The following is a 104,098-nucleotide window of genomic DNA, read 5'->3' as shown; positions in this document are numbered from 1 at the left end:
TCCGGTTCCTTTCAGTTTCAATGATCCCAATTCAATGGATTTTTTTTTTCATCCGGTTGCCCGGAACCACCAAAAAACAAACAGAAAACGAGCAGAATGAAAAATAAATATTGAGAATGGAGAAGACGAGGGAGAGTGTTGTGGGTAACCGGAGAAGATGTGGACGAAACACCAGAGAAAACAGAATCAGAAAAAAGGAGCAGGAAAAAAGACGAGGGGCTCTGATTCTCGTTGGAAGAGTTCCGACGTCTCGGCAGCCTCGCAGAAAAGTTTATTTATGAAAAGAAACTCAACTTTCTTTTTTGGCATGGTGTATGAATGTGTGATGTATACACACACATGGACTTATGCCCTGTGCTGTGTGTACTGGTCTATACATAAATACATTTCCGCGTCATGGTTAGGTTATTCTATGACGTTCCTTCTCCCGCTTCTTGGACCATCAGCAGCACAGACTCCTTCACATCTTTTTGGGTTCCCTCTACTTTTTTTCTTTCCTTTTCTTATTATTTGGGTGTGCGGTATATTATTTTCGCCATGGCCAGACTAGTGGCCGCCGCCGTCTATATATGCGCTACCCCGTTTCTCTTCCGTCTACCCCATTCATCTCCGTCCCTTTTCTTCCATTTCGTTATTTTTGTTCTAATTCAAAAGGGAAGCGAAACCGACGATCTTCTTTTGTGTTACGACGATCACACGAAAGAGCAGAAGAAGAAAAAAAGATGAAGAAGAGGAGGCCCAGCTCCAGTGTATGGATGGAGACTTCTTAGTATATATGGTATAGGTGCTGGCGTCTTTTTCATGAGCACCATACATTTTTGCAAATCTTTTCCATCCAGCGGAGCACATTCATCATCATCGGGTAGGGGGGCTGAAGTGCCACAGGTTTTTGTCGCATCCTCCTTACAGTTCGGCAGAAAAACACGACAGAATTTCTCTCAGAAATTATGATTTTTTTTCTCTCTCCACTTGTAAATGGTCCAACTACTCGGTCGGATACTCCGAGTCTTTCATGACATTCACACGACATCAGAGCGTAAACCGTTGGGATATCCATGAATTCAATAACATCGCCAGTTTCCTCCAAATTCCTTGGCAACAGATTTTTTCCCAACTTTCTCCGCTCTTTTCTTATATAGATTTTGAATTTTGTAACTTTGGCGAACTTGCTCATTCATCAATGCCAAAAATTGAGTAATAATTTGAATCCGAATTCATTTTTAGGCAAAACATTTTTTTAACAAATTTGTTTGTTGGTTTATGCATGGTTTTATTGCCATCCAATAGCAAGTGTTCTGATGATACTTGTGTACTTAGTCGAGGGAAAGAGAAGCAAGATTTACGACCGTGTTTGCGCTGATGGTGTTGGTAACGGCACTGGTTCTGTTCTTTTCCCTTTTTCCATCACAGTGGGACTTCTTTTTTTAGTTTGTTGTCTTGGCTGTTTGAACTGTCACGAAGAAATGCAAAAATGGTGAAAATGTGCAGAGAAAAGAGAAAAAGGGAGGCAACAAAAATAATCAACTGGGAAGAAGGAAGAAGAAGAAAAAAAGAAGTGCGCTACTTTCTCAGTGGTCTGTTGCTTAGAATAGACAGCGCAGTGACTTCTGTTTTACGACTGTCTACGCTTAGGTCTCTCCCCTCTCACTTGATCACCAGACGACACTTCGTTTTAACTTTTTTGTTTTCTATTTTTCTCTTGTCGTTTGGGCGATGATAGCGAATCATAAAACCCGCTATGGTAAAATCCTCTATTTTCGTTTCACTATTCAAAAAATGTTTTTTTCCCTTCTTCTTCTTCTTCAATTCATGGTTAACTTTCTTCACGCCCTTCTTCGCTTTTTTAAATTTCGATACATCTGGAAAACAATGTAACGAGAAATTTATTTGTTGCGGGATTTTATCCCAAATGCCTTGGAATCATTCGCCGTTTTTAAAAAAGAAATATTTAGTTGAAATAATTCCGCATTGATGATTATTTGGAGCAATGGGCAAGAAATTTTGAAGCATCTGCTTCTTTACTTCTGATGTGTTTTTAATTGCTACTGTTGTCGGTGGCAAATCAACAGAGCCAGTTGAATAGTCTCCAAAAAAGCGGAACTCTGAAAAACAAAGTTCCACCTTTGGCTCAGTTTGGTCTCCGACGACGGCACCGCGGGGGTGAAATACGGAAAAATGGTCCCCCAAATTCTGGACGCTATTTAGGGGGGCTACACACAGTGAAATGCGTTTACTGTAGCGAGAATCGCACATCGGATCAGAAGAGCAGCTGATGAAAGGGAAAAGAGACCCAGTTTGACCTGATTCTGGGCCATGGGCACCGGCCGTCTGAACACGTGCCCTTCAATGAAAGCAGAAGGGTTCATTCAGTTATTCCACTGTCTATACGCGAATTCAATGCGGATGCATGTATATAATAACTAGAGCAGCAAGGTCAGCTCCATCCATCGTCCACTCTCTCCGCCCATGGATGGGGACAACTCTCTTGTCTTTTTCAATCCCCCCTCACTCGGATACAATTCCACTCTCTCCTTCTGTACCAATTGCTCGCGCTTTCGTTTTTCTTTAGTTTTGAATTTTTATAAGGACACTTTTCATTTTCAATGGGATGCATCTGCTTGCTGACAGAGAGCTCGTGTGCTCTGAACAACAAGAGTTTGACACAAACATTTGCCAAAACGTCGGTTTCATTCGGCCCTGGGGGTTGTGTTATAGTTCGGTTTCCTTTTAGATTCCAATTCATTCATTTTAATCGCGCAGTTTTTCTATTCTGGTTCAGCTTCTTCTGTTGGTACGGTGGCGCCCGGCGCCCCATCGGAAACCACTTTTCCGCACTTTTCCCCCTCTAATCAAATAAAAAATTACAATAAACTGAATTTCTATGTTTCCTCCATGCTCTTCCATTCCCCCTAAAATTTTAAAAAATATTTTCCAAAAAAATTCACATCGTTATCTCAAAACATTTAGGTTGTGGAACCTTGCGAATAAATATACTGTACAGCGAAAGAATCGATTTGGTACGGCAGAAGATTTTTGGAACTCCGACCCTCTGTTTCCTTCTGTGTAGAAATATTCAATATATCCAAGACAACCTTTTTCTATGAAGAATCTGCCCAGTCGGAGGATCAGAAAAGGTAAAAAAGGAAAATGTGCTGCTTTCCGATTTTGTAATATTTGAATAGTTCACCCGTTTCAGACTCGACACAAGAAGAAGTGTGCGTTATTAAGATACCAGGGTTGCTTAATTTCCAATATCTTGGGTCAAGCTAATGGTAATGTTTGTTTTATGATGTGCAATTGCAAATGATGTGAAAATTAGTAATACGAGACAAATTTTGTCACTCCTGTTGCAAGCTTATCAGGATAAATTTATTGTAAGGTCTGTAACGTGGCGATTGACATGATGACTGGAGAGTTCTGCGAATGACTATTAATGTTTCGTTACGTACGACTTGGTGAAACGGTGACTGCGATTACTTTCTATTACTTCTCTGAAGGTCGTATTGGTGTAAAATACTAATGCAAATCATTTGTGTATGTTTATTGTAAATTTATCTAATTGGTTTGATTTAATAGTCTCTAAAACACCAACATAATTATTATGTTTCGGTGATCCCAAACGACTGCAGTTTCGTATACTAGGTAAGTATGCTAATAAGATAGTAAACGTAAAAACTGAGTTGTAAAATATAAGAATACAATCGAGCCCACTAATTTTATCCTACACCTTTATGGAAAGAAATAATGTGTTTTCTGTTTTTATTTGGATGCCTATAAATTTTTTATTACCATTGAAATCAACAAGTCCCCAGACACTTAAGAAAAAATGTACAAAAAAAAAAGCAATTTTATTCCTAGTTTTCAGGTGAGGAAACTTTGAAACACATCAATGTAACAAGGCACAGTGATGTTTCTTCAAATTTCAGTATTTTTTACCTATTTCTTAACGGTTTTTTGTTTGGCTTTCAATTCTGCTGCTATCTTTCTTTTCCATTTTGTGTGCAGTTTCCGGAAATCCCGCCGCCACGTCTCTATCTCGTCAGATCTTTCCTGTAAATGAATTAAATCAATTTTTTTTAAATAAAGTTTTAATAATTAGAATAAAGACGCCAAACTAAATTTACCTTATTCTTTTTTTCTAAGCTGCAGATCATGCGTTTATACATTTTAACTTTCTCCTTCCTTTTTTCTATAACTTCTTTTTTCTTCGATACAACGGCTGCCCTTCTCTGCAAGTATTTTTTGAATAGATTACACTTGGAACAAGTGTCAACAGTTTGGTAAATCGAGTCTGTTATGTATGCGCAATGCTTTGAACGCCATTTCCCACTTGTGTCTTTCACACCGGACACCCGGTCTGAAACTTTGACGTTTTTCAGTGATGGATGACGAATACCTTCGCAGTATCTCTTCACATTAAAACTACAAATCAGTGCGGATAGCTCTTGATATGTAGTGAAATTCAGGGCAACATTATTTATAGGTGGAATAGTGTTTCCATTGATAAGGAACGAGACCTCACTCTCGCTTATTATTCTGACAGTCTTGATGATAAAGGAACCGCCTCTCGACAAGCTACAGTTTGAGCAGCACAAAATGTTGTCTTTCTTATTGAGAGACCACACCCAAGAAGATTGGGACGGAAGTTTCACGTAGGACGAAAAACATCTGAAAGCAGCATCGTCGACAACGTATTTTGAAGTAGCAACATCTACAAATTTAAAAAAATATAATGTTGAATATCCATATGGTTTGTTAATCATTATTGAATTTATACCGGAAGTGGATGTGTCAATGTCTTGATTTTCAATTGGTTCCGCAAGTTGAACATTCGGAGCGCTGGAAAGTAATATAGGGTTCGGATGTTTAGGTTGGTCTTCCTCTTGCACACAAAAGGCGTAATCATGATCAATTTGATCTTCAGCTGTATTTAATAATATAATTTAGGGATAAATAAATCATTGGACATGACACAATATAGATAATTTACCGGCTGTACTGGATATTTGTTGGCTAGTATTTGCATCGGTTTGACAATCATCCATCTGAACCACTAGAACATCATGTGGTGACAGAGAAAGAGGGTCCGGGTCCTGAGGTTCATCAACAGCCTGTAGTTCTTCTTGTAAAGGTAATGCATAATCATGGTCATCACCTGTCATAGTAAGTAATGTTGTTTATGTCAATGACAAAGGGTAACAGCATTTAATAATTAGTACCTCTCCTTGGAGATATAGCTTTCTGATTTGGCAAAGGTTGTGGATTATTCTTTTGTAGTGGAGTTTCCTTGTTTGGAGATAATGACTGAAGAACTGTTCGTACTGTTGACTGGGCTTGATTGGTAACAGGTAGAGATTTTCGGATTTGGTCTTGCCTACTAACTAGTGGAGATTTTACAGCTTTTAAAACCTTCGGTTGCTTTTGCACTTCGGTAGGCCTACACTTAGATTTTGTAACTTGTGAATCAGTTTCCTCAATTTCCTCTAACAAATGCTTGGGCAATGCTCCTCGCCTTAGTTTCCAGCGTAAATAAGGGTAAAACTCATTAGTACTCATGGTTTGTCCTTTGATAATGTCTGCTTCATCAAAATGACGACTGCAGAGATGAGACGACGTTGTTTTCAAACATGGAACTAGTGCACTCCATTCGTTAAACGAAGATTTGGGTACTTTAAAGAAGGTAACCCCACTCTCCTTGTCATTTTGGATTTCATTTCTCCAACGGCAGAGATTAATAACACACCTGTTCCTCCTCCCCTTCGGTAAAGTAGACACAATATCACTGTCTGTTTGTTTGAAATGTTTAGGTGTGTCTGCTACTGCTGAGATATTTTGTTCTGCGTCAATTGAGGGTTTGTCATTAGTTTCAATTGGTGAATCACTAGATGAAGAAACACTATTCAATGTTTGGGGTGAAATAATAACACTTCCCACACTCTCCTCAGCCATCAATGTAATAGGTGGATCCTTGTGTCTGACCAAATTTGCATCATCTAGTTGTTCACCAACTGTAATAAAACGAAAGATGATGCATAAAAACAATGAAAATGAATATTTCTGAACTATGAAAAGGGACAATGAGACAATACCTAAACATAGTTTTGGCTTTTTTAATCCCAAATTGATAGACGGTGCCCAATCAACATGTTTTAGGTTGAATTCACCACTCGGCTTTCCTAAAAAAAAGAATGACATAAATGTTATTATTGTCACTAGTGGTGATAATATAAAGATGAATACCTGATACAAAATGAAGTGAACACACAAACAGGTTTTCCACCTTAGTGTTGCCATAATTTATTATCGCCATTCTCTTCAACCACAGGTCTCGTCGTTGGCCCGCCTTTGGTAAACCGAATAATTTAACATTTCCACTTTTTTTGTTGCCACAGTTAGACACTCTACACCTTCTGCCAGACATTCCATTAAGGTCTGTAATGTAAAATCTTCAGACTACTTTATACTTTAAACTACTTAAAAGTTTAAACAACACTTTCATTTACTAAACAAACAAAAAAAACTAATGGTCAAATGCTGCGTTGTCGCGATGGAATCAAATTCGAAAAAAAAATAGATTTCATAAATTTAAAAAATAATTTGAACTGTCATAAGAAATAGCCAATCATAATTATCCTGTTCATAATAATTCTTTAATGTACACTAATAAAAGATATTCTGAAATTTTGCGATTTTTCGAATAATCGAATTGTTCAGAAATATATCGTTGCCTTACTCGGTAGATGGCTCTTACTTTGAATAACAATAGCTTCTTTCGACCGCAAAATCTCCGTCAGCTGTCACATTTATTTTCGAATAAAATCGCTAACGCTAATCAGTAATCGCTGTATTGTTCCGTAATGGTTAGTTTGTGAGCATAGTTTTATATCGTAGGTCGTTATAGTGCGAACGCCCCCTTTTGAATCCACGATCCATATTTATTACAGCATTTTGATACCGTTGCTGGTCAACGACACTGCTGCATCCCAATCACGCCACGTTTCGCAATTTAAATGTATTACTGTGCTTTGATTTTCGTTCTTTTACAAGTTTTCTCATTTACGGTCCAACAATCTCAAGAATCCCAAGTAAAAAATGAAATTACGTGTGGAACTTCATTTCTTCAAATCCAAACATCACAAAGCCTTACTTTGGAGCAATTGAGCAAAGCCAAAAAGATCCGAATAACAGAAGCCTTGAACATAACAGAATGTGTTAAAAGCTGTTGTAGGCCTACTTTATTGAATGAATGCCACATAGCAATTGTGCAGAACACAACTTGCTACAATGTAAGCTATTAACTGTTTGGTGTGAAGCATTCTTTTTTAAATTCTGCAACTTGTACTTTTTGCTAGGTTCGCTGTGAGAGTTTAGAAGAGTGCCGTCTTTCAGAATCCAGTAGTAACAACACAGTTCAAACAGTTCTTGTGAGAGAGTTTACAAGGTGAGTTTCTGTCAGATTTTTTTTACATACTATTTAATGTTATCGATTTTCCTCTTTTTGTTTAGACAGTGTTCAGAGCTCTCAAAGAGTTGTGAGGTAGGAGTAGATAATTGTTTTGAGAATGAAGAGTGCCAATCTATAAGCGATCGACGTAGGAATGGTTGTTGTGAATGTAAAGATGGTTTTATGAGAAGTTTGAATGGGACCTGCCTTGTCAGAAACAAAACTACTGAAAATGAAACAACTGATGTAGTTGAAACAACCTTTCTACCTTGGACCAGTATTGTTACGACTCCAGCCACTACATCAACTACGCGATACATTAGACATTTAGCCATCCATATTAGTCCCACATCCATCCAACTACCAGAGCTAAAATCAAACATAACCGCAATTGTGGTTCCCGATCCAGAGTTAGGTGAAGAATACTCATACACATGGGTAGTTGTTAACTACCCCCAAGATCAACAGCCTGGAACCATTGAGGGAAATAACGAAAAAACCCTGAAGCTCAGCCAATTATCTCCTGGGAATTATACTTTTCACATTACCGTCAAATCTCCAAATTCTCTAGGAGAAGCTATTGAAAATCTTACGGTCCTTGCTCGTAAGTTATCGTTATTAAGTATTTTATCTTGTTTCGTTTACCGATTGTTGACTTATGTTTATGTAGCGTTACGTGTCAACGAACCCCCTGTTGCTGTTATCGTACCTTCATCTCAAACTGTTCATTTACCTAACAACGTAGCCATTCTCGACGGTAGAACAAGCACCGATGATACAAAAATTGTATCTTACAAATGGAACCTTGAAAAAGGACCCATTAGTTACCAGTTTGAACCTAAAAGTCAGATCACATTGGAACTAAATGGTAATGTAATTTCCAATAAATTATTTCAACAAAAGTTTAGATTTTTAATTTTCGTTTAGATTTGGTGCCGGGAAATTACACGTTCGGCTTGACGGTGACTGATAGCGACGGCGATTCTAATTCTACTCTAGCCAACGTAGAGGTCATTAAAGAAACTGATTATCCACCGGAAGCGAACGCTGGGGAACCAGTTGTCATCTACTTGCCTCAAAATCAGATTACCTTGAATGGCAACAAAAGTACTGATGATCATGGTATCACTTCATGGGAGTGGATCTTAATGAATGACGGCTCGAAGCTTGGCACTAGTGAAGCTGTCAAAGCAGTTGATATGCAGGTATTTTTATTTTTATTACTGCCGTTCCTTTCTTCAATAAAAGTGTTTTCGTTTGTTTAGAACACACGAACACCTTATCCTCAAATCTCCAATCTTGCCGAGGGAATGTATAGGTTTCAGTTGAAAGTCTACGATGTGGCCGGACAGTCTTCCACCGCTCAAGTTGATGTCTTCGTACGACGTCCTGCAACTTCCGAACCCCGAGGTATTCTATAATGTTATCTAAAACAAAAAATATGTTTCCTCATCATATTCTTTTTCACTGAGTAGTCGACGCGGGAAAGAATACCGCCATTACTCTTCCATTAAATTGGGCCCTCTTGGATGGATCAAAGTCAAGGGCCGTCGATGATATTGGAATCCACAAGTGGCTATGGACTCAACTCGAGTAATTAAAGAATACGAGACGTAATTCAAGAACTTTAATCATACTCGATTTTCAGGGGTCCGAATACAGCCACGCTTGTTGGGAACGACCAACCTCAGGTGAATGTCACTGGGTTGACGAAAGGTCTATACGTGTTCCAGTTAACAGCTTGGGATGACAGTGGAGTTAGCGGAATCGATAACGTGTCCGTCTCAGTTCTTCAAAGTAAACAGTTTGCTGTCTTGTATTTTTATTAATCGAATTTTAATTTTTCAATTTCTTCTGTTTGTTTAGAGGAAAATGAGAAGCCCAAAGCAAACGCTGGTGGAGATCAGTCTGTCTCACTTCCGTTGAAATGGATAATCTTAAACGGCTCTGCTTCCACAGACGACCTGGGCATTCAATCATGGCTGTGGACAAGAGAACCTGAAAGTTTGGCAGCTGGTGCCATTATTGCCAACAGTGATCGTACGAATTCTCTAATGGTAAAGAACTTAATTCGAATAAGATGTTAGGAATTGAAAATTTACAATTCGTAATTTAAAAATATTCTTAGTTGACGAATCTTGTTCCCGGTAAATACGTATTTCGTCTAACCGTTACGGATGCCCAAGGCCTTTCAGATCATGATGTCGCAACTCTCATCATTCATTCAAGTAAAGAGATAACCTGTCAAATAACTAAGCCGTGAATTGATTTCATTGTTTCCTTTCGGCATGCTACACAGACCCACGTGAACTCGATGTGGTCACAATCACCCTGAGAAGCGACCCTCGGAGCTTTACCGATAGCGAGTTGACCACCATTCGAGAACAGATAGCGCTATTACTACACCAACAAGGGAGTGTCAATATTAACATAAACATTGATGACGTCATGGTTGAACCAAAATCGGGTATTGTCTTTCTTATTTTCTTTTTGTGTTTTATTTTTGTTATTGATTTTGTTTACAGGCTATACACGCACGGTTTTGCAATTTTTCACTACCGTCAAATCGGAAAATGGTTGGCGAACTCTGCCAGGAACAGAAGTGGCTGCTTTATTGAAAAAGAAGCTCCGCAACGACATAAATCTCCTGGCATACCCGGTGCTTGAAGTCGATACTTTTATTTGTCAAAACAACTGCTCAGGTATCACCGTAAATATTAAAACTAAAAACATGTGGTTTTCTTATGTTTTTTTTTTTTTTGTAATTTAGGCCATGGAGTATGCGATCAAGTTACTCGTCGTTGCAACTGTCAGACCTTTTGGATGGAGAATCCTATTTCAGTGTCTAATGGAGCTGATTACAACTGCGGTAATGTTTCGTGAATTACTTTGCAATGGATTACAAATTTATTTTACGTAGCTTTTTCTATTACTAGACTGGAGCTTAGTATATGTGGTCATCATTGTTGTAATCTTGGTGATCCTCATGGTGCTAACTTTTGGGTCCCTAGTTTATCTTTGCCGTAAAGGAGTCTTGCCTTGCAAACAATGTTGCCCCAAAAAGCGACGTCGGTTGCACCGATATTCACCCTTGGCAGATCCTGAAATAATGCGGATGACCCATAAAGGTAAATTTAGCTTTTTGGCTGGCGATATTTTTCTGCAAGCAAACAACGTAATGATTTATTATTATTACTATTATTTGCTTGGTAGTGTCGAATAGTTTGCTACCGTCAGACTTGGATTCCGACACGGATTCGGATGTTATCTTCGAATCAAAAGGAAACGGCCATGCCAACGGTCGATTAATAAATGGAAGATCGGAAGAGATCCACGCTTGAAAATGTAAGACCAAGAAGAAACTTCTGCTAGTCCGGTTGCATGCACATCAATTTGTGATATCCTTTTTTCCCTCTTGAAACACATGAGAAAAGTTTTATGATGAGAATTTCTATTCAGAGAAGAATTTGTAAACTGTGCAATAGTTTCTCTGTATGCCTATTTACAAGTAAAATGTTTAGCTATTGTTAGCTGAATTGCTTAAAATTTGTGTAAAAACCAAACTTCACAGCTATAACTTTATTGGTTTGGGTTTTTTGTGTGATTGAATAAGTCGCATTACTGAAATACAGTAAATTTCAGAATCAATTAAATAAATTAATTTAAATTTTCTAATGAGAGCCACCTGTTGGATAACTTCAAAGGTATGCTTAAATGACGTGTAAGATTCTTGTTTTTTCGTCTGCTACTACCGTGACACGGTGAACGACAGAAGAAGTTGTGGAATGATATAAATACCGTAACTACGTTCCGTTGAATAATAACAAAGCTAATCTGCCAAATTTCAAGTCAAGATTAGTTTCATTGTGATACAAGATGTCAAGATCTGAAAGCGACGATGATGAGTTTGAGAGTGCGGATGAAGGTGACGAGTCTACAGATGAAAGTTGCAGTGTAGATTCAGAAGAAAAGGTGTTAGAAGAGCAACCTGAATGTATGAATGAGAAGGAAGAAATAAAGCAAGATATAGTTGATGACAAATGTGACACTCCTCCTGCAATAATTGAAGCCGCAAAGCATTCCGAGAATTTAGCAATTCAGGTTAACTGCCCTGATAGTTTAAAAGAATTACCGAAGAGTAAAGAGGTGCAAACAGCTTCAGTTTCCTCTGCAGTAGATGTAATAGTAAACAGTGACATTCCAAATGCAGGAAGCTTATCTGAAAAGAAATTCACTGAGGATGCAAAAATTAATCAACAAAAGGAAATAATCCCATCTTCTGAGTTATTACCAAGTGAAATAATTGCTACAACAGATCCTGAGATAGAATCTGTTAATGAAACTGCCGTTTCTTCTGAACTACTTAGGGAGAATGTCATAGAAGTGCCACCTGAGATAGCCAACAAGCTTTCAACCACTAGGACTATCCCTAGTCGAGGGAAAACTAGATCAAAACCCAGCCTAGGAGCAAAAAAGCTAGGTCTAGGTGCAGTAAAACTTAACCAAACACCTGAATCTCTAATCCCTGCTTTAGCAAAACTTGATTCCAAAGAGACTTCTGAAGGTGGTGACTACAAGAAGACACCTGAACTGTTGGTTAGATTTCATCAGTAAAAAATTATTCATAATTTCCTGTTTTTTTTAATGAATTCAATATTATAGGCTAGTTCTTCTAGTCAGAGTCAGAGTGATGATGGTGGATGGGGTTGGTTTGCTCCTCCGAAGTCACTTATGTCATCGGTTTCCTCGATTACAAATACAATTCTTTCAACAGTGGAGAACGGTCTTAACATTCCCGAACCCGAAGATTTAGCCAAAGAAGAAATGCTATATGGTGAGAAACATTCAAAAAAATCTTGAATCTTAATTTTTTCCCCGTCTGTTTTTCAATATTGCAGCCGACGAGAAGCATGTTGAAGTCAAAGAACACCCACAACCCAAACAACCAGAGCCAAAACAGCCCGGAGAAGACAAGCCTGCTGGTTTCACGCAACTTTTTGGAGTCAGCAACATTACTAAATTCGTTGAGAGCACTGGTAGTAGTATTTTCTCTACCGGATTGGATACTCTTGAACTTTTGGGCAAGAAAACTATTAACGTTCTACAGCAATCAGATCCGGGGTTGAAACGAACGAAAGCTGTGCTTGCCAATCCGCTGCATGGTTCACAAGATCGCCCGTGTCTTTCACAGGTTCATCACCTTTCGATATCCAAAATAAATTTAAACATGTCGCCCTAATTAGCTAATTCTATTATGGGACCTAGATATTAAGAGAAGCAAAAGAAAAGGATGAAATAACAAAACCTGAATCAGCGCAAGCGACAGCTTCTACGCAGTCAGTGATACCGACACTCACAAGTTTGTTTGAACTTCATAATGGTAAGCTATTTCAAATGCCGATAAATGCAATGCTGTACTTGTATGAACTAAATCAAAATTTGTGTGTATGTCACCATAATAGGAATAGTACACCTGGAAGCCTTAGAAATGCTCTCTCAGCAATGCCAAACCCGTTTCGCTCCCCAAATCCGTCGCCTGGCTTCACAACAAAAAGCAGCCGTGGATGAGATAGCTTTGCTTTGCTCTAAAACAGATGACCCCGAAGATAATGATTGCTCGGACTCAGATATGATTGATCTACAAGCTCTTGAACAGAATCTATCTAGTTACTTTGATAGAATAAGTCTCGAGGTTTCGTTGAAGAAGATAATGAATGTACACACTATTGTTGTATTATATTAAGATAATGTTGAATGCGCTATAATAGTTCTATCTGAAATAATTCTAGGCATTTCGGGAAGGAATTTCGGACTCTGAAGATGTCGATCCTTCAGAACTATATCGACGTGCTTTGAACTCTTTGGCCTTGGTTACTTCATTGGCTGTTGAAATTTTTCATAAAGGCGCAGAACTTACGCTGATGGCAAATAAATCGCCTAATCCTGTGGCGGGTGCACGACTGGAAGCTGAAACTTTCCATAGGTACCTTCTATTGAGCAAAACAAATTAATTTTCATCGATCAAATCATCAATAGTAACAATATGAAACTGAAAATTTTTCTTCCTTGATAGCGTAACAACTCTATTGGCAGCAGAGATATCGAAATTAGGTAGTCATCACGCCAATCAAATTATTCGGGCGAAAACCAGTGACCAAAGGAATTATTCGACTGATATTTACTACGAAGTACTATATTAATATATTGTTTTAATGGTTTCGTTCATTTAAAATTTCTATTGTAGGCCTCAAATTGCCGCTCCTACTTAGAGAATGCCTTGAAGTTGATGATCCCTGTTTTACAGTCACGCGTTTTTTAAATATTGTTCACTCTAACGCTACGACTACCAAGGTTTCTACTAGTTGCAAAAAATCTGAACCAAATTCTAAATTCCGTTTTTTTTTGTGCTGCTAAACATGGTCGATAAATGCCTTAAATGGCAAAAACATTTAATTTGGGTGAGTTAAAATACAATGGTCTAAAAAGAAGATTGTTGTTTACAAATTATTTCTATTTGTTGTTCAGTATTATGCTGGAATCAATTCGCTAAATGCTGTGTCATTTATTCTTAATATTTTATTTTCAAAAATTGCTCACAGGTATTTATTACTATAATCAATTCCAATCAACGAATTTTCGAGAAAAATCTAGGATTAGATAAGGGTTCGAGAAATACTCACTACGTCTCCACCGTCGTATTTGCTGAGTCGAGTTTTCGTCAGTCGTGTTCAGTCGAGTGTTTGTCATTCCCTTGGGTCAGTCTTTCACCGGCGTTGATTTTTTGAATTTTAGTACAAAAATTGCATCAAGGTAATTATAGTTTCTTACAAAACTGAATAAAGTAGCTAAAATATTTATGAAATGTGACTCAAAATTATTAATATGTGTCGTAGTCGAAAATGCCAGGCGTTAAAATACCAGAAAAGCAACTGACTGAGCTGCGTGCTTTTGTCACGTTGTTGAAGTCGCAACCTTCCATGTTGCTATTGCCTGAGTTACAGTTCTTGAAAGATTACATTGAAAGTCTTGGAGGGAAAATCCCCAGTGCTGATATTCCAAAGACAGAAATTCCCAAGTCATGCCCTGCTCATGAAAGCCACAAATCTTCAAAGCCAGCTGAAGACGAAGAGCCAGAGCTTGTTGAAAGTGACGTGGAGCTTGATCAGACTGGTGTCATTGGTAATTCATTTATAAGTTGAATTTTATTAGATTAAATTTGTCAATTGTGTTTCATATAGAGCCTGATAATGACTCACCTCAAGAGATGGGAAATCCTGATAAAGAAATGTCTGAATCTGATGAAGAAAAACTATCAGAGATCAGACAACAAGCTACAGCAGCATTTGCTGATGGTGACTATGAAAAGGCAGCTGGTTTCTTCACCGAAGCCATTCAGTTAAACTCCCAGTCTGCACTGATGTTTGCCAAAAGGGCCAATTGCTACATTCACTTGAATAAGCCAAATGCCTGTATTCGTGATTGCAACCGTGCTATTGAGCTTAATCCAGATTCTGCTCCTGCTCACAAATTCAGGGGACGAGCCCACAGGTTTTTCTTTTGCAAACTCCAATGTGAATCTTAACCAACCGATCATTTTGAATTTACATACAGGCTTTTGGGTAACTGGGAGGAAGCTGTCAAAGATCTCCGCTTGGCATGCAAAATTGACTATGATGATCAAGCCAATGATTGGTTGAAGGAGGTGACTCCAAATGTAAGTGCTTTTCCATATTTTATTTGGTAGACCTTGTGTATTCCTGGTTTCTTCTGCACATATCACCCGCAATGGCGACGGGGAGTTACTTTTTAACGTCCAGTTTAATGGGATTTGTTCACTCTTTGGCCTATTTCATTTACATTTTCTTCTAACCTAACTTCCGCCACTCCCCATTGTTCTTTGACGAAATCGTTGAACAGACTCGAGCGTCAGTCAAAGATTTAATCCAGATTATCGATCAACAAACAACCAGTTAGATCCATCAGGAAGAGCACTCGATTTTTGTTTGTTTCTTTGGTTTTGTGTTTTTTTTTTTGTTTGGGTCCTCCTTCACAAATATTCAATTAGGATTCTATCACTAGGAAAAGGGTTACTTTAAAAGATAAGGCTTGAACTTGAAAGGCAAGGTTTTGAAGAAGAAATTAGGATAGAGCTAATGGCCCGATTTTTTGGAGACAATGCTTTGTAACCGCTTCTTATATTTGCCAACGAGCTCGGGGAGCTCGTAAGCAATGGCAGTGTCGAGCTTGTCGAGCGGACAGCCGCGGAAGAAAGTGCAGGTGGAGGCGAGCGGCTTGAAGTCGTAGAGTGGGTGAAGACGGAAAAAGTCCTTGTAAACTTCAGAATCAGGCAGATCGTAACGCGAGATGTTGCTCAAAGTGCTCAGGCCTTCAAAGATGTGGTAGTTGTGGGGGTTCTCGATGATATCGTCGGCAACGGCTTTTTTGTTACCGAAAAATCCTTTGTGATTCAGGAAAGTTGTCAAATAGCAATCGACCATCTTAGCGTGGTTCCTCACTCGAACCTAAGATGATTTTATCTCGTTAGCTCTTCAACTTGTTCGATCGGAAAATTTTTAATACTAACAGCGTGACGGCGGGCCTCGGCGATAGTGTTTTCAACCACGCTGTCGATCGTATCGCGAAGATCTTGCAGCATGTGCGTTTCGTGTGATTTCAGGAGTCGGACGGGGGCATCGGGTTTGTACGGTTTTGACCAATATGAACCGGCGTAAAGAGTGGGAGGTAGAGAGCTGGCCATCAGGGGCGATAAGTTCCAAACCAAGTTGTTTTGAATGAGCAATAGCTCTTCCTGGGTCACAGAATCAGCCTTGTTCAACAGCACTCGGACCTGAGAAGAGATTTAAAGAGTTATGTTGGGTGTTTTTTTGTCAATCATGTTGTCAAACATGTTTCATCATTCATCAATCTTTCTGTGAGGTTGATGAGTTTTGTTTACTTGATTTTGGCGTCCCTTGAGCTGGTCGAAAAGAGCTTCGTGTTCAAGTCCCGTGTCGAGTTTAGTCGGGTCGTAAACGACGAAAATGATATCGGCTCGGTCGATAAACCATTGGACGACATCGTTGAATGGGTAAGGGCGGTCGACTTGCTTGCGGACCTCCAAGATACCGGGTACTTCAACAATGTTGACCTTTTCGAGGAGTTGGTTGGGCAATCGCTTGCCACGAAGTCGATCGATGAAAGCTTGGCCAAACTTTTGGAGGCCGGAGAAGGTCCAGTCGGCAGCCAATTGGGTACCGTCCAACATTTCCTCAGATTCTCCGTGCATCAGAATCTGGAAGAAGGTGGCTGATGGTTCAGCACCTTATTGACAAAAGAATAGTATGGAGGAGACCGGATAGGCATTTTTTTGTTGTTGTTTTCTTTTGTACCTGTTTTCAGTGCGTTCTGTGTGTATTCGGTGCCGAGAAGGTAGTTGACAATCGATGATTTTCCGCCACTCCACGGTCCCAAAAAGAGTACCAATGGCTTGGAGAAAATCTCGGAATCTTCATATTGAAATGTCTGAATGTAAGTTGTTCCAAATTAGGAAAAAAGGAATTCATTTTTGCTATTTACCTCCAAAGTTGCGATTTGAGACATCGTTGTACTTGAAGATGCCCTCCAAAGAACGAACAGAGTTTTCTACCAGTTTCTTGACATCCTTGAGGACGTTAAGTACGATACCGTCGCGCATCATTTTATTCTCGGGCTCTTCGCCAAGGCGCAAGATTTGAGCAATGTGGTCCCGCGATCGTCGCTCTTCCGGTGCTTCTTCGATAGTCTGTGAAAATTGAAAGTTAGGTTTTTCTAATGTGTCAGGCGTTAAGTCTTTGAAATACTAGCCAACTTACTCCTTCGGCTGGGTCATCGACAATCACCGGAGCGGCTTCCACTACGGGAGCTTCAGGTTCGGCTACCTGTGGTTCTTCAACGACGGGTACTTCTTCTACTGGTGCGGCCACTGGCTCCTCAACTACAGGCTCCTCCAATACAGGCTCTTCCACTATAGGGACTGACTCGGGCTCTGGTACTGGTTCTTCGATTACTACTGGCTCTTCAATTACTACTGGTTCCTCGATTACTACAGGTTCCTCAACAACTTCTGGTTCTGGGACAGGCTCAGGTTCGGGAATAGGTTCTTCCGGAAGTGGTTCTTCGGCTACCTGGGCTTCGGCTACTGGTAGTTCTTCTGCGACAGTTTCTTCAACCACTGGTTCTTCGTAAATGGGTTCTTCAGCTGGGAGAGTTTCCTCTAGATGAGATTCCTCTATAAAAGTGAATTAATTATTATTTGCTTGCGTTTTAAGAGAATTTGCGAGATGGAAGCGATGCGTGTTGAGTAGAGCGTCAATTCTAATGAGCACTAGGAGTCATGCGCGTCTGTTATAGTTTCGTTACTCGAAAAAGCCACCGCAGGTACTGTATTTGGGTGTTGAGCGGCAATCCCTCGAGTTGTTTTATTTTATGCGTTTTTCTTTGATGTTTTACCTTCCTCTGCTATATCTTGGTCTTGCTCATCATCCACCTGGTCGTCATCTGAAGCGTCAACGTCGTTGATGTCGTCAGTTTCATCTTGTCCCTCATCCTCTTGGCCCTCATCGTCTTGTTCCTCTGCTCGATTTCAACCCTTTCACTTATTTTGTCACTACTGTCCGCTTTTTCGCGTGTCATTTTATTTTAAAAAAGGAGAAGGATCGGGAAAGGTTTTGTAATGGACGGGGGGTTTTGAAACTCACCTTCGATGATTTCAGGAACTGGTTCCTCTACTGGGATCTCTGGAAGTTGAACTTCGAAGAATTCTTCAACATGTTCGATTATTGCTTCGATCAGCTGTTCTTCAACGGGTGATTCTTCTGTGGGAGAAATTTAGAAAGTGTCGTAGAAATAGTGATCAGAATTTAGTAGTGTAAAAGTTAAAGAGATTTACCAGGGAGGCTTGATGGCTCTGGCTCTGGCTGTTCGTCAGTTCCTATGCCTTTGATGGCCGCCTCGATGTGTACTCGGCATTGAGTGAACGTTGGCTCCTCTTCAGAGACGCGCCGAAAAGTCGAACAAATCCGGTGCAGAAAGGGGAACCGAAATGGAAAGAATGTGTGAAACTTTTGATTTTTTGTGCGTTTTGGAGACTAGATTTCGAACTCTGGCCACGTAGAGAGCCAAATAACTTTCACAAGCTATTTCCATCCGTAGCGACAACGAACTAACGTCTGTTTCCACCAAAGGCTACAGGGTAGATTTGTCTTGATGATAATTCTTAATCAATTAAAGATCGTTCATCCTGGTTCATTCTAGTTGCGCAAAGCAGCCGACTGTCAGTGTCGAAAGGAGCCGACAGGTAGATTGATAACAAGACAGTTTCTTTCGTCAGAACATGCCTAACCTCTACTATATCAAGTCTATTCAGTTATTCCATGATGCGAAAGTTGTGTATCGGAAAGGATATGCAACGAGGGGTTTTCTGCTCGAAATGTTTTTCGTTTTATTTTCAAGCCTCCCATCTTCTTCCTACTACTGCTGTGTGGTGTGTGTAGGACTAGTACTCTATTTTGAGCTATCAGCTGTTCCGATGGCCACACAAGAACCTTGACTGTCTATTTCCAGCAACGCCACTGTCGATGAGAGAGAGAATCATCTGGGCTCTTTCCCTGCCTGACGTAGTGGCTCTTTTTTATTCTGTTATTTATTCGTTTTGTTGTAGTTCTTTCTCATTCCTGGCCGTATAGCACATAGCTTGTCGCACATCTATGAATTCAGTGTGTCAGTAGCAGTGGCTGCTGCTGCTAACCGGGACAAAAATGAAATGAAAGAGGCGTTCCCTGTCTAATTCCACCGATTCTTCCAGAAAGAGAAAAGATCGGCAGAGGTGGCGCCGGCTTGGTCAGGTGCCAGTGACAGGTCGTTCCCTGGCGATGCGATCCTGACCTAATAAGTCGCACTGTTGCGTGAACTGAAACATTCGTCATTCAATTTGGATAATTTAAGATTTTCGTTTTTTTATTTTTTTTTTTATTTTAAGAGTAGGAAAACATTTCATCGATTTTTTATTTCGACTAACCAAACACGATTAGGTTGCTAACTAGAGTGAAATTAGATTGTAAGTATTTATTTACCAGCTAAGCCGACATTGAGCAGGGAACTGGCGATCAACAGCAGGAAAATCACCGGACACTTGAATAGCGAACAGACCGCCATGTTTGTTTTTTTCGATAGCACTTTTTCGTTTACTTTATCTACTCGTTCCTTTCGTCTATTTTTGCCGCTTAAATTACGCCAACAGAAATGAATCACAGCCGAGGAGCATCACACACGTACACTGAAGGACGGACGAGCCACGTCCCAAGAGAAGGGATCGAGAGGAAAGACCGGTGATGTCTTATCGTCCCACTGAGTGCGACAAGACAGACGGAATCGGCTCTCAGTCACGGATACCTTTTGAGCGCCTTACTTCCGTTTTTTTTTTTTTTTTTCCTTTTTTCGCCTTTCGAATGAAACTTTTCCCCGCTAGAAGGAGACTCTAAGCTGTGGATCCTTTTTGAGCCGCCTGGAAGAGCGAATCAGAGTCGAGGGAGCACAACTAGTGTGTGCGGATTTTGTCGAACGGCGCATGCGTCAAGAAGATTGCATGAGAAATCGAGTAGCACACATCCAGCGTCGTGTGCCAGGTCCAACCAAAATAAATTGTCAAAGCCCTGGCGGATCCTCCCCAGCCAACAATTCCATATCTCGTGCGCCAATTGAGTTGCAGCTCGAGACGGCGGAAAAGGCTGGTCTGTTTAAGCCTATCGCTGTCCTATAAGAAGGATTTCGTCGGTTCGTCTAGCAAACTGGTGTTTGTCCAATGAGTTATGATTATTTTAGCTACCGGATGGATGCGAGCAGTCCTGCGATGAGGCAATTTGGGCAGAAGTGACGTCATCTTGGAGAGGTTTGGGAAAGGGATGCGCTGGCTACGACGAAAATGGACGGAGGCGGTTCCGTCTCGTTTAAAATTAACATGCGCCCTCTCTTTTTACCCGGGCTTCTCTTTGTTCAGCTGTTCCACATCGACTTGCCAACGGAACTTGAGACTATCCATCACCGGGTGCCAACGTATCCGACGACGACGACTTGACCATTTCGTCCTTTTTTGTAACAGAAATGTAGAAACCCTTGTTAATTTTCTGTCTTTTTTATTTCCCCTCAACAGGCTAAGAAACTGGAAGAGCACCGCCGCAAGTATGAGCGCCTCCGCGAAGAGAAATTGCTGCGCGAGAAACAAGCCAGAATTCGGCGAGCGCAAGAGGAACACCAAAAGGCTCGGGAGGCTAGTGAAGCAAGATCCTCCGGTGGAGCTAATCCGTTCGCCGGAATGGGAGGAGGCATGGGTGGTATGGGCGGAATGGGAGGCATGGGCGGTATGGGAGGCATGGGTGGTATGCCCGACATAAGCTCCCTACTGAACGATCCCGAAGTCCTTGCTGCATTCCAGGTAAAGCAATTAAACATCGCCGTGCATTTTAGTGAGCCCAGTAAAAACGACTTCTTCGTTTCCGTTCCTTTATTTTTCAGGACCCGGAAGTGGCGCAGGCTTTCCAAGATGTGTCAGCAAATCCACAGAACTATGCCAAATACGAAAACAACCCCAAAATTAAATCCGTCATCAACAAGATGGCTGCTCAGTTTGGCGGAGGTATGGGAATGGGCGGTATGGGAGGAGGAGGCATGGGTGGTGGCTTCCCTGGTGGATTCCCAGGCGGATTTCCCGGCAGCGGAGGAGATGACGACGACGACGACGCTGTTCCCGATTTGGAAGAACCAGATGATTTGGATTAAATAATAGTTGTAAACTTGGAAATCCAGATATTTGGTCACGATAATGATTTTCTTTCCACCAGCGGGTTGTGTCCACTTGTTTGACTCGTCTCTCTTAACGTCAAGTTTTTTCTTCTGTCCAGTACTCAAGAAGATAGTCTCCTTTTTCCACCTTGCTCTACATTTTCTAAATCAATTTCTTTCCTTCCGTTTTGATTTAGACCGCATACTTAGTCAATAAACCAGATGCAGTTTACATAAAAAAATAGTCCGAAAGTCAAGCATTACTTTGTCTTAAAAGCGAAACGAAAATGATTTATTTCCTGTCAACGAAGTAAATGTTGTGAAAAACTGCTTGGAAAAACAAAGGTGCTGTTTGTGGTATGAGTGGAGGGAATGTTGATTTTCTTTTTCTATTGCACAATGATTTACTTTTCAAACAGCACGCCAGATGAATAAAGTGGACAGGGCGAGGCCGGCGATCAGGTGTAGGGGAGCTGCGAATGAAGGTTGACCGTTGCACAAATCACCTTTACAGAAACACATGAACACTTCTTGATTGCCTCGAACTGTCATGGCACATCGTTCGCGTAAATCTTGAGGCGGTCGTTGCAGACACATTCGCTCAGTTGCCATTCCGTACTCTATGATTAATACAAATAATAACAGTTATTCATTAATTAACAGGTTGTCGGCGCAAAACATTGAGAAAAATGTTTACCTTCAGCCTTGAACGTTCCTTTGCCTTCTATCACTTTGGCGCACCACCCCGATGAGCATGGAACAGCTTCGACACCACCCCAAGAGCCGGAACTCTCAAAATTGCTCCCAAAAGCATTGGAATTGCTTCGAGTCGTTTGATCTCTGTCAGCTGACGAAAGGAATGGATTCCTTCCAGTGCTCGATAGACTTGACGTCCTATCGTCCGGATTGCGGCAATCGCCTAGTTCGCCTCTGGAACGGCACTTGAAGCAGCGCTTTACAGCACCTGTGTTACGACCACAAGCAAAATAAAAGTCAGCCAACTTTCATGGCTCAAAACAGCATACATCTCGCGACCCACTTTCACCATGACTGAGCTACGTTTTTTTTCTTTTCCAGTCTAATCTTTTGTTAATTTTTAATAAGTGGCCAACATTTACTCACCGTGGACATCGGGCACGAGAAGAATCACTCCGATAGCGAGCAGTGAGAGGATATTCATGTTGAAATGGTTGATAAAATGATCATGCCAAACTTGAGGTAAACTTTTAGATGAGAGCTTTTTTGTTGACGCCCTTACCTGGGCTTGGCAGCAGAAGGAACTGAAGAACGGTGAAAGAGTTCTCCACTCACCTGGTGGCCGCATTCGACTGTAAATGCCCTACGGGCGAGATTCGTTCCCTCTCTTTTCCACCTGAGCTGTTTTCCAAGGTTATCAAGTAATATACGCACCGTTTATATCAAATTCTTTGAATGGCAAAATTGCGTCATTTATCGCATGAATTCCACTGCCGGTCTCATGTAGCACTCTCATTCCAAATTTTCATATACAAACGGGCTACTTAGTAAAGTGGTTGTAAGGCGCAGAAGAATGGCCTTCAATTGTCCGGAAATCACTTTCTTGAAATGTAAAACAGGCAATTCCACATATAAAAGTTTGAGAGTTGAAATTACTTTTCGATTATGTAGGCTACTTTACGACAATTACGAAACATGTATTGATATCCCAAATCGGCTTACTTGCAGCATTCTTGATTGTTATAACTGCTAATAAGTTTGCTAAAATAATTTTTTATGGCCCAAAGCCGCAAAATATTCCGAACGAAAGTCCACATTCCACAGTTTCCCATGTCTCGGCGTGCTGTTCATGAGTCCTGAATCCCGGAGCAGGACGCTGTCAAAAATCGTTGAAATAGTCACAATTGGATTACCAATTAATATGTGGTGCGATTGATTTGATTTATTATCAAATAAAAAAGAATGAGAAATTGAGAATTTTTCATAATGGGAATTGAATCATGAAGAGAAACGTTTGGCAACGTCGCCATGTGTTGTTCCATCCTCGGCTCCTCGCTCAATTTTAGTTCAAAACGTAAACAGTTACGTTGCTCAGCTGTGTGGGTTGAAACATATATGGCTCTTTAGTTAATGGAATTGCTGAACATCACGTAGTTGAATAGAGCTTATTGTATGCTACCACTGTGTTATCTGGCCTTTGAATATAAACAGATAGTTATCCTTCAACATGGTAATTACTGATAAATAACGCAAATGGAATTGTATTATAGAATTCAGCAATTACTGTTTAAAAATTCAGCAGGTTCCTCCACCAGGATTCAACTATCAGCAATCTACTCAGAAAAATCTTGTTCTTCATCAGCAGCAAACAGAAACATCCACTCGTCATGTTTCTCAACAAGGGTGGCATCAAACCAATAATGGACTATCCTCAATTTACAGTAGTTGGTCCAATCAATCTGCTGTCTCGTATGCTGCTGCTTCCACCTGTCCACCTGCTTGCGTGCCTGACCATGTGATGACCAATGCACGTCACATTTTGGGAATGGAGACCACTATTGACTACTTGAAAGAATTGTTGTCTAAAGAATTTGATATGAATGTCAAAGAGAGAACAGCAGTGAAGATTTTGAAAAAAGATGTAGAAAATGCAAGACATATCAACAAGTGTCTTATTGAACAACTGCAAAAGGCACAGGCTGAAAAAACAGAAGTCAACTCTGCATTGCAATATGTTTTAGCTGTACAAAATGAATTGTCTGTTAATCAAAAGGAGATTGTGGATGCCAAAAGTGAGCTGGTTACGGCCCAAAATAGCATCAGTGATCTTAAGGCAGCCAATGCATTTTTGGAATCCAAAGTAGGCTACATTATCTATTGATTTCTTGAGAAAAAAGTAAATGTTATTAACCATAATAATTTGTTATAGCTGGCAGAATTGCAACTTCAAGATGAAGAAAAAGGACCGGATACGTCATCAGAAACTATGAAAACAGCGTCAATCCCACGTGAATGTTCTGAAAAATCTTTGCTGGAAGAGAAACAAACAGATTATGAAACTTTGAAGTATGATCCCATTCTCGTGCAGCAATATCTTTAGTTACATAATACTAATATCACTTTATTTTTTGGTTCAGGTCACAGTATGATCTTCTTAAAGTTGAGTTAGACAGCACCGTTCAAATGAAAAATATTGTAACGTGCATGTTTAAAGAATTGAGCAAAAAACATCTCTACATGATAGAATATTCCGGAGAGCAGATGTATATCGAGTAAGAATAGTTGTAGTCCAAAAAATTTAAATCTTTTTAGCTATAAAAATTAAATCTCTTTTATAGCTATGAAGAGAAACACGCGAAATTCAAGGGGCAATTAAATTCGTTAAAGAAAGATTCGACATACGAAAAGCAATGCTCCTTGATCGAACAAACCCTTGGTTGCTTAGAGCAACAACTAAAACTACTTGAAGACTTTCGGGAAGACTTTCGCGTACGATTGAGCTTTATTATTTTAAAAATGTTTTCTCATTTGTCTTCATCAACTTGAATTGCAGATACGCATTGAGTTACTGATGTGCCGCATCGACCAAGAATTTGCTCTAGTATCGGATCTGAGTATACGGGCCAGAAAGCCTTCATTTGAAATTCCCGTTGACGACTTCGATGGACTGCTTCAGATGATAGCAAAAATTGGAGGTCTTGAACTTGATGAGAAACTGAATCTTAAAAAAATTGACCCTCATTCTGAATGATTACTGAAAATGTCCCTCATTAACCTTACTTTAAAATCTCGAACTGTTTTCTTCCATTTCTTTTTTTATTTTATTTTTTTTTGTAAACTGCTGATTCTTGTGGTTCACGCATTTGCACACTTACACACTGTATTAATGTATAAGCGATAATAACCAGCTAAAATTCTAAAACGTCATCTTTTTTTCGAATTGTAACATCGTTTTCGTATAATTTTATTATTATAAGTTATAACCCGGATCGAAAGCCGTATACATGCAAGGAGTTTTGTTTGTCTAGAGAACAATAAATCTGCTGGACACTACTACGTCTAGTTTGGGTCTCCTTAATATCTATTGAATTTTATTGTCTATTTATCTTATCTATTGTTATTTTTTAAATTTTTTATTCTTTCATAAAATTAAAAATTACACTTATTTCAGTTATTTTAATTTAAACAAAAAATTTATAATTGAATAGAAATTGGGGTTCCAACTTCCAATCTTACTTAATTAACTGAACAGTAAATAATTTAGAAAAATGAATTACAGGTTTAGTTCAATCTTGCAACGTCACTTCTGGAATAGCGACTGCTTGAAAAGTAAAACAAATAGTACGGAACTTAAAACAGCTGATTTTGAAGTTACAATTCTATATATTCACAGTTTCACACTGACACTGATACTGATCGACAAGGCGAGCGGCTAACAAGTAACTAGTAGAAAAGCACACCGCTAAGTCGGGGTATGGAAAATATTATCTGAAGACATCCTGATCCTTTTGATAATCGACATGTCCACTCCCGTCATTGGAGATTCAGCTCAAGTGAAACTAACTGAAATTGGCAATTATCTAGACATCCAAAATGGAGTTAATATGGTATGTAGTCACTGAATAAAAATCCAATTGGAATAAAATATTTTGTTAACTATGTATAGAAAACAAGACTTAATCTGTTTTATTAACTTTCTCAACAGGTGTGGCCAACAGGAATTCCCAATCAACAAGCAAATGAGCAGACATCTTATCTTGTCGTACCTCCAATTCAGGAAACTTCTAGGCAGGTCCAGTTTCATCAATTTGTCAACTGGAGACCAGGGCAACCATTGAATTATAATAGTTCATCTCATCAGTATTTTGCTGCTGCATATACCAGATCTCCCAATTATGTCATGACTGATCCAAGACGTATACAGGGAATGGAAACCACCATTGAATACTTAAGAGAATTGTTGACAAAAGAATTTTCAAATAATGTCAAAGAAAAAACAATGAAAGAGGAAATGAAGAAAGAACTTGAAGAATTGATTGAGAAAAACAAATTTCTTCAAGAACAACTTCAAACAGCAGTTATGTCAATTAAAGAGTTAGAGTCTGAAAGAAAAGAAATTAACTGTGTGTTAGAAGATGTGTTAGAAATTGTGGATGCACAGAAAACTTTGTCTGCGAACCATAAAGAACTCTTAGATGCCCAAAGTGAACTAGTAGTTGCTCAGAATAATATCAGTGAACTAAACACCCTTTTAGAATTCAAAGTATATTTACAATCCACTATATATTTAATAGTTTTTGTTAAAAATTCATTTTGGTTACATTTCAGGTGACTGAGTTATCCCAAGCAAATGATGAACTTGTTTCAAAATTGTCTTTAGAATCAGAAAAAGTTTCAAAGTGTGTTGAAAGCTCTATGAGTGCTGAAGAAAAGGATGTTGCGGCCTTAAAGTATTAGGACCCCTTTTAAAGTTTATTTATGTATACTCAAGTGTTTTTTCTTGTTTATATTTTTATATTTCAGGGTGGAGTATGAATTGCTGAAAGATGAGTTAATTGCAACCACCGAAAAGAAAAACATTATTTCCAATCAATTCAAAGAGTTGGGGAAAAAATATCTCTACATGATTGAATATTCCGGCGAACAAATGTATGACGAGTAAGTTATCCCAAAAAATTATGTGAATTTTAGCTGCAAGGATAATCATGTGTTACTATCGCCCACGTAGATATGATGCCAAGCACGTTGAATTTATTCAAAAATTGGAAAATCTAAACAATTCCGCGAATGAAACGCAATCCTCTAAAATAAAAAAAACTCTAGCTTGTTTGCAGGGACAAGTAGAATTGCTGGAGGAATTCCGGGAGAACTTTCGGGTAGAGATATCAAGCTTATCTTTTGGTTACTTACTCACTTTTTTTACGTTTAACATCAATTCGATTTCAGGTAACTATTGAATTGTTGATGTGCAGAATCGGTCAAGAATTTGCCTTGGTGTCGGATCTGAGCATTCGAGCGCCAAAACCTTCATTTGAAATTCCTTTAGAAGATTTCGATCTGTGGTTCCAGGTGATTTCGGGTATTGGATCTGTAAAACTTGATGGCGAACTGAATGCGTAAAGTTTTCGCTTACCAAATTTTACAATTTCCAAAGTGCCAACAATGTCTAATTATAGACGAGAATTTTCATTTCGCCTAACAGTTGTCTCTTAGTCATAATTGGTTTGATTTGCGTCATTTTTATAATTTCATAATGGCTCAAACTTTCTCAATGCTATTTACGGCTGTTACTCATTTGGTTAGTGTGCCTCAAAACTCAGGAAGCAAGATCAACGCAATTCTAATTTTTTTTCCCATTGAAATTTGTTAGTTAATTATTTTTTCTCTGAAACTCAGATAATTTTGTTAATTGGATTATTTTTCAACTTTCAAAATTTGCAACACTACCTCATCAGGAAATAATACAGACAATTATTTGAACTTTTTTATATTTTATTTGTTTGAAGATTTCGAGATATTCGAATTTGGTGGGGCAATATTCTCAACCTTTGAAATTGAAATTTGGCTCCAAAAATTTTGTCGAAGGAAATAGAAATCGATTTGAAAGGTAAGTTATATCGATTTAAGGGCGCAAGCCTTCTCGCAAGTTCCAAGTATAGTGAATTAGACGACAATGGCGCTTAAAGGGAAATGGCCTTATTTGCTCTTGCTGATCTTACTATCTTATTACATGTGTGTTTGTGTACCTGTTGTTTATTTTTTTTCTGTTTAATTCCACGATCGTGTAATTTTAAAAAAGTCGTTGAAATTCTCATTTCGCTAAAGTTTATTGTTCTATAAAAAAGAAGATAGAGAAAGTCTTCAATGATCGGTTAGAAAATTTCTCCACCCAAAAAAAACCCGCCAAATTCAAATTGAAAATAATAAATTAGGAAATGGGATTTTATTTGCGCAACTATCGGGACCAGTATCGATGGCCTCCAGCAGACCATGGCGCTTTATTTTGTGTACATCAGATGAATGTTGAAGATGGCCCTAAAAGAAAAAGAAACAGACGCGACACATCAGGAGAGGAGAGAGAAAGGGACAGCCGCTGACTGAAAGAAAAAAGGGGGGATATAGTCTCATTCACGGATGAACAACGGCCCGGCAAAAACACACAAAGAAGAATGAAACAGTCAACAAATTCTTCTTCTTCTCCTCATAACAGTTGACGTATAATAGAGAGAAAAGCTAGAGACCCCCAAATAGCCCATCATCACAGTCCTTTTTGTGTGTGTGTCAGATGGGAAAATATAAAAGAGACCAGAAAACATCAGTCTTTTTCTCTCTTCTCTTTAGTCTTGTTGTTGTTGTGGTCGTCGTCGTAGTAATATATCGAGCTTGGACAGGAGACAACACCCATATTGATTCCCCTTTTTTGGCCCTGTATAGACACACACACACTCCGCCTATTATTTAAGGGTGGCTAATTAATGATGGTGATATTAATGAAGGTGGTAATGAAGGGTGGTATTAATGAGAAAACCTTAGTGCTTAAGATAACCGGGTTCTCCAATATTGAATAGCATTTTCGATCCTTTTGTTTTATATCAATCGCATCCCACCAGTTAGATTCCTCCCGAAGGGCAGTAAATAATTCCCGCAAATTCCCCCCAAAATCAAGTTCATTTAATCAAAATCAATTCCGACAAAGAGCCATAGAAAAACACACCTGCTGAACACCTGGCAAGTGACGGCATGCGGTCATTGCCCCCCCCCCCCCCGGCAAAAGCCTCCGACCTTACCCCAACTGTGTCTTTCTAAGCCGATTTGAGCTTTAACAAGCGCTAGTTCGTTGGCCAAAATTGATTTTCACCCTAGGTTAATCTTGTGCACATTTTTACGTCAGCGGTCTTCTCAATTTAAGTTCAGTTTTCTCAGTTTAGTCTATTTTTAGCATTGGACTCGGCTTTAAGGTGACGTAACTTTTCAGTTTGTATCGCTAAAGCATCTTTCTAGGGAGTAACTAAAACTCGTAATCGGCCCGAAGGTATTTTACAAAATATATTCGAAAATCAATTAAAATCGAAAAATCTCAGTTCTCAATGGTATTTGTGCTTCTACTGGAAACTTTAATCACATTTTGATGTTCAAGAGAATGAGCACGTCGTACTTGAGATATTGCACTGTGTTTTTGAAATAATTGCGGGAGTAATTAACACCATTGGTTAAAATTAGCGCTAAGAAGGATGGGGTTATTCACTTAAAGGGTTGGCGAAGACGTTGTGCTTTTAAATGATTTCTTTGATTTGACTTCTCTGTGCAACACTGTGGATATTGGAGTGGGGAAGAGACGGATTAATAGAAATTAATCTATAAATCTTTTTGATTCTCCAATCCAGTCTCCAGTGACATCTTGCCTTTAACTCAACAATGTGAAATATTATATTCGAAATTGGAATAGTCTATATGAACTACGAAAAGTCTTATCAACTATCTTAGTTAATGAATTGAAATGCTTCAAGATCGTGATTTTTTCTTATTGAATATTCAGCTAGGGTATGATATGGGTGGTGTTCTTTAAAAGGAATTTGAATCTAGTTAACTTAAACATATCTTTCCTGCGCTTTCCTGTTTTATCCCCCTTCCCCAATACTGCTTTTCTTTTTCTCGACTTTTGAGTGACTACTGCTGTAATGTGTCATGTCTGGTGGATTTGATACATTTTTATGACACAATAAAAAATAAAGCAAAGAAAAATGGCAGCCAATAGGGAAATATATTTTTTGTTAGTTACTAATACAGATGTTACAGTTTATACAAAGTTTATTTGAAAAATGAGCTATTTTGTACAAAACAAAATACATAAGCTAGGATAATAGTATTATTAACTACTCCGTTACGAATCATACGTGGCATCGTTTATTGAACGGCAAATTTACCAGCGATATTCAGTTGGCAATGGCTCTAAAAATGTTGGATGTCATATCCAGCCAAAATTTTTTCCACGAAGAATTCGACGACAAATGTTTCCAAAAATTAAAGATAAGGCTGATATGAAAAACGCACGAAACTTGATAAAACCTATACTACGTCAACTATTTTGCTGCGGTCAGGGCAGAGTGTAATAAATGTTGCGCAAATGAAATGCAGCACGACTGCTGAGAGAAAGAATATAGAGAAACGTCCGTTCTTCTTGGAATAACTGCAGGCGGTGCTCCGGTCCCTTGTGATGGTGCTATACCCATCAGCATTCGAATATTTGAGGGAGGTGCCAATCACCTGTCAAAATCAGTTCACAATAAACGCATGGGATTGGCATCATCGACTTTTTTGATTGGCAATTATAAAATTCAAGAAATTTCGTTTTGTTTCAGTACGTCGCCACTTCAAACCAGCGCCACCTAGACGATTTGAAGCGAACCCGATTTAAATAAGATGCTCACGTCGTGCGTGAATTTTTGCACGAACGAAATCAAACAAAAAAGGACTTCCTCCTTCTCGTCAAAATCCAACAAAATTCCACGAGCTCACGCGACCATGCATAATCTCACTAAACACAAAAAACTTCTATCGGTTTAGGCCTACTTGATATTATAAGGTTCCTAATTAGTCTAAGCCTTCTTAACGTAACGACATTTTTCGTCCCTTTGAAAAAATCTAAATCAAATCTTTGACGGAACAAAACTTCTCCGATTTTCACCAAAAAAATAATAATAAGAAAATCGACAACGGCGCCTTCTTGGCGTGCGCATCTCTACAACCGTCCATATATCACGTCAACTCTAATCCAATAGCCCTTTTTATCTTTGAAAAGTTCAAAAATGGGAGAAAAGCTTCGTTGAAAAAAAAGCTAGCTTTTAAAAAAATAATAAAGAGCCCTCAAGTAGGCCTATCAATTGAGGTTAGTGCGGGGGCGGTATTGGGAAAACTGAATGAATGATACTATTTTCAGCTTACATCACTGCCGTCAATCTATTTTGAATTTATTGGCGGGAGAAACGGTTCCCCTCGGGGCTCAAAACTCAAATGCCGCTTTCACGGAAGGTTATAACAAATGCCGAACCGATGAGCACCATATGCAAATTTGAAGGGAAGTGGTACTGAAAATGCCGTGACACGTGGACCACTGGACCCCTCTTAAAAAAAGAAATTTTTCTTTAACAGTGAAAACTAAATTTTGTTTTCTGGCAAAAGAAGGAGGTGGTTCCCTATTCTTCTTTCCCGACCCCAATCCTTCTTTTATTTTTCTCAATTTTTTCCATTACCTACTCTTCTTCTCTTTATTACAGCTCAGAACATTTTTCTGTTAAATGAACTTTCAACTAGAAGCTAGAAACTTTCTTTTTCATGAACTGTCCACTAATTATTTGATTTATTGAGCAAATGCAATTAGTTAATTGTGATACAGTTTCACTACTTCGTATCCATATGAAAAGCGGTAGAAGATGAGAGATTTATTTCTTTTATAATACGATTAAAATACGATTAAATTCCGTGACTAATACTGTCATCAACCTTTGAAATGAAATAAAAAGAAAATGATAAATATTCATAAGAATGAATCATTCATTAAATTTATTAATCCGCACAATTGTTGAAGTAATCAGACATCAGAATATTACAGTAATCGTTATAGAATATATATATCTGATAAGGGTTAAACTTGTTGATAAACCATTAACGAAAACCATTCATAAAACTCACGATGGGAGAATAACTTGGCTTTCTTCCTTCACTTAGTCAATTAAATTAACCAGCAGATTCAAGGATGGCTCATGTTCATAGTTCTAAAATCTGTTTACTCTTATGAAGGAAAAAAAAAATCGCTTGGAAGCTTTTTGCGGTAATGTTTTAGATTTTTATTTTGTTGATTGTCGTGTCACATTCCGGGCCGTCACTGCTAGGGGGAATGGAAGGGTAGTAGCGGTCTTGGGAAGGAGAACGTACCGTTACACATTTATTATAATCATTTCCAGCCCCAAAAGCTTTAAACAGTTCCTCGTTTGCAGGGACCAGCCGGCCCAATCATGTATACTAGACGGACCAACAACAAATGACGTCGAATTTAGTTATTTGATTTTCATTAACTAAATTTGTTGATTGTGTGTTTTTTCGGTGTTTTTGTTTCATGTCAAATGAGCTCTTGGGTGACGCATCTGATTGTTTCGCCGCCCAGTCACGGGCGGAAAGAAAAGCCGTCCTCTCCTGTCTCATTAGGACGGCCGTCATCTGCTAAAACTTGGGCAACTTTCACGGAACCGAGATCGAGCAAGTTTCAACCGAGATCGTCGTCGGACTCAGGTATCAACAACAACCCCAACATTTCTCCCAAATTTGTTTTTCCCCTTCATCTCCCAAGGACGGCCAGCCGACCTGTTTTTATTTATTAACCTCAGCTGGACTTTTTGGCCAGCGCTCTGCTGTCGAGACAGACGAGTGACGAGTACAGACGGGCCCTCGCCCGCGCCCTCCGAATCAAGTCGAAAAACACGACCCAACGGGTCGTCCCGTTTTTCGGCCTGGAGTCAGTGACCTCAAAGCCACGCTCTCGCAAAATCCCAGCATCATCGTCGTCTCGTCCGGCGAAAATGCCGTGCCCGTCTTAAGGGTAACATATTTTTGTCCGTTTTTGTCTCATTTGATTTCATTAAATTAAAAAATTTCTGTGTCCAGCACCTGTCGCGGAAATTGAGCGCTTGAGGATTAATTTTTGCGCGTTCCACGGAACGGGCGGACTCTTGAATTTGGATAAAATATGGATAAAATCCGGTCCCCCAAAAAGTGCTGGAAAAAATCGGAGTCGTCGTCGTCGTCGATGGACAAGCGCTCGAAACGGACCCGAAGTCGAAGTGACCAAAGTTTTTGTTCCATTTGCGGTGTCGGCGCTGGCGACGGCCAGTGTTCCGGCAGTAACAGTTTGTCGGACGGGATGACCAGCAGCGACGACCAGCGCTGCCAAACGCGACGCAACAGTTCGGGGTCCAGCAACGGCGAGTCTTGGGATTGGTCGGAGCGATCCCTGTGCCGACCCAAAGTGTCGGCCAACGCCGCCGCTGGCGGAGGCGTCACCGGGACGGACAACCCCGTGTGACTCTGTTTGATTTACCGTGCAACGGGGTAACGGGGTTAATATACAGGAGAATTAAAGGTTTCCATGTAATGCACTGTATTTATGCAAGTCATGCATGATTCAAATATCAAACAGGTTGTAGGAAAACAAGTGACACAAATCATTACCCAAGCGATGACTGAGTATGTTGCTGATGGTAGATCAATGACAGCAGAAGCAAAACTTGTATATCGTGTTGTAATGATGACTGGTTCAGGCCTGAAATCTGCACAAAGGAGAAGGTTAGCTACATCTTGCAAACAAACTGCCATGCATCCACGGGGGGGCTGACATGATAGAATAACTACTATAGTCAGAAACTAACATTTTACAAATTTGGAACAGGTTTAAGTCTTCTATCTAAGCTCCCACAGTCATTCTATCTCTATTCTAAGTTATACCCGCCAATATTTACCCGCCAAACAGCATGCATGGAGACTGGAGAGTGTGGAGAGCCACGACACCAGAGTTTACACGACCACCACGTTTTTGAAACTTTAATAGTTGTGCTATTTCTCGTGCAGACATGTACGTTTCCGAAAAAATTATCGTTCCGAAATAAACTTACAAACACACTTACTTACTAAGCTCGTCTCTTATCTCGAAACTGTGCTACAACGAGAGCAGACGACACTAATATTCTAATTAGATAGACTTAAAATATCGATAGTAACTATTAAAAATCGACTCCTCCACCCCCTGAATCCAAACCACTCAAAAAGTCAAGAGGAGGGAATGTTGCCAATGTTTAATTCATCTTCCCATTAGTGAACGTTGATTTTCATCAAGAGAAGTAAATTGCAGGTGAGATTAATTAGCTTGACCATGAGGCATGAAAACCAACTTTATAGTGCACAAGTTAACAGCTAGAATAAAGTAGATTATAAGGATTGATCAAGCGATGACAAGTCAGCTAAACTGTAATCGTCTTGCAACTGCGTTTAGAGTATCACATTCTGAAATCAACATACGTACTCGTCAGACTGTATTCGTCAAAATTCATTTGTATTAATACAATTTCAATATGTCCAATAAAATCAATTGGGCGCATATGTTTTTTACTAATTATTATTGAAAAAATATTATTCACTAGGCCATTTCTACCCTTAATTTTATTCTTTACAGTTCAACTGACATTTCCATTTGAAATAACTAATTATAGACAAGGATAATTAAGCTTTATCAAAATGAGCTTGGCTCTGCAGCCGTAGGTGAAGGGATTTCATTGAAATCTATAGCTTTTATTGTTATTTAACATGTTCTATCTGTCTACCTTTATGTCTGATCTTACTCACCGGTATTCAGCTTAGTGTTCTCTTAAAATTGAGGTTTCATTCCTCAAGTTGAATGAAGTTTCTTGGACGTGTAATTCTCTATATTACAGGTAAATTATCCCTTTGCCTTGGAGACATAAAACAGACTCAAAGAAATAAATTATTCGTGGATGTTAACGGTGCATTTAAGCGACGAAATCCGTTAGACTAACCAGATTATAAATTCAGTCCGATTCGCGATTCTGATGGTAAGATTGTTGAGTTGCGATCCATGATTGATTATAGTTCGATAAGATGGATCCGCATTCATAATATCGCATAATATAAAATGGGGTATTCCATTTTATTATTCAGTTCTTTATCTCAATCGCAAATAGTTACAACACGTCAAGCGTTTAATACCAATTTGCGACCCAATCAGTCAGAACTGCTAATTATTATATGTATACATCAAGCCGGTCAACTGGATATGGGGCGGTAAGAGTTGATAAGATGAAGATCGCTAATTGAAATTGGTTGATGCTTCGAGTTACTATACAACGATGATAGATTTTGTTATACAGACATGACCAAGAATATCATACGTGTATTAGTTTTTTTCATTATTTATTACTTTACCGCAGTCTGAGAAGAGTGTCAAATTGGCATGTTACACGAATCAATGACAACGGCATTTTATTGTCGATTGAAAATTGTTGAGAAGTTAGAAGCTTGATTTTTAGTTGAACAATATGAAGAATAAATGATATTCCTGTTACGACATCTAGTCGGTAAAAGAGTTCGTACATGAATAGCGTTCAAATGCACACGATTGTCGCAATAATTCATTAAAATTTACTATCGAACTGATAGTGACGGTAATAAAAGAGCTCACTTACTAGTTCTGCTATTTATTAATTACGTAATTGAAACAAAACTACAGCAGCTTATGTTGTATTTGATTTTGATTTGGTACATGAACGTTTAAGATAGACAGACTTCCTGCGTTGCATAAATCTTTGTCCTTTTTGCGATCCAATTCGATATTAAAATTGTTACAGGTTAGAAACTTAATTTTACAATAAGAACGATGCAAATTGTCAACAGGTACAGCCTCTTATAATATTTTTGGAAGCTTTTGATTACTTCATTATGAAACGGATCAGCTGAATGTCAGACGTGTTTCACCAATCAAATGGTCGTAAAGTTAATGTTTAAGGTTTTATTGATTTTTATGATTAAATGTGGCATGGTAAATCCTGATCACATTCCCCAGTAAGAATTTTGGTCTTTGTACATGCGCGCATTGATGGTCTTGATTAGAGAGACATATCACCAAATGCTTCAGTATCAAGACCTTTTCAATGGGGGGAATTGAAAGCAATGAACCATGCTAACAGCGTTTATTTCCAAAAGAAAAAAGAAATTTAAATACCAAATTTAATAAATTAAACTGGTGATGAACAAAAAGTACGTTAATGGCGTCAAAATATTAATTCGTAAAAGAAATTTAAATTAAGGATTCTGGGTCGAGTTTGCAATATCAGCATTATCAAAGTTCATTTTAAAAACCCTTATGATTGTTGAAATTTTATTTAATGATTGAAGAAATGCTTCCACTCGTCAGGTGAATTTAAGTGAGGATTTAGCCAGTCAGGACTTATGGATGCGAAAGGGCTGTGGCTGTATTTAAACGGGAAAAAAGCCAACGGAAAGAGCTTATCTATATACCCAGTGTAATCATAATCATCATAATAAACCGTACGATTTCAATATATGCGATATATTTTTTTTCTTTTTTTGGGAAGTCTGTAACTGTTAACTGTGTGAGGCCAGCACGCTCTATCCGTTGATGCGGCAAACGGCGGGACCCGCGCGCGTAATTCAAACCTTTTTTTTTCTTCTTCTTCTTTCGAATTGCATAGAGGGGACCGTTTCTATCCTCTTGGTGTGTGCATACATTTCCTTGGAAATATCACCCTTTTGTGGTGTTCTTTTTCTATTATTAGAACCGACCGAGGGGAAAAGGTAGACAAAATAAAAAAATAAAGAATGAAAAGGGAAAAAAACTTGCGTAACTGATTTAGATATTTTTCTTTTGTTATATTAAAAAACATATTTGGAATATAATAGCTAGCACTTTTTTTTCTTGATTTCTGTTATTTCTTTTTTGCGTGGGGAAACTGTGACTGTGGCTACGTTTTAATGTAGCGAGTGTACATATAGACAGAGGCATTAACAGATGGACAACATCCGATTGCGATATGAAACGAGTGGTGCAGAACGGCGTCGGTCAGAGGAGAATAGAAGGGAAATATTTACTCCTGTGTATAGTGGGCAATGATAATAAGCGTCGCGGCCGTCGCCGTCTATTATCATTTCTTCTACCAAACGGTGGAAAAAAGAAAATGAAGTGGGCGGGACGTACGTAAATATGAATCACACAATGTATATTTTCCCGGAGCGCGTCAAATTCTCTTTTCCTTTTTCGTTCACTTGACGTGGCAAAGATGATCGAAATTTTTTATCAAGGGTCGGTTCTATTCGTATAAAGCAACGGGAAAAAGCCAACAACAAAATGGTCAAAACCCGGATCTATGTCGTATCTCAAGCTCTGGTTTTACATACAGGCCTTTACGATGGGAGGTTTAGTATAAGGGTTCTATATATAGGTAAGGATACTCGGCTGCTATGGAACAAAATGGTTTATTGGAATAGGGTCTTCGTTTCAAGCTCGGTTTCAAGTTGGTTTCGATGGCATCGAAACTCTCAGTGGCTTGTTTCGTCTGGGGGGAAGATTCAATGGTGATTCTATCGATGACTTTCCACCCGTTTTAGCTAAAACAAACTGCCTGATGTGCTAACGCCATCAGAACTCTGGTCCACCACCATTTTACGCACGGCTTTGAAAATACATTTCGATCTGGAACTTAAATCAAATTTCATTTTAGTAAAAACCATTTTCTTTAATTCTCTATTTTGGCCGACTAAACGATAAATTAACCGTGAAAGAAAAACAACGTACACAATCTATTTTTATGATAAGAAAATGTCCAGCGATTTTATAGAAATATAATAGTTAATCGAGTGGGCGGGGCGCTATTACGAGTCTTGTAATATATAACGACGACGGTGCCGCCATAGTTTGATCGAACTGGCGTCACAGCTATTTATGCCGGACAGTTGGAATGGCCCTTCTCACCACAAGTGCACATTGAAAAGAGGAAAAGAAAAAAAAAATGTATCGAAGTGAACCCACTGAGAGAAAGAGAGAGAGAGAGAGGGTATACTGTGGGAATTACATCCGACCACTACAACACGGCGGTAACACACACAATGCGTGTCCGATGCAGAGCCCGGCCAGTTAAATAATACGCGTCCGAAGGCCTCCGTGTTACTACTCAACACAGCCAGCCAGACGACGTCGACGCTCATTCCGGATGAATTATCAATGATATAGCCGTGATCTATTGCTCAGATACACAACTGCGCTTGTCCATTCATTTTCCAAAAGGTGTATTGTGTATAGTATGGCTATGGCACGTTTTTAGTGCCATATGTAGCACCTCAACCCAGCAGCCAGCACCTCAACCCCTTAATCTCAACCTCAACTCAGCATCTAGCAATTTTTCGCGCTATTTTTTCAAGCTATTTTGTCAAGCTATGCAGACATCTAACGGAGGGAGATTTAAGCGACCCCATCGAGTGCATAGAGCGGCGTTTCTCTCTTTCTCATGGACGTCAGTGCCAACGGGAATATCGAATAATAATTACGCTAATGAATCTTTTAATCTAGAACGTCATGTTCAGTTGTTCACTAAAAAAGCAAAAATTGACTGGCGTGAGCGTAGCCTATATTGAAATTAAAATTAATATTCAACGTACAAAACCGATATTTAGCGGGATTTAGCGGGATTAATCGTCATTCCCGTTATTAATATACCGGCCCTAGCGTTAATAATTACTTTGAATCATGATTCTTACATTAGAAATGTCGCTGGACCGGTTCGGGCGCCCTTTCCGTTTTAGGACGCGCGTTTGTTTTCGACGGAGCCGGCCGTTCGAACAGCTTTTCTATTTAGATTTGCGTCTAATATTCAAAATCTGATTGATGAACACCAAGAAGCACTTTGCGTTGGCTGACTTTTATTTAACGCAACGGCGATAACTGAAATTGTTAGCATACGGCAATTCTTTCAATGGAAGTAAGAATGCCATCTAGAGTTGGAAAAAGATAATCTTTATATCCTTGTGAAATATAATTTTTTAATTATGAACGATGGACTATAGTTTCTCTAATCTGAATCTGACTCTCTGGCCCTTCAAATGACAACATTTGTAGGATTTATATGATCATTTCGATTAACAGAACATAGCCATGGTAATTCCTTATCCTTAATGAATTAAAAATAATCAATAACATTTAACAATAGCCTATCTTCAAGATGGAGTGGTTTTTAATACTACACAATTAGTGGTATAACTGTTAAACCGTCGAAAAAATAAGTATTGAGACATCAATTATCGATGCATTACGTCATAAAAACTAAAGTTCACGGATGGGTATTACATTTATCCGTTCCGTTAATCTCTTTAATCAAGGAACTAGACTGTAAATTTCAGTTTCTCGTGAATCTTTATGCTACGGCAAACGGGTTTCGTCCGTGCCAGCAAATATGTCGTGAAGGTCGGACATCGAAAGACTCGATCCTCACCGTTCATCGTGAATTCATGGCAAGATACGTTGTTCACGGAAAATATCCAAATACTGACGTATTAAGCGTATTAGCAAAATGGCGGCCATCGTTTCTCCGCCGGAAGAATCCCATCAAATTGACCGTGCATGATGCGCCCGGCAGGCAAGAGTTGATTGACAACAAGGCAGTAACATCTTCTTGTATGGCGCTATAACACATCACATAGCTTTGCTTTTTTTTTTTTTTTTTGCTGCCCGTCATTTTGATTTGTTTCTTTCGTCGTCGTCCTATATTTCTTGTTTTTTTTTATTCAGCCAAGAATAAGCAAAACAGCGGATGCAAGGAATTTCTTTTGTTGTCTTCTTACATAATATCCGCATTCAGTTTTTTTCTTTCACCAAATTTTGTTTAAGATTTATTTTTTATCGGCTCTATCGTTATTTGCGCGTTAAGTTAAAGTAGCTCTCACTCAACTTGTACATACGCTGTATCATTTGGGTCCTTCTTCTACACTTATGCGGATATCGGTCGTCGTTTGACTCGAAACTTTTCGGTTGTGCGTTCCCAGTCTCATTTTTCCCGCTCCAGTGAGCGCCGCTCTCCTTTTTCTAATATTTTTTCAGAGTCGACACTTTAAACTCCTATAGAGTTTATTGTCCATCATATATCGCGTCGGTCCATTCCAAATGTGTGCCGAACGCTATAGAACTGGGCCGTCGAAGCACAACTCGGAGACGGCCAATACTTTTTCCGTGTATATAGATCGTCTCTCCGACTCGAGTTAATCAATATTGGCGCTGTGTCTTTTATAAACTCTTTCCGATATCAAAACCGTTTTCTTTGATGCTGGATGCTGACGGCATATCGATTTGGCATGTTATTTTGTTTTGCTGGGACTGCATGCAGATGGGGGATATAGGTTACACGTTTAACAAACCGAAACAAGCTGAATTAGACTATGTACCCGACATACCCGAAAGCACCGATTATTGCGGTCGATGAATGAATTTGACATAGCGCCGGAATCGCGGTATTCTGGTGGAAATATTTTTCAACCCTTTTTCTTCTTTTTTTTTTTGCTTCTTATTGCGCCATAGCATCATCAGCAGCCCAAGTTGTATATATAAGTTGTTTTGGTTGTTTTTCTTTCTTTTTTCTGATATTAAATATTATATTATATCTCTTTTGGATCAATCGACATTTTTATACTCTTTTCGCGGACCCAAAGAGAGAAGAGAGCGAAAAGGCTGTCGAGATGGAGATGACCTTAATTGGACCGCACCGTTGTCCCTATACATAAAATCTCTTTTTCTATATTATAAAACAGGAGAATAGATCCGACAGTGTTGTGTTGCCGTTGTTTTTCTTTTTTTTTCTTCAATGAAAATATCAAGATTGAATTATTCATCGGAGGAGCGCGGAGGAGATATTTTTGTTAACATGCGCGCTGGCAAAGGGTCGATTGATTTATCCAAGACAATATCATCAAAGGGTCGTTTATAATCCCCCACGTAGTATATTCCTATCCAACCATATAGGCGGCACATTTTCAACCGAAAAAAAAGAAGAAGAAGAAGAAGAAGAAAAATTCGAGGGAAAAAAGGGGCCGGCCGCAAACAACCTTCGACTAATGAAAATGGGAGCTTATATAATTCATAAATTTATACAGTGTATATATGCAAATACGTATTTAGAATATTATATATCCCTTTATCTATATAGAGGAGAGTAGATGTCTTAAAAAACATATTGATCGTTCTCTCCGACATGATGGCCATGTCTATACGTGTGTCTTTTGTGATCTAGGCGCCCTTTTGTATGTACAAGACTCTCTCTCTCTCCTTCTCTTGTGCGTCGTTTCTCTAATCTACTTGTATAAAAGAAGGTCTAGATTTATAGAGTTGATTTCGTTTGTGATGCTATGTCGATGGCATATGAGCCATATGGAGGAATAGAATGAGAAAATTATCCTTGTATATCGGCGTCGTATATCAGAAACATTTATTACGAGATGAATAGATATCCTCCTCGGCGGTTATTTTTCGTTATTTTTTATAATACAAAGGAAATTTCCCTAAATTATTTTATTTATTTATTTCTTCTTTCTGTTTGTGAGTGGGGGGTATAGTCGGTAAAATTACACGCTTTTTGAATTTTTATTTTTTGAAAAGACCGCGCTTTTCTCTTTTAAATGTTGGATTAGCATATGTAGACGGGCTGGTACACGGAACTTAACACGGGTCGGAGGAGCTGTTAAGTAGTGGCAGTGGCGTAATAATAATGAAAGGGTTTGTGTCGCCGCAGAAGCAGCCAAACGGGCCGCGGTTCGGTGCCGGCATCGTCCGTGATTTCACTGACATATTACTGTAGATTTCAAACACTTTTGAATGTTTCACCGGATGGATTGCACTTTTCCGATATATTTATTAATGAACTATACGTTTAGCTAATAATATTGACGTTGACACGTAACTAGTTAACTGTTTCACGCATCTGCCTTCATTTAATTGAAGATATAAACCTATATCTATCACCACTTGAACTTGTGGTAAAGATTTAGTATAAATCTACTGAGATTTGGTTATATTGTTAAGTTAAACACACAGTGTTGGGAAAAAAGGACTAATCTTAATATGAGTTGGGCGATTCGCTATTCTCCACTCTGTTATTAAATTTAATTTCTCAACACTAGTGTTTGATGAATGTAAATTTTACTGGCTTACAATCCAGAATATAAGCAATATCTTTTCGTTACTCTGTATCACGTGTTGCCATTATAAAAACCCGGCCAAATAAGCTTGATATATACATATTTTTCAAAAAATCAGCTTAAAGTATCGCATTGTAATAACAATAATAATGTTCGTTAAGAAAAATTAAAACAAACGGGAGCGTTATCCGATATTTGTCGAAATTCATTTGAATGATGTAACTGTTTAGACCAAAGTTGTAGTTAATCACGTTGACTAATCAGTTCCTATTCCTTTTTTTCTCGGCCGCTTTCGATTATAAAACGTTCTTAAGTATAAAAGTTTTATTGAGGGAATTTTGCATAACTGTAACTGTGCAACTCACAGCAAGATTTGAAGATAGCGAAGAAGTTGATCACCATAAGGGCTTGTGAAGATCTTGATGAAGATGCAGTCAAAAAGTCAAAAAGTCTCGCTAACAAATATTTTGACGTGTTTCTACCATAACATTTGCGATTTCATTCGATTGAATTAATGAACTGCATTGTTCGATGCCTTGCGTAACAAATCGTGTCAGCTTTTCGGTTCTATGTAGTTATCACAACGAAAGCAATGAAAGTTTTTTCTACGCAGATTTATTAGTCTACTGTTTACATGACGCGATTCTTATAATGCTTGACTTTCTCACAACGATCAAGAAAGAGTGAAAAGATTGATTGCTAATCAAAAGCGTCACTTACTTCACACGTTCAACGTATTTTCAAGAACGTGCTGAGATTAGGTAAATGGTGAAACACTGAAACTCTCAGTTGTTCCAAATTAATTGTTCTAACATAATTCTTAATACCATTATCTCCGAAATGCACTGTGAATTAAATTGAGAGATTAATCTGAACATATTTAAAATTAGATCGGCGTTTCAAAGTGACGCAAGCGACATCTGACCAGTTATAGCTATTACTCCTTAGTTCTGAAATATTGCGTTAATTTCTGCATGAATAGATTCACTATCACTACCAAGTAAAGTTCATGGATTGAAAATGAAATTTTTCATTATAGTATAGCGGCATTTATCAACAGTTGACTAGTCGTTCGTCAAAGACAAGTGAAACATTGTCATGATATTAATCCGCACCAACAACAGCGGACACATGCAGCTGCAATGTTTTTTTTTCGAAGCGCTGACTCGTCAGTCTGCCTTTTTGCACACTCATGTCTCCCCGTGTATGTAATATTATACCATATAGGGCATTGTCAAACGAGAGGACACTGTACGAAGAACAATTAGACACATATGATATGCAAATCGGTGACATAATAATGAGAAAGAAAAGGATATGTATTAACGAGTGCGCAATGGTTTTGTTATTATTTCATTCGCATTTCGGGCGTGTGTTGTACAGTTCAGTCCATAGGGGTCGAAGGATCAACAAGAGCAGAGAGGGATTATGAATTATTCGTCGATTGAGTTCATATTTGTCTATAGCGAGTGAAGTATGCTGATGTGCTTCTGTGGAGAGAGAAGAGCATATATATGCGCACCCGTAGTATTTTTTTTTTCAAGTGCGCTATTTAGCCAACTGGCTATATATATGCGCAATAAAGTAAAAAAAAAGGCCTTGCTGCGTACGATATACACACACAGTTTGGCTGGCGCTTCTATATCGTTATAGTTACCCGTATTATATATATTGAAAAGGGCCGTCTACTATAGCAACCGCGAGAGAGACTCTTTTACACACATATGTGCATATATTTGTCTGATCTATATATATATAGCTGCCTCGGGAATTTTTATTTATTTTTTCCCAGATGATAAAGAGGATCGAAACAATCATAATAAAGCGTAATAAAGAGGATCGAAAGAAATCGTCTCCAACCTTCTGCGATGGTAAACGAAAGCGTCTGTGCATCCTGTGATTTCAATCAGCCTGAGCCCTGAGGCCCAGTGTCAACGTAACATATGTCATGAATGATGTGGTAAGATCGTTGTTTTGCGGAAACTGAGTGTTAATTTTATTGAGAATACTGCTATTTTATTAAATGGTCATTTATTGTTATAGGCGTGGTGGGCGTTTTCATTTCATGCCAGCTTACTCGGGGTGAGTTTCCACGAATCCAGCAGCAGTTGAAACAAGAAAAATTTCCACCCGTCATCCCTGGTATGCCCATGCACGAGCTTTCCATCAGCTTCCCCGCGAAGAACAGTCGGCCAAAGAGAAGCAGCGTTTGTCCGAATACTTTATATTGAAAAGCCGAAAACCTCCCTGAAACCTCTCCTAGCTATATTTGAGCTGATTACCGAGAATCGATCAATGTCACGTAAATTAGAAGAATATGGTGGTCAAAAGTCAAAATCCATCAGTACAGCTATCTAAACGTTTGGCAGAATTTTTGGGTGATCAGGTGGTAAAAGATGCTGGGTTAAGTTGTCGCAAAGAAACCAGAAGGTATGCTAAGTTGTTACTGGACAACAAATGATGAGGACTTTTTACATTTCCATTGTTTGCAGGGGCCCTTGTTACGGACAGAGCTATTCCGTTGGCAATTTTTCAATCTGAGCCCAGTGTTAAACGCCATTATTTGAAAAAATGGTTGAAAGACAATTTCATGACGGATTTTGACATTCGCACTATTTTAGGTTGGAATTATCTCATCGAACGTCTTGGAGGTTGTATCCAAAACATCATTACTATCCCTGCCGCCTTGCAAGGCGTGGCTAATCCTGTATCCAGGGTCCAACATCCGGATTGGCTTCACAAGTGAATGCTAGAAAAAAATGACGTTCTAAAGCAGCGACGAATCGATGAAATTTTTAAGGTTCGAGCGATTTAATTTCAGTCACAAAAGAAAATTTTAAATCAATCGCTGAATTAATGTGAATAAGTCAAAAATGCTTCGCGGCAATACCATTATAAATTTATTATTATTATTATTATTTATTTTTATTTCAGGTGACCAACAAGCCAGTGTGGTGGCGATTATCGCTGCAGTGTCCGCGCGGAAGAAGCCAATACTTGATCGGATCGATCGGATGTACATTCGTCTTGTCGCAAAGGGGATATTGTGGAATTTTAGCGCAACCAGCAGTCGTGTGTAGTCTACTATGGCTAAATATACTCTCGTAGTTATTTTGGCTTGTTACCTATTTTGGCTTTCAACGCCACAATTGCAAATCAAACTGTTTTAGAAATCCAAGGAAATTCATCAACCCAACAAGAAATTTTATTCGACGAGAAGATCTGGTGCTGCAAAAGTGGGACTACATACCTGACAGGATTGGATCTGTGCGTATACCAAATTTTGTCTCCACTTTTTACACCAAAGCGTTTCCATATTATTCGTTTGCGGATCCGAACGACAGTTTGACTGATTGCCAGGATGGATACGTTAGTTACAGCACCAAAAATTTCCAGCTGGACAACGACACGTTATTCGTTGATAAGAAACGGTTGGAACCAAAGGAATTCTGCATCAACAGAGTAGAGGAAGAAAATTATTCAACATACCCTGGGAAATTTGTGGCTCGTTATTGCGTTCCTGATCCTTGCAGTGCTTTGGGATGCATCCGGAAGTGTTGCCCTTCCCATATGGCCTTCGTCACGAAACGTTATCACGATCTGTCTCCAATTTAAATATGCGAACCATATCCTGTATCGTTTAATTTGTCACTTTTGCCAAGGAATCATGGAGGTTATAACTTTAGGTATTATTTAATTTTCAAGTAACTGTTCTCTTTTTTCGTATGCAGGAAAAAATTCATTGATTTGATTATTTTTCACTTTTCAAAATTTGCAACACTACTTCATCAGGAAATAATACAGACAATTATTTGAATCGTTTTTTATTTTGTTTGTTTTGAATTTGAAGATTTCAAAGATATTATTCGAAATTGGTGGGCAATATTCTTAAACTTTGAATTGAAATTGGAATTTGGCTCCAAAATTGTGTCGATTGAAATGTGAATCGATTTAACAGGCAAATTATATCGATTAAAGAGCGCAAGGATGCCTAGGCTCCTCCCCCTGTCACTATCGTCAGAGGATCCATGGGAAAACCAACACAACCATTATGTATTTACGGAAAAACTTTTTACTGTTTCTGCTCATCATAGCAATTTCCATTAAGAATTCAGTTGGTAGAAAACATCATCTTGATCTAAAGGTAAATATAATTATTGAAATGAAAACATTCGTTTTTGTCATGCAATTGTTTATGAACGTAACTTTTCCTAGGATGAGACTCGAAAAAGCATACCTGTTAGTATGTTCGGGTTTCTTCGAGGTGGCATCTTGAATGTTACAGTTTCTAACTTGGCAATCTCGAAACAAGCACAAGAAACATCAGGACTGGGGTTTAGCTTGGATAGGACACTTAGTGATGCTGCAAACCCATACTTAGATAGCAAACGGGATATCTGTAGTTCAAGATTAGAAATAAATGAAGAACTAGATCACACAGCTGTTGCTCGATTTGAATTTGATTTCAAAGAAAAACTGTAAGTAAAAAGTTTTATATTTTTTGTGTGTGCCTTGGTTCAATAAATAAATGTATGAAAAAATATTACAGATTGAAAGTTCGGTGCTCCAGCAGGTTTAATTCCATTGGCAACATTATTACTGTGGATGACCCAAGAAATAAAAGAAATTCAGTGGCTGAGAAACTTAGTGATTCTAGTTTGTTCAGTCGAAATGCTAGAACCAAAAGAAACATACTTAATGAATCTCTAGATGTTGCTGAGGCTTCAAATGTTAGTGTTACTTGCAACACACTGAAAATTCCACTTTCTTCTTCAGATGGAAATTCCTTTTCAACAAATGTATGGATAAATAGTTCATCTTTCTTAATACTTTTTAATGAAAACTTTCCCATATTTTAGTTCACAGTAAACATAAGACATTCAGAAGAAGAAGGCATGTACAACCTTTATTTCCATCGCTGTTTCAATGACGAAATAATTCCCATTAACCTAACCGTAAGAAAAGTTTTTAAAACACCATAATGACTTCAAATTAAATTGTTAATTGATTAATGTTTAGATTGAGGTTACCGAAACAAACGGTGATAACTACCTATCAGCTGGAGAAATGCCATTGCCGATGTTGTATTTTATTATGTCAACAGTATTCCTTGCTTCTGGGTGTTTTTGGGTAGGCGTGTTGTGCAAAAGCAAGTAAGTCCTTGTTCCTTTTGAAATGTCAACATCTATTTATATTTCCGTTTTATTTTCCAGACGAGAGGATGTATACAAAATCCATTATTTGATGGCTTTACTAGTCTTTCTGAAGTCGTTGTCATTAGCTTTTCACGGAATCAATTTTCATTTTATCCAAACCGAAGGATTTCACATCGAAACGTGGGCTGTTCTCTACTACATCACCCATTTGCTGAAGGGCGCCGTACTTTTTATCACTATCGTACTCATTGGCACTGGATGGGCTTTCTTCAAACACATTCTTAGTGGAAAGGATAAGAAGATCTTCATGATCGTTGTTCCATTACAGGTTTGCCTACCACTACCATAAAACCACATCTTAAAGTTTTAACATGAAAGACAACTGACTTTGAATCGTATACGTTAAGGTGCTTGCCAACGTGGCTTACATTATCACTGAAGAATCGGAAGCTGGTCAAGCTGCTCATATGACTTGGAATGAAGTATTTATCCTGGTAGATCTTTTGTGCTGTGGAGCAATTCTTTTCCCTGTAGTCTGGTAAGTAACCTTTGCGTATTATAACTGGACTTCATGACATTTTCATCTTCTTTCGCAGGTCAATTCGTCATCTGCAGGAAGCAAGTCAAACTGACGGGAAAGCGGCTGCTTCATTGCGCAAGCTCCAGCTCTTTAGGCATTTTTATATCCTAGTTGTTTGCTACGTTTACTTTACTCGAATCATCGTTTACCTTCTGAGGGTATATTCATTTGGCAGACTTTGGCACTTTCTTATGATATTGAAATCTTAATATTCATTTTAGATTACGGTACCTTTCCGATATGAGTGGCTCGATGAATTTTTCTTCGAGCTAGCAACATACATTTTCTTTGTAATGACCGCTTCGAAGTTCCGCCCTGCCGTAAACAATCCCTACCTTCTTTTGACCAGAGATGATGATGACGAGGAAATCGTGGAATTAGATCGAGTGTTAGTATTTTTTATTTCAACTATAGTTACTAATCTGTATTACAATTTTAATTCTGTATTGATAATTAATGCGTTTTAAAATTTGTTTGTATTCAGAGTGACGCAAACTGGCTTTACTGAAACAGTTGTACAAGTAGGTCGACACAAGAACAGCGCAAAACATCACACAGTGAAAAATGGAACCCAGGAAGAGAATGAGTCTTTAGTCAGTGCTGAGGGCAGCCACGAGCTGGATTAACGTTCTCATTGTATATTCGATGTATAATCTTTAAGCTGTGTTATGCGACTCCATTCGTCTCACACACATACATGCTGTACGAGCTGTAGTGTTTTTCCCCTCTTATCCGTTTTCGATTTTCCTCGTCTTATTCATTTTGCCTCCTAGTTTGTATGAAACGATTTTTAAATATTAATTGGCATTTAGAATCTGCAATTCTTGAAAATAAAGCGAAGCCGTTCAAACCATTTTAAACTTAATGAAAAGCACCCAATTATAATAATTTACAAGGACTGGCGAAGTGGCGATTTATTTTGCATTTCCTGGTGTTGGGATTAGATCACTAAAAATTTAGTGTAATGGTGACAATTGGAAGATTTTTTTTAAAGTTATGATGTATTTTATATTCAACAGAAGAGCCATGTTAACAGTTTCATCTGAGTAAATTTCTTACAAAATTACTTAGACGAAAAACAAAAATATAGAAAACTGATAAACTGGCAACGCGATCAATGAATGTTTTGTCGGCTGCTGATTATCGGGTAGTGGGTGCCGACTGCCGAGCCGACTGCCGAGCTTACGAGATTTGAATTGAGTCAAGGTCCAAGACTCTAAACTAAATTGATTGTTATTTTTCAAACTTGACCTGAATAAGAGAAATTATTTCTTCCTTTGGGGTGTGAGTGTTTGCTGCACAGATATAGATACCTGATAGATATCAGATTATCAGGGTCAGATATTTAATAATTTAAATTCTCTTGAACACTTTAAAACATGGATGACCTTTGGGGAGATGACGATCTAGATGCTGATGTAGTTGAAGAATGTGTTTTGCTTGCTACCCAAGCCAGCTTCTGTTCCTCCCCAAAACTCCAGCCACAGTGTCCAGAAACTAGTTTCACAGAATGTAAACCCAAGTATACCTTCGAGTTCAAACAACCTAGTACTAGCCATCAGCCTCAAGTTCAACAGGCAAGTCAAAAAGTTGCACCATCAATGAGCAGATCTCTGTCTTTGATAGAACCCCAAATCAACAAAAGCATAGCCTCAGCCAACTTAATAGATGCAGCAGAGCTAGAAAAACTGAAAGAAGAGAATCGTAGGTTATCTGAAACCAATCTTGTGAAAAATGGTGAAACCACCATCCTACGAGCTGATCTTCAAAACATAAGATCAGTGATGGAGAAGAGGGAGGTTGAAGCAAATCAACAGATATCTTCGTTACAAAAGAAAGTCACACAAATTGATATGCAGTATTCAAAACAACTGGAGGCATCCAAAACTGAAATGAAATTTAAGGTTTGATCTTGTTCATTTGTGATATTTTATTCAGTATTATATTAAATCTGTTTTAAACTTGGTTATTTTTAGGAATTGGAACTAGAAGAATTGCGTAACAAATGCAAAAAAATTGAACAGAACGTCAAAGAGCATCAACAGAAGAACATCAGAGTGCCGCCAACTCCAGCTCAAGAATCCCCCAATGGTAGAAAGTTTTTAAATAGGTCTGTAAACAAATAACGATCTTACGTTTATAAACCTTGTACTAATAAAAACCTTTTTCAGAGCGGCTTTCGAAATGACGAAATCTGAGGGGCGGAAAATTGCCACTGTTGAAACTGGGATCCAAACTGAAGCTTTTAAGCTATTTCGTTTGGATTCATCAAATAACGAACGTAAGAAAGGAAAATGTTTTTTTATCTAAAATTGCCATGTAATTCAGCGATCAATCTACAGTCGGACTTGATAATGCTACCGACACTGCAATTCTGATCGAGAAACTTAAATTCAGTCTTCTTTCCTCTGTCCCCAATAACGGTAAAATTTAAAAAATTTCCTTATTTTAAAATGAAACCATTTAACAGTTTTCTACAGGTTTTTCCTATACGACTGTACTGGAACAGTTGGAAATGCGAATGATTTCCGGTGCGGACCAAGAAAATTTGGTTAAATTATTCCATAGCAGTGAACCTAGCGTAGCTGAAATGATATGCAGCAACTTGGAAAGCCTCAAAGTATTTTACAAATTGCATATGGTACTTGTGGGAATTTTTGTGCTGTTTATTAAAGTCGCGAATATTTTTTTAGAACACAGATAGGTTGAAATCGCACATTGAATTTTTGGGTTGCTGGATCACTCATATTTTGCCGTTTATTGAAAAGCCGAAGCAAGACCGCCTAATTCAGACCGTTCTTTCAGAAGTAAGGCGGACATCCTTTATCGATATGATGAGTATCTTGTCAGCCATCATAGCCTGCTTTGGTTTATCTCCAATTTGCAACCGACAATCCGGTTAGTTAATTTTTTTGTCTTAGTATTTCTTAATTTTAATTTTATTGATGAAATAAATTGATTAGATTAATCATGATTCGTTTTTTAGGTTGCCTACTTGAGAGAGTTGCTCTAAATCTAAAGGATGCTTATCCATCATTAACGGCAGAAGATCAGTTTCAGGCCTCTCAAAAGCTGGTCCTTACTCTATCAACCATGCTAACTTCCCCTGCGACGGAAAATCGTATTGTTGCTATCAAACTAACAATTTTTATCATCGATTAATGCTTTATTCTTTTATTGACAGTGAAAAAGTGCTTGTGCATTCCTCATTTACTGAAAGCACTTGTTTTCGTTGTTCAGCATCAAACTGAAATTGATGGACTTACACCTTACGCTGCAGATCGTAGGCTGAAAATGCTTGTACAAGCTTTCAGGTTGGCACTTGGTGTTTTGAGTTCTCGTCGGGAGCCTTGGGTAACGTACAAACATTCGCCGGCTGAAGCGAATCGTCTGTATACAGTCCTAACGGCAATCTCTGTAGAATTTCCTCTTCCAAATGATACAAGCCAAGAGATTAACGGTACGATATTTGTCAATGTTTTCCGATAGAAGCAACTATTTTCTAATTGAGATTTTTTCCCCCGTTAGTTTCGGCATTTACTTTGCCTGGATTTGGATTTTAGGGTTGAGTCGAATGGCTTTGCTGACCATGTGTGATTAAAATGTTAATGTGATATTATGAAATAATGTGCTCTTACCCCAGGCGAATTTTCAACAACCAATACAGAAAGATTTTATCTAATCTTTGACTAAACTGGAAACTGAATCGTATTTTGTATCGCATTTAACATTTATTAATTTTCATCCATCGAAATGTAATTTTTCACAAAAAAATGCATCAGTCAACCCTTTCACAACTTTCCCGATGCAGCGCTTTTTTGCCTTTGAAATGTACTACGTATGCTCAATGGAAAATGATAATCGTAAGCTATTACATTAAGTAAATACCTCTGAACAATAGTCTCTTCCTAGTTTAGATGGCGTTTTTCACGTTGAGAAGTCTTGAGATTGTTGTTAAAGGAGTAAATTTATTGCAGGTTACACGTTGAGCAGTTATTAAAAAATGATACATGTAGCATAGTGTGATCTTTAACTGCCTCAAACACATTAAAAATGTTGATAGTTGGTTTTTAGCCTTTCCACTCTATTTAACATGTGAGATTGATTATTTTTTCTAATAATAATTTCTCTTTTACACTTGAATCTTGATAGTCGGATGACGTTGAGCTGTTAAGGGGTCGAAAGCAATCCATCCGTTCCGTCCAGTCGCATGAATGCAAAGGTATGTAGGCTGTCACTAGGTGGCTAAAATTGTGTCTGCTAGTGAGGACACACTGACACTTACGTCTTCGTTACGCAAGACGAAATGTACACTACAAGGCCTTAGACACTGATATGGTTAACCTCTGAATTTAAATGGATTGGAATATAGTTATTTCGAGAATTAATCGCTGCGGGGAATTTAGGTCACTAAATAGGTGACACTAAATAGGAGATTAAGATATCGTGTTTATTCATACTGGTCTTATATGAGACACAGGATCAATGACTTCTTTTTGTGCTCTTATCAATTTGACATATGTAGTCAGGCGATAATAAAATACAAAATGGGTAAATTCAATTCGTGGTAAAAAGTTAGTATGAGCTTAATATCTTCACGCACAAAGAGTAAAACAGTCCGTCACTATGGCAGAATTCTCTCTATCTCTCCATACTCGATTTTCCTTTTAATGATTATGAAAATTATTTTCAAATATTTCTCCATTAAAATGATTGAATAATGAGGGTAAATTTATGAAATTAAAAAAAATCCAAAAACATTTGAACTTGAGTTTATACTAAAATAAAATATTAATGAAAATGACCTCCTCTGGGTACTTGCTAATCAAGTGTCTCATTCTGAAGTGCATATAAGGACCACTCAATTCAGAAGTAGACATACAACATTTCTCAACGGTGAATTCACTAATAGAGTCTAAAATCAAACTCCAAAAATGTACCAGTTTGAGATCAACTCTCCAGAACCTGGATTCAAACCAATGACCACCGCTGACGTCCAGCAAGAGTACGGCCACATCCCTGCCCTGTGCCAGAACCTGCAAATATTTCAAGAATTCCTTACCACGACGAATCCTATACCTGAAGAAGTGAGGTGGACAATAAATCCGATGGTGACAGAAGCCAAATTCGGTCTAACATCCATGACTGAGCTCATCGACCGTCTTATAAAGGAGAATGAAATACTATCCCAGCAAGCGCAATCCGCCCAGTCGAAATCGAAACATCTCCGGCAGGAACTTCATACCGAAAGGGAACAGAAAGTACAACTCCAACAGATGATCCGTCACCTTACGGCCTCCGAAATTCAGTTGAAAACGGATTTGTTGAATGTTTATCAATCAAAAGACCGGCGGATCGCGGAACTGGAAGAAACAATCGCTCAGGCTAAGCTTAATACTACCCAGCCATCTAAAATCGTTGGATATGAGAGAAGTCTCCAATCGATTTGGACTCAACCGGAACAACCACTCACCGGCCACCACCACAGTCCAGCAACGTCATTCCAGCAGAACGGATTTGATGAAGATGAGGGGCCAACTCTCGGCCGATTTATTTCCAAACCACACCAGACTGTCAATCGTCTCAACAAGGCCACACAAAAGTCTCGTCCAGTCTCAACCCAACAGGCTACGATAACTCCCGAAAACCGCACGAATGAGCAGAAACCGATCCCTGAACCGATTCCAATGGATCTCGACATCAGCCAGTTTTCGACACGCCAACCAGAAGACATTCCGGCCGAGGATTTCTTAATTATTTCCAAGGATGTTGAGCGAACGGATTCGGGTAGCAGGATTATTCTAACGAACATTTTGAATCGGGACTATGGCCGTGTCGTTGGCCGAGGGGGTCAAAATGCGGAGCGTCTGAAACAGGAATACGGCGTGAAAATCAGTTTTTTCGATTGTCAGCAGGAGAATTTAAAGCTCATCATATCGGAAGGAGACGCAGATAGTCGTCGAGCGGCCTCTGACGACATCATCGAAAACCTGCCGGTGGTTGTCGATTGTCCTAACCTGAAAAGCAACGGTAAAGCGTTGAAAAATGCAACTTTTCTTTGCGATGTCACTATCAACCGAACTAACTTGAATAAACCCGGCAGGACGATTTGCGGAAGGCTAACCAACTGTCGCAAGGCGTACCATCAGCTGGTGAACGACGACAAAATTTGGTATCCGAAATAATACCACAATATAATCTGCTTTGCCTTGTGTTTCTTTCTTTCTCATTCAGTTTTCCTATTTTCCCACATTAATGACATGGTATCGACAGATCAAATTTCAATAAAACTAATAAAAAGCATACGCGTTTTTTGCTGTTCAATTATTAAAAAAAAACACGAACCAGCACGTCTAGGATTATCGTGACCGACAGTTTTATAAATACAGTAGTTATCTAAAAAAAATTATACACTAACATAAGGAAAAATACTTTAAAAAAAATCTAATTTATTTTACATATTCCCTTTTCATAATTATTTGAAATTGTTACTATTAATACAATGAAAGAAAGCTATTATATTTTTCATTATTATAGACTACCTTTTGTAAATTCCAAACAAGACGGCCTGGGGAGACACTACCTTGATTGACTTTTCAGGAAAATTTCAAAGAAGAGAGAAGAGCGGAGAAGAGTGCGAGGCAAGTTATTTTGCTAGAGAGCAATTAGTAGTAGTAGTATTCCTGGTTATAATCATGATCCTCACAAAAGCTTTCCTGATCCTCAGGTAATGAACTTTCCAAGTCCCCGTTCGACCAGAGCCCTCCTCATCCTCCTGGTCACCACAAAGATTTTCGTTAGTTTCTATTCCCATCTTAAGAATATAACCAAACAGGATGAAAAAGAAGAGAGCAAGGGATAGTTTTTTAAAAAAGAAACTGTTCTGTTATATTTTTATGCTAGCGTGAGGGCAATCCACTCACAGAGTTTATGTTCGCCCGTTTTGACCGCATAATACCATTTTAGTTTTTAGCTTGTTCATAGCTACATTCTGCAACCAATGACTCTTCCCAGCCACTTCCAAACTAGACTAACTTGGCGCTTTCGATTCTGATTTCTCAATAGAGAATCGGTTTAACCAAATGTTGAAGAAACCAGAGATTGATTTTTTTTAACGCCAGTTCCTATTAAGGCTTGTTCGGACTTTTGAGCGAATCCTGTCGTGTTAGTTTGAGCGGGTTTGAGAAAAAAACATTGATAAACTATTATTATTTTTTTTTCTGTGGTTCTTTTTTTTCTGTATCCTGATTTCTAGTTAATTTTCAATGCCATTCCCTTTTATGGATGGCTAACCACTGTAAACTGTTAGAGCTTTTGAAAAAGTCCTGTCTACTGTCTAGTAGTCCACTGTTAGTTAGTTACGGCAAATGGAGATTAAAATACTTTGCTAATATTAATATCATTGATTTATAAGATTGACAAATATTCTCAGGGATCGAATTTGATAAGGAAATGGAAAATAAATTTAATTCTCTCATATTGTAAAAAAAGAGAATTCCAAGACTGAGAAGAAACAAGAAAGGGAAGTGAAATTAAAATAACTTGTTTGGGGCGTTTCTTTCGCTGTCAACAAGGGAGCAAAGACCTTAAGGTATATATAAACGCAGGGATTTTTTTTTCGATTTGCAGTTTTTACAAGACATCCTCAGTCTGGTTGGACAATCCGTTTTGAAGTTCAAGGAAAAATTACAAAATTACAAAAATATCGGTAACATTTTATTCAATTAAACCATCTATCGTTAACTATAATCCGGTTGCTTAGTCTCTGTGTTGTCTATTGCCAGTTACCCTTCAAGGAATTTTGATTATTATCACTATTGTTACATAATTCCTCGCACTTCTACCTTTGCCAATCACCCCATTATGCAAATAAATGATAGAACAATTATGTTTAATCTTTAACTAAAACAGCAAAAAAACTTTCCCTTGCATGTTTGTTGTGTGCTCCTTCTGACAGAAGCAAATCTGCCAACAACGGTAGCCATAAATTTTCACTATTTGATCAATGCTTAATAGCTAAGGAAGGAGAAGTAAAATTCTTTTTATGCTTACCTGTAGCACCTGTAGGTTAGATCCACAAATTTTAAACTGGAGTTTTTTGGCTATAAAGTTGTGATTAATAGGAAGTACTCGATGTAAACACTTGGAATGTCCATGATCCAGACGATCTATTAACGTAATACCTTGACGGTTTAAGTCATAAACTATGGCGGTTATAAACTAACACAGTTACAGATTAATTACTTACATATAATTTTTGGGTAGATTTTTGTCCATAAAAATAAAGAAACTTGAAAACAGAAGCCAACATAATTTGAAATTTGTTCGCCATGGCTAAATCAACAAATTTATCTCAGTGGCATCTTGCGATAAGTTAAAACACTTGTCTACTATGCCTTTTCATTTTGACTTTTTCTTTGAACTGTCACTTGTGCACTTGTCTCACTTCTCTGGCTTGATCTTTTTTGAAAATTGTAGCCCTGTCTTGATTGGCTGCACTTTGAAAGTTCGTTTTATGATTATGAACTACTTAACTGCTAGCTCGGATTTACAGTGTAATCTCTACACTATCCTGGGTAGAATAGCATAAAGAAGGCGGGCGAGCCTACTATAGCTGGTCTATGCTGGAACTTGCAAATTAGATCGGAAGTATTTTAATTTAAACCGAAGACTAATATTGCATGAAATTCCCCTTTTTTTAGGGAGAGGGGGGATTTGCAAATATACAACGTTTTGAGCTTTGAGGAAATATATTTTAAACAAATATTGTTTTATTTTACTTATCTGAAGTCGAGTTCAAGGAAAATCGGGAAAATCTTGATTTGAAAGCTACTTAGCGAACTGCGAACTACTGGTGATGGTGAAGCAGCAGAATGATTATTCGAGTTTAAACTTTTTTAAAAATAAATCATCATTCATCAATCATCATTACAAGTGAAACCCAAAACATCTCGAAGGCTGAAGATCCAGCGGCCTTTTTCTTTTTTTTGTGTGTTTGTATCTAAATTTGAAGTTAATTTTTTTGACGCCATTGGGCATTGGCTTGTAAAACACTGTTTAGCTGTGAGTCCTGTCTTGTGCTGGCAAATAATCGTGCCCAATGAATCCAAAACATGTTTGTCACACCCAGAGGCTATAGATAAACCTGTTGCACGGAAATTCTTTTAAAAATTTTGTTGTTAACGCTTGCCAAGGAAGCTACACTGTTTGTAGTTGTAGTCTGAAGAAAGTAAAAAACATTTTACAACCATCTAAATCTCCAAGGGAAAAACGCAATAAGTGATTGTGGTAATATTAAACTAAGCATTTTGTAATCGCACGACTGTGATCTTTGAAGAATACATTAAATAATCTTCATTCGATCTCGAATGCGAATAACTGAACTGAGCAACCTCTTTTAGCTATATTTAATTAACTTTGTCTTCATTTTATTTTTGTAGCTATACTTTTTGCTAATATTAATATTATTGATTTATAAGACTGAAAGTTTTTCTCAAGGATCGAATTTCATAAGGAAACTTGAAAGCAAATTAACTTTTCAAATATTGTAGCAAACTCCAGTCAGACTATATGTAAATGGATGCGATATTTTAATAACTTGTTTCGGGCGTTCGTTCGCGGTCAAGAAACCGTCGTCACGAGGCAAGAACGTAGCGAAGGCCAAATGACGAAAGGTATATAAAGGCAGATTTATTTTTTCGATTTTCAGTTTTAACAAGACGTTTGGACCAGTCGCGGGCAATCCAGTTTGAAGTTCAAAGAAAAACTAAAAGAATGACAAAAATATCGGTAAGATTGAATTCAATTGAAACTATTTATCGTTTAACTATATCCTAGTTGCTTTTTTCTTTATTTATTATAAACACATATAGTTCATTTTCGTCATCTGGGTTTGGCCGTGTGTTGTCTATGGCCAGTTACCCTTCAGTAATTATGACTATCACTCCTATTACATTCCTTACACTTCTACCTTCGTCAATCAACCCATTATGCAAACAAATGACAGAACGGAAGTTCATTTAGGCGGAAACGATGATGTTACTCCGAACACGAAAAATGCTATACTTGACTTCGCCATTTTATCAAGAATACAACAATTAGAAGTAACCATTGCTGGTTTTACTAGCGATTTAAAAGGTTTAAAGAAATAATGCTGAATTTTTCCTATTATTAATTCCGAAATTTATGTAACCGGAAATCAATTTCGAAAAACTATTTACAGCAATGAATAACCAATTGGATAACAAAGCCGAAAGACAAGCTCTATACATAACAAACCAAAAAGTGTTGGCATTGAGCAACGATGTGAACGGTATTAAAATTTATCTAAAATGAGATTAACATTACTGAAAAGATAATTGTGGTACAATTTCAATAGCATAATAACAAAATGAATTTTTTTCAGCCATCAAGAGCCCCAGTTCGATTAATAAAATGCCCACTTCATGTGGAGATCTCAAGGACATTGGCTTTGTAAAAAGCGGAATATACTCCGTCATAGACAACAGTAAAGTCGAAAACGTCTACTGCGATTTTACTAAACCAAGCGATGCAGGTGCTATTAAAAAATTTTGCATTTAGTTGAATTTATAACATACTGGCAGAAACAGTATGAAAATGACAGTGGCAATTAAACCCAATTGATTTTTTATCAACGATACCCAGGTCTCCAGAAATTGATCGGATATGTAAATGTCAAGACTACCCCTGTTTATTTTTACGCCCAGAGAACAGGGTTTTACAGCACTACCGGTACAGCCCTTCCATTTGACGATGTCAAGATTAATATTGGCAATGCCATGGATACTTCGTCTGGAATATTTAACGTTCCTACACCGGGAAAATATTTCTTCGCTTACACTGGTCTGTGTTCCGACAAAGATACAAAAATTCAACTACAGAACCAGACTGGGGCCGTGACATGGACAGCAATCGGAGAATCTCATTGCACACCGTATAATGCTTTGGCGATTCAGGCAACTCTACAACTCGATGAAGACGATGAAGTGCAAATATACCTTCTTGAAGGAACAATTCATGACGGGGATGGTAACCATTTCAGCAACTTTTTCGGATGGCTACTAGAGGAAGATTTGGTTCTTTGACAACAATGAAGTCCATTCGACCACCTTCCGTTTGAATGCTGCCGCCTTGCCTACTCTCGTTTGAATTCACTCCTTCGTAGCTTGATCAAAATTCCAACCAAATAAATACCAATAAATACAAATAACTTAAAAATATGCTCACTCCATAAAAGAAGCTCCCGAGTTAAGACAAGTTCAACAAGAACGGGAGAGGGGAGCTGCTCGCAGATTCAGGTATCGGGAATACATTTAAAAAAAACTTAATTGTAATACTTGTTTACAGACTAGTTAACAAAATCATCTGTATTTCTTGATTGACAAAAAGAAAAAGTTCCGATTTCCCCATATCAGATTAATCGCAACAAAATTGCAAATTTAGACAAACAGAACAGAAAACAAACATTTCTTTTTGGTAGTTCACAATATCAGTAGAACAAACCAAACAATAAACTTGTTCAAGAACATTGAGAAATTGAAAAAAATTTCCTCATCAAGCAATAAAGCCGTTTGAAAACAAAAGTCAAAATTGAATTATCATGCGAAGACGAGTGCGTCAACAATTCTCTTACATTTTTGAGCATTCCAAATTAAATTAAACCTTCAAAAGACAGTGTTTGATTGATCAAAGGGATCTGGACTATGTAAGACCTTTCGTCACAACTAACGACGACAACATCATGAACAGTGTTTTCATGCAGAAGCTTCTTGAGTCGATTAACGAGCTTAGGTTCAATTTCATCCATTGATTCCGTTCCTTTAAGAATGACAAGATGGGCCAAAAACGGCAGAAAGTTAACTAGAGATTTCGAAATGCAGCGGATATCGCTAGCGACAACGGTGTGCTTCTCGCCGTAATCAACTTGTTGGAATATGTAGCGATTGCCATCGGAATCCAAACCAGCGCAATAGGCTCTGTACCACTGGCCATTAGGGAACCGAACGATGCAGACTTCATTTTTCTTGGGACAATGACTACCTCCCAAATCATTTGCGTAAGCTACCATAGCATCCTATACATGAGGATATAATGAGACAGTTAAGCCTTAGCCAGCATAGATAAAAATGTAAAAGGACATACCTCTAATTGGGCCAGTTTTGTTGATATCTCTTCGCTAGTGACACGCAGATATATACGCTTAGGATCTTCGACTTTAATGATCAGGGCTCGAAAACTTCCGCTTTCAGGTAAATCCAAGAATGGGCCATCACTGTAGAAAATTTCACTAGCTGTGTTGGCATTTGAAGTTCCTTCGACCTTGTTGGGTCCAGAGACAGCATTAGGAGAAGAATTTTCACTTTTATTCGTTGGGAAAACATTACTGCTGGGTTGCTGCAGAATATCGCTTGATTTTTCCGGAACTACCTCATCTTTGGATTTGACGGATGGCACCACAGAAGACACTATCTCGCTTTTCACTTCACAAGATGGGGCACTTGCACAAATCAATTTCTTGAAACGAAAGCCATTCAATCTTGAAGTAATTTGAAAAATATTATTAATTTCGGTGGCAACGTTCTCGTTTGGAATTTGAGAACAAATCGGAGGCTTTTGAACACTGAGTTGTTGAGCAGTTGATTTGGGAGGAATTTCGACCACCGAAGGAATTCGATCCAATTCATCTGAAATTTCCACTGTCGCTTTTCTTACGAGATCTTCCTGCAGCAAACGTGTGCTCAAATTCAATCCATTTTGATCCTTAAGTCGAACACACATGACACCGGCATCCATCTGGACCACTTCCATCAAGAAGGGTTGGTTTTCCACCAATTCTTTGAACTTGAGTCTAACGTCTGGTTCCCAACTGGTACCGTTCAATGGAAGAACATCAGCCAATTTGACCTTAGTGGCATAAAATGGAGGTTCGCTAATGTGATGTTCCATCTTCCTAAGGGATTCAGGAGTGTTGGGCATTGATATGGTATTTCCAAAATCGACGTAGCGGATCTTAATCTTGCCTGGCAGTACTTTCAATATTTGAGCTCGGTACCAACTGCTGTCTTCAGGGAAAACAGCGACACATGGCCGTCCTTCCACTGGATTAATTACGGGGTCAGAATCAGGAGAAGACACCGCAACGTTCCTCATCACCTTTTCCAACTCTTCTCTGTAACAAACGTACTGGACCCAAAGCTCGTCCGGTGATTTGGCTGAGCAAACAACCACTTTGTTACGCTTGTCTAGTGGTTTTTCCAACTGCTTGGAAGAAAATTTCGCAGCGTAGAGCTTGATTGCATCAGTAGATTGGATTTGTGATGCCATGTGAGAAGGTGGTGAATCGGGTGTCTCCGGACAATAAATTGTCAAAGGCAAATTGCGAGGCTTGGATACGGCTGGCAATCCCCAGTGAGCTTCACGCTGACGCTCGTTTGATGGGTTGTTTTGAAAAGGTGCTCCATTACTAACAGACGATGTGGCACCACTGATTTCCAACTTGCATTGTGAAGAGTTAGTTTTCCATTCGGGGCTACGCAAAGAGCTTCCTTGTGGAGTGGGATTAATGGTATTTGAAACCGACTGGACGCTTCTCACTTCTGGCAGGCACATTTTCGTTGAAGACCCATTTTCAAGATTGCGATGTACCGTCACGGACAACAATTGATTTGATCCTTCCTTTTGGTTTTGAGAGCGTGTACCCTTAATTAAGTACGTATAGGGGCAGGAATCTTCAATTGTATCGTTATTTTGATGCTGACTTACGAATTCTTCGGAGGAAGTGTCATGAGACTGCTGAATGGCAACTGACGTTCTTCCGTTTTGCATGTTCGGATAACTTCGGAGAGTTGTAGAGCCAATCCCATTCATATAAAACGCATCTGGCAGTTCCGTAACTAGGTCCCTGTACGATAAAAAAGAAAGAAATGTATAAATATTTGTCTTTCAACTTACAAAAGTTTCTTAAAAAGTCAAATTTTATCCCCCATCACTTGTTTAAAGATAAGTTAAGGTCTTTTCCTCCCCAGCAAGAACTAAACTAATAAATATGATTTCATATGAAATGTAATGTACGGTATTGGTTTGCAAATTGATTGATGAGAAGGCCAATCACTTCTCTGGCATCTTGGTGAGCAGTATCGGGTCTTGCAAATCGTGCACACGAGCAACGCTTCTATACTGCATACAGAACAGGTCGGGAATTCTGGAGTCATTGAGTTATTCCTAATAGGGCGGATAACTGCTGATTTAAACAATGGAACGATTAGTATGAACGGCAGACCCTAATCAATAAATACTTTTACACATACCCATAGAAGAATCGGTTCCTCTCATTTCGATAAAACGAGGAGATTGCCTGGAGTTTGAGGAGTGCAACCCCATGTCCGAATACATAAGGGGCTGTCTTCCCGATGTCATTGTAGGAGATGGGAAACGCCGACAGTGATTCGGAACTTCATCATTTGAGCGAGTGTAATTCACCTCCCAATTCAGAGGAGGTTTTAAATGCAGTCCCATAATAGCATTATCCGCCTCACTGTGAAACCCAAATTTCATGAATAAAGGTTACAAACATCATACATCTATAGATATTTACTATTGGGATTCAAATTCCACAAAGGCAGTGAGTTGTTGATTCCTACTCCTGATCATTGACACAGACATGGGATTTCCATAGTTGCTAAAGATATGTCTTAAACCCTCCTGTTAATGAGACATAATTATTAATGCAGAAAAATGCAATATTTCCTGGGAATTACCTCTGTTGTATCAAAATGGAGACCACTAACATGAAGTCTGTAAAACAGATTAGACGATCTAGAAAACAATAAATTCACAAAGAAGTAATTTAAAAATTAAGTCTTTTCCACTTCTAAATAGCCCCATGAATGAACAAAAAAGTTTTAGATATTTTGGCCTACCTCATTTCATTGGAAAGACTTGTGGGTGCACAGTATCCCGTTCTAGCATTGCATATTTCATGATTAGCTGATCCATCAAATCTAGGGCCATAGACATCCAATGGCCTGTAACATCCAGGCAGGCCTACAGATCTTCTTATTGGCCCTGGATGGAATGCTTGCCTCATTGTGTTGACTGTTGAGTGAAGTAACGAACTAACGACAACACGAGGAAAAATTTTCTGAAGAAGTTTTTAATCCTACTACAGATGAAAGGTTCATTAAAACAACTTGCCGCCATCCAGGCTAAGTGCAAAAAAAATCAGTTTAATTTACCTTCAACTGAAAAACCGTAATTATTTAGCCGTGGATCTCAGCAAATTCTCGTCTGAAAACCCGAGAAACAGGTCAAACATGGCCAAAGCCAAACATGTGCAGAATAACTAAATCGTCGTTACAACGTGGAACGTCACCTAACGGTCTATTTCAGAGATGAATTTAAATGTTCAAAATTCAAAAAAATATAGACGGTACTACGTTAACGTTATTAACACATTTGCAATTAAGTTGATTGGATAATAATAAAAAATTAATAAGAATATTATTCTGCAACTCTACGTAACGACTAGCGGAGATGGTGGCGTGGCGGCATCTTTTTTTTTTTTTTAAATTAACACATCAAACTCCTTGAAGTTAAAATCCGTTTTTTTTTAATTCAACGATTAAAATTGGTTACACTTACAGAGTTGAAGTCTTACACACTATTCGTTTAATTTAAACTTCCAGGTGTGTGTCTTAAATCCGAGTTCAACTGTCTCCACCTCTTAATGATGTTTTTTAATAAACAAGCGAAAAATACAGTTAAAATTGTTTTTTTTTAAATCAAAATAAGACGAAATGGTCAAGGATAGATAAATTATCCGTTAGAAAAATTACCTCATTTCCTTCCCGTATTGAAATGCGGGATTCTTTTTTTCGAAGCTACTTGGGGTCTTACGGCAGCATGAATTGTTGTATTGCAGCCAAATGAAATCATTTCAACTGATATTTACACTTAAAATGTTGAATGAAGGAAACAGTTGATACAAAGCTCAGCCAATTTTTGAACCCCAATAGAAAAGTTTCCAGTCCAGCAGCGTTTGGTGGTATGAATGAAAACAAAACAATCATTGTTCACACAGATGTAGTTAGAAAAAGGAAGGACAATTTTATTTGAAGATGAAAGGGAACTAGGGAAGTTATGGAGGATGGCCAACAAGCAAATAAATCTCTATTCAGTAGGAAAAAATGCCTATAAATGTTATAACAAAATTGGTTATATTTTTCTTGTGAAAAAAAAAGAACACAAAGTGTCTACCAGGCCTACACGTCAAAAAGGAGGAGAGTAAATAAAAATTTCAGGCAGTGATAAGGAGCTTAATAAATCTACCAGTGGTACATCGACTTCTTTATGTCTGCTCGTATACCCACCAACAGTCGTTGTCTTGACATTGTATTTTACCGAATAAAGTGTCATTAATTCCCCGATTTTCAATTTATTTTTTTTTTGAGAGGGGAGAGGGGAAGGGGGGGGGGAGGAAATGTCTTTTTTTTTATTATTATTATTTTGTCTGTATGTATGTCTGCATCCATTAGCGTCAAAATTGCCTAACGGCTAGAGGACAACGACTTATTTCCCGGGACCCTTGTCGTTACCGGCAGGTCGGTATTGTTGAGGAGCACATCCGGCACAGAATCCAGGAGCTCCAGGTGGACCAGCAACACCAACCATTCCTCTTGGTCCTATTCAATTCAAATTTTTACTAAATGTACTTATTTGATTCAAAGAAAATCAAAGTTAAATTACCTGGTTTTCCAGAGTCACCACGCTCGCCAGCTCGACCAGCAACACCAACTCCTGGAGGTCCAGGTGGTCCTTGAATACCAGCTGGTCCCATCGGTCCTTCCATACCGATACCACCTGGTCCACGTTCGCCCTTAGATCCAACGTCTCCTTTAGGTCCCTCAGGTCCTGGTGGTCCTGGAATGCCTGGCAAGCCAGTCAAGCCACGATCTCCTGGTTGACCGACCTTTCCTGTCTCGCCTGGTGTAACAGAAACATTTCGTATTTTAAAGAAGTTGATCATCAAAACTTGAAATTTCCAAGGAAGCCCAGACATTTCAAAGCGGGTAAGCAAAGGATAATACAAACTCGACATGCAAGCCAGGCATTCCAATAAGCCAATTCTAACGCGAGTACCTGTATGGCCGATTCTTCCAGGCGGGCCAGGCCGTCCAGGTCTTCCACGACCGGGAATACCGGGTGGACCTTGAAGTCCACTTACTAATTCTTCCATGTGATCTGTGATCGCGGGCACAAACAAGCAAAACAATGCAAAATATCATGCACAAGCCAAATAAACACAACAAAAACAGCGTTTCGGTTGAGCAATATTCTCATGTGGCATATCGTTTGGTCAGCGCTCTGTTCAAAGAGGGTGGAAAACGGGGATCAAAACAAAACATGCTGCACCAGCGCATATTCGCGTGCAGGAGATTGAAATTTCCTCTTCAAACCTGTAGCTCCTTGTAAACCAGGTTGTCCAGGGCGTCCCGGTCTGCCGCGACCGGGTAAGCCAGGAGGACCAACTAATCTGGCTGTCAACTCAGTCAGTTGATCTGAGAACAGGCGTTCGATGATTAGAAGATTTTTTTTTAGTCGTCAAAATGAATCAAATTAATTTGCCACTTTAAATCGTGAACGACTCGAATTCGAGCAGTAATACCGCCGACCGTTTTCATTAAATGAATTTTGTTGAGGTAACCTGTAATTATTTGAGTAAAACTAGAAAACTTACCACGTAGAACAGAAGCGCAAATGTCTCTCAAATCAGACTCGGAGTACGTTTTTCCCTGTCGGATATTAACAAAACATTAAATGAATTCGCAATGGGTATAATCATTAGTTTTGACGCTGATGCAAAATCATTACTGCTGGTCCGGGGAGACCAGGCAATCCAGCGAATCCGCGTGGTCCTACGGGTCCTTGTCTGCCGGTGGGACCTTCTGCTCCAGGTGTTCCGGGCAATCCAGTGGCGCCTTCTGGTCCACGATCACCGTCCGCTCCTCTTTCTCCGGGCTGATGATTATGAACATAAGGTTACACATTCACCTTACATTCTGATACATTTCCATAATCTTACCAATCCAGGTGTTCCTGGAAGACCAGGTTGACCAGTAGCTCCAGTAGCACCAGCACCGTCGTTTCTCATCAAATTGGCAGGAATGACACCGGCATCGCCAGGGGGACCTGGAGGACCCGGTGGACCTGGATTGGGAGAAATTAACATTGAAAAATTAAAAATTAAATTTGAAACAAATGTTAATTTAATCAATTTTAAACAACAAACCTGGTGGGCCAGGTTTGCCAACGAAACCAGGTAAGCCAGCGACTCCAGGAGGTCCGATCGGGCCAGGAATTCCGTTCGGGCCTGGAGGTCCGCGAATTCCTTCCACTCCGGGAAGACCATTTTCTCCTCGATCTCCTTTAGGTCCAGGACGACCGATCAAACCTTGAACACCAGGTTTGCCATCAAAACCCTGTTCCATCAATCGTCCAAGAGATTATTTTACGATCATAAATAAATAGAAAAGTTATTCTTACGCGAGGCCCATCAGGTCCTCGTGGTCCACTTTCGCCTTTCTCTCCTCTTTGGCCCTGAAAAAAAGAAAGAAAAAACAAAAATTGTGTTGATGTTTGCGAGTTATAGTGTAGCAAAATGTTGAGTGGATACGAACTGGCTCTCCGTCGGTTCCCTGCTTTCCTTCGTGACCCTTCATTCCAGTTAAGCCAGGGCTTCCGGTCGGTCCAGATGGACCAACTTCGCCTCTTTCTCCTCGCGGGCCAGTCTCACCACGGCTGCCAGGACCCCCTGGCAATCCTTGAGGTCCAACTTCACCCGGAGTACCAGGAGGTCCTGCAGGTCCTGCAGGACCAGTATTGCCTGGTTCGCCTCGTCTGCCGATTTCTCCGGTCGGTCCAGTCAATCCCATTGGTCCCTTACATAATTAATAGCAAGTTAATTATCAGTGACACTAACAAAGTAACCCAATATACTGAGTTATTCCAACTAAAATTGTGATTAAGTTTGACTTACCGGAGCTCCTGCTGAACCTGGAGGTCCTTGTAATCCGAGAGCACCAGGCACACCTGGATCACCCTTGCTACCGGGCAAACCTGGTTTTCCTGCAGGTCCAGTCTCTCCACGAGTACCGTCATTACCGGGTAATCCTGCCGGTCCACGGTCGCCCTTTTCTCCAGCGATTCCGCGTTCTCCCAAGTCTCCACGTTCACCTCGATTACCCCTCTCGCCCGGCGGTCCCGGCATACCAGGTTCTCCAGGGTTACCAGCAGGTCCCGGGGGCCCAGGTACAGTTTGTCCACCCGTTCCAGAAGAAGCTGGGCCAGGGGGTCCAGGAGTACCAGGAGCACCTGGAGGTCCTCTTACACCAGCAGTTCCTCTGTCACCACGATCGCCTTTAGGTCCTCTTTCGCCCGGTGTACCGTCCTTGCCTGCTGTTCCTGGCGGACCCATTTCGCCGGTGAATCCACGCTGCCCTTGAGCACCTTCCGGTCCTGGAGGTCCAACAAAACCTCTTTCTCCCGGCGCTCCTTGCATTCCTTGAGGTCCAGTTACTTTAGTAATATCTCCAGGAGGCCCGGGAGGTCCACGCGGACCAGTTGATCCCATTTGCCCAGTCGGACCGGAATCTCCTCTATCGCCTTTAGGTCCAACTTGACCGGGCGGTCCCTATTGTAACATTGTTGTTTAGCGGTTAAAATAAAACGGAAATCAAATGTTGTATTTGAATAACTCACAGTGTCTCCTCGAGAGCCGGGAATTCCAGACTCTCCTCGCGGTCCAGCGATACCAGGATTACCAGGCGTACCTTCCTTTCCGATTTCTCCTGGAACACCTCGCATTCCCTTTCATGTCCAATAAAACAAGTGTCTGTATTAGATTTAATTTTGATTGAAGTAGTTGACTTAATATGGATTATTACCATGTCTCCTTTGGTTCCAGGTTCTCCACGAATACCCTGGGGTCCCGGTAGCCCTTGTATTCCTCGCTCTCCTGATAAGCCGCGTGGTCCCGGTGGGCCCTAAATCAAGTTAAAAGGCATTCAAATCCATACAGATTGTATAATGCATTGACTTGCAAGTACATCAGTTCCATTCCGTCCTGGCACACCTGGTGGACAGGTTTGCTCGCAAACCGGTTGAACTTGCTCCCTGGGTGGAGGTGGTGGCTATTAAACGAGCATAATTATTGAACCGTGGTTAATTGCACACGTCACGCACCAAATTAATTCCAGCACAAATCTCATTACCGGTAATTCCTCGCAAGTTTCACGCTCTGGGCGAGCGGGATCGCAACTCATCACCATCCATTGAAGTTCAATCTAAGACGGAACAGTAAAAAAATAAAATTAATCATTTTTTTTTGTCGTCCGCCATTGAAATTTGACAAGTTAAGTTGATACCGGAACGGTGCGCTTAGTTCCAGCCACTTTGGAAATGGCAATCTCGCCGTTGACATCGATCGGTCCTCGGACATCGAGCGGCAACTCTTCGCTGAACTCGCAATCGACATAGAGTACAACACGTTCGCGATGGACTCCAAAGTGAACTTTGTGCCATTCTTTATCAAAGACCTGATTCACCAACGACGGAATGTTAAATGACACCCAACAAGTTCCAAGAGATCAGAATTCTGTAGATACTTGAGCTTTGCGGAAAACGAGCGTCTGCAGCTTTCCACTGAAATCGTTGATGCCGAACTCGATGGTGTTCTTGCGCGGGTTCAGGGTCACCTGGAACTGAGGGCGTTGCCGCAAATCGCTAATTCGAATAATGTTCCAGGCCGTCTTGGGTGGCTTCCTTGTCCGGAAAGTGCAAATGAAGGAAAACTGTTGCGGAAGGCCTTGAGGGAAAATGTTCCTGTGGAATGACAGCAAATGAAAAAGTTGATTATTGTTGAATAAAAATGAAAGGTGGCGAGTGCATTTGTAATAGGACCTAGTGGGAACCACCAAATCGGCTTCCGTCTCCAGACGATAGGCGGTTTGCAAGCGGCTGGAACCGCGTACTTTGGTTACACCAGGGTATTTGGTCTCGAGGACATCTAACCGGAACTGACGGATGAAATCGAAAGCTTGTAAATCATCCTCTCCTGGCCGGTAGTCGGAGCAAGGTCCGTTAAAATCCACTTCTCCGGCTCCCGGAGCTAATAAAGATTAGAAAAGGGTCGACACATTTATCGACACAGTCCACACACACACACACAAGGATCAAATGAAATATTTAAATCAGCTACTACCTGGACGGGTGAAAACGGCCACGTCACCTCGATTGGGCGATGATAAGTCTGTCAAAGTATAGCGAGAAAAAACGGGTCACTGTTATAAAACCCAAAAAACAAGTCCGGCGATTTCCATCGAAAAAACCAAAACAGCGAGAAAACATTCAAATGTTTATACGAAGAGATGAAAAAGACGACATTATGATCATCAAAGTGGGTCATGGCGATGAGTGAGCCCGGACATACACCAACCGTTCGATTCAGACGATATCTGGGTATACATTTTGAGTTTTGTTTTATTTTTGTATCTCCCATATTATTATTATTTTTTTGGTTTTATGGGAGCAGTCTCTGGCTGGATAGAGGGATACGGAGAAAAACCGAGATAACAAAGGTCGCCAGCCACATGTTCCTCCTCCGTCTCCGAGTATACATTCCAGCATACAGCGACGGAAAGGGAAGAAGAAGAAGTGATCCAGATTCTATTTTTTGTCATTTTTCCTCCGTTGTTTCATTTTAGATTATTTAAAGAAAAAAAAACCTACGGGATGAATACTCATCATCGCCAAAAGAAAATCAGCAAATAGATAGAAGAGAAATGATTAGAACAACAAACCGTCAGAGTCGAGTTCGTCGTATTCAGCATTGCCAAGTCCATCGACGTCAGTCAAGTCTTCATCCTCTTCAAATTCACTTTCACCACTCTCTAGATTAGAACCACCAGCACCATTGTTAGTTCATTTTTTCGTGTTGTATTGTAGGATAGGTTATAAAAGTCGGAATAAGCAAAATTAGATTTTTATTTTATAACACCGTTTCCTTTTTTGGATAAATCTAGAAAAGTGGATTAATTTTGTTTATGGGACCGGCCTTCACCCTTTTCAAAGTTCGCAGGTCAAAAAACAAAAAAATAATACGAGTGGAAGAAAAATATCTTTAAAAAAAAAAATGGCTCTCTCGTCTCTTGAATATTTGAATTAATGAGATCGCCAGACTTATTGGTCTGCCTGCCTAACCCAAATAAGAAATACACGCGCATAAACACACACACACACAGCGCGGATGTAGCGCCAGCAGCAAGTCAAAGTGCTGTGTATGCTCATAAATCTCTAGCCGATGAGATTGTCAAGCATACATATACTATACGCTCGGTGGGCTAAAGTGCAGATGTAAGATGGTGAACAAAAAAAAGTATCTCAACTTCTTAATGGAAACTAGACAGGAGTATAGTACGAGAGAGCCGTTCTTTTCATTTTACAACAATAAGCCAAGCGCAACGAAATGAAATGTGGATAGATAAAAGTAGTCAAAAGGAACCGTGATAGTCAAGAGATTTGGAAATTGATAGCAGTAAAAAAAGAAATATAAATTAGCTCAAAGAAATTTCATTACCTTGGCGCTTAATTCGCTGCTGACGGGCTCCAGCAGTTCCCCATAGTTGGAGAGCCAGCAGCAATCCGAATAACAGAAGCTGGCTGACAACCTTTCTCCTTTTCCTGTAAGATGCCAAGGAATTTTTTATTTTTTTGATCTATTAGCATCAATATTTTGCCAAAAAAATAAATAAAATAACAAAAAATGTCTCGCGAGACCTTGAGATGTTGCTTAAACTTGATCGACACGTTGCATTCTTTTCATCGTGATAAGCATCGCTTCCTTATAGATGCATGTTACAATGTTCACCCAACTTTAACACACAACACCTCTTGTCATCTTTTTGGCGTGTTCCACTGAAAGGGAGGAGGGGGGTGAGACGGACCAGTTATTCACGACATTCTTCCATAAGTTTTAGATCACGACAAAAAAAGAACCTGGGTGTGATGATATTGACTGGCGAGGTTTATTTCGGACTCATCATCACGACACGATCTTCCCACTCCCGTGTTTTTTTTTCCCAAATAAAATCGAACGCAATCATCAAAAGTATAACTCAGTTATCTTTTACCATTTGGGAGTGGGGACGAACAGAAGGGGGAAAAATGGTTTGTTCTGTTTTTTCGAAATCAGCTTGTCCGTGAATGTTGTTTTCTAACGGGAATGGAACACGATTGTTGATTGAGATTCTGAGCGCAGTTGACAGGGAGGTATGCTGGCTCACGAAAGGAGGAGTAATCTGTTTAACAGCTGTCTCCTCTGCCAGCTACGTATGTTCCATCCAACGATACATTTATGCATTAATTTCAGTGTCCTCAAGTTGAACCTTTTTGTCGCCACGATGACATCCTTCCTCCTCCTTCTCCTTTCGTGTTACGCAAACCACAAAAACAAATGGAATCTATCTCGTTTGGTCTTTGAGTTCTCACTTTTGGACCCGTCCCGCACCAAAGTCCTTCTCTTTTTTTTTTAATTATTAAACTTTAAATATAAATCGAAAAAACGATCAGAACACCAAATGGGAAAAACAACAAAATCGTTTTCTCACGTAGTCCGTTTTTCAGTGCAAAACAAGACACATCAAAATTCAGGCTATAGGCTCGACAAGTTGGCGGAATAAATTTTTTAGTTTGAGAGTTGTTTACCTGGTAGATAGGACGGTAATAACCATCCTCACGGACGATATGATGTGTTTATTCCTTTCAGGCGAACGGAACGCAGCAGTTGAGCATGGAAATGTTCAGCTGAATGAATAAGACGTTGTTTTCTTTTTCTTTCTTCCCAAGCGGGACTAGAGCTGTAAGGGCGCGCGCTCTAGCTCACTGCTCACGACACTATCTCTAGTTCATCGATGTCGACGGCGTGCTGGTTCGCTTTTCTCTGCTCTGCCCAGAGATGCTCAACTATAGTCACGATCGACGGAGCCTCGACGGGAAGAAACTGCTTGACGCGATCCACTGGCCCTGACTGCAGCTGGCCGATGTCTTAAAGTCAACTCCTTGGTTGAAAGCCCCCGCTCTCTGCAACCCAACGACAGCCTAACACAACCAACTTGAGAGTTGAGACTGCCCCTCTCCGCCAACTCCCCTATCATCCGCTCGGCTCGTCATTTTGCCTCCCACCCTTCGTCTCGCCCCAACACCACATTTTTGTTTTGTTTTGTTCCTTTTTCTTCTTAGCCCAGTTTCTTTTTCATCTGGATTCATTCCCCATGTTTTTATTTACTGAAACGCAACACTGTACAGTCGGCAGAGCTGATGCCCGGCTGTCCAGCAGCATGCGAGAGTCTCGCGTGTTCCCTTAACTTGTTGTGCGTTCAACATCCGATGCAGTTATACACACACAGCCTCATCAATGAGTTGTTGGGTTGGACGGATTCGAGAGAGAGAGAGAGAGAGAGAGAGAAAACGGTCAAATGGTGGATTATATCTCGTGTAGACGGTGTCGGTTTTCACAAGTGGTTTAACATTCGCGTCTTAATGCGATGACCAAAACTCTGCCGGCTACTAGCTACTGCTGCTGCTGCTGCTGCTCAACTTGTCGTGTTTTTACTATCGTCGACTTGCACGGATGTTTTCTCTCGTCCTTCACACCCACCAGCTCTCGAGATTGATCTCTATCAGAACCAACTTCGTCAGGAAAATCAATTAGGAGCTCGCTATTTTTTTAAATTCTATCGCTTCATCGTCGTCGTCCTACAGCTATGGATAATTGTCTAGCCTGCGCGCTTCATCGCTAATGATCCGTCAGCACGAACCGTTGAAGGCCTTGCATGATTTACGAGATGGACCCCGCATCAAAGTCTTTACACATAACTCGCATAGTCTGAGTGCATTGGGACGAATAAAAATCGAAATTGGCTCTAAAACTGCTGATAATGAATTGAATATTTTTTTTCTGTGACAAAGATGATGTCCCCTCAAATCTCTTTTGTCTCTTCTGCCGTCGACCTGATTCAGCACAATCGTGCGGCGTGATTTTACAGAAAGAAAAAGAGAAATAAAAAAATGCGTCCAAAACAAACTTTTTACCCACCCGATCGTGTTGTGACTGTCTGTGCCCTTTGGGAGGAGGAGCATGTCTTATGTAAACTTTTGGATGAAAGATGTCGAGAGAATTGAGGGAGAACAGAGCGACATCGGGGAATCTTAGACGCTGCTATCGGCAACGGTCGCCGAGAGTAGGCGGGCACAGCCGGCAGAGAGCGGGCGGGAAACATCACGGCATCCAGGCGCCAGTAACAAGTGTCTTATCATTTAAAAGTATCAATATGTCATACCATACATGGCCCCTCGAGAAAGGTCATGTTAACCGGTTCCTTTCATATTTCAACATGAGAGACTTCATTTTTATTTTCTTATTCTTCCCCTGCTGTGTTGGCAACTTTTGATTTCCAGACGAACGGAGCTCGTCCTTTTTAGTATTCAATATGTTCTTTTTAAAGGCATTAGTTCAGACAAGACGATGGTTATCCAACAAGTACTGCGGACACTTCCGAATATCGTGTCTTGCTTAATTTGTGAGTTGGGCTGTTTTTTTTTTACAGATAGTTTCACTTTCCAATGGTAGATGGCAGGGCGTAATGTTTACTCGCCTTTCAAAAACAAAAACAGTTAGTTCAAAATTTTGGAGAAATATTAAACGAAGGCAGGCGCCAGTTACAATTTAATTTCGACGATAATTTCAATAGCGATTCACCTCTTTTTAGCGAAAATCTTGACGTAGGAAAAATCAAAATTCTAGCTTCACTGGAATCTGGAATGGAGGAATACTTCAGTGGGTTCAGACGGGTATATAGTTTTCGCTAGCTATCACAAATCTTAAAAGAGTGTCATTTTGAACCATTCAACAAAGCACAAGTTTTGTTTACTTATGATGATTTCGTTGTAGACCTATCTGGAGACTGCAGTAACGAACATTCATAAAGCAGAAATTATTGGAGGTGTTAAGCACAAATATCAACTCTCTCCTTCTGGACTCAAATTAGTGAGTATATCCCCCCCCCCTCTACTCTCGTTTGAATTGTTTTTGGCAAAAGGGATTCATATGGTTTTTATGGCTGAAGGAACTTACCTCTCTTTTCCGCAGTTTTCCTCATTTCAGTCAAAAAAGGTAACAGTAGAAAAAGGTAACAGTAGAAAAAAGTAACAGTTTGTAGTTCTGGAGCTTAACCTGGATCTCATTCCTATGACAGAAAAATCAGACAGACGATTGTGTTATCTAACAAGTACTGTTGACACTTCCGAATATCGTGTCTTGCTTAATTTGTGGGTTGGGCTTTTTTTACAGATAGTTTCACTTTCTAATGGTAGATGGCAGGACGAAATGTTTACTCGCCTTTCAAAAACAAAAACAAAAAGTTCAAAGGCAAATGTAAAACGAATGACAAGCGCCAGCATGATACCGCCAGTAACAATTCTAACGTTTTTCAATGTGATTCACCTCTATTGAATAAAAAAAATGTAAGAAAAAATCAAAAGATCTCAACAGGGCACATTCTAGCTTTACATTGAAATGGAGGAATATTTCAGTGGCTCAGACAGTGACAGGTATATAGTTTTATACTTTTATGATAGTCCATTTTGCAAATCAAATTAAAGTGTCATATTGAACCATTCAACAATGACAGAGAACACAAGTTGTGTTTACTTGTGATGATTTCGTTCTCATTCTCCTGTCTGAAGACGGCAGTAATGAATATTTATGCAGCAGTTAAATGATTGGAGGTGTTAAGCACAAATAATGACTCTCTGGACTCAAATTCATGAGTATACCCACCTTCTACTCTTGTTTGAAGTGATTGTTGATTCTTATTTGGGTGAAAGGGATTCATATGGTTTTTATAGCTGAAGGAACTTACCTCTCTTTTCAGTAGTTTTCCTCACTACAACAGTTAGTGTAGTTCTGGAGCTTAATACCTGTGGATCTCGTTCCTGTGACAGAAAAATGGTCTTCATGCTCTACTTGTTCAAATGGTATGGTAGACTCTTAATGACATAATGTCACATGTTTTATTGTTACCTTTTCACGAACATTGTTTTTGGTGCCGCACTTTAGGTTTCTGACTGGAAGTAATCATTAAATGAAGCACGATTTTCGACCACGCGATGGGAGAATTTTGCCTCGAATTTTGCTGCTTTTGGTAAATTAAACTGATTTTTTTTTGAACTTTGCCTGAATGGCGGCAAGTTTTAATTAACCTTTCATCTGTAGCAGAATTAAAAACTTCTTCAGAAAATTTTTCCTCGTGTTTGTCGTTAGTTCGTTACTTCACTCAACAGTCTACACAATGTGGCAAGCAATCCATCCAGGACTAATAAGAAGATCTGTAAGCCTGACTGGATGTTGGCTATTGGAAGTCTATGGCCCTAGATTTGACGGATCAGCTAATCATGAAAATGTTCGATGCTAGAACGGGATACTGTGCACCTACAAGTCTTTCCCAGGTTGGTCGCGCACTATCTCGTCTATGCTTTGCGAAGAATCGCACCGTCGCTTTTTCTACTGAGGAAAGTCGACTCTTATCGACTGTCTATAAGAGTCGACTTGTTCATTAGAGTGCGCCTTTTTGAATGCTAGCTTGTATTTTTGTACTGATTATTGTATTTAATCGTTTGAATGTAGGGTTTGAATGTAAAACGTTTGTAGAATAAATATATTTTAAATTTTCGTGTGTATTTTTGATGAACGGTTGATTTTAAAGGTAAATTTAATAAAGGTGATACTCTCACTTGGTGCTGGTTGCTGGACTAGTGAGTAGTGATGCTTAGGATACATTACAAAAGAAGTACAGGAATATACATAACTGAAGCTTTATTTAATTAAAACGTTAACAGCATTTGTTAATATATATTTAGATCTGATTTAATCTAGATTGCGACGAATCGCACAGTCACTTTTTCTACTGAGGAAAGTCGATTCTTATCGACTAGTCTATGAGAGTCGACTAGTCCATTTGAGTGTGCCTTTCTGATAGCTAGTTTGTAATTATTATTGTGTTAAATCGTTTGAATCCAGGGTTATAATATAAAAACGTTTAAAAAATACTTTTATTCTTAATTTTTGTGTGTATAGTTGTACAATGTGGTACAAATTGTTATTCTCAACGCTACATAAGTAATTGATCGCCCCGCCCCCCTCCCGCAGTTATATACACATGTGTGTGTTCATATTTCGCTTTTTCTTACTTCAAATTTTGATTCAGCGAAAAAAGTTGACTTAGAATTGTAATTTTAATGAATTTTCGTCGTTCAGCCGCATAGTAGCGTGCGTGAAAATAAAAATTCGTTCGCAGTTGAATACACATGCGTATGTTCATATTACGCTTATTCTGACTTCGAATTTCGATTCAGCGTAAAAAGTTGAATTAAAGTTGTAATTTTAATTAATTTTCGTGGTTCAGCCGCATAGTAGCGTGCGTGAAAGTAAAAATTCATTCACAGTTAATTACACATGCGTGTGTTTATTTTAGGCAAATTCTGATCTGATATTTCGATTCAGCGTAAAAAGTTGATTAAGATTTGTAATTTTCATTCATATTGGTGGTAGCCTGCGGGAGTTATTGGTTTACGACACTTTTTTTTAGGAAAAAAAGCGCAGTAACTCGCTTACTGTTACAGGGCGGACTTTTTTCAGAAAAAAATTTGATCGCCAAAAACTAAATCCCGCAGGCTACTACCAAAATGAATGAAAATTACACATCTAACTCAACTTTTGACGCTGAATCGAAATATCGGGTCAGAATTAGCCTAAAATAAACACACGTATGTGTAATTAACTGTGAACGAATTTTTACTTTCACGCACGCTACTATGCGGCTGAACCACGAAAATTAATTAAAATTACAACTTTAATTCAACTTTTTACGCTGAATCGAAATTCGAAGTCAGAATAAGCGTAATATGAACATACGCATGTGTATTCAACTGCGAACGAATTTTTATTTTCACGCACGCTACTATGCGGCTGAACGACGAAAATTCATTAAAATTACAATTCTAAGTCAACTTTTTTCGCTGAATCAAAATTTGAAGTAAGAAAAAGCGAAATATGAACACACGCATGTGTATATAACTGCGGGAGGGGGGCGGGGCGATCAATTACTTATGTAGCGTTGAGAATAACAATTTGTACCACATTGTACAACTATACACACAAAAATTAAGAATAAAAGTATTTTTTAAACGTTTTTATATTATAGCCCTGGATTCAAACGATTTAACACAATAATAATTACAAACTAGCTATCAGAAAGGCACACTCAAATGGACTAGTCGACTCTCATAGACTAGTCGATAAGAATCGACTTTCCTCAGTAGAAAAAGTGACTGTGCGATTCGTCGCAATCTAGATTAAATCAGATCTAAATATATATTAACAAATGCTGTTAACGTTTTAATTAAATAAAGCTTCAGTTATGTATATTCCTGTACTTCTTTGTAATGTATCCTAAGCATCACTACTCACTAGTCCAGCAACCAGCACCAAGTGAGAGTATCACCTTTATTAAATTTAAAAAATCAACCGTTCATCAAAAATACACACGAAAATTTAAAATATATTTATTCTACAAACGTTTTACATTCAAACCCTACATTCAAACGATTAAATACAATAATCAGTACAAAAATACAAGCTAGCATTCAAAAAGGCGCACTCTAATGAACAAGTCGACTCTTATAGACAGTCGATAAGAGTCGACTTTCCTCAGTAGAAAAAGCGACGGTGCGATTCTTCGCTAAGCATAGACGAGATAGTGCGCGACCATGTTGGTCTTTCCAATGAAATGAGGTAGGCCAAAATATCTAAAACTTTTTTGTTCATTCATGGTGCTATTTAGAAGTGGAAAAGACTAATTTTTAAATTACATTTTTGATACAACAGAGGTAATTCCCAGGAAATATTTCATTATTCTTCATTAATAATTTTGTCTCATTAACAGGAGGGTTTAAGACATATCTTTAGCAATTATGGAAATCCCATGTCTGTGTCAATGATCAGGAGTAGGAATCAACAACTCACTGCCTTTGTGGAATTTGAATCCCAATAAATATCTATAGATGTATGATTTTTGTAACCTTTATTCATGAAATTTGGGTTTCACAGTGAAGCGGATAATGCAATTATGGGACTGCATTTAAAACCTCCTCTGAATTGGGAGGTGAATTACACTCGCTTAAATGATGAAGTTCCGAATCACTGTCAGCGTTTCCCATCTCCTACAATGACATCGGGAAGACATCCCCTTATGTATTCGGAAATGGGGTTGCAATCCCCAAACTCCAGGCAATCTCCTCGTTTTATCGAAATGAGAGGAACCGATTCTTCTATGGGTATGTGTAAAAGTATTTATTCATAAGGGTCTGTCGTTCATACTAATCGTTCCATTGTTTAAATCAGCAGTTATCCGCCCTATTAGGAATAACTCAATGACTCCAGAATTCCCGACCTGTTCTGTATGCAGTATAGAAGCATTGCTCGTGTGCACGATTTGCAAGACCCGATACTGCTCACCAAGATGCCAGAGAAGTGATTGGCCTTCTCATCAATCAATTTGCAAACCAATACGTAATAGTAGGGGAGACTGGAGTAAAACGGGACGGTTTTCGCTTGCCCCCTATATCTCCCCAACTAATCATTTCATTTCGTTAAAAATTTTTTTTAATGTATTCCCTATTGTAATGTACCCCCCATATTTTTTTCATAATTTTATAATAAACCATTTCCCCATAAAAGACCTTTAAAGTTTACTCAGATTTATGGGAGGAGCCTATTTTTTGGGGTAAGTGAGGACACTGGGGTGGGTGGTAAGGGACGTCCTCCGTTTTCGCCTTAAAAGTCATTAATAAAATTTAAAAAAATTTAAAAAGTGTTCCACTGCATAGACTCTTTGAGTTTATAAATGTTTCAATTAAATTATTGTGTTAATGAACCTTTTTTCTTATATATACAAAAACCCTCTGGAGCAGTAGGACATCCTGCGTTGCTAGGTTGCCTTTAAAAAATGCTGTACGCTGATTGGTCCGTAACTGTCCCATTTTAGGCAAAAACAGCTGTCCCGATTTCCCCATTACGACTCTTTTTTTAAAAAGTTCATACTGTCTAAATGAATTGATCTAAAATTCTAATTTTTGTTTTAAACGATCAAGAAATGAATCAGCTTCATTTCCATATTAAATTTACATGCCATTAGCGTTTATTTCTTTCTATAAACATAAAATGGCGGAGACAAAAATTTCTAAAAAAAAACCGTTTTTTTAGTTTTGTCAATAACTCATGCAGTTATTGACAAAAATCAACCAAATTTCATGCCAAAGTAGATTATACAGATTTACATAACATACTAAAGAATTTTAAAGTTTTATTAACATCTACTATTTTCCCCCCCACTGTCCCTTTTGACCCGGTGTCCCATTTGACTCCAGTCTCCCTACATTACATTTCATATGAAATCATATTTATTAGTTTAGTTTTTGCTGGGGAGGAAAAGACCTTAACTTATTTTTAAACAAGTTTCTGGGGGATAATGACTTTTTAAAAAACTTTTGCAAGTTGAAAGACAAATATTTTTATATTTCTTTCTTTTTTATTGTACAGGGCCCTAGTTACGGAACTGCCAGATGCGGTTTATATGAATGGGATTGGCTCTACAACTCTCCGAAGTTATCCGAACATGCAAAACGGAAGAACGTCAGTTGCCATTCAGCAGTCTCATGACACTTCCTCCGAAGAATTCGTAAGTCAGCATCAAAATAACGATACAATTGAAGATTCCTGCCCCTATACGTACTTAATTAAGGGTACACGCTCTCAAAACCAAAAGGAAGGATCAAATCAATTGTTGTCCGTGACGGTACATCGCAATCTTGAAAATGGGTCTTCAACGAAAATGTGCCCGCCAGAAGTGAGTAGCGTCCAGTCGGTTTCAAATACCATTAATCCCACTCCACAAGGAAGCTCTTTGCGTAGCCCCGAATGGAAAACTAACTCTTCACAATGCAAGTTGGAAATCAGTGGTGCCACATCGTCTCTAAGTAATGGAGCACCTTTTCGAAGCAGCCCATCAAACGTGCGTCAGCGTGAAGCTCACTGGGGATTGCCAGCCGTATCCAAGCCTCGCAATTTGCCTTTGACAATTTATTGTCCGGAGACACCCGATTCACCACCTTCTCGTATGGCATAACAAACCCAATCTACTGAAGCAATCAAGCTCTACGCTGCGAAATTTTCTTCCAAGCAGTTGGAAAAACCACTAGACAAGCGTAACAAAGTGGTTGTTTGCTCAGCCAAATCACCGGACGAGCTTTGGGTCCAGTACCCCTGTTATGTAGAAGAGTTGGAAGAGGTGATGAGGAACGTTACGCTGTCTTCTCCTGATTCTGACCCCGTAATTAATCCAGTGGAAGGACGGCCATGTGTCGCTGTTTTCCCTGAAGACAGCAGTTGGTACCGAGCTCAAATATTGAAAGTACTGCCAGGCAAGATTAAGATCCGCTACGTCGATTTTGGAAATACCATATCAATGCCCAACACTCCTGAATCCCTTAGGAAGATGGAACATCACATTAGCGAACCTCCATTTTATGCCACTAAGGTCAAATTGGCTGATGTTCTTCCATTGAACGGTACCAGTTGGGAACCAGACGTTAGACTCAAGTTCAAAGAATTGGTGGAAAACCAACCCTTCTTGATGGAAGTGGTCCAGATGGATGCCGGTGTCATGTGTGTTCGACTAAAGGATAAAAATGGATTGAATTTGAGCACACGTTTGCTGCAGGAAGATCTCGTAAGAAAAGCGACAGTGGAAATTTCAGATGAATTGGATCGAATTCCTTCGGTGGTTGAAATTCCTCCCAAATCAACTGCTCAACAACTCAGTGTTCAAAAGTCTCCGATTTGTTCTCAAATTCCAAACGAGAACGTTGCCACCGAAATTAATAATGTTTTTCAAATTACTTCAAGATTGAATGGCTTTCGTTTCAAAAAATTGATTTGTGCAAGTGCCCCATCTTGTGAAGTGAAAAGCGAGATAGTGTCTTCAGTGGTGCCATCCGTCAAATCCAAAGATGGGGTAGTTCCAGAAAAATCAAGCGATCTTCTGCGGCAACTGAGCAGTAATGTTTTCCCAACGAATAAAAGTGAAACTTCTTCTCCTGATGCTGTCTCTGGACCCAACAAGGTCGAAGGAACTTCAAATGCCAACACAGCTAGTGAAATTTTCTACAGTGATGGCCCATTCTTGGATTTACCTGAAAGCGGAAGTTTCCAAGCCCTGATCATTAAAGCCGAAGATCCTAAGCATATACATCTGCGTGTCACTAGCGAAGAGATATCAACAAAACTGGCCCAATTAGAGGTATGTCCTTTTACATTCTTCTTAATGCTGGCTAAGGCCTAACTGTCTCATTATTTCCTCATGTATAGGATGCTATGGTAACTTACGCAAATGATTTGGGAGGTAGTCATTGTCCCAAGAAAAATGAAGTCTGCATTGTACGTTTCCCCAATGGCCAGTGGTACAGAGCCTTTTGCGCTGGTTTGGATTCCGATGGCAATCGCTACATATTCCAACAAGTTGATCCCTAGTGGCACTTTTCCTCCCTTGGACGTCCATGGCACGTCTGTACATCCCAGCCATATCTACATCCAAATTGAAAATTTCTGATGGAGACAAGACAGCCATAGGATGTCTAGCAATGATAGCCTAAAGATGTCCTTTTTTTGTCCTTGTTACCTCCAGGAGACATCCGTTAGGTCATCGTTTTTATTATAATTTTTTAATTATTATTTTATTTTATTTTATTTTATTTTTTTTTATTTTTATTTTTTTTCCCTCATGACCGAACATCATTATAGTATAGTCATTGTAGCTGTTGTACCTCAAACAATTAGTAATGTGAAGTTTTATTAATGAGCACTATTTCTCCCTACTTTTTTAGTAAGTGTGTAAAAAAATTCAAAAATCGTACGTAGGGATCACATAAAAATTTGCAATTAAAAATTAGAAAAGAAGAAATGGGGGACTAAATTTGAATATTTTATTTTTTTTAGTACATGTTATCAAACTTCATACGTCAATTAACGTATGTTGCAAATTTAAATGTTTTTGGTGTAGATTTACTATTTTTTATTTAATTTCAAAGTTACTGAAATTGGTTTCCGCGTCGAAATTTTTTCGCCGTATTTAACACGGCGCTTATGGCGCTACGCGTCTTCTTAAAATTAATGCTACATAACAACTAAATAACCTAAAAATCCCCAAATAGTCTAGTTTTGTAGCCAATATAACCTAGTTTACTTTGTATTAATTAGATTTTATGAGAATAACACAGCAGAAAAGTTATTTACATTAGAAAAAACTACCCTTTTTCCAAATTCCAATAGGTTTCGGCAACAAGTTTTGGCACCAAGTTGCAGCGGCCCCCGACAAAATGTCAACCTGGCGGGTGTGTTGTAAAACCTATTGGAATTTTGCGGAATTTGGAAAAAGCCCAAAAAGGGTAGTTTTTTTTTAAATGTGAATAACTTTTCTGCTATGCTATTTTCATAACATCTCATTAATACAAAGTAAACTAGGTTATATTGGCTACAAAACTAGACTATTTGGGGATTTTTAGGTTATTTAGTTTTTATGTAGCATCAATTTTAACAAGACGCGTAGCGCCATAAGCGCCGTGTTAAACACGGCGAAAAAATTTCGACGCGGAAACCAATTTCAGTAACTTTAAAATTAAAAAAAAAATAGTAAATCTACACAAAAATCATTTAAATTAGAAACACACGTTTATTAACACATACAGTTTGATTACATGTAATAAAAACAAAAAAATATTTAAAATTAGACCCCCATTTCTTATTTTCTAATTTTTAATTGAAAATTTAGATGTGATCCCTACGTACGATTTTTGAATTTTTTTCCACACTTACTTAAAAAGTAGGGAGAAATAGTGCTCATTAATAAAACTTCACATTACTAATTGTTTGAGGTACACCCCCCCTTTTTCGGCTAAAATGACTATACTATTATCAACGCCCAGCGTGTCACAGCGAGTCTCGTTAACACACAGAGGTCGCAAACACTAAGCAGCCTATAGGTTTTCATATTATAAATTTCTTTCAGTCTATGGTCTAGTGGTTAGAGTACTCGACTGGTAATCTTAAGGACGATGGTTCAAACCCAGAGTCAGTCAAAAGTATTTCATCAAAAATAAATTAAGATACGCATGATGAAAGACTATGGTGATGATGTGAGTACATCTCTAATAGTGTACCATGTATATAAGCATATGTGTACATGAAAATCTTTAATCTTTGCGTGATTATCGTAATATGATATCCATAGGACATCCTATGGATGACCACAGGATGTACTTTAGATCAGCCACAGATAATCTCGAGACTTGGCATGGAACGGTAATTAAGATGTCCAAAACACATCCAAAGTACAGTATCCTACAAAAAAATCCGAACGGCGATTTTTTTGTTTTGAGCCACCTATCCATATTTCGGGAAACTGTTTGCTTTAGACCTAAATTCGGAAGGCAAGGAACAAAGCGAATGGTGGGAACTGGGAAGAATGAAAAAAGGAGTTATAGGCTCAATTAGCCCATGGCCATGTCTCCACCCCACCCCCCAAAAAATACGAGCAGAATCAGACAGGCTGTCTGGAATTGTCATGGCGCGAAAAAATTAACAACGAATTATTCCCGCAGCCTTTAGGTTTTCTCGTCACTTGTCCAAAAATTGACAACGAGCCTAAGGCTATTCCAGACATTACTTTCTTCCCACCTTTCGCTTTGTTCCTAGCCCCTTAACTTTATGTAAAAAAGCCAAACACAGTTTCCCGATACATGGATAGGTGGCTTAAAACAAAAAAATCGCCGTTCGGATTTTTTTGTAGGATACTGTACATCATTTGGGCTCAAACTAAGACCATGGGTGGATATCCACAGGCCATCGTGTGCCACTAGGGATTATGTCGAGAAGCACACCGTTGACGCTAGTGATATCCGCTGCATTTCGAAATCTATAGTTAACTTTCTGCCGTTTTTGACCCATCTTGTCATTCTTAAAGGAACGGAATCAATGGATGAAATTGAACCTAAGCTCGTTAATCGACTCAAGAAGCTTCTGCATGAAAACACTGTTCATCATGATGTTGTCGTCGTTAGTTGTGACGTAGGGTCTTACATAGTCCAGATCCCTTTGATCAATCAAACACGGTCTTTTGAAGGTTTTACTTTATTTGGAATGTTCAAAAATTGAGAGAATTGTTGACGCACTCGTCTTCGCATGATAATTCAATTTCGACTTTTGTTTTCAAACGGCTTTGTTTTCATATTGCTTGATGTGGAATTTTTTTTCAATTTCTCAATGTTCTTGAACAAGTTCAATGTTGGTGTGTTCTACTGATGTTGTGAACTACTAAAAAGAAATATGATGTTTGTTTTTCTGTTTTGTTTGTCTAAATTAGCAATTTTTGTTGCGATAAAATCTGATATGGGAAATCGGAACTTTTTCTTTTTGTCAATCCAGAAATATAGGTGATTTCGTTTACCAAGTTATACACTAAATAAAAAATAATTAACTAGATTTCAATCATAAGTACGACCAGTTTAAATTGAACAAAACCAAACATTTTACCAGCACCGAAATCGAATATAGGACTACACGAAATTGCTAACGTGGAAGTGTAAGGAATAAACGTTTTCAAATTGACCATCACTATGTAGTAGAAGGGCGTGAGGTGATAGCAATTTCTTGAATTTACGGCGAGCACATTGTAATCACTGGTCGTAACTGTAAATTGGTTTGTTTGCTGACTTGTTAGTGTTATCATTCAAGACAGGGGGAAACACTGCCTTAATTAACTGCGACCGGGGAGATTAACTGGCCAGTGAAGAAGAGTGCGAGGCCAGTTTTAATAGGGAGCGATTAGTTATAGTAGACTTCCTAGTTAGACTCATGACCCTCAAAATATTTATTAAATATCAGACCACGAGCCTTCCAAGTCCCCGTTCGACCAGAGCCGTCCCCTATTCCTGGTATCACAGCGGGTGAGTGACCACCGGTGGGCGTTGGTTAGTGGTTAGTTAGGTTAGGGAAACGGGGCCACAGAAAAGAAGGGAACGCAGATATGCACTTTTAATTTATATACATCTACACAAATTATTATCAGTCTTCGATTCCAGGAATCTCCCATTGGTTTCAGAACAACTATAACAATGGAGAGGGATCAAAAGGGATTAACCTGAAAGGAGAGTATAATTAGATATAATTTTTAAACCATATTGTATTGACAGAAAGCAATACCTCAAATCTATCAATCTTGCTGTCCTAAATTAGAACTAAGTGCTCATCACAAGAAAATCAAAATCTTGAGTGGCCGGAATTCCTTGCTGTTGTCCAAAAAATAGATAGCAGCAAATAATTGGATCTGGCAAAGGCATAAATATGGCAATATCTTGAAGATTTACAAAACCTCGACAAGGAAAAGTCAATGTGAACAATATAAACCTTAAAGAACACAGTTATTTAAAAAAAATGTAAAATAACTACCTTGCAATAAAAATGATTTCGCTTCAGAAGACATAGGTTGTGAACTTGCATTATTGGATTAGACCACTTTATTTCTATTGTCAAGAACTGAAGAGCACCTAGTTGGCAGCTTGTCCATTTCTCCAGCCATGTTTTTAAAGTCCTTCAGAAATTTATCGGATGGATTGGCTTAGCTGTTCTTGACTGCAATATTCTTATTTGGAGACACGGCTTGGCTGTTTGGGCTGACAGTGAAACTAAAATAGACAGGAATAACAATAACAAGTAGCACCTCTAATCATTAATTGTATAATGCACTTGAAACACAATGCTGCTTGTTGTTTTAATTGATTTTGTTTCAGTAATCAGCTGCTCGATCGCTCGAAAAAAGAAATGTTTTTGTCAAATTTTCCCCCAATTAAACTTGAATTCAATTCTGAAATATTCAGGATTTTCATTTCTTTGTTTTTTTGTTTTGATTTGTTTTTACTTTTTAATTTGCACCGCTGAGGCGCTGAAAATATTTTGAAAACGTATCGTAATCGAATTATCGTGCGATTCTTTAGCAGACAAGCAATCATTTATTTATTCAAAGTCCACATTCCTCAAGACGCACGTTGGTCGCTCTAACGTAAATCATGCGTATATGTAGGCAAAAAATCGTGTGGATTGGAATATCTTTCTCCATGTAGCAGTATTATCAAAGATTTAGAATGGAAAAGGCAATTAGTAATTGCCCACAGTGTAGAGAACTCTATCCGAGTAGTTGTAAGTTGATTTTCTTTTTCCCAATTTTGAACAAGAGGGTTTACTAACACAATTTCTTTTTTTTTCAGTACCCAAAACAAGTCATTATATAAGATGTGGTTTGCCATTGACTTAACATTGTGGTCATGTTGTTTGCTATCAATGTATAGTTTCTAAAAGATCTCACCCAAAACATCATGGCACTGTATCCTCTAATAATGGCACTGACTCCACCACTATCAGATGTGCAGTCTGTAAATTTGTGTCTGTTATTCCACACGAGGCTGTTCAAAATGTACTGGGAGTTATCAATTGCTACCAATTGGGCCTGATTCAGCTGGATGAGCTGGTGATCAATATGGCAGTGGAAAACATTGGCTTAAAAGGTAGCTTCTCGTAAACAAAATTGTGAACCCCCTCCTGTATTATTGTTGTTATGTTATATAGATGGATCTAGAGGATTATTTGTCCCCTGTTGCCCAGAATTGGTTGTGGAAAGACCCCAGCTGCTTAATTCCCCAGGATAATGCCCCATTCACAACACCCTTAATAGACTTCTGCATGCTACAGCGATGAACTTCTGTTGTGTGGGCGTTGTAGGATATCTTGCCATCTTGTCCATGATCTTGTCAGGTTGTTAGACAGGAACAAAGAGAAGCTAGAACGTTTCTATGAGGTGGCTGATGAAGCGGTGAAATTGGTCGGCAATATGAAGAAAACATGCAGTTACATCTAAGGTCAATCTGAGCGCGTTAAATTACAGTACGACCTAGGCCTACTCATCAAACACGGGTGAGTTTATTCGGTCGATGATATTGACACCACTTTCTGTTGTCAATTAGGTTTTTTTTTAGGCTATTGACAACCTATCCACTTGGTGGCGCTGCTTGAGTGACTGACGGCAAAAACATGAATGTGCACGAGAGTGCTTTGCATTGTGATATGTTAGTTACAGATTTGTTTTTTTTTTCCTTCGTTGAAGGATTTCAGTTTAACCTGAATCAATTGTTTATTTCGACTTTCGACAGATTGTACAGGTATAATTGCTTGATTGTGGTTTTTTTTAATGGCTTGACAGCTGTAGTGATGCCACAATTGGCATGACTCACAGAAAATCCAAGGTTCTTTTTTGGTGCCTTCAGGTTTGCGGCAAGTTGGACAGATGTATTCCAGTGTTGTTTGATTTTGTTCATGAACTAGTGATAAATTGGAATAGTATCTTTTTAAATTAGTGATAAGATTATTTTTACTGTTTGTCATTAGTTGTTTCCATCCTTCTTCAGTGAATAGGTTTTCAAATGATTGTAATACGCTTTGCACATCATCTTCGAGAACTGCTGTACTCATTTGGCTGGCATGGGTGAGATGTTTTTGATCAGCTTTTTGTTGGTTGAGTAACAGGTAGTTAGCTTTCTCTTTTCCTGTTATCCATGAAAGAAACACTATAAGAATAGTAATTCTTAGAATAAAATGTATAGAATTTTCAAATTATAATGTAGTTTATACTTCTATTTTTCTCGTGTGATTTTTTTTTCAGGAATGGTTTGGGACTGTACTTGTATTTATCAAGCTTTTTAGTTGTTCTTGGTTTACCCTGTCGTCTTTTTATGTTTACAAGTTTCAATTGTTTTAGTTTCTTCAATCTTTCACTCTTTTTTTTTTGACGTCAGGTACGACTACGAGTTCATTCACTACTTCTGTGATTTGTTGAACCTCTGTTTCCATTTGCTGTTGTTCATCTATATTATGCTGATTGGAATTTAGTTCTTTCGCCATTTTCGTGATGTCATCTGTAGTTGGAAAATGAGATTTCTTCAATTACATTAATGTTAAGTTATACACTTTTGCCACAGGTTACCTTCCATGTTTAAAGCTAGTTGTTTGTGTGTTTCGCATGCAGTGGAATTTGGTATGGCTATTTGCATAAATTGCTCATTCACAAGGTTGGTTGCCTCTTTCTCTTCTGTTGGTCTGATCTTTTCGTCTGTAATTGGAAAACGAAAAAGTTAAAAAAACCGGTTTGTAAGAAAGCTGTTTCTATTTTATTTTACTGAAGTTGATTGTGATGTTATTTTTCGCACACTCGATCAAGTGTTTCATGGCGTTCAGTTGCCCTTGGAATGCCGGAATCGGTAGATTTGTTAACGTATTTGCCCATTCTTTTGCTAATTCGTTAGCTTCCACCCATAATTGTTCTCTAGTGAAACTTTTTGCCTTTGTGCGTTTCATCTTTACTGTTATGGAGTCATTGGTGGGTTCCTCAATTTGGGAGGCTTCCTGACTTGGTATTTTTTCGACTTTCCAGCAGGAGTTAAAGGCTTGCTGTGGAAGACATATTTCCATTTCTGTTGCTACGTAAACGATGTGACTGCACGGAAGGCCGTAGCAGGTCATGAAGAAATGGCAGGTACATGATTGTAGGTTTCCTTTGATTTCATTTTCACCTTTGTTTGAAGTGACGCGATATACGTCGGCAGACTGAATACGGTAACAACTTAGTTGAAGCATTATTCCTTTTTTTAAATTAATTATACATGCATGTTACTTTGAAAATTCCGTAGGATGATGTTTTGTTCATAGCTATTTCAGCTTGTATTAGCTTCAGCGCATATGGAGTGATTACTTCTGAAAATGCTTTCAAAAGTGGGTGAGGCTTTGATGTAGGGAACTTTACTCTTGCTTCTCTTGCTTTTCTATCAGAATCCATCGTGCGAAGAGTAGAGATGTCAAGAAGAACTTGCACTATTTGGTGAAACTTTACTTGTCTGTGGTTTATGGTTTTCTTGATTGTTGAGTGAAATCTAAAAAAGTTATCGAGGACAAGAATATGAATTGATATACTAACACATTGATTATTGCTTTAGTAAATGCTACCTTTCAAGTCTGTTGGTTGTGTTGTTACCCTTGGTGAATAAAGTAGTGCGATATAAATCGCACCAAACTTTTCTTATGTTGAACCATTGTTTTTTGAAATAGTCTCCGAGATTGTCTTCTTCTGTTTTTTTTTTTTGAAATACACAATAAATCTTTGGATAATGAATAAGTTATTACAGAGGTATTGCTCCTCTTTTTTAATTTGTTCTTCAGATTCAGCATGCATTGCTCTCTGAAATGATTGATAAATTTCTTCTTGGTGATTTGTTTCCACTTTCGCTTTATTAAGTCTGGTGTCAACGGCGCAATCAACGTGAAATTGGCACAAGAGACTCGTAGCGTTTGGAAATACGGTTTTTATCCCAGCGAGTTCTGCACAGTCTTTATCGGTTAAAATTACGTTCGTTACAGACACATCGTTATTCTAATAAATAGGAGTGATGTTTAGTCATTATTCATTATTCCAATTTTTGAATTTAGTACGGAGTTTACCTCAGCGAACGTTCGAAGTGCTAGCGTAATAAAATCTGTTGTTTCTTGTTTCATCCATGCGTAGTAGATGGGCTGTCCAATTCCGTGGTTGTCTTCAATCAAAAGAGTATATAATGGCATGCCCTGAACGTTGGTGCAGTAAGTGCCGTCAAGTTGAGAGTTTGTCCATACAAACGATACAGTTCTTTTTATTTCGATAACCGGACGCAAATAAGGTTGATGTTGTTATCGTCATCATGAAATACTTTAACTAAATTTCGTGGATCCTTAGCATAGACATTTAACAGTTCAGCAGTGTGATGCCAATCATCTTGTTTAATACCTGGATCGTGGACGAAACGATTGTTGAACAAATTATGGTTTCTACAAATTATCATCATGTTTACCTTGAAGTTTGCATTTCATATTTTGGATATCTTTAGTAGATAAGGCTTCTCCGAACTCCAACATGAGATTTTTTCTGATATGATGTGGTTGTGCTCCAGTTAATAGAGCTGTTTGAGTGAAAGTTGAAGCCTCAGGATTTAGATTTCTGTAAATTTAAGTGATGGCACATGTATTTATTAGGTGATAGTTTAACGCATTCAACTATACTTACTTAGCTTTGCGATAGGTTTTGATGTCCTCAGAAGAGATTGGATGATTTTTGTGTTCCAGAAACAATGATGTTATTGTGAATTTTTCAAGACTTTGTTGATAAACCACACGGAAGAAAAAGGGGCACTCACACGCAAAAACATTTTGATTCGGTCGTTTTCCACTCCCACGATCACGATGTTTGCAGTGATGGCAGCATACAATTTTAGCGTTTTTGTACCGCCATTTCTCATCACAGATTTTTGATGCGGATTTCACTGTTTTGTTGTAAGTCTGTATTGTTTCGCTATTTACAATTTTGAGTGGATAGAAGAACTCGTTCTTCAGCCCGAGGAGAATTTTCGCATGACGACATGCATTTATAATGTATTGTAAATGGAAGAAAAAAATGTAACATGCATTGTGCAACATACACCAAAAGTGCTCCCTTTTTCCGTTTTGGAAAGCGTTTAACACGTATTCTACGTGCATGCACAGAACTGTTTTATTTTCATTTTTAAATGTGTTTTTAATACATTCATAATGCATGCTGAAAACGAACTTTTATTTGGCCTACAGATATGAAATTCCGCATATTTATGAATCGGATGTAGTTCTATTGGATTCAGAAATTTCGGCAAAAAAGACAAAAAGAAACAGATTTTGTCAACTTTATTTTATTTATTTCATCAACGTTACTTATAACATGCGACGTATAACATATAACTTATAACATTTAAACTCTCCACCGGTATAGTCGGAACATCGCAGCCTTCAGTCTCTTTATCAAAGCCGTCGATAGCTCTTAATTCAGCTAACTGTCCTTGAAGTGCTTGAATTTGACTGTCTAAAGCAGCCTCCTTTTCTTTCTTTTCTTTGAGGATACTATCTTCGCGTTGTCGAGCTATGGTTGGCGCTCGATCCTCGTGTTCCTGTTGAAAGAAATAAAAGAATTAATTTTCAAACACACGGAAAAAATTGTATTTCTTTACCTGAAGAATTTGATCTATGTAGTTATTCAATTTCTTATTCTCTTCCTCTTCAAATAGCATTTGCTCAGAAATAGACACATATTGACTATAAATCTGAGTTAGGGTCATTCCTGATTTTAACAACCTATTAAATGAATTCATTATATTAATTTACATTAAAAAAAATGGGAAACACATTCGATTACCGAGAAGCCGCAGGTGACATGGCTTCAATGTTTTCTTCTAGTTCTTCGAGTTCTAGCACTCTTGAAGTCTTCTCACGTCGTATGGTCATAATCTCTCTTGTTCTTGTTTCAAGTTCATCTTGCAGAAGCCTCTGTTGTCGAACAATAAGTTCCCGTTCTTGGTCCAGCCTTCTCTCTCTATACAAATTTTCAATTTTGATTTACCTTAATACAAGCTGTTAAAAATGTGAGCTTACTTGTATTCCAAAGTGAGTTGTTGGCTGTTAAGCTCTTCAGTTTTAATAAGGGCTTCAGATTTTTCTTTATTAGCATGAACAAGTTGATCAGTTAAAGCCTTGAGCTCCCCTGTAAGTCTACCCAGGCCGTCATTTCTTCTTGAAAGTAGAGAGTTAAGCCTATTTTTTTTCTAAAAGCGATTCCTTTTTTTCTTCCAATCTTGCTGCATAGCTTCAAGCCTAAAACAAAGATTGATTTTAAAATACGAATTACAAGAAAAATAGAAATATAGCTTACAAAGTAGGTTTTGATCCAACATTTTTGAGCTGATCTTGCGAGGAGGCAAGATTCCCATCTGTCAGATCTTGAATTAGACTCCTCTCTTCGTGCCCAATCTTGTAGTTGCTGAAGCTGTGAATCCAACTTTTTAGTTGGATGTTTTTTAAAAACATATTAAAGTAGGCTAAAAGTTACACAAATTCTTTTTCAAATTTACCAGCAACAGTTTGAAATGCCGTAAAACATTTTGCTGTCAACTTAACTAGCAACAGGTTAAGATCGTAGGCGAAAATATTTTCTGCACTGTTAGTCCATTATACACACACTAGTTCCAGGGAAAACTGAATTAGATAAAAGGCTAGAATGAATTCATTCTTCACAACTTTGTCAACTTAAATTGTTTAGTGGGGGTCTGCTTTCTGCTCCCGTAAATCAAAATATTAGAATTTTGTCACTTTGACATTTTACAAAACATGGCGGCCATTGCAAATAATTTGAGAAATGAATGACGCTAAACAGTAGACCCCGAAAAGAAAGTGCAAGACTAAATCTTTTTCAAAAAATGTGCTGTTAACGGAAAATTATATTGTTGTTGAAATTGAGAATCATAAAAAAGTCAAATTATTGTTTCAATTCACTATTGGTACTTGAAAAAATTAATGTAGAAAACCAAAAAGAAATAATTCACCAACAAACTAATACAATCACTTGAAAGAAATAATATTATGTTCTCCAATGCGCTTGTGATTATTCTCGATAATTTTCCAATGCCTGTAAGATTGCCTTAGTCCGCTGTTGCATCAGTAGGATGGCTTGGCTTTTTTCGCATTTCTTTTGAACAGAACTACTTTCCTCCTCCGATTCATTTACTGGCGTCATGTTCAACGACTTATAGTATTCACATTGATGCTGGCGCCTCGCTTCTTGGACGGCAAAAACAATCTTGGCCATTGAAGTGGTTTTGTTGTGTTTCTCTAAAACAGCCGTCATCACTGCTGTAAATGAAAGAACAAATCGAAAAATGGGCATTAAAACATTCGTTAGTAGGGTGCTATTGACCACAGTACAAACCTCCGAAAATTGAAAGAATGTTGACGAGAGGGCAAATACCCGGCCGCGAATCTTTGGTACGCGTCTTCCACTGCATCTTCGTGCAGATTTCACGGGTCATCAAGCAGTCCATTATTCTTTTAGCTAAAGTTGAACAGTACGAAATGTGACCGAGATCCGTAATTTGGACCGCGCACTAAATGTAAAGCAAAGTAAAATGATCTGACTGGCACAATGCGATGTAATAATATAATAATTAGACCTACCAGACTAACGGATAGATCCAAATCAATTAGAGCAGTGTTGAGTATCATGACGTTGAAACGAATAGTGCTTTCCCTTTTGAGAGTTTTCAAGGCTTTTTTCGACGGTGCTTACGTAGTGGTAATCTACAAGCCGAACAAATTCGAAACCGCTGTATCGAAAAGAGTAAATACCAATTACCAACAACATCGTGTGGAATGATAATTGAAAACAAATTGCAACTTACTATTGAAGCAAAGACTTTGAATAAGAAATCAAACAAACTTTTGCAATTGGTACATAGAGGTAATCGCTGGCCAAAAAAGCTTGTTTTTACTGATTTTGTTCTGAGTGATACGTTTCCCAACAACGTATTTTTATCAAATTCATTCGATGCCTTTGTATGCGTCGATATTGCTATTAAGAATGGTATTACCCAAATAATTGCACACAAATTTCTCGAGCTTGTCAATGCATTCACATATCCTTATATTTCTTCCCGGTTTCATATCTTTTCTGGTTCAAATCTGAGCAGTGTTACGTTTCCCATGCGCCCCTCTGACGTTTTTTGTAAAGTTTTCGCTATTCCATTAAACCCATCCCCCCCAATATCTTTTGAAAATATCGAGCTCATTTGGTATTTAGCTCCCTTACTACACACATATGAAAACCGCAATCAATAAACACTCCTAAAATCTTCCCGGTAATACCATATTGAAATAAACATGTAAGCATTAAGAAATGTTTGACTTCTTTGCGTGTCTTGATTTGAACTTGCTTGTATAAGTACTAATCAGTTTCAAGTTATAAACGCATTTATAAGAAACAAATCCACGCATTTTTTATAAATTTTGTAATTGAAAACATTGTGCAGCTTTATATCGTAACGATCAGTGTAGTGGTTTGAGTGTTGGGTTGCGGTGCATGAGTTTAACGTTCAAATCCTTCGTCCGTCTGAAATTTTCAACATTTAATCATTATGAAGAATTTAGAGTATTTTGAATGAAAGAGTAATAATGTGCGACTTTCATTTATTCTTATCTTTTATATATGCATATAAGTTACCAGTTTTGATTGCAGGAGTTGTTTTGTTGAAACTGTTGCAGTGGTTAGAGTGTCGTAAGATGGTAATGGCCTACGTTCGGTTTCTACTTCAGACAGTCAGGTTATTCTTGAGTCAACCAATATTGTTTGATTGACGACGATATGCGTCTTCCACAAAATAATTTTAAAGAGTTAAGACGGCCATTTTGACTAAAGGATCAACAGTTATCTCGTTTTGTGTGTTGTATTGTTTATCAATGTATATAAGCAATATGTGGTCTGGTTGGCATAGTGGTTATAGCTTCGGTTTGAGAAGGTAGGCAAAGCTCCTCGGTCTTAGGTTCGATTCCTGTCCTCGAAGTAGCTTTTTCAAAGTCTTTGAGTTATTTGGCCTTCCAAATGAACAGGATTTTTTTATTTTAGCCATACAATATTTGTAGCGAAAGCATTTATAAATACACAATTTTATGTTTTAACATGACTTTAAACGGATTCTGATTTTAGTTATTGGATACCATATACATTGCATTTTTCATCCGTCATTGAAACGGAAAATTCTTTTTCGCAGTCAGCGCCCTTTTTTCTAACCACTCCTCTTCAAAAACGGAGAATTCATTCCAATAATGAATTAAAATTGCGTTCTACATGCATGTGCTGATCCGACCGTATAACACAATGCGAAAATTCTCCTCGGGTAGTCATCAGAGTTTCAATTTCTTCAAAATTACTAAACGTTTTTCCGATTATCAAATCAAGTATTTGAACCATTTTAACAATTGTTTAATTGTAATTCAATGAAAACTAGGATACGGTGATCATTCTTTGTTTATATTCTAGATTTCAAAATGTATTCCTTCCACATTTAGCAACAACTGTGTTAGACTGCACAATTGTTATATGAGAGAAGACGTCTTGTGGTCGTCATTAATGAATGGCTTTAGACGTTAGTATTCTTAGAATTATTCATAGAAGAACGGGATTGCAAAACGAAAATAAGAAATGTGGGAAAATTAGTAATATTTCACTTGACTATAAAATGTAACGAGGTAATATTTAAAGAGAACACGATGGATTTATAGTTTTTTATGAACAAATTCTTAATTTTTTATTTTTCGACTTCTGTTGCTTTTCCGAATCAATCATTATGACAAGTTATTGGAATCCTTACTATTTCAGTTGTTTCGGGAAATGCGCATTTCAACATTCTTTGCCTTTTTTGAGTCGTCAGCCATTTGGTCGTAGAAACGTTCTCCCCTTTCGCTGGCTGAGATGATGTTGTTATATTGTTGTAGCAACATTATTGATATGGATTGCATTCCAAAACGCTCGATAATCTTGTCCATTTGTTGAATAGCATTATTGCGATCGTACATGATTTGCTGTAGAAGTTGCTTGGCCTTATTGGTGCGTAAATCCATCAGCTGACGATGCATTCTTCCTACGAGAAATCTAGGTTTTTCTTCTTGCCCAACTAGAATGGCTGCTTTCAGCGAATCTTCGTTTTTTCTCATCAGTTTCCAGATATCGTACGTGGAAATTCTTGTCGATTTTGTTCCAGCTATGTACTGTGAAATCATGTCCATCTAATTTGATATGTTTTTGAATACTGGATTAATCGCTCGATTTTTACAACAAACGAAATTATATTATTTTTGACCTCTTCCTCAAATGGGGTTGGTTCTTCGAGTCTGGAATCATTGCTGGAATCAATGCTGATGCTGCTAGAAACTTCACTTTCGGTATCGTCCTCACTTTCGTTGTGGTCATTGATGGCTAAGTCTGCCTGTGGAATGATGTGTAAGTCCGGATCAGCATCTATTACGTTCTGAACGTCAACGGCAATCTCACCAATCGGTTCTTCAATGTTCATGTTATCCCTTTCGATGTTGAGTGCGATAACGATGTCATCTAGATTATTAGAATGGTTTAACGCATTTTGACCAATTAAAACTCCATGGAGTTGCTCTTCGATTTCATTCTTTTTATTTAAAAGAGGATCCTCCTCTTCGTGAATACTCAATGGAGTCATTTTAGAAACGGAAATAAAAAAGAGACGCAAGTTTGTTTTGAAAATTGGAAATGCAAAGAGACGCAACTCACTAATTTTTTTGTTGGAAGCGCCAACTGTTCAGTCTTAGCTAAACGTTGACTATCGAATTCTTTGTTTCTACGTTGTAATTTCATCATATGATGAAAAGAAAAGCATATGCTTTTCTTCGTATGTGATCTCCTGGGACCAACGTCGGTCATTGCTTATTTGGAAGAAACATTAGTCTCATACATTGTTCACTGTTTCGCAACTGTTTGAATCCGCGTCTCAATAAGTTTGTGTCGTGTGACCAATTTCAAATTAACTCTCGTGATACAATGGCGGAATCATTGGATTTATCCATTCAAAGTCGTCGATTTCAATGTTTGTATCAACACGGTGGTTCGTTAATAGCCGCTTTTAACCTTCTAAAGTCTCTACCAACCGTAAGCTTTGCTTGCAGAAGTGACCGTGTTGTTTATATGGAAACTGTAAACAAAAGGAGAATTTCCTTTTTCTCGAGTATGAGTGATTTGTTTCTTGACGCTGAATGTGTGTCTCATTGTTCAATTAAAGCAGAAGATGTTATAGAATCTTTCGGAAAAGCAATGCGAGCTGCGGCTCGTGCTCAAGGTAATCAACCACAACATTTAGTTAGTCTCTATAATCAAGTCCGAGAAGGAGAAGTCCCGCTGAATTTCACCGGAGACATTGATTACATTGTAAACAAAGACAAATACGAGTTGGTAATATCTAATGCCTACATGGATAATAGTCGTCAGTCATACAGCCTCAATCTTCGGCCTTGGCAAAGGTGTGTTGTAAATGCCTTGTCCACCCAAAATGATCGTACTGTTTTGTGGGTGTTTGACTATGATGGAAATTCTGGCAAGACAGAGTTGAGTCATTATTTAATGTACAAATTGAATTATCAAATTCTGAAAGCAGCAGATTCTCGTGACGTTTGTGGTATGATCGAAAGTAATAGTAATGGATTTGTTTTTGATTTTGCTCGGAGTGATGTATCAAAAATTAATGATTTCTTCTCCCTGATCGAGGATTTAAAAGGTCGCTTTTTGATAAGTACTAAGTATAGAGGTTCTGTCAAGACCCCGCGTTCTAATACAGTGGTTGTGTTTGCCAATCAGTTACCAAATTTGGAATTACTTAGTATGGATCGTTGGTCATTTTCTCATCCTAAACTCGGGTAATTTTTGTATTATAATTTTGAATCGATATAATTCTATAACTTGTTTGATTTTTAGACATGTTGGTGTCAAATGTTCTGGTCAGAGTAACAAGGGATCGTTGTACAGTCCCCTCCATAAGTATGGGATCACCCCGCGCCGTTCCATAAGGCGGCGTGTATTTTTCATATGGGTTTTTCGGGTGGCAAAAATCGAAAAAATGACATAAATTCACCAAACTTGGGATTTATGTCATTTTACGTTTTTTCTATTGTCTGAATTTTTTTAAGATTTTTTCCCCTATTTTTTATGCCTAGAAAAGTGGCGCACAAAGTATCGGATCACTCCGACGCCGGACGTGTTGTCTTATGGCTCAAATGGGCTTTTCATATTGCTTTTTATATATTTAATTTTTAAGAAGGAATTATCTTTGGAACAACTTGTGTGCTGCATCTGCTGTTCCCTGGAAGCCAGAAGGGTGTACAATTCGGCAAAATGGCCTCGCAACTTTTAGACAAATAAAAAGGTCGGCTTTACATCCATCGCCCTACGGGACCGACCAATCACGTGATGATTATCAATAAGCTCATCAACTAGCACTACGAAAAGTCGACGACCGACTTATCCTACCAACAACAACAACAGCAGCAACAACAGGAGGCCACCCAGCAGCTCCAGCATCAGCAACTTTTACAGATGCAGAAAATTCAACAGCAGCAAGCCCAGGAACAGACCCAACTTCAGCAACAGTAACAACTCCAACAACAACAGCGTCACTACCACCACTCTGCCACTGTTTCATCCGTCAAGGCTGAAGAGCTGCACTCTAAGTTTTTGTGTTCCTACTTTCGGCTACTTTCGGCTACTTTTTCGGTAGCAAAATGGGCATACTACTTTTTGGTAGTGCTTTCTACCTTGTGGACGTAACGTCTACTATTGCAATAAAGTAGCGAAAAGGTAGTCAGTAAAAGTAGGGTATCTACTATTTGTCTACCATTTAAAAATTCCCCATGGTAGCAAAGAAAAGTAGAGTAACTACATTGTGTCTACTTTTTCCCTACTCCACCAATTGACTTTAACCAGACTTGAACCTTCAACCTTTGGAATAGCACTCCAGCATGCTAACCACTGTGCTAATTGATTGTTACATAAAAAAAAATCGTAAGTAATAATTAAAAGTTATGGTAAATGAAATGGAATCTTGTCACATTTTCGTTGCTGTAGGAAAACTAACCATAGCATGTTCCCAAAATTCTAATTAAGCTTAACAAATTATTATTAAGCATTATAATGCTAGATAGTCTACTTTTAACCTACTATACAAAAGTAGTATGAAAAAATAATTTCTTACTTTATTAAAGTAGAAGGAATTTCCTACCTTTTCCCTACTTTCAAAAGTAGAAGGAATAAAATTTCCTACCTTTCCCTACTTGCAAAAGTAGAAGGAATAAAATAGTTTCCTACTTCATCAAAGTAGAAGGAATTTCCTACCTTTTTCCTACTTTTTCGCCTCTACCATATAAAGAAGGGAAAAAGTAGGAGATAAAAACTTAGAGTGTGCACCAGTCGACGACGACGTACTACCAGCACGAGCATCAACATTTCACGACAACGAATAGCAGCGCCAGTAGTGCGGTTACTTCAACGTCCAGCAACAACAACACTCCCAACCGCCTCGTTCACTGCCACAACAACAACACGTCAACGAGCAACTGAAGCAGCTGCTGGCCGAGTGGGAATTCTTGAGGGAACATTCCAACGTCAACTCTGGCGGAGGCGAACCTCCGGTTGTTCCTAGCAGTCGACTCCAGCCGGCCGCTTCGTCCAACCGCAGTATATGGCCTAATCGGTAGCGCCGGAACAGAAGAGGCCCGTCCCACCGTCTCATTAAACGCCCGACGTTTTTTGTCCGGTCGGCCCGCCGCCCTGGATTCCCAGATGAGGGGCTCCATGCGCCATGCGCTCGAATCCGTCCAGCGCGGCCATCACTCCGGAGGGCGGAGTGGTACGAGGTACGAGTGGAGGCGGAGTGGTATGAGGTACGAGTGGAGGCAGAGTGGTACGATGAGTAACAGAGCCAGCGGGATTACGGACTCGCTGACGTCGTCGATCGTGTAAATCTCATCCAAATCGTTGTTGCACACTCCATTCCAGCAGTCACCCGTCTCGGACTGGAACTTGGATCACGTCGGCAATAATTGGCTGCGATCCATCGGTACGTTGAATTACTAAAGTTGAGATCAAAACGAGCCAATTTGGATTTTGATTGTGTCGCATTTGCCCCCAATAGGATTGGAGACGTACGTTGTCTATTTCACGGCCGACGGAGTGCGCGGCGAAGAGTTGTTGACGATGGAGTCACCCCGGATCGAGTTACTAGTGCCGCAGGCGGCCGAAAGGGCCCGAATCAGGCACCGACCCAAGGAGCTCCGAGCGGCTGCTGACAAAGACAAACGCAACCACGGACGGGAGCGCAAGGAAAGGGAAAAACTCCAGCGCAAAGCGGAGAAATTGGCCGAGAAAGCGTCCAGGAAAAAAGTGAAAACGTCGAAAAAAGTTTTACTTGACTTTGATTGGCAACTGACCAAAAAAGAAGACAATTCTGGTGAATTAAAAAGAACGGGAAGAAAGCGAAATATTATTATTGCATTCCAGGTCCAGCCCAACACCGAATTGTTTTTCAATTATAAATCTAATTCTCTAACAAAATTTGATGTGGTGGCAGCTGCCACTATTTTATTACAAATTTCGTAATTCGTCTCCCCATTATTTTCTTATTTTTAAGATTATTTTTTTCTTTGAATGTCATCTTTTTCCTTTCGTCTGTATTTAAAATTGATTTTGTTTTTTGATCTTTGTTTCGCTATTATTTTCTTCGTTTCATTCCATCTCTTATAAGTTTTTGTGTAACAGACTGGAATTGAACCGGAAGAGATTCTCTTTCCTGCAATATATATCCTTGACTCGACTCGTTCATGATTCCCGAAAAATAAAAAACTCAAATGAGTTCATTTTGTTTTCAACTGAACTTTGAAATTTATTAATTTTATTTAATTTCTTTTTTTTTCCGTATTTGCGCTCTCTCTAGTCTCTACTCTATTTTGTGTGTGGTTTACGATGTAGCCGGCGCTCGTGTGTTATTTTGTCGTTGATGGATATATATTCCTGCTCTCTCTATCCCACTCCCAAACTGTTTGTCCTTTCAACTCTTAAAATGAAAGAAAAATTGTACATTTGTCATTCAGTGACGATGTAATAAATGAAAAGGGTATTTTATCCGTCACCGTTTTCGTTTTTTCATTCGAGGCCAAATATCGCACGATTAAACAATTTTGATGTGGCTGTTGCTAACAGATGGCGCTTTGCAGACGACGGGAATTTTTTTTGCACTGTCCTCTCGGAACAAACTCGTCCCGAATCGATCCCCGTTCAAATAAAAATTAGAATAGTTAATAGGCCATGAAATTAATAATTATAGGCCATGAAATAAGCACAAATTGTATTTTAATATTGTGAAAGACAATAAAAATATGAAACGTAACCTTGGAATACAAATTTGAATTGGAAAAAGTTTCAATGCTGTTGCAAGGATTTGAACCAAATGCGATAGCTGACTCGATAAAGGACTACCCCGTTAAATTAACAATAGAAAATAAAAATTAAGACAACTTATTAAATAAATCTATTTTTTTTCCTTTATTCTCTTTTCCTACTTATACAAAAACTCAATTTTCATCATATGTAACAAATCGCAACAAATATAAATAGTACCATTACCATAACTATAATAAGGTGCTGGGCGTGGCTCAGTGGGTTAAGGCACCATATATAGAATCCATTACTGAGTAGGTTAAGCCGTCAATTAAAGAGTTAGCGACGATTAGTGACCCGTAGACTTCTGTTTAACGGTAGCTTACCCGCAATAAGTCTAGCCTTTAATGGAATTCTTTCGACGTTGGTAGGTTCCGAGACGTAATTGCATTACGGCTCATTGCAGCTTAGGAGAAATTATACAAACACACATTATTAACCCTGTTTATATTTTTGGGAGTGCAATTTCAGATGTGTTGCATGTTCATTCGAGCCCAGTCAGTGGTTCCAGTATTTTTCTACTGGTTGACTGTTGTTTGTTCATAATCGGCACTTTGGCAGCAAATCGTACAGCATTTCCGATGTTGCCTTCGGATTTTAATCGTCAATTTCCCGCAATTTCCCGCTATTAAACATGTGATATCGTTGCGTTTCTGATAGAGTGATAGGGAAGATGAGCAATTTTATACAGGTATCGCCATCAACAGCAATACAAGTGTAGTCTCACCATTTCTTAATCGAAGATTCATGGTAGATTTCGCAGCAAGTTTTACACACAAATTATCTATAATCGGAAAGTCTTTCGGTATAATAATAAATTGGTAAAACTCTAATGTTGCCGTTCTAAAGCCCGCCAAAAGCGTTTCCCCCAAATTGGATCTGGCAACTCCGCGAGGGGGGTAAGGAAATCGGAGAAGAAGGGCGGAGCTTATCACCACGAGACAGTTGGAATCTTTTCGCCGCGCGACACACATCTCCGCTCCGTTTTTTCCTCTCCGTTTTGGCTTCTCCAGCACGTGCAAGTTTTCTTCCTGGGTCGTCACGTAGCGTGGCGGCCTTTACGTTCGTACTTATTTAAGTTAATCGTGTGTGTGTATTTTGTGTGTGTGTGCATCCTGAATTGTTGGAGCCCACGACGGGATCTCCTTTCTGGATTTCACTTTGATTTGTGTCGAGACACTTGGTTTGGCAGCCATTGTGTTCGTCTCTCGTCCCGATTCTCCGTTTGTGCCCGTGTTATTTGTGTTTATTGGCAGGCAACCAGTAGACGTTGTTACAAATACATTGGATTGACTAATTGACGTTCCGTTTGTGTCTTTTCCGTTCCGTAACCCGCGTGGTGTGGCAACATTTGGTGCATCGACCGGGAATCCGAATCCCGGCACGGCGGCCATTACCACGCGGTCGGCGTTACTACTGGCCATCGAAGGAGAGGTTGCCGAGCTCAACAACCGTCTCATCCCGCTGTCCATTCGTCGTCGACGCGAAAGTCCCGCGTGGCAGGATCCGTTCGAGTTTGCTGATTCATCCGGCTCGAGAACTGGCCAGCTGGCAGTTTTTTCCCGTTCCAGTCTACCAGATCGTCGAACCGAAGAACAGCAACTCACAATTATTATATTTAATTTCATTTTCGTTGTCCGTCCGTCATTTGAATATAATAATTATTTGTGTATGTGTGTAAGATTGCATTGGTCGATCTCGTCAGATCGTCCGTGTATCTCCCCCCGTTTATTGTTTGAACTTATTGGTCGGTCTCGTCAGACAGTCCGTAAGTTCTCCCTTTCTTCCGTCCCGATTGCGTTGGTCGGTTCCGTCGAACCGTCCGCAAACCCCGTTCACTCCGTCGTCGTTCATCACCGCCGTTTCCAGTCAGCTGTACTACCCGCCCGTCATCTGGATTCCGTTAGCTGCCTTCCGTTCCAGCTCATCCCAGTTTGTCCGGCTCTTCCGCTCGTGTCAGCTGACTTCTCATCGTTCCCGTTCAGCTTGTCCGGCTCTTCTGGCCAGCGTCAGCTGATTCCATTTCTCACCAGTTTGTACGGCCCTTTGGCTCGTATCAGCTTTAATCCCCGTCTAATCTGTCCGGCTCTTTGGCTGGTCAATTAAAATTCCCGTTTGCAGTCGGCTGGTTCTATCTTTCAGCAAAGCTTATCATCCGTCGTAGCCAGTGCCGTCCGGCCTAATCGATCTTCCGTTCCTGTTTCACAGTTTGTCCGGCTTATCCGCCCGTCAGCTGGAACTTTCATCTTCAACCCGCCCGTCCAGCCCATTGATCTGACAACTGAAATTTCCGTTTGCAACGGGCCGGCTTTACACACCAGCTAGGCTTATCTTCCGTTTCAGCCAGTGGTGTTAGGTCCTACCGACATTTCGGTTCATCATCCGAATCCAGTTCTTCCAGCTCATCGTTCCGTGTAAATTTACCGTGACTTCGCTCATCGTTTGATCACTCGTCGTTTGCATTTCTTCTCCCGTTCGCGTCAAATAAATTTCGTCATGGCTGAATCTTTAATTCCCGCGCTCGCTTCTATCGACGAAGAGGAGGAAATCCTTTCAGATCTTAAGTCGATCACCGATCTTGATCTTCTGAAAAGATTAAGGACAAGCGGGAAGATGGTTCATACGAAAGCGGGAAAGAAGATATTGGAATCCATTGCAGCTAAAGAAGATCGTGACACCGTTCGAGCCCTCCGTGCCGTCTACGTCCGCGATTTCGACATCATGGAGAAACGTCACGACCGCTACGTTCAGTGCAAAGCTCCTAACTACTCGCAGGATGATCTCGATGGAGAAAAGAATTGGCTCCAAGCCGTCATCTGCGATCACCTTGCAATTTCGGCTAAGTGTGACGACTATTTGGCTCAGACTAATTCGAGGTCTGCTTCCGTCGTTTCAAGAGCTTCATCCCGACATTCCAGCGTCTCCTCACGTCAAGCTAAAATTCACGAAGCTGAACGAAAGGAGAAGGAAGCAGAGTTAATGCTCCAGCAAGTGGAAGACGAGACAAGACGCAGAGAAGAAGAAGATGCAAAAATCCGAGAAGCGGAAGATTACAAACGAAAGGTGGAGAGTGAAAGAAAACAACGCGAGATACGTGACGAGATTGATCTTCAGCGTTTGAGTGGCGCAATCATGCGGCAACAACTCAACCATCTTACCGTCGACGATCAGGCAGTACCAACACGCGCTTCATCCGTCG

General features: G+C 38.9%; 18 protein-coding genes and 2 long non-coding RNA genes across 31 annotated transcripts; 13 read left to right on the top strand and 7 right to left on the bottom strand.

Annotated features, from left to right (window-relative positions):
• Positions 1 to 3,833: 3,833 nt before the first annotated feature.
• On the bottom strand, positions 3,834 to 6,544 carry LOC124209942. 2 transcript variants are annotated; one of them, XM_046608194.1, is made up of 7 exons: positions 6,241 to 6,544; positions 6,090 to 6,176; positions 5,220 to 6,008; positions 4,991 to 5,155; positions 4,778 to 4,924; positions 4,125 to 4,711; positions 3,834 to 4,050 (listed from the first exon to the last, which is right to left on the bottom strand). In XM_046608194.1, the coding sequence occupies exons 1-7, from the start codon at positions 6,419 to 6,421 to the stop codon at positions 3,937 to 3,939; spliced, it is 2,070 nt and encodes a 689-aa protein (XP_046464150.1). In that variant the 5' UTR covers positions 6,422 to 6,544; the 3' UTR covers positions 3,834 to 3,936. The 2 variants fall into 2 exon arrangements, with proteins under 2 accessions (XP_046464150.1, XP_046464151.1); XM_046608195.1 differs by having other exon boundaries at positions 4,778 to 4,929; positions 4,999 to 5,155; positions 6,241 to 6,533.
• Positions 6,545 to 6,742: 198 nt separating this feature from the next.
• On the top strand, positions 6,743 to 11,092 carry LOC124209934 (dyslexia-associated protein KIAA0319-like protein). Its single transcript, XM_046608184.1, has 15 exons — positions 6,743 to 7,286; positions 7,353 to 7,441; positions 7,507 to 8,048; positions 8,115 to 8,312; positions 8,372 to 8,649; positions 8,710 to 8,854; positions 8,920 to 9,037; positions 9,093 to 9,241; positions 9,311 to 9,501; positions 9,573 to 9,672; positions 9,744 to 9,911; positions 9,970 to 10,146; positions 10,215 to 10,313; positions 10,381 to 10,572; positions 10,658 to 11,092. Exons 1-15 carry the CDS (start codon positions 7,011 to 7,013, stop codon positions 10,783 to 10,785), a joined length of 2,850 nt encoding a protein of 949 aa, XP_046464140.1. The 5' UTR covers positions 6,743 to 7,010; the 3' UTR covers positions 10,786 to 11,092.
• Positions 11,093 to 11,173: 81 nt separating this feature from the next.
• Positions 11,174 to 13,932, top strand: LOC124209936 (protein FAM114A2-like). The gene is made up of 8 exons (XM_046608188.1): positions 11,174 to 12,040; positions 12,107 to 12,278; positions 12,343 to 12,635; positions 12,710 to 12,824; positions 12,907 to 13,160; positions 13,234 to 13,427; positions 13,518 to 13,632; positions 13,689 to 13,932. The coding sequence occupies exons 1-8, from the start codon at positions 11,321 to 11,323 to the stop codon at positions 13,761 to 13,763; spliced, it is 1,938 nt and encodes a 645-aa protein (XP_046464144.1). The 5' UTR covers positions 11,174 to 11,320; the 3' UTR covers positions 13,764 to 13,932.
• A 161-nt stretch (positions 13,933 to 14,093) lies between these two features.
• Positions 14,094 to 21,501, top strand: LOC124209938 (hsc70-interacting protein-like). The gene is made up of 6 exons (XM_046608189.1): positions 14,094 to 14,254; positions 14,338 to 14,623; positions 14,683 to 14,992; positions 15,056 to 15,158; positions 20,631 to 20,912; positions 20,993 to 21,501. Exons 2-6 carry the CDS (start codon positions 14,344 to 14,346, stop codon positions 21,254 to 21,256), a joined length of 1,239 nt encoding a protein of 412 aa, XP_046464145.1. The 5' UTR covers positions 14,094 to 14,254; positions 14,338 to 14,343; the 3' UTR covers positions 21,257 to 21,501.
• LOC124209935 (sarcalumenin-like) lies at positions 15,176 to 20,022 on the bottom strand. Of its 2 annotated transcripts, XM_046608185.1 has the most exons (10): positions 19,555 to 19,865; positions 18,372 to 18,470; positions 18,181 to 18,297; positions 17,933 to 18,055; positions 17,296 to 17,711; positions 17,021 to 17,225; positions 16,834 to 16,950; positions 16,401 to 16,765; positions 16,029 to 16,292; positions 15,176 to 15,966 (listed from the first exon to the last, which is right to left on the bottom strand). In XM_046608185.1, exons 1-10 carry the CDS (start codon positions 19,634 to 19,636, stop codon positions 15,595 to 15,597), a joined length of 2,160 nt encoding a protein of 719 aa, XP_046464141.1. In that variant the 5' UTR covers positions 19,637 to 19,865; the 3' UTR covers positions 15,176 to 15,594. The 2 variants fall into 2 exon arrangements, with proteins under 2 accessions (XP_046464141.1, XP_046464142.1); XM_046608186.1 differs by lacking the exon at positions 17,933 to 18,055 and having other exon boundaries at positions 19,555 to 20,022.
• A 28-nt stretch (positions 21,502 to 21,529) lies between the features above and the next one.
• LOC124209941 lies at positions 21,530 to 23,088 on the bottom strand. The gene is made up of 3 exons (XM_046608193.1): positions 22,382 to 23,088; positions 21,957 to 22,223; positions 21,530 to 21,879 (listed from the first exon to the last, which is right to left on the bottom strand). The coding sequence occupies exons 1-3, from the start codon at positions 22,581 to 22,583 to the stop codon at positions 21,671 to 21,673; spliced, it is 678 nt and encodes a 225-aa protein (XP_046464149.1). The 5' UTR covers positions 22,584 to 23,088; the 3' UTR covers positions 21,530 to 21,670.
• A 135-nt stretch (positions 23,089 to 23,223) lies between these two features.
• Positions 23,224 to 25,288, top strand: LOC124209940. 2 transcript variants are annotated; one of them, XM_046608192.1, is made up of 6 exons: positions 23,224 to 23,465; positions 23,538 to 24,095; positions 24,165 to 24,301; positions 24,373 to 24,507; positions 24,574 to 24,724; positions 24,789 to 25,288. In XM_046608192.1, the coding sequence occupies exons 1-6, from the start codon at positions 23,463 to 23,465 to the stop codon at positions 24,984 to 24,986; spliced, it is 1,182 nt and encodes a 393-aa protein (XP_046464148.1). In that variant the 5' UTR covers positions 23,224 to 23,462; the 3' UTR covers positions 24,987 to 25,288. The 2 variants fall into 2 exon arrangements, with proteins under 2 accessions (XP_046464148.1, XP_046464147.1); XM_046608191.1 differs by having other exon boundaries at positions 23,535 to 24,095.
• Positions 25,289 to 25,551: 263 nt separating this feature from the next.
• Positions 25,552 to 27,715, top strand: LOC124209939. Its single transcript, XM_046608190.1, has 6 exons — positions 25,552 to 25,842; positions 25,941 to 26,498; positions 26,564 to 26,685; positions 26,759 to 26,893; positions 26,964 to 27,111; positions 27,182 to 27,715. Exons 1-6 carry the CDS (start codon positions 25,756 to 25,758, stop codon positions 27,353 to 27,355), a joined length of 1,224 nt encoding a protein of 407 aa, XP_046464146.1. The 5' UTR covers positions 25,552 to 25,755; the 3' UTR covers positions 27,356 to 27,715.
• Positions 27,716 to 45,976: 18,261 nt separating this feature from the next.
• Positions 45,977 to 48,585, top strand: LOC124209932 (protein GPR107-like). Its single transcript, XM_046608182.1, has 10 exons — positions 45,977 to 46,133; positions 46,205 to 46,467; positions 46,539 to 46,788; positions 46,849 to 46,944; positions 47,009 to 47,142; positions 47,203 to 47,473; positions 47,553 to 47,683; positions 47,742 to 47,883; positions 47,947 to 48,113; positions 48,210 to 48,585. Exons 1-10 carry the CDS (start codon positions 46,041 to 46,043, stop codon positions 48,349 to 48,351), a joined length of 1,689 nt encoding a protein of 562 aa, XP_046464138.1. The 5' UTR covers positions 45,977 to 46,040; the 3' UTR covers positions 48,352 to 48,585.
• A 264-nt stretch (positions 48,586 to 48,849) lies between these two features.
• LOC124209933 lies at positions 48,850 to 51,407 on the top strand. The gene is made up of 9 exons (XM_046608183.1): positions 48,850 to 49,629; positions 49,702 to 49,835; positions 49,897 to 50,006; positions 50,068 to 50,148; positions 50,206 to 50,345; positions 50,419 to 50,623; positions 50,712 to 50,846; positions 50,910 to 51,185; positions 51,254 to 51,407. Exons 1-9 carry the CDS (start codon positions 49,105 to 49,107, stop codon positions 51,286 to 51,288), a joined length of 1,641 nt encoding a protein of 546 aa, XP_046464139.1. The 5' UTR covers positions 48,850 to 49,104; the 3' UTR covers positions 51,289 to 51,407.
• Positions 51,408 to 55,347: 3,940 nt separating this feature from the next.
• LOC124209929 lies at positions 55,348 to 58,965 on the top strand. Its single transcript, XM_046608181.1, has 6 exons — positions 55,348 to 55,433; positions 57,435 to 57,514; positions 57,598 to 57,862; positions 57,948 to 58,037; positions 58,131 to 58,280; positions 58,391 to 58,965. The coding sequence occupies exons 2-6, from the start codon at positions 57,500 to 57,502 to the stop codon at positions 58,828 to 58,830; spliced, it is 960 nt and encodes a 319-aa protein (XP_046464137.1). The 5' UTR covers positions 55,348 to 55,433; positions 57,435 to 57,499; the 3' UTR covers positions 58,831 to 58,965.
• Positions 58,966 to 59,094: 129 nt separating this feature from the next.
• LOC124209928 lies at positions 59,095 to 63,088 on the bottom strand. Of its 6 annotated transcripts, none has more exons than XM_046608178.1 (9): positions 62,980 to 63,087; positions 62,665 to 62,906; positions 62,503 to 62,560; positions 62,340 to 62,446; positions 62,053 to 62,279; positions 61,817 to 61,985; positions 61,508 to 61,646; positions 59,888 to 61,420; positions 59,095 to 59,819 (listed from the first exon to the last, which is right to left on the bottom strand). In XM_046608178.1, the coding sequence occupies exons 2-9, from the start codon at positions 62,829 to 62,831 to the stop codon at positions 59,397 to 59,399; spliced, it is 2,823 nt and encodes a 940-aa protein (XP_046464134.1). In that variant the 5' UTR covers positions 62,832 to 62,906; positions 62,980 to 63,087; the 3' UTR covers positions 59,095 to 59,396. The 6 variants fall into 6 exon arrangements, with proteins under 6 accessions (XP_046464134.1, XP_046464132.1, XP_046464135.1 ...); XM_046608176.1 differs by having other exon boundaries at positions 59,888 to 61,444; positions 62,980 to 63,086; XM_046608179.1 differs by having other exon boundaries at positions 61,817 to 61,982; positions 62,980 to 63,085.
• A 548-nt stretch (positions 63,089 to 63,636) lies between these two features.
• On the bottom strand, positions 63,637 to 71,930 carry LOC124209927 (collagen alpha-1(XXII) chain-like). 2 transcript variants are annotated; one of them, XM_046608173.1, is made up of 21 exons: positions 71,504 to 71,930; positions 70,377 to 70,480; positions 69,601 to 69,690; positions 69,003 to 69,050; positions 68,702 to 68,909; positions 68,407 to 68,623; positions 68,167 to 68,337; positions 68,014 to 68,085; positions 67,849 to 67,932; positions 67,687 to 67,785; positions 67,502 to 67,609; positions 66,780 to 67,433; positions 66,421 to 66,681; positions 66,287 to 66,340; positions 66,033 to 66,222; positions 65,826 to 65,950; positions 65,615 to 65,761; positions 65,481 to 65,535; positions 65,200 to 65,301; positions 64,490 to 64,726; positions 63,637 to 64,425 (listed from the first exon to the last, which is right to left on the bottom strand). In XM_046608173.1, the coding sequence occupies exons 1-21, from the start codon at positions 71,527 to 71,529 to the stop codon at positions 64,313 to 64,315; spliced, it is 3,165 nt and encodes a 1,054-aa protein (XP_046464129.1). In that variant the 5' UTR covers positions 71,530 to 71,930; the 3' UTR covers positions 63,637 to 64,312. The 2 variants fall into 2 exon arrangements, with proteins under 2 accessions (XP_046464129.1, XP_046464130.1); XM_046608174.1 differs by lacking the exon at positions 65,200 to 65,301 and adding an exon at positions 64,883 to 64,984 and having other exon boundaries at positions 71,504 to 71,887.
• A 1,579-nt stretch (positions 71,931 to 73,509) lies between these two features.
• Positions 73,510 to 75,611, top strand: LOC124209931. Of its 2 annotated transcripts, XR_006881105.1 has the most exons (5): positions 73,510 to 73,648; positions 73,749 to 74,407; positions 74,488 to 74,833; positions 74,916 to 75,000; positions 75,072 to 75,610. It is a non-coding gene; the product is annotated as an uncharacterized LOC124209931 (long non-coding RNA). The 2 variants fall into 2 exon arrangements; XR_006881104.1 differs by having other exon boundaries at positions 73,749 to 74,833; positions 75,072 to 75,611.
• Positions 75,612 to 77,424: 1,813 nt separating this feature from the next.
• LOC124209925 (tudor domain-containing protein 1-like) lies at positions 77,425 to 79,908 on the top strand. Of its 2 annotated transcripts, none has more exons than XM_046608169.1 (5): positions 77,425 to 77,743; positions 77,800 to 77,906; positions 77,964 to 78,190; positions 78,258 to 78,425; positions 79,455 to 79,908. In XM_046608169.1, exons 2-5 carry the CDS (start codon positions 77,839 to 77,841, stop codon positions 79,460 to 79,462), a joined length of 471 nt encoding a protein of 156 aa, XP_046464125.1. In that variant the 5' UTR covers positions 77,425 to 77,743; positions 77,800 to 77,838; the 3' UTR covers positions 79,463 to 79,908. The 2 variants fall into 2 exon arrangements, with proteins under 2 accessions (XP_046464125.1, XP_046464126.1); XM_046608170.1 differs by having other exon boundaries at positions 77,429 to 77,743; positions 78,261 to 78,425.
• Positions 79,909 to 80,045: 137 nt separating this feature from the next.
• On the top strand, positions 80,046 to 81,704 carry LOC124209924. The gene is made up of 2 exons (XM_046608168.1): positions 80,046 to 81,213; positions 81,282 to 81,704. The coding sequence occupies exons 1-2, from the start codon at positions 80,206 to 80,208 to the stop codon at positions 81,441 to 81,443; spliced, it is 1,170 nt and encodes a 389-aa protein (XP_046464124.1). The 5' UTR covers positions 80,046 to 80,205; the 3' UTR covers positions 81,444 to 81,704.
• A 1,285-nt stretch (positions 81,705 to 82,989) lies between these two features.
• On the top strand, positions 82,990 to 84,845 carry LOC124209926. Its single transcript, XM_046608171.1, has 3 exons — positions 82,990 to 83,104; positions 83,200 to 83,270; positions 83,810 to 84,845. Exons 1-3 carry the CDS (start codon positions 83,081 to 83,083, stop codon positions 84,120 to 84,122), a joined length of 408 nt encoding a protein of 135 aa, XP_046464127.1. The 5' UTR covers positions 82,990 to 83,080; the 3' UTR covers positions 84,123 to 84,845.
• Positions 84,846 to 87,415: 2,570 nt separating this feature from the next.
• Positions 87,416 to 88,171, top strand: LOC124209922. Its single transcript, XR_006881103.1, has 2 exons — positions 87,416 to 87,501; positions 87,812 to 88,171. It is a non-coding gene; the product is annotated as an uncharacterized LOC124209922 (long non-coding RNA).
• Positions 87,682 to 88,691, bottom strand: LOC124209921. Its single transcript, XM_046608167.1, has 3 exons — positions 88,193 to 88,691; positions 88,000 to 88,125; positions 87,682 to 87,931 (listed from the first exon to the last, which is right to left on the bottom strand). The coding sequence occupies exons 1-3, from the start codon at positions 88,647 to 88,649 to the stop codon at positions 87,780 to 87,782; spliced, it is 735 nt and encodes a 244-aa protein (XP_046464123.1). The 5' UTR covers positions 88,650 to 88,691; the 3' UTR covers positions 87,682 to 87,779.
• A 2,047-nt stretch (positions 88,692 to 90,738) lies between these two features.
• LOC124209920 (nucleoprotein TPR-like) lies at positions 90,739 to 93,124 on the bottom strand. Its single transcript, XM_046608166.1, has 7 exons — positions 93,072 to 93,124; positions 92,827 to 93,001; positions 91,774 to 92,750; positions 91,497 to 91,715; positions 91,261 to 91,437; positions 91,076 to 91,199; positions 90,739 to 91,015 (listed from the first exon to the last, which is right to left on the bottom strand). Exons 5-7 carry the CDS (start codon positions 91,347 to 91,349, stop codon positions 90,779 to 90,781), a joined length of 450 nt encoding a protein of 149 aa, XP_046464122.1. The 5' UTR covers positions 91,350 to 91,437; positions 91,497 to 91,715; positions 91,774 to 92,750; positions 92,827 to 93,001; positions 93,072 to 93,124; the 3' UTR covers positions 90,739 to 90,778.
• Positions 93,125 to 104,098: the final 10,974 nt, after the last annotated feature.

This window comes from Daphnia pulex, chromosome 12 (genome assembly GCF_021134715.1).
Source record: "Daphnia pulex isolate KAP4 chromosome 12, ASM2113471v1".
NCBI lineage: Eukaryota > Metazoa > Arthropoda > Branchiopoda > Diplostraca > Daphniidae > Daphnia > Daphnia pulex.
The sequence above is the reverse complement of the archived record's forward strand: the minus strand, read 5'-3'. Positions and strand labels throughout refer to the sequence as shown.

What these genes read in the sequence shown, in the direction of transcription:
- LOC124209942 (XM_046608194.1), bottom strand. Translation starts at nt 6,421, where the DNA reads ATGTCTGGCAGAAGGTGTAGAGTGTCTAACTGTGGCAACAAAAAAAGT. An exon ending in CATTGACACATCCACTTCCG is followed by an intron (nt 4,712 to 4,777) that starts GTATAAATTCAA and finishes TTAAATTTGTAG; the next exon opens with ATGTTGCTACTTCAAAATAC. An exon ending in GCTTAGAAAAAAAGAATAAG is followed by an intron (nt 4,051 to 4,124) that starts GTAAATTTAGTT and finishes ATTCATTTACAG; the next exon opens with GAAAGATCTGACGAGATAGA.
- LOC124209934 (XM_046608184.1), top strand. Translation starts at nt 7,011, where the DNA reads ATGTATTACTGTGCTTTGATTTTCGTTCTTTTACAAGTTTTCTCATTT. An exon ending in TTGTCAAAACAACTGCTCAG is followed by an intron (nt 10,147 to 10,214) that starts GTATCACCGTAA and finishes TTTGTAATTTAG; the next exon opens with GCCATGGAGTATGCGATCAA. An exon ending in TGGAGCTGATTACAACTGCG is followed by an intron (nt 10,314 to 10,380) that starts GTAATGTTTCGT and finishes TTCTATTACTAG; the next exon opens with ACTGGAGCTTAGTATATGTG.
- LOC124209936 (XM_046608188.1), top strand. Translation starts at nt 11,321, where the DNA reads ATGTCAAGATCTGAAAGCGACGATGATGAGTTTGAGAGTGCGGATGAA. An exon ending in CGTTGAAGAAGATAATGAAT is followed by an intron (nt 13,161 to 13,233) that starts GTACACACTATT and finishes AAATAATTCTAG; the next exon opens with GCATTTCGGGAAGGAATTTC. An exon ending in GAAGCTGAAACTTTCCATAG is followed by an intron (nt 13,428 to 13,517) that starts GTACCTTCTATT and finishes CTTCCTTGATAG; the next exon opens with CGTAACAACTCTATTGGCAG.
- LOC124209938 (XM_046608189.1), top strand. Translation starts at nt 14,344, where the DNA reads ATGCCAGGCGTTAAAATACCAGAAAAGCAACTGACTGAGCTGCGTGCT. An exon ending in TGATCAGACTGGTGTCATTG is followed by an intron (nt 14,624 to 14,682) that starts GTAATTCATTTA and finishes TGTTTCATATAG; the next exon opens with AGCCTGATAATGACTCACCT. An exon ending in TGAAGGAGGTGACTCCAAAT is followed by an intron (nt 15,159 to 20,630) that starts GTAAGTGCTTTT and finishes TCCCCTCAACAG; the next exon opens with GCTAAGAAACTGGAAGAGCA.
- LOC124209935 (XM_046608185.1), bottom strand. Translation starts at nt 19,636, where the DNA reads ATGGCGGTCTGTTCGCTATTCAAGTGTCCGGTGATTTTCCTGCTGTTG. An exon ending in GCTCAATGTCGGCTTAGCTG is followed by an intron (nt 18,471 to 19,554) that starts GTAAATAAATAC and finishes GCGTCTCTGAAG; the next exon opens with AGGAGCCAACGTTCACTCAA. An exon ending in ACAGAACGCACTGAAAACAG is followed by an intron (nt 16,766 to 16,833) that starts GTACAAAAGAAA and finishes TTTGTCAATAAG; the next exon opens with GTGCTGAACCATCAGCCACC.
- LOC124209941 (XM_046608193.1), bottom strand. Translation starts at nt 22,583, where the DNA reads ATGCGGCCACCAGGTGAGTGGAGAACTCTTTCACCGTTCTTCAGTTCC. An exon ending in TCTCGTGCCCGATGTCCACG is followed by an intron (nt 22,224 to 22,381) that starts GTGAGTAAATGT and finishes GTCGTAACACAG; the next exon opens with GTGCTGTAAAGCGCTGCTTC. An exon ending in AGGAACGTTCAAGGCTGAAG is followed by an intron (nt 21,880 to 21,956) that starts GTAAACATTTTT and finishes TATTAATCATAG; the next exon opens with AGTACGGAATGGCAACTGAG.
- LOC124209940 (XM_046608191.1), top strand. An exon ending in ATGCATTTTTGGAATCCAAA is followed by an intron (nt 24,096 to 24,164) that starts GTAGGCTACATT and finishes AATTTGTTATAG; the next exon opens with CTGGCAGAATTGCAACTTCA. An exon ending in GGAGAGCAGATGTATATCGA is followed by an intron (nt 24,508 to 24,573) that starts GTAAGAATAGTT and finishes TCTCTTTTATAG; the next exon opens with CTATGAAGAGAAACACGCGA.
- LOC124209939 (XM_046608190.1), top strand. Translation starts at nt 25,756, where the DNA reads ATGTCCACTCCCGTCATTGGAGATTCAGCTCAAGTGAAACTAACTGAA. An exon ending in GGCGAACAAATGTATGACGA is followed by an intron (nt 26,894 to 26,963) that starts GTAAGTTATCCC and finishes TCGCCCACGTAG; the next exon opens with ATATGATGCCAAGCACGTTG. An exon ending in AATTCCGGGAGAACTTTCGG is followed by an intron (nt 27,112 to 27,181) that starts GTAGAGATATCA and finishes ATTCGATTTCAG; the next exon opens with GTAACTATTGAATTGTTGAT.
- LOC124209932 (XM_046608182.1), top strand. Translation starts at nt 46,041, where the DNA reads ATGTATTTACGGAAAAACTTTTTACTGTTTCTGCTCATCATAGCAATT. An exon ending in GGCGTGTTGTGCAAAAGCAA is followed by an intron (nt 47,143 to 47,202) that starts GTAAGTCCTTGT and finishes TTTATTTTCCAG; the next exon opens with ACGAGAGGATGTATACAAAA. An exon ending in ATCGTGGAATTAGATCGAGT is followed by an intron (nt 48,114 to 48,209) that starts GTTAGTATTTTT and finishes GTTTGTATTCAG; the next exon opens with AGTGACGCAAACTGGCTTTA.
- LOC124209933 (XM_046608183.1), top strand. Translation starts at nt 49,105, where the DNA reads ATGGATGACCTTTGGGGAGATGACGATCTAGATGCTGATGTAGTTGAA. An exon ending in TTCCTCTGTCCCCAATAACG is followed by an intron (nt 50,149 to 50,205) that starts GTAAAATTTAAA and finishes AGTTTTCTACAG; the next exon opens with GTTTTTCCTATACGACTGTA. An exon ending in AATTTGCAACCGACAATCCG is followed by an intron (nt 50,624 to 50,711) that starts GTTAGTTAATTT and finishes TTCGTTTTTTAG; the next exon opens with GTTGCCTACTTGAGAGAGTT.
- LOC124209929 (XM_046608181.1), top strand. An exon ending in TTTTACTAGCGATTTAAAAG is followed by an intron (nt 57,863 to 57,947) that starts GTTTAAAGAAAT and finishes AACTATTTACAG; the next exon opens with CAATGAATAACCAATTGGAT. An exon ending in TACTAAACCAAGCGATGCAG is followed by an intron (nt 58,281 to 58,390) that starts GTGCTATTAAAA and finishes AACGATACCCAG; the next exon opens with GTCTCCAGAAATTGATCGGA.
- LOC124209928 (XM_046608175.1), bottom strand. Translation starts at nt 62,831, where the DNA reads ATGAGGCAAGCATTCCATCCAGGGCCAATAAGAAGATCTGTAGGCCTG. An exon ending in AGTCTTTCCAATGAAATGAG is followed by an intron (nt 62,561 to 62,664) that starts GTAGGCCAAAAT and finishes ATTGTTTTCTAG; the next exon opens with ATCGTCTAATCTGTTTTACA. An exon ending in TCAATTTGCAAACCAATACC is followed by an intron (nt 61,647 to 61,816) that starts GTACATTACATT and finishes TTTATCGTACAG; the next exon opens with GGACCTAGTTACGGAACTGC.
- LOC124209927 (XM_046608173.1), bottom strand. Translation starts at nt 71,529, where the DNA reads ATGGTTATTACCGTCCTATCTACCAG. An exon ending in AGGGAACCGACGGAGAGCCA is followed by an intron (nt 66,341 to 66,420) that starts GTTCGTATCCAC and finishes TCTTTTTTTCAG; the next exon opens with GGCCAAAGAGGAGAGAAAGG. An exon ending in TGGCAAACCTGGCCCACCAG is followed by an intron (nt 65,951 to 66,032) that starts GTTTGTTGTTTA and finishes CTCCCAATCCAG; the next exon opens with GTCCACCGGGTCCTCCAGGT.
- LOC124209925 (XM_046608169.1), top strand. Translation starts at nt 77,839, where the DNA reads ATGTCTGTGTCAATGATCAGGAGTAGGAATCAACAACTCACTGCCTTT. An exon ending in GTGGAATTTGAATCCCAATA is followed by an intron (nt 77,907 to 77,963) that starts AATATCTATAGA and finishes TGGGTTTCACAG; the next exon opens with TGAAGCGGATAATGCAATTA. An exon ending in AGGAACCGATTCTTCTATGG is followed by an intron (nt 78,191 to 78,257) that starts GTATGTGTAAAA and finishes TGTTTAAATCAG; the next exon opens with CAGTTATCCGCCCTATTAGG.
- LOC124209924 (XM_046608168.1), top strand. Translation starts at nt 80,206, where the DNA reads ATGAGGAACGTTACGCTGTCTTCTCCTGATTCTGACCCCGTAATTAAT. An exon ending in CAAAACTGGCCCAATTAGAG is followed by an intron (nt 81,214 to 81,281) that starts GTATGTCCTTTT and finishes CCTCATGTATAG; the next exon opens with GATGCTATGGTAACTTACGC.
- LOC124209926 (XM_046608171.1), top strand. Translation starts at nt 83,081, where the DNA reads ATGATGAAAGACTATGGTGATGAT. An exon ending in TGAAAGACTATGGTGATGAT is followed by an intron (nt 83,105 to 83,199) that starts GTGAGTACATCT and finishes TGATATCCATAG; the next exon opens with GACATCCTATGGATGACCAC. An exon ending in TCGAGACTTGGCATGGAACG is followed by an intron (nt 83,271 to 83,809) that starts GTAATTAAGATG and finishes GGATATCCACAG; the next exon opens with GCCATCGTGTGCCACTAGGG.
- LOC124209921 (XM_046608167.1), bottom strand. Translation starts at nt 88,649, where the DNA reads ATGCTTCAACTAAGTTGTTACCGTATTCAGTCTGCCGACGTATATCGC. An exon ending in TAACATCACAATCAACTTCA is followed by an intron (nt 88,126 to 88,192) that starts GTAAAATAAAAT and finishes TTCCAATTACAG; the next exon opens with ACGAAAAGATCAGACCAACA. An exon ending in ACTAGCTTTAAACATGGAAG is followed by an intron (nt 87,932 to 87,999) that starts GTAACCTGTGGC and finishes TTCCAACTACAG; the next exon opens with ATGACATCACGAAAATGGCG.
- LOC124209920 (XM_046608166.1), bottom strand. Translation starts at nt 91,349, where the DNA reads ATGACCATACGACGTGAGAAGACTTCAAGAGTGCTAGAACTCGAAGAA. An exon ending in ATGTCACCTGCGGCTTCTCG is followed by an intron (nt 91,200 to 91,260) that starts GTAATCGAATGT and finishes TTCATTTAATAG; the next exon opens with GTTGTTAAAATCAGGAATGA. An exon ending in ACATAGATCAAATTCTTCAG is followed by an intron (nt 91,016 to 91,075) that starts GTAAAGAAATAC and finishes TTCTTTCAACAG; the next exon opens with GAACACGAGGATCGAGCGCC.